Source organism: Thamnophis sirtalis, unplaced genomic scaffold (genome assembly GCF_051295495.1).
Source record: "Thamnophis sirtalis isolate CommonGarterSnake01/CBP01778 unplaced genomic scaffold, rThaSir2_p1.2 scaffold_2, whole genome shotgun sequence".
NCBI classification, from domain to species: Eukaryota; Metazoa; Chordata; class Lepidosauria; order Squamata; family Natricidae; genus Thamnophis; species Thamnophis sirtalis.
Genome location: NW_028261382.1, coordinates 4,242,745 through 4,369,549, shown reverse-complemented (window position 1 = coordinate 4,369,549; position 126,805 = coordinate 4,242,745). Strand labels below are relative to the sequence as shown.

The window sequence follows — 126,805 nt, the reverse complement described above, 5'->3', positions numbered from 1 at the left end:
AGGGCCCCCGGTTGGCTGGGGTAGGGAGGTCCCTGTGATGCACTACTCAATCTGGAGACCCCAGAGGGGGTACCATATTTTTCGGAGTATAAGATGCTCCCAAGTATAAGACGCACCTAGCTTTTGGGGAGGAAAACAAGGAAGGAAAATCTGCTTCTGCCTCCCAGCAATTTGCCTCCTTGCAGCAAACAGCAAGTTTCCCTGTCAGTTTAAGCACCTTCCAACGATCAGCTGTTTCAGGCTGCCGGGATTGCTATAGCCTACTGCAGCCTCCGAAAGCCCCATTTTCCCCATTTGCTGCAAGGAGGTAAATTGCTGGGAGGCTTAGGCCAAAGGGTTGGGCCGAGGTGGCGCAGTGGTTAGGGTGCAGCACTGCAGGCCACTTCAGCTGACTGTTATCTGCAGTTCGGCGGTTCTAATCTCACCGGCTCAAGGTTGACTCAGTCTTCCATCCTTCCGAGGGGGGTGAAATGAGGACCCGGATTGTTGTTGGGGGCAATATGCTGACTCTGTAAACCGCTTAGAGAGGGCTGAAAGCCCTATGAAGCGGTATATAAGTCTAACTGCTATAGCTATTGGGGCCGATGGGGGAAAGAAGGAAGAGGTAAGGAGAGGAGGATGGAAGGGAGAGGAAGAGAAGGGCAGAAGGTAGGAAGAGGAAGATTATGTGTAGGGGAGAGGTAAGGGAAGAAAGGAAGGGGAAGGAGAGGAGGGTGGAAGGGAGGAGAGAGGGTAGGAAGGGGAAGAGGAAGAGTAGGAGAAAGGGAAGGGAAGAAGAAAGAGGTAAGGAGAGGATGGAAGGGAGAGAAAGAGAAGGAGGGAGGATAGGAAGGGGAAAAGGAAGAGTAGGCATAGGGGAGAGGTAAGGGAAGAAAGGAAGGGGAAGGAGAGGAGGATGGAAGGGAGAAGAGAGGGTAGGAAGGGGAAGAGGAAGAGTAGGAGAAAGGGAAGGGAAGAAAAAAGAGGTAAGGAGAGGAGGATGGAAGGGAGAGAAAGAGAAGGAGGGAGGATAGGAAGGGGAAAAGGAAAAGTAGGCATAGGAGAAAGGGAAGGGAAGAAAAAAGAGGTAAGGAGAGGAGGGTGGAAGGGAGGAGAGAGGGTAGGAAGGGGAAGAGAAAGAGGAGTAGGAGAAAGGGAAGGGAAGAAAAAAGAGGTAAGGAGAGGAGGATGGAAGGGAGAGAAAGAGAAGGAGGGAGGGTAGGAAGGGGAAGAGGAAGATTAGGTGTAGGGGAGAAGGAAGGGAAGAAGGAAGAGGAAAGAGAGGAGGAAGGAAGTAGAGAAGGGAGGGAGAAAAGAAAGGGAAAATAAGGTGGTCTTACAACAGGAGGAAGAGGTGGTAAACACAGCCACCCAAACTGTATATTATAACCTATTAAATGGAATAATAAATGTATAAGAATCATAAATGTAAAGAATAACAACTATTATGTGAATAATGTATACTTAAAATGGTAGGTAAGAGAATTAAAAAGTAATAATAAAATTCTTAAAAAAAGAAAGAAATGAACCAAATGAAAAAAAAAATCCTAAAACATTCTGGCATGAACTGCTTCTGAGATTACATTCGCTCCCTTCTTACAGCCCTAAAAAAGGTATTTCTTTCTTAAGATCTTTACTAAGTGTTTTAATTGTTTCAAAATTAATAATTGACGAATTACTAATGGCTTCCACAGAATTTTCCTTTGAATTGTATTTTGTGAGTCTCCAGGAGCCGCTGAGCCCGTGGGTGATGCAAGGACATTTGAAGAAATAAATTAAACCATCAAGTTAGCCTTTATTAGAGCTCAAAGCTTAAAGTCCCTGGTTGGGGGTTTTATTTTTGGCTATAAAAGACCCAAACAGTTATCGGTACCACTCGGGAAAACAGTTTGAATTAAGCTTCCTGTGTTACGATTCACATTTCCCAAATAAAGAACATCAGCGGAGCTCCAGCAGGTGAGATTAAAACAGTGTCTGTCTACCTTGGTGACTTTCAGGTGGAGGGGGGGGACTTCAACTCCCAGAATTCCCCAGCCATCATGGCTGGCTGGGGAATTCTGGGAATTGAAGTCCATCCACCTGTCTGAAAGTCGCCAAGGGAGAGAAAAATTCAAGGCTTAAATAAAGGTGAAGCTTCTCCTCGCACCTACGTGCTAGTCGTTCCCGACTCTAGGGGGCGGTGCTCATCTCCGTTTCAAAGCCGAAGAGCCAGCGCTGTCCGAAGACGTCTCCGTGGTCACATGGCCGGCATGACTCAACGCCGAAGGAGCATGGAACGCTGTTCCCTTCCCACCAAAGGTGGTTCCTATTTTTCTACTTGCATTTTTAATGTGCTTTCAAACTGCTAGGTTGGCAGAAGCTGGGACAAGTCACGGGAGCTCACTCCGTTACGCGGCACTAGGGATTCGAACCGCCGAACTGCTGACCTTTCTGATCGACAAGTTCAGTGTCTTAGCCACTGAGCCACTGCCTCTCCCTTCTACTAAAGCAGTGTTTCTCAACCTTGGCCACTTGAAGATGTCCGGACTTCAACTCCCAGAAATCCCCAGCCAGCGAATGCATTCGCTGGCTGGGGAATTCTGGGAGTTGAAGTCCAGACATCTTCAAGTGTGCCAAGGTTGAGAAACACTGTACTAAAGGCTTCGGGTTCATTTGAAGTGACAACGGTGCCGTAAAGAGAGACTTACAACCGATTCTCACACCGCCACTGAAATGTCCCCGTGGTCATGTGATCGAAATTCAGACGCTTGGCAACTGGCATGTACTTATGACGGGTCGCGGCGTCCCAGGACACCTCCTTTTGCCACTTTCCCGACAGGCAAAGTCACCGAGGGAAGCCAGGGCCGCTGAACGACCGTGCGATTCACTTAACGACCTGGGGAGATTGGAAGAGGGAGGCCCGGGTCACTCCTACGCCTTCTTCTCGTGGAATTTTAGAAAGGCCCGATCCAGAGTCAACCCCCCCGTCACGGTCACGACCGTGCCACCCCGCCTAGCCAAGGCTGGCCTTCCTCCCTTCCTTCATTTGACGCTTTGCCAGGCAAATCGGAAGAACAAAGAAAGGAAAGTTTTTTCACCAACGGTGCAAAACAAACAAACACGGGGAAGTGTGAAGCTGCAAAGGAAAAGTGCTGCTCTCACCAAAACGGTCCAGGATTGCAGAGAGCAAATAAAATAAAAAAAATTAAAAAGTCACTAAAAAAAAGGGTTTCTTGACAATAATAATTATAATTAAAAAAAAACAAAACTATATACAGTTAAATTTTATCTAATAGGGGGAAAATGCTACGATATAGGATATAGTTAAAGAAAGGAAGGATAATGATAATAAATTATACACATGGAGGATTAGAAAACTTTGGTATTAAATATATTATGGATGTTTAGCTAAAACAGGAGGATATGAGGATTTAATGTTAAGGGAGGATTTTACAAATAAGTAAATGAAATTGCCAGCGTGTGGTTATGAATTGAATCTTGGTATATACCTAAGGATCAAATAAAAGCGGAGGTAGGATGATGTCAATATAGTCAATATTTTGAGTTAAGATATTTGAATTAATATGAAATTATATTTGACGACGGTGGAAGAGATGCACAAAAGCTTTTTGATATACTTTTTACAATATATGTTTGTTTTGAAAATAAATACATAAATAAATTATTATTTTTTAAAAAAGGGTTTCTTGGCCAGCGTCTCTTAATGTCATGTTTGTGTGTTTGTGTTTGTGTGTGTTTGTGTGTGTGTGTGTGTGTGACGTGCACACACCTTCCGGTCAGTGGGAAGATTTCCCTGCAGTTTTCTTAGCAATGTTTTCTGCCAATGTTGCCATTGCTTCTTTCTTTGGGTTGAGACGAGAGTGGCTGGCCCAAGGTCACCCAGCTGGCTCCCTGCCTAAGGTGAGACTAGAACTCCTAGCCCTACTTGGGTGACTGGGCCAAAGTCACCCAGGTGGCTTTCATGGCTAGGGCAGCACTAGAACTCACAGTCTCCCGGTGAATGGCCCAAAGACAACTCAGATGGCTTTGGTGCCTAAGGCAGAACTAGAACTCACAGTCTCCTGGTCAATGGCCCAAAGATATTCAGCTGGCTTTCATACCTAGGGCGACACTAGAACTCACTGACTCCTGGTGAATGGCCCAAAGAGATTCAACTGGCTTTGATGCCTAAGGCAACACTAGAACTCACGGACTCCTAGTCAATGGCCCAAAGACATTCAGCTGGCTTTCATACCTAGGGCGACACTAGAACTCACTGACTCCTGGTGAATGGCCCAAAGTCACCCAGCTGGCTTTGGTGCCTAAGGCAGAACTAGAACTCACAGTCTCCTGGTGAATGGCCCAAAGACATTCAACTGGCTTTCATACCTAGGGCAACACTAGAACTCACTGACTCCTAGTGAATGGCCCAAAGTCACCCACCTGGCTTTGGTGCCTAAGGCGGAACTAGAACTCGCTGACTCGTGGTGAATGGCCCAAAGACGCTCAGCTGGCTTTCATACCTAGGGCAGCACTAGAACTCACAGTCTCCTGGTGAATGGCCCAAAGACATTCAACTGGCTTTCATACCTAAGGCAGGACTAGAACTCCCAGTAGCCTGGTGATTCACCCAAGCCAAGGAAAGCTGTTCCCAATGGCTATTATCATTTTTTGATTTATTCACACAAAAAAACCCCCAAACACATTGGAGAACTGCAGGATTTTAAAAGAGCGAAAGAGAAAAAATACGATCGTAATTCTGCTCCTTTCTTTTCGGAGTCCGAAACTCCTTCTCCTCCTTCATATACAGCCGGGGTTCACCTCCACCTGGCTGGGGACTTCTGGGAGTTGAAGTCCACTCCACAACCCACCCACCCCCGGTCATCGCTTATTTAAAGGTGGCCCAGCCGTATGAATTGGGAAACTAAAAAAATCCCCCATATCTCAACATCTCCAGCTAAGGCGTGGGTGAAGCAGGAAGCGAGCTTCATTTTTAAAAAAAAGCAACATCAGCAGTTGTGTGTCTCTAGGGGTGTGTGTGTGTGTGAGATTGTATAAGGTACAACACAGGGCCATTGATGCTTATTCATTAATTTGGTCTTTCTCAACTTTGGTAACTTGGTAAGAGGCGTGGGACTTCTACTCCCAGAAGTCCCCAGCCAGCATAGCTGGCTGGGAAATTCTGGGAGTTGAAGTCCACGTATTTTAATATTGCAACTCATTGCAAAAAATAAGAGGACAGTTGCCTAGCGTCTGGATTTTGGTCGGGTGACCACGGAGAGGCTGAAAGGGTCGTAAGTGTGAAAAACTGTCCCCCAATCTCTTTTTTTCAGTATGGCCGTAAACGGATGACTGTAAGCCACGGCTTGTCTCCAGAAGTTGCGAATGCTCCAACACTGGAAGTTCTTCAGAAGAGATTGGATAACCATCTGTCTGAAATGGCTTAGGGTTTTGTGCCTGAGCAGGGGGTTGGACTTGAAGACCTCCAAGGGCCCATCCAACTCTGCTATTATTCTATTCTATTCTATTCTCGTTCCAATCCATTCTATTTTCTACTCTGTTATTTTTATTCTATTCTATATTCTCTATTCTATTCTTTTATTCTATTCTATTTTGATTCTATTCTATATTTTGACTCTATATTCTATTCTATATTCTATTTTCTATTCTGATTCTATTCTATTCTATATTCTATTTTCTATTCTGATTCTATTCTATATTCTATTTTCTATTCTGATTCTATTCTATTCTATATTCTATTCGGATTCTATTCTATATTCTATTCTATATTCTATTCTATTTTCTATTCTATATTCTATTCTATTCTGATTCTATTCTATATTCTATTCTATATTCTATTCTATTTTCTATTCTATATTCTATTCTATTTTCTATTCTATATTCTATTCTATTCTGATTCTATTCTATATTCTATTCTATATTCTATTCTATATTCTATTTTCTATTCTATATTCTATTCTATATTCTATATTCTATATTCTTTCTATTCTATATTCTATTCTATATTTTATTCTATTCTATATTCTATTCTATATTCTATTCTATTTTCTATTCAATTCTGTTCCATTCCATTCCATTCTATTTTCTATTCTATATTCTATTCTATATTCTATTCTATTTTGATTCTATTCTATATTCTATTCTATTTTGATTCTATTCTATTTTCTATTCTGATTCTATTCTATATTTTATTCTATATTCTATTTTCTATTCTGATTCTATTTTATATTCTATTCTATATTTTATTCTATTCTATATTCTATTCTATTTTCTATTCTATATTCTATTCTATTTTGATTCTATTCTATATTCTATTCTATTCTATATTCTATTCTATATTCTATTCTATTTTCTATTCAATTCTGTTCTATTCCATTCCATTCTATTTTCTATCCTATATTCTATTCTATTTTGATTCCATTCTATATTCTATTCCATTCTATATTCTATTCTATTTTGATTCTATTCTATATTCTATTCTATTCCGCCTGTATAATCCTATTCCTGCTCCTTCTTCGGCGATTTTGCTAGCCACCCACCCGCTCTCCCGGAAGCCTGCGTCGGTCCGTCTTTGCCCGCCTGCCCTCCATCTGGGCAGCCGATGCAACAAGGCCCTGAATGAGCCCACAGACCCCGGTCCAGTTGCCTGCCATATGACGCACGGATTGTGGCCGGAGGAGAAAGGGAAGCTGGCAACCCATGCCCATCAATGGGTCCCTTGTCTGCCCGCACTGTGGCTCCACACAGCTCCTGCCCAGCTGATGGGCAGAGAAGCAGCGCCCGCCCGCTCACACTGGGGAAGGGGAGTACCTCCGTTTACCCCCCACCCACCCACACAAAGGCCAGACTCTCTGCACAGCATCAAGATCCGTTATCCCATCGTTCCTCCAATCGGGTTCCAGCTTAAATATATATATATATGGAGAGTCCTCGGCGGCTTTTCTCACCGTAAAGCGAATCCCTGCCGCTCTTCAACGCGCGACGCGGTCGCTAAGTGAATCCAGGTTTCCCCCCCTCTCCCCCCCCCCACTGAATTTGCTGTCACAAAAGGGGCTTCCGGGAGCCCTGAAACCGTCATAAACACGAGTCCACTGTCAAACACCCATCACGTGGCCACAGGGATGCCACAACGGTCTTTTTTTCCCCTCCAGTGCCATCGTAATTTCAAGCAGTCACTGAATGAAGCGTTGTAAAGTCAAGGACCCCTCCCCAGTGGATCCCAGAACACCCACTGGGGGTGCGCAGGATGCTTTCCCTTGGAGCAGACTATGCCCCACTGAAGTTTCACTTTTCCCCAAAACAGACAGAGGAGGGGAGAAACACCACACACACACACACACATGTGGGAGACCCCAGTTTCTCCCCCCCCCCCCCGTCTCTGGGTGCCTGGAGAGGCTCTTGACCCCCCCAGATCACATCCCCCTTTCAGATCTGATTCGGGGATTCCTTTTATCTCTGGGGAAGCTTCTTCTCCCATGGGGGGGAGGGATCCGCTTTGAAACTCCCTTGGCTTCCCCAACAGGAGGGAGAAGGGGGACCCCAGAGGTCATAAAGCCAGGCCTCCCCTTCCTGCCCTCCAAAAAAAAAAAAAAGCAGGGCTGGCTGGGGGCCACCTGGGTCACTCTGAGTCGGTCCCATCCCCACATGTAGGGCGGAAGAAAGCTGCCCAGAAGGGAAGTGACAGGCCCGGGCCAGCAGATTCCTCCCCCCGCCCCCAAAGATGCAAAGCTGCCCTCTTTCCTGGCAGGATCGCCCAAGATCTAAGCCAGCCCCGTTTTAGCCTTTTGATCCCACCCGATCTCCCAGGAAGGTGGGCCGGAGTGGGGGTGGGGGGGTGGCCTTGTAAGCCGGGCATTGCCAGGCCTGCCCCACTGATCAAGGTCTCTCTCTCTCTTTCTCTAGGGTTCCTCCCTAGGGACTAGCCGCTTAAAAATAGGGGTTTTCCTTCCCCTAGAGCTAGGGAGAAAAGGCGGAGGAGAAAGAGGAGGAGGAAGAGGGGAAGGGGCGACTCCCCCTCCCTCCTAGCTAACCCTTCTTTTCCCCCACCCCCCCCCCAATAGATTAAGGCTTCACCCCAAAAGTACTCTCAGGCAGGGGGGAAAGGGGGGGGGTACTCTAACGTTACTCACCGCTCTGCCTCCGCTTTCCGATCCGGCGGGGGGGAAGCAGGGGGTCCCCTGGCTGGGCTTATTCCATGCAACGGGGGGTCGGGGGTTGTTGGGGGGGGGCGACCCCCTGATCTGGGATCGAGGCGATCCCGAGGGCCGGGGAGATCCACAAGGGCTGGGGAGGGGGGGGGAATCAGCCAAGGGAGCGCCGGACAGGGGAAGAAGGGAACGAGGGGGGGGGAGGAGGCGGAGAAAGGGAAACAATGTAGCCGCCGCGAACGTTCCAATTTCGAACGTTGCCGGCTTTCGCTTTGGAACGTTGGCGCCGCCAAGGTTCCGAGCGGCTCTATCGCGGGCGGGCGGGCGAGGCGAAGGCGGCGGGATCCGGGGCGAGAGGCGTCTGCAGCGGCGGCGATGATCTCTTGTCTTCCCGTCTGTCTTCCGACCCAGCCCCGCCGCTCGGGATCTCGACGGGCCTGGTGCTCGCTGGCTTCCAGGGAACCCGAGCAGCCCGCCCGCAGCCCTACGGCGCCTGCGCGGCCGAAGCTGGGCCCGACCTCGCTTGGCTGCCTTAGCTTCCCCCGCCTCTCGGCCCGGCTCCGCCCAGCAGCAGCGGCGACGAGGAGCTGGGCGAAGGGAGGGCGCCCCCTTCTGGTTAGAGCCTGCTTTGTGCTGCAGCCTCTCTCTCTCTCTCTCTCTCTCTCTCTCTCTCTCTCTCTCTCTCTCTCTCTCTCTCTCTCTCTCTCTCTCTCTGTCAATATCTTTCTTTCTCTCTTTCAATCTTTCTCTCATCTTTCTCTCAATGCCTTTTTGTTTGTGTGTGTGTGTGTGTGTGTGAATATCTTTCTCTCTTTCAATCTTTCTCTCATCTTTCTTTCTCTCAATGCTTTTCTCTCTCTCTCTCTCTCTCTGTGTCTCAATATCTTTCTTTCTCTCTTTCAATCTTTCTCTCATCTTTCTCTCAATGCCTTTCTGTGTGTGTGTGTGTGTGTGAATATCTTTCTCTCTCTCTCTCAATCTTTCTCTCATCTTTCTTTCTCTCAATGCTTTTCTCTCTCTCTCTCTCAACATCTGTCTTTCTCTCTTTCAATCTTTCTCTCATCTTTCTTTCTCTCAATGCCTTTCTCTCTCTCTGTGTGTGTGTGTGTCAATATCTTTCTTTCTCCCTCTCTTTCAATCTTTCTCTCATCTTTCTCTCAATGCTTTTCTCTCTCAACATCTGTCTTTCTCTCTTTCAATCTTTCTCTCATCTTTCTTTCGCTCAATGCCTTTCTGTGTGTGTGTGTGTGTGTGTGTCTCTCAATATCTTTCTCCCTCTCTTTCAATCTTTCTCTCATCTTTCTCTCAATGCCTTTCTCTGTGTGTGTGTGTGTGTCAATATCTTTCTCGCTCTCTTTCAATCTTTCTCTCGTCTTTCTTTCTCTCAATGCCTCTCTCTCTCTCTCTCTCTCTCTCTCTCTCTCTCTCTCTTTCTCTCTCTCGCTCCAGATTGGCTCGTTCTCATGGCGCAGGGGCAACTAAGGTACAGGATGTAATACAGGTAGCCCTCGACTTACAACACTTTGCTCAGTGACCATTCAAAATTATAACGGCACTGAAAACAGTGACTGGCTGGCTGGGGAATTCTGGGAGTTGGAAGTCCACCCACTATTAAGGTTGCCAGTTTTTTGTTTTTTTTAAAAAACCAACCAATCTAAATTAGAAACTCATCAAAACTGCACCGCTGGGTATTTCCTTTTGCAGCCTGTGGCTTTGGCTTTTGTGGCGCAGCAGGTGTGTTTACTCATTTTAGAAAAAAATGATAGCCACAAAGATAAAGGGCTTTGTTTAAAAACTCCGGATCTCTTCCTGCGCACCATTTTTTATTTTTTGCAAGAGAAACCCTGAAGTGGCTTGTGGGAAGTTATCACCCAGCCCTCTCCCAGAAAAATGAAATATCATAGGAAATATTGAAAAGGCAGAATATTTCTCTGGATGTGAAAAGAAAGAAAACATGTTTTAAAAGACAGAATAGTTGCCTGTAGCTTCCTGCCCATCCCCACTTTGTCAATGGGCCATTAAGAAGGCCAAGCTAGTCCACTTTACATAATAAAGACTTCTCCACTGCAGCTGCAGGGGGAAGGGGGTATTACTCAACTCTCCACATGGCATCTGAGAACTCATCTATACCTGGTTTCAAAACACAGCCTAGAGAGTAGCCCCCTGCATGGCACCATGGGAGTCTGACAACCAATCAGAATACATTTCTTACTCAGGAACAGGAAACAGAGAGGTGGGACTAAACAGGGTATAAAAAGCCTAGCAAGCCCCTCCCTCAGCCCTTCTCTTCTTCTCCACCAACATTGAAGCATGAGATCCCCTTTTCTGTTCAGGGCTCAAGCCGTGTGGCCCTGTCCACCAATAAACCATCTTTCCAAGCAGCCTCCATGTCTCCAGTGTCTTTTCCCCCACTTGGAGCCGAACCCAGAAGGACGTTTCTTTCATCAGAACTAAACTACATTCACTCAGCTAGAAGGCAGCTTGTAATGCTAGCCAAATAAGAGACGGACGATGGAGCTTGCGTTTGTGCGTGCCTGTGTGTGAGCAAGACAGTGGAATTGGTCTGGAGTTTGTCCCCATTCTGTCTTTTTTTTAAAAAATCAATCTAACTTACTTCCCCCCCCCCCACCGAGACTTATGCAAAATTAATCAGTGCATTCGTGGTCTTAAGTCAACTTGGATTTATTGGTGGAGCACAAGTAAGAATGCCACATAAATTAATCATCATCATAAATATTTAATTTGGCAGGGACAAATGGGAGAGCCGGATTCACTTAAAGTGAATATTGGGGGTGGTGGTGGAACAAATTCCCTTTTTTTAAATTGGAGAGAAAGTGATACCACACCACCTCCTAACGCACAATCACAACTCGGCGTTGTTTTGGGCACTGTTGTCCCCAATATGGGGTGGGTGGATGTGACAGAATTCCTATAGGACCTCGGCCATTAATGCTTTCTTCATTGCAATTATTTATTATTTATTTATTAATTAGACTTATATACCGCTTCATAGGGCTTTCAGCCCTCTCTAAGCGGTTTACAGATTTTTAGCAAATTGAGTCAGCAAATTGCCCCCACAGTCCGGGTCCTCATTTCACCCATCTCGGAAGGATGGAAGGTTGAGTCGACCTTGAGCCGGTGAGATTTGAACCGCTGAACTGCAGATCGCAGTCAGCTAAAGTGGCCTGCAGTACTGCACCCTAACCACTGCGCCACCTCGGCTCTTGTTGCATGAATTGTCCATTCTCAGAACTACATCTGCCCCAGAATGAATGAATGGATGAATGAATGAATCAGTGTCTCATAATTGCAAAAAAGTTTGCAAGGAAAGATTGGACATCCATTTGTCAAGGATGGTACCAAGACTCCTGCCTTGGGAAGGGGTTCGACTAGAAGTCCCTTTGAACTAGAGAGCCGAGGTGGCGCGGTGGTTAAATGCAGCACTGCAGGCTACTTCAGCTGACTGCAGTTCTGCAGTTCGGCTGTTCAAATCTCACCGGCTCAGGGTTGACTCAGCCTTCCATCCTTCCGAGGTGGGTGAAATGAGGAGCCAGATTGTTGTTGGGGGGGCGATATGCTGACTCTGTAAACCGCTTAGAGAGGGCCGAAAGCCCTATGAAGCGGTATATAAGTCTAACTGCTATTGCTAACTGTTACTCTATTTTCCAAATGCTCAGAAGAATGCATGGGGAAATCCCACAGGGGTGGGGGAAACCCACTTAGGGTTAGGGTTAGATCCCCATGAACTCAGACAGAAGAATGGACACCGACAATGGATTCGCAGCTCATCCCTATGGTTAGGGGGGGAGCTGACTTTTCCAATCCATTGTATCTACGTTTCCTGGTAAAATACATGGGGAAATCCCATAGTGGGGAAAACCCATCTAGTCGAACCCTTGAAATTAATGAATTTCCAGCAAAAACATGCGAAATTGTATTTACATGTCGAGAGAAGTACTCCAAACGATCCTAGATGCCTGTTTCCCAAAATGCAGTCATGCCACTGGGGTGGCCATTTATTTTGGAACTCCAAATGTGGGTTATAAATCTCTTTTGGGCTTTTCGTTCTTGTTTCTTCCCCAAACTTAATCGCGAAGCAGAATAGGCTGCAATGTATACAGTCCACCAGCCGGTGGCGATGTGGGTCCAGTCTTGCAACCCAGACATTTGAACTCATGAACCCGCCTGTTGGTTCTTCCCGGTACTTGATGTTAAAGAGGGAATTTATAAGAAGGCCACTTTTCTTTCGAAAGAGGAGAGCTGATAGGTGAGGAGAGATAGATGCAACACTGGGAGTTTTTAAGGAGATGTTTGATAACCATTTGTCTGAATTGTGCAGGGGTTCCTGCCAAAGTAGGGGTTGGACTAGAAGACCTCCAAGGTCCCTTCCAACTCTGTTCTATTCTATTCTATTTTTCTTTTCTATTCTCTTGTCTATTTTGTTCTATTCTCTTTTCTATTCTATTCTCTCTTCTCTTCTTTTCCTATTCCTATTCCTATTCTTTTCTCTTTTCTATTCTATTCTATTCTCTATTCTCTTCTTTTCCTATTCCTATTCCTATTCTTTTCTCTTTTCTATTCTATTCTATTCTATTCTATTCTCTCTTCTCTTCTTTTCCTATTCCTATTCCTATTCTTTTCTCTTTTCTATTCTATTCTATTCTCTCTTCTCTTCTTTTCCTATTCCTATTCCTATTCTTTTCTCTTTTCTATTCTATTCTATTCTATTCTCTCTTCTCTTCTCTTCTTTTCCTATTCTATTCTATTCTCCTCTCCTGTTCTCTTTTTTTCTCTTCTTTTCCTATTTCTATTCTATTCTATTGTAAATTTCTCTTCTCTCTTTACCCATTGAGAGCTGGCATTGTTTAACTCCTTCTTCAGGCTGTCCTGGAGAAACATACATGGGGAGAAAGAGTCCCATCATGGAGAAAGAAATAAGCACGATTGAGCAGGGGGTTGGACTAGAAGACCTCCAAGGTCCCTTCCAGCTTTATTCTGATCGATTTTTCCAGTCAACACTCTTGTGGGGGCAGGCAGAACTGTTAAAGAGGAGACGACAGGAGTTGGTTTGGTTTGCCCTGCCTTGACCACTTTAAACGGCACAAGGGAAAGTGTGACCTGAAGGTGTGCCAAGCGCAAGAGGGGGTGGGGGGCTTGTGATGTGGGCAGACAAAAAGAAAAGTATTGCAGACTTTTCTTTGGAAACTGCCAATCGGATTTCATTGTTTCTCAGACTTCAAAGTAAGCTGCCTAGAGCCCAGGCCTCTCTAAACTTCAACTCCCAGAATTCCCCAGCCAGCATCGTTGCCCAGCATCTCCAGCTGGGGAATTCTAGGAAATCGAAGTCCACCCAGTTTTCAAACAGTTACTCACGCCCTTGTCACCTCAAGGCTGGATTATTGCAGATAATAAATAAATAATAAATTAAAAAGTTGCCAAATTCGCAGCGGCTTCTCTTGATTTCCCCCCGGGATGCTTCTGGGCCCTTCTACGCAGGAGGACCAGTAGCCACGTTGAGACGGGACAATTGGAAGATGCAGTCCAGCCCATCTGGAACACACACACACACACACACAAACACACACACACACAAACACCTTAGTCTGCCATAAAGAGAAGCGTGTTTTTTTTAAAGCTTTTCTTCCTTCTACTAAGTCCTCCCCTGAGCTCTGATTATTATCCTGCTCTTGCAGATAAACTTTTGAACCTCTCAAATCCTCGTGAACCTATCGAGTTTTCTTCTATTTTATTTTTCCTCTTGCCAGGTGGTTATGTAAGAAAGGATCTACCACTCAGCTAACAATAACAACAGGCTCTGCCATTTTTGACTTGGACCAAGGCCAGGGTCGTTACTCAACCAGCCCTTCAGATTCTCTGGGTGTGCGTGCGTGCACTCTCGCGAATCCGTGCAAAGTCCTACACACCTTAGAAGCCTGGCTGTTGAATCAACCCTGTTGGGGAGGAAAATAAGATCAGGTTGGCTAACTGGATTGCTTCAAGAGCCGAGGTGGCGCAGTGGTTAGAGTGCAGTACTGCAGGCTACTTCAGCTGACTGCTAGTTCGGCAGTTCGGCTGTTCAAATCTCACCGGCTCAAAGCTGACTCAGCTTTCCATCCTTCCGAGGTGGGTAAAATGAGGACCCGGATTGTTGTTGGGGGCAATAGGCTGACTCTGTAAAAACCGCTTAGAGAGGGCTGAAAGCCCTATGAAGCGGTATATAAGTCTAACTGCTATTGCTATTGAATAGATAGATAGATAGATAGATAGATAGATAGATAGATAGATAGATAGATAGATAGATAGATAGATAGATAGGGTAGGGTGGTTTTTTGTAGAATCAGAATATTCAAGTCTGATAAATTTAAAATTTCCAAATAGCGAGGTAGCCCTTTGGGTATTGCTCCAAGGGCTCCAATTACAATCGGGACAACACACGATTGCTTTTTCCACAGTCGCTCAACTTCAATTTGCAAGTCCTGGTACTTTGTGATTTTTTCTTGCTGTTTATCTTCAATTCGTGCATCTCCAGGTATTGCAATGTCAATGAACCATACTTTTTTCTTTTCTTTTATTTCTTTTATTCTATTATTATTATTATTATTATTATTATTATTATTATTATTATTATTATTATTATTAGGTTAATCTTTGGTGAGATTCACAGCCTTTGGGGCTGGTTGGTAGCTCAACAGCTCGAGTCCTAACCAAGGACCTAGGAACTGTTAAGGTAACGTCGAAGGATATAAGCTGTTCCAAGTAGGGTGGTTTTTTTGTAGAATCAGAATATTCAAGTTTGATAAATTTAGAATCTCCAAATAGCGAGGTAGCCCTTTGGGTATTGCTCCAACGGCTCCAATTACAATCGGGACCACACACGATTTCTTTTTCCACAGTCGCTCAACTTCAATTTGCAAGTCCCGGTACTTTGTGATTTTTTCTTGCTGTTTAACTTCAATTTGTGCATCTCCAGGTATTGCAATGTCAATGAACCATACTTTTTTCTTTTCTTTTATTTCTTTTATTCTATTATTATTATTGTTATTGTTATTGTTATTATTTGGTTAATCTTTGGTGAGATTAAGGGCTCCAATTACAATTGGGACAACACACGATTTCTTTTTCCACAGTCGCTCAACTTCAATTTGCAAGTCCCGGTACTTTGTGATTTTTTTCTTGCTGTTTAACTTCAATTTGCGCATCTCCGTGTATTGCAATGTCAATGAACCAAACTTCATTATCATCATCCTCCATCATCATCATCATCATCATCATCATCATCATCATCATCATCATCATCATCATCATCATCATCATCATCTTTGGGTAGGTACATACAATGCTTTCCCCCAAGTAGACTGTACAAAAATATACCAACAAGATTGAGATTCTTTGGACTGACTGGTGAGCAATTTGTCCTTTCTTCAATTAGTCCATCTTATTAGGGAAACGCTGTTTCACTTGGACGTGTGCGCATCTCTCGTGATGTAAGCTGAGGCCGTAGCGAGGGGTCATGTTTACCGCCAACCCGTCAGGAACGCTGAACTGCAGGTCTTGTAGCAAAGTGGCCAAGAAAAGGAAGACTTCCCACCGGGCGATGGGCTCTCCGATGCATCGCCGTTTCCCCAAACCGAATAGAAGGACTTTGTCCCGTTCATCCGCGTTGATTTCTTTCCCGTTGGCGGTGAGAAAACGCTCGGGAATGAAGGCAGAGGGGTCTTTCCAATGATTCCTACAAAGGGGAGGCATGGAATGAAGGCTTGAGGTCAGTAGCTGAAAAATCTGGGTTTCCTGGCTTGAGTTCACACCAGAGGTGGTATTCAGCAGGTTATGACCAGTTCTGGAGAACTGGTAGTGGAAATTTTGAGTAGTCAGGAGAACTGGCAAATGCCACCTCTGGCTGGCCATGCCCCCATCTATTCTCTGCTTTCTGAGTCCCAGGAAATGGGGATTTTGCGGTATCCTTCCCCTGGAGTGGGGAGGGAATGGAGATTCTACAGTATCCTTCCCCTGGACTGGGGAGGGAATGGGGATTTTGCAGTATCCTTCCCCTGGAGTGGGGAGAGAAAGGGGATTTTGCAGTGTCCTTCCTCTGGAGTGGGGAGGGAATGGGGATTTTGCAGTATCCTTCCCCTGGAGTGGGGAGGGAAAGGGGATTTTGCAGTATCCTTCCTCTGGAGTGGGGAGGGAATGGGGATTTTGCAGTATCCTTCCCCTGGAGTGGGGAGGGAATGGAGATTTTGCAGTATCCTTCCCCTGGAGTGGGGAGGGAATGGGGATTTTGCAGTATCCTTCCCCTGGAGTGGGGAAGGAATGGGGATTTTGCAGTATCCTTCCCCTGGAGTGGGAGGAATGGAGATTTTACAGTATCCTTCCTCTGGAGTGGGAGGAATGGAGATTTTGCAGTATCCTTCCCCTGGAGTGGGGAGGGAATGGAGATTTTACAGTATCCTCCTGGAGTGGGAGGGAATGGAGATTTTACAGTATCCTTCCCCTGCCACGCCCACCAAGCCACGCCCACCACACCACACCCACAGAACTGGTAGTAAAAAATATTGAATCCCACCACTGGTTCACACATCACTAAAGGATACAACCAAGATCAAGGGAGGTACTAATGCCACTCTATGAAGCTTTAGTAAGAGCACCCAGTTTTGGTTACCACACTATAAAAAAGATGTTGAGACTCTAGAAAGAGTGCAGAGAAGAGCAACCAGGATGATGAGGGGACTGGAGGCTAAAACATATGAAGAACGGTTGCAGGAACTGGGCCTGGCTAGTCTAGTGAAGAGAAGGAACAGGGGAGATATCATAGCAGTCTTCCAATATTTGAAGAGCTGCCACAGAGAGGAGGGGGTCAGGTTATTTTCCAAAGCACCAGAAGGCCAGACAAGGAATAATGGATGGAAACTGACCAAGGAGAGATTCAATCTGGAAACGAGGAGGAATTTTCCAACAGTGAGAACAATCAACCCATGGAAACAGAAGTTGCCTTTGGAAGTTGTGGGAGCTTCATCACTGGAGGCTTTCAAGAAGAGACAGGACTGCCATCTGTCAGAAATGGTGTAATGCTTGGGCAGGGGGTTGGACTAGATGACCTACAAGGTTCCTTCCAACTCTGTTAATCTGTTAAATCACACCAAGCCTTAATACGGTTGCTTAGCAAAATCCAGAGAGAAGCCAGATAGTTGTGTTGTGATCAACAAACCATATTTTAAGCCCGCTGTGGTTGGTCCCATCAGGAGACCTATTGGAGGCCAATTTTTCCAGTAAAGAGAAATTTCCCGACAGTGAAAACTCGAGCAGGGGGATTGCCCTACAAGACCAAGGTCCCTTCCAACCAATATTTTGCTACAATATTTCTGTTATTCCATGAGAACTCACTACTTACTCATCATGGTTGACTTGCCACTGGTTGATAAAGACGCAGAGGTCCTTAGGAATGAAGTAGCCCTTGAAGATGAGGTCCTTCGTAGTGCTGAAAAGAAAACAAGGAAATAAAAAAAAATATTTTTGAAAGAGTGTGCCTGTTTAGGAAAAAAAAAAAGGAAGATGGGTGTGTGCATTGGATAACTCTTAGGGAATGGCGGGGCTCCCCTAATTTTGCGCTATCGGTTTGGGTGAACCGTCCTGAACTGGTAGAATACCACTCTCAACTCCCCGCATTTTCATGGGGGGGACAGGGAGGGGGAACGCATTCCATGCATAATGTCGGCTGGAGTCTGTTCTGACCCCCTTTCTTCACTCGTTCACAGACGACAGTCAGACAGACTTAAAAGGAAATAACTTCATCAGTCCTGGCTCATGCTGGCTGCGAGCCCAAAAATAAACATAAATAATGTCTCTGGCAAAAAAAGGTTACGCAGCAGAATGCAAAAACAAAGAGCTATTACAGCCGCACCAGGTTTACAGAAAGAAAGCAAATCACTTATCCAAGTGCCTCTCACAAACAAACTACGACCGATGAACCACGAACCACGAACGAACGAGTGAACGTTGACTTCTGCAACCAGGGCGTGGCACCATCAGTCATTTTATCTCCAGAAGACGACCCTAACGAGCCCCAGCTGCATTGTTATTCCTGCATCCCGACTCAACTCACAGAAAACTTCTGCTGAGTCACAACAGAGTCAGATTTCAGATTACTGCAGCCGGCTTGGGAGGGGTGCATTTTATAGGGGAATGTGATCTATGGCACAGACTGAGGATTGGGAAGGAACGGGGGTAAAGTTCAGATGTCAGGGCTGCAATTATATTCCTTTTAGAATTTCGACTTGCCACACTTTCTCTTATTTCATTATGCTGTTTCATTAGTATAGTTGATGGGAGGGGGGAATAGACAGGAGTAGGATTGTGGAATGTATTGTTTTCATTCCTTTCTAGAAGCTCAAGGTCATCCTTTGTCTCCGTGTTCTTTGACACCTGACCAGAAGCAGCTGGGTGGAGATGCCAGCGTGGAAGAAGAAGATTGGACCATGTGATGGATTGTGGGTGTGGGGAAAAGATCGTGAACTTTTAACTGGGTGGGATTCTGATGTCATTTCCAGAATTGGGATTAACACAGATGTGCTAAGATGTCTGTTTTATTAAATTGGAACTTTAAGGATTGTTTTGCCTTGGACTCTGATTTAATTCTACATGATACTTGGAAGGCTGATATCAGAATTAAACAAAGCACAGGCTTGGCTGCGAACAGATCTTGCCTAATGGAGCGCCTAATAAATCACTGGTTTTGTATTGAAAACTTGACTCAATAATTGTGATTCTATTGCGGCATCTTTAGAAAATCTGACAACCACCTCTGGTGGGATTCAGGGCTGACTTGATGGGGCTGACCAGGTTCAGGGATTGGTGTGGGGACTCACCTATTTCTGTTAGGAATTTAGGGACTTACCAGTGGGGGAGTGTGAATGGCACGAAGGTAGAGTGTCTGAACACTTCCAGGATGAAAGCTTCCGTGTAAGGGAGTAGGGAACGATCGGACAATCGTGGCTTCCGTTCTCTGCCGATGGTGACATCTGGAAGGCAGGAAGGAAACATCAAAGAGTTCCTTGCTCCCATGAGAAGGAAGGAAGGAAGGAAGGAAGGAAGGAAGGAAAGAAAGAAAGAAAGAAAGAAAGAAAGAAAGAAAGACAGACAGACAGACAGACAGACAGACAGATAACTCCTGGTTCCAGATTAGTTATCCTGTCAGAGAAGTTGTGGACAAATACATTCAAATAAATAAGAAAGAAAGAAAGAAAAAGAGAGAGAGAGAGAGAGGGAGAGAGAAAGAAAGAAAGAAAGAAAGAAAGACAGAACGAACGATAGATAGATAGATAGATAGATAGATAGATAGATAGATAGATAGATAGATAGATAGATAGATAGATAGATAGATGACAGATAACTCCTGGTTCCAGATTAGTTATCCTGTCAGAGAAGGAAGAAACAACCCACCTATTTCTTCCTGGATCTTTTTCTGAATTTCGGGATAAGTGATGAGATACATGAGGGACCAGGACAAGCCGATGGACACTGTGCTGAAACCTGTAACAACACAAACACACGCATAGAGAAAAAGAGGACACGCCGGGACCAAAATAACTCCATCACACCTCCTTACACGGGGTGTGTGTGTGTGTCTCCCCTACAAGAGGTCTAATTTTGAAGCCCACCCCTGGAACAAAGTAAGGAATATGTGTAATTGAGGACTTTGCTGGAGCCTGCTATCCCACAATAACCATTCAGGAGCCATGGAAAAGATCAGGGCCTGTGGGAATGGCCTTGGGGGGAAGATCGGAGGAAGTGCCTCAACTTGGACAAGTAGTATGTAAAAGGTATCTCAGCCCACAGAAGTTAGTTAGTTAGTCCTTAGTTTTCCAGAGTGGAAAAAGAAAGTGGAAGGGGAGGGGGAGGAAACAGATATACTGGTAGTCCTTGATTTACGTCCAAAAGCCCAACATTTCTATGGCTAAGCGAGACAGTTGTGAGTTTTCCTCCTTTTACAACCTTTCTTGCCACAGTTGTGAAGCGAGGAACGGCAGTTGATAAGTTAGCAACCTGATTGTTAAGCGAATCCGGCTTCCGCGTTGACTTGGCTTGTCGGAAGGTCAGAAAAGGGGGGGGGCGCACGACTCTGGGACACAGCAACGGTCGTAAGTATGAACCAGTTGCCAAGCGCCTGGATTTCGATCCCCCTGCTCTTAGGGATGCTGCAATGGTCGTCAGTGTGAGAAACAAATCCCTTTTTTTTCCAGTGCCGTCATAGCTTAGAGCAGCCACTCAATGAGTGTAAGTTGTAAGTCGAGGACTACCTGTATTTCTCCTCTGGAGGGTTCATTTTTCATTAGACCAGAGGTGGGTTCCTACCAGTTTGCACCAGTTCGGTAGAACCGGTTCGTCAAATCTACTGAACCGGTTAGAAGAGGTTCCACCAGAAAGCAGGCCACACCTACAGAAGAGCTTCCAAAATTTTTTGAAACCCACCACTGACACACACACACACACACACACACACACACACACACACACACACAGAGACAGACAGGCTTACACAGAGAGAGAAAGAGAAAGAGAAAGAAAGAAAGAAAGAAAGAAAGAAAGAAAGAAAGAAAGAAAGAAAGAAAGAAAGAAAGAAAGAAAGAAGAAAGAAAAAGTGAGAGAGAGATGAAAGAAAAACAGGAAAAGGGACAGAGAGACAAAAGGAAGGAAGGAGAGAGAGAGAGAGAGAGAGAGAGAACACATGGCTGGCAAGGCACTCCCACCAGGTCACATGGCTGGCAAGCCACTCCCACAAAGGCCACACCCACAGAGTAGGTTCGAAAAAAAATTGAAACCCACCACTGACACACACACACACACAGACACACACACACACAGACAGGCTCACACAGAGAGAGAAAGAGAAAGAGAGAAAGAAAGAAAGAAAGAAAGAAAGAAAGAAAGAAAGAAAGAAAGAAAGAAAGAAAGAAGAAAAAAGAAAAAAGAAAGAAAAAGTGAGAGAGAGATGAAAGAAAAAAAGGAAAAAGGGACAGAGAGACAAAAGGAAGGAAGGAGAGAGAAAGAGAGAGAGAGAGAGAGAGAGAGAACACATGGCTGGCAAGCCACTCCCACCAGGTCACATGGCTGGCAAGCCACTCCCACAAAGGAGGCCACACCCCCAGAGTAGGTTCGAAATTTTTTTGAAACCCACCACTGCGATTAGACCCTCAGGTGAAGACCTTACCTGCCCCAAAAATATCATTGACCAGATTCACAATTTTCCCAGCCGGGAGCTGAGTTTTCACTTTGGCGTCCGTTTTCTGTTTCTGGCTTTCCTGGATCAGAGAATCGGTGATATCACGGATGTGATCCTGAAAGAATCAAGGGAAGTTGGGTTGACTTTGTTAGGTAAGCTCCCTGTTGGGAGAGCGAGTACGTTCAGAGAAGCGTTGTGAGAATTGTGTTGGAGAACACACAAAAACCAGCATACAGAGACACTGCAGTTTAGATAGGCTTTTACCTTCGTGGAAATAGAGGTATCAGAGTCCATCAAACAGTCCAAGTCATACACGGATAAGACAGTCAGTCATCAACGTCTTTCAATTAAAGGATAATCCACATAATCATATAATCAGTCCGGTACACAAAGTTTGCTACCAGTTGCAAAACTTACAATAGCTCACGGCACTTTCTAACAGCCAGCTTCCAAAAACACTCAGATCAGATCAGCCCAGCATCTTAACGAAACAGAGAGCTAACAGTCACTCTGGCTCCCTCTTATGGCCGATTGAGGAAAACAGCAACCAATCACATTTTACAGTATGATTTAAAGAAACAGGTACAACATTGTTATATGATTTATATATTGCCAACCCAACCGTTAGATTATATTCCTAACAGACTTTACAATAATACCACATAAGAGGCAACTTCAAGAACAATCAGCCTTTTGTTTTTTAGGAAGCTCCCAGCTTGGAACTGGGCCTGGATATTTCTCCCAACAATATTTTATCTTCAGGGATGGGACTGAAAATTGTTAGCAACCAGTTCTCTGCCCAGTTGCTTGGTGGGCGTGGCCTACTCGGCCTCCTGAACCATGACAGGAGGGAGTTTTTGCCCTCCCCAGGCTCCGGAGGCTTTGTTCCAGCCTCCGGGAGGGCAAAAATGGCCTCCCCCAGGCTCCAGAGGCCCTCTGGAGGCTGGAAACGGACCCATTTTTGGACTTTCAGTACTTCCAGTAGGCCTGTTTTTCGCCCTCCCCAGCCTCCGGAGGCTTCCCTCAAGTCTCAAGGAGGGTGAAAACGGCCTATCTTGTGCTCCGGAGGCCCTCCGGAGGCCAGTTTCCAGATTTCCAAAGAGGCTGTTTTTCGCCCTCCCACAGCGCCCACGCGAGCCCTGCACTTAGCTGGCATGATGAACAGGCTGTGTGGAGACTCCTGGGAATAGAGGGGTGGGCGAGGCCAGCCAGTTGCAAGGACTACCGGTGCAAACCGGCTGAATCTCACCCCTGCTTACCTTCCTGAAGCTCTCGTAATGCTCTTTCACGTTCTTCTGCAGGAAGCTATTGAATTGCTGATTGTAGCTCTTAAACTTCTTCACCTTACTGTTGGGAAGATACTGAAGGACGGGGATGAAGCTGGCTAGACTTCCCGAGCCCGCGGTCTCCACAAACTGTTCGCTGTTGGTCACAATGTGGAGCAGTTCTTCGTCATCGTAGTCGTAACGCTTGCCGAAACACATGGCCAAAACCACGTTGGCCACCGCCACCATCAAGTACAGATAGGGGTCCAGGCGGCCCTTTGCGCACATGACCTCCTGGAGCTTTGCCTTCAGGTGGTGGGCCTCCTTGGAGACGTGTTCTTCCAGGAGGCAGGTGGAGAAGGAGGTGAGGCTGGGTGAAGACGCAAAGGTTTTCAGGGCGTGTTGAGCCAGCTTGCGACGAGCAAACCACACCGGGCCGGAATCCGTGCTGAAGGACAAGCTCTGTCCATCGGTCACATGGCGGAAGATGTAAAGGTCGGGACGGCCCTTGAAGGCTTCTCCGTGTCTCACGAGAGCTTCCTTGATGGTCTCCAGACCACTCAGCACCAAAATTGGCGTTGTCCCGATGTGGATCATCATGACGTCTCCGTAGATCTTGCTCATCTGACTCAAACTGAGGTGGACGTTGGTCCCCACGTCCAGCATGTTGCCAATCAAGGGATAGCCCCGTGGCCCAGGGATTCTTTGGTGGCCCTGGGGGGCCTGTTTCCGGAAGGTCTGGAGGACTAGGAAGAGCAGGCAGAAAACAGCCAGGCCAATCAGGACCTCGGTTGCCGAAATGGATGCCAGAATTCCCAGGAGCCGCATGGGAAACATGGAGAAAGGTTGTCTTCAGATCTCTACTGACATTAAAGATAGGACAGGCGACCATGATTGGGCTCAGAATTTCCACTGCTAAGCAATGTGGTTGTTAAGTGAGTCCTTCCCAATGTTATAATCATTTCTGCCACAACTGTTTAGCAAGTCACTGCAGCTGTTAAATGGGTTAAGCAAATCTGTCTTCCCCTGTTGGCTTTTTTCTTCCTTCCTTCCTTCCTTCCTTCCTTCCTTCCTTCCTTCCCCCTCCCTTTCCCTCCCTCTGTCATGCTTCCTTCCTTCCTCCTTTCCTTCCTCCCTCGATCATCTTTCCTTCCTTTCTTTCCCCTCCCTCCCCCTCCATCCATCATGTTTCCTCCCTCCCTTGTTTCCTTCCTTCTTTCCTCCCTCCCACTCTCCCTTATGTTTCCTTCCTTCCTTCTTTCCCCCCTCCCTCATGTTTCCTTCCTTCTTTCCTCCCTTCTACCTCTCCCTCATGTTTCCTTCCTTCTTTCCTCCCTCCCTCGTTTTCCTTCCTTCTTTTCTCCCTTCTTCCTCTCCCTCATGTTTCCTTCCTTCTTTCCTCTCCCTCCCTCCCTCATGTTTCCTTCCTTCTTTCCTCCCTCCCTCATTTTTCCTTCCTTCTTTCCTCTCTTCTTCCTCTCTCCCTCATGTTTCCTTCCTTCTCTCCCTCCCTCCATCCCTCATGTTTCCTTCCTTCTTTCCTCCCTCCCTCATTTTTCCTCCCTTCTTTCCTCCCTTCTTCCTCTCTCCCTCATGTTTCCTTCCTTCTCTCCCTTCCTCCCTCCCTCCCTCCCTCCCTCATGTTTCCTTCCTTCTTTCCTTCCTCCCCTCTCTCCCTCCCATAACAAATACCTGGTAAAATCAGGAGGAATAAGAACTAGTGGTGAGGCCAACAAAATATCCAAGTCAAAAGTTCTCGTCCAAATGTCTTCAGCTCTTTCTCCTGCCAGCTGCTGGCTACCTTATGAGAAGGTTTTTCCGTGCTCTCCTATTTGGGAAATGATTATTTAACCCACAAACTCTCCAAGTTCAGCTGGAGAAAATCCAAGGAAAATATCCCATCCCATGGCACTGGGCTAAAAACCAGGTAATATATATTGTGCTTCTTGATTACCAAGATCCTCCCAGATTTTTGCTGATAATGAAGGAGGCTGGTGCTTTCTTTTGCATTCAACTATTGTTTAAGCCTGGCTTATTAAATAGAGTCCAGCTGGCTGGGTTTGCACAATACCTTAATCCCTAAGCCCTTATCCGGAGCCAAAAGGAAACAAATAAATTTAATAAGTCAATAAATAAAACAAAACAAGGCCCAAGATGGTTCACAGTGTTTTGGGAACTCTTCAATAGGTACACCAGACTAAAGGTAAAGGTTCCCCTTGCACATATGTGCTAGTCGTTCCCAACTCTAGGGGGCGGTGTTCATCTCCTCTTCAAAGCCAAAGAGCCAGCATTATCGGAAGACATTCTCCGTGGTCATGTGGCCGGCATGACTCAACGCTGAAGGCGCACGGAACGCTGTTCCCTTCCCACCAAAGGTGGTTCCTATTTTTCTACTTGCATTTTTTACCTGCTTTCGAACTGTTAGGTTGGCAGAAGCTGGGACAAGTAACAGGAGCTCACTCCTTTATGCAGCGCTAGGGATTCGAACCGTCGAGCTGCTGGCATGACTAAAACACCAAAGGAGCACGGAACGCTGTTCCCTTCCCACCAAAGGTGGTTCCTATTTTTCCACTTGCATTTTTTACGTGCTTTCGAACTGTTAGGTTGGCAGAAGCTGGGACAAGTAACAGGAGCTCACTCCTTTATGCGGCGCTAGGGATTCGAACCGTCGAGCTGCCGGCATGACTAAAACACCAAAGGAGCACGGAACGCTGTTCCCTTCCCACCAAAGGTGGTTCCTATTTTTCCACTTGCATTTTTTACGTGCTTTCGAACTGCTAGGTTGGCAGAAGCTGGGACAAGTCACGGGAGCTCCCTCCGTTACGCGGCGCTAGGGGTTCGAACCGCCCAGCTGCCGACCTTTCTGATCGACAAGAATAGGATGATTCCATGGTGAGGAGAACAGGATGGACTTGGTGGAACATTGGGGTGATGAGCTCATCCTTTGGTTGAAAAAAGGACAGAATCTCCCGACCAGGCAGGATAAAAACCAAGTTAAAAATTAGCCAGCTGTGCGTGAGAAGCCCTAGAGAGCAGCTCGGTGCCACTTTTCAGAGCCAAGAGAGAAAACAAACAGAGGTATAAGGAATAAAAGTTCAGGGTGTCTGAAATCGGGCTGTGAAGAACACCCTGGAGGAGGAATATACTTTTCTGAAGGGACTTGCTGAATAACCAGAGCTTTTCAACACCTTCATTGAAGTCCCTCACCATTATTATTATCCCAGTGGCCTGGATCAACGTGGCTGCTTTCCCCGGTTCACCAACAAATAGATCAAATTGGGGAGCTGGAGAAGAAATATTGTAGGAGAAGGCAGTGGCTATCCATTTCTATTTTTCTGGCAAAGGAAATTCAAGAAACATGTTCACAAATTCACCAGGAGCTAAGCTTGGCTGGAGAGAAACTTTACTTTTATCTTGTACAAATAGTAAGCCCTGAGTTTATTATTCCGAAGGCTCTCTGTTAAATCTTGGACAAACAAAGGAAATTCTAAAGCACTTAAGGCTGCCAGCCAAAGGGGAGCTGTCAAAAGTTGTTTTGACTGGAGAGGTTGTCAAATAATATTTATATTCGATCTCCTGAAATGCTGGAAGAAGAAGAGATGGTGAACCGAACTTCTTCGATCTCAGGAGGCCGAGTTGGACACGCTGTTTTAAAGGTGGCCATCGTCCAATTTTTTCCCCAGCTGCTGATTCCTTCAAGCATTCAAAGACTCCAGTTCCCACCCAGTTCCCAAGAATTATGGCTAATGGTTCTTTCCCTCCCCCCCCAATTGTTATATTTTTTATTCTCTTACATACCGTTTTAAGTATACATTCACATAATTGTTATTCTTCTTTACATTTATCATTCTTATACATTTGTTATTCCGTTTAATAGGCTATAATATACAATTCGGATTGCTTTATTTACCATCCCTTCCGCCTGTTGTAACACCACCTTATTTCCCCTTTCTTTTCTCCCTCCCTCTCTTCTCTACTACCTTCCTCCTCTCTTTCCTCTTCCTTCTTCTCTTACCTCTCCCCTATGCCTACTCTTCCTTTTCCCCTTCCTATCCTCCCTCCTTCTCTTTCTCTCCCTTCCATCCAACTCTCCTTACCTAAAACCTGGCTGTTCCGGCAGGCCTGGGGCTGTTGACCCCAAAATATGGTCCAGCCCCACTTGGAATGGAGTGCATGGTGTGTTTTTTAAATCTATCTTTTCTTTCCTTCCCATCTTTTTTATTTGTATTGTTAGCCGCCGCGAGTCCTACGGGATTGGGCGGCATACAAATACTATTAAACTTTGAAACTTTGCTCATCTGTTAACTTCTGTTAACTTCCAGTTTTCAACCACACTAAAAAAACAGATGTTGAGACTCTAGAAAGAGTGCAGAGAAGAGCAACCAGGAAGATGAGGGGACTGGAGACTAAAACATATGAAGAACAGTTGCAGGAACTGGGCCTGGCTAGTCTAGGGAAGAGAAGGACCAAGGGGGACATGATAGCAGTCTCCCAATATTTGAGGGGCTGCTACAGAGAGGAGGAGGGGGTCAAGCTATTTTCCAAAGCCCCCGAAAGCCAGACAAGGAATAATGGATGGAAACTGACCAAGGAGAGATTCAATCTGGAAATAAGGAGGAATTTTCTGACAGGGAGAACAATCAACCCATGGAAGAGAAGTTGTGGGAGCTTCATCCCTGGAGGCTTTCAAGAAGAGACTGGACTGCCATCTGTCACAAATGGTTTAGGGTCTCCTGCTTGGGTGGGGGGTTGGACTAGATGACCCACAAGGTCCCTTCCAACTCTGTTAATTTAATCTAATTCAAATGGAGCCATCCGGTGGCTTCTGCCCCTTGTGATTGTGATGCCTTACAAACCACAACACAGATGTGTGCCTCTCCTTCATATCCTGATGAGTGTACGTTTATGACCCTCACAGCAGCGCGACAAAACACAATGAATGTTTGCTAAGTTTCCGGACCTGGTCTGTTTAACTTCGACATATTGTCGGTTGTTGCATTTTATGCAACTAAGAGCCAAGGTGGCGCAGTGGTTAAATGCAGCACTGCAGGCTACTGCTAGATCAGCAGGTCAGCGGTTCAAATCTCACCGGCTCAGGGTTGACTCAGCCTTCCATCCTTCCGAGGTGGGTAAAATGAGGACCCAGATTGTTGGGGGCAATATGCTGACTCTCTGTAAACCGCTTAGAGAGGCCTGAAAGGCCTATGAAGCGGTATATAAGTCTACTGCTATTTATATTTTGAATGTCGCGTTGCGTGGAACGCCTTATTTTAATTGTGGCCCTTCCGATGCGAAGAAAGAAAGCCAAGGGAGCGGAGTCCTTTTCGGAAGCCCCAGGCTGGGAGCTAGAAAGGTTTGTGTGCCAACCTCTCTCACCCTCCCTTTGCCCAAGATCACAAGATGTGGACATGGCTGGGATTGCCCAACCAACCTTTAGCGACATCTGGCCTTGTCTGCATGTTAACGATTGCCCAGGGTTGCGTGCAAACGCGACTTGGTCAACATTCAATCGGTTCCCCACTGCAAACAGAGAGAGAAGGGACAGAGCCAACGGGAGTTCACTCAACCAGGCACCTCTGCTGGCTAGGCAATTGGGCTCTTCTGGGTGGGCAGAAGGACCTCTAGCTGAGCCAGTGAGTAGTTAAGAGCAGAGCACTGTCCCCACAGTCCAGGATCAGGAGCCAGTTTTTGAATCCATCACATTTGAGGGCCTCCCAGGTGAAAGCAGGCTAACCCAGAGCTCCTTCCAGTAGAATAGAATAGATTAGAATGGAATGGAACAGAACAGAACATAATTTAGAATAGAATAGAATGGAATGGAATAGAATTTAGAATAGAATGGAATGGAACAGAACATAATTTAGAATGGAATAGAATTTAGAATGGAATGGAACAGAACAGAACATAATTTAGAATAGAATAGAATAGAATTTAGAATAGAATGGAACAGAACAGAATAGAATTTAGAATAGAATAGAATTTAGAATAGAATGGAACAGAACAGAACATAATTTAGAATAGAATAGAATAGAATTTAGAATGGAATGGAACAGAACAGAACATAATTTAGAATAGAATAGAATAGAATTTAGAATGGAATGGAACAGAACAGAACATAATTTAGAATAGAATAGAATAGAATGGAATGGAATAGAATAGAATTTAGAATAGAATGGAATGGAACAGAACATAATTTAGAATGGAATAGAATTTAGAATGGAATGGAACAGAACAGAACATAATTTAGAATGGAATAGAATTTAGAATGGAATGGAACAGAACAGAACATAATTTAGAATAGAATAGAATAGAATTTAGAATAGAATGGAACAGAACAGAATAGAATTTAGAATAGAATAGAATTTAGAATAGAATGGAACAGAACAGAACATAATTTAGAATAGAATAGAATAGAATTTAGAATGGAATGGAACAGAACAGAACATAATTTAGAATAGAATAGAATAGAATTTAGAATAGAATGGAACAGAACAGAACATAATTTAGAATAGAATAGAATAGAATTTAGAATAGAATGGAATTTAGAATAGAATGGAACGGAATAGAACAGAATTTAAAATAGAATAGAATAGAATGGAATGGAACAGAACATAATTTAGAATGGAATAGAATTTAGAATGGAATGGAACAGAACAGAACATAATTTAGAATAGAATAGAATAGAATTTAGAATGGAATGGAACAGAACAGAACATAATTTAGAATAGAATAGAATAGAATAGAATTTAGAATAGAATGAAATTTAGAATAGAATGGAACGGAATAGAACAGAATTTAAAATAGAATAGAATGGAATGGAACAGAACAGAACATAATTTAGAATAGAATAGAATAGGTCATAGTTGTCTCAAGGGTGGGTCTCCCAATGGTAACTGGACTGGCGTTTTTTTCTTAAGGAAGACGGAGAAGGAGGAGGAGGAGGAGGAGGAAGAGGAAAAAGAGAAGGAAGAAGCAGCAGAGAAGGAGGACAAGGAAGAAGAAGAAGATGAAGAAGAAGAAGAAAACATTTCACCTCATCTAAGAAGCTTCATCAGTTCTGATGGGATCCTTCCATCTTCCTGCCATCAGAACTGATGAAGCTTCTCGGATGAGAAGTGAAATGTTTTCTCCTCCTCCTCCTTCCTTCCTTCCTTCCTTCTCCTCCTCTGCTGCCTCCTCTTTTTCCTCGTCCTCTTATTCTTCCTCCTTCTCCTCTCCTCCTTCTTTACTTCTTTTCATCATCATCTTCTTCTTCTTCTTCCTCTTCCTGCTCCTCCTCTTCCTCCTCCTTCTCTTCTTCTTCTCGTTCTTTTCTTCTCGTTCTTCTTCTTCTTCTTCTTCTATTTCTCCTCCTCCTCCTCCTTCTTCTTCCTCTTCTTCTTCTCCTCCTCCCTCAAGGAAAAAAACAGTCCAGCTGCCTTTTGAAAAAGCAACTTTGAGAAAACAAAGGAGGGCTGTCCAACTAGGAACCACGGCTGTGGTCCGTTGAGCGCTTTCTTGTAATTTTATCCTTTTGCGCAGCCAAAGAAACCTTAGCCGTCTCTTTTTCAATCTTCCTGCTTAGGGAGAACTGTGTGTGTGTGTGTGTGTGTGTGTGTGTGTGTGTGTGTGTGTAAGGAAGCATTAGGAGTACAGATAGTCCTCGATTTACAACTACGATTGAGCCCCCAAATATTGTTGCTGAGTGAGACGGTTGGGAAGTGAGTTTCACTCCATTTTACGATCTTTCTGGGCCCCGGTTGTTAAGTTAGTCTCCTGGTTGTTAAGCGAAGCGGGCTTCCCTGTTGACTTTGCTTGCCAGAAGGTCGCAAAAGATGGCCGGGTGACCTCCCAGGACATAGCCCCCCCCCCCCCCCCCCCGTTGTAAATATGAACCGGTTGCCCCACGGATGAAGTTTGATCATGTTACCACCGGGATGCTGCCACGGTCATAAGTGTGGAAAAAACAGCCCCAAGTCGCTTTTTTTTCACTGCTTCAAAAATGGTAACTAAACAAGTCCTGACTCTAGGGGGCGGTGCTCATCTCCGTTTCAAAGCCAAAGAGCCAGCGCTGTCCGAAGACGTCTCCGTGGTCATGTGGCCGGCATGACTCAACACCGAAGGTGCACGGAACGCTGTTGCCTTCCCACCAAAGGTGGTTCCTATTTTTCTACTCGCATTTTTAAATGTGTTTTCGAGCTGCTAGGTTGGCAGAAGCTGGGACAAATCACGGGAGCTCCCTCCGTTACACAGCGCTAGGGATTTGAACCGCCAAACTGCCAACCTTTCTGATCGACAAGCTCAGCGTCTTAGCCACTGAACAATTTAACTAACTAATGAATTAATTAATTACTGGAGACCCCCCCCCCCCTCCAGTAATCAAAGCAGACAGAATAACCTGCCATTTTGATATTTCTTTTTCTTCTTCTTTTAGATAGATTTTTATTCTTTTTTCCCATCTGTAACAACTTTCAATCATCACATTAACATTGTTGTGTCATCATACCTATGTATGTATGTATGTATGTATGTATGTATGTATGTATGTATGTATATATGTATATGTGTTTGTGTGTGTGTGTTGCATTTGTGCTGATAAATAAATAAAGGAGACTAGTATAGATCTATTTCAAGCTATTTAGCTCTCATCAGCTAGCCATACCCTTACTGGGAGTTGAATCTGTGCTGTATTACATATTAGGCAGTTGTGTTAGCCACTAAGCCACAGGCTCGCCTCATCTATCTATCTATCTATCTATCTATCTATCTATCTATCTATCTATCTATCTATCTATCTATCTATCTATCTATCATCTATCTATCTATCTATCTATCTATATCTTTTATTGCTTCTATATTTATATACATTCATTTACAGTTCTCTACATTTCTCTATTGCTTCTTGGCTAAATTAACTTCATTTCTGTTATACAACCATTTATACCAATTGTCCCAAATTTCATAGTAATCAGACGCTTCCTTATCCTTTAATCTTAACGTTAATTTATTCATTTCTGTGCAATCTAGAATTTTCTGAATCATTCATCTGGGGGGAATATTGCTCTCTTTCTAACATTAAGCAAATGTTATTCTGGCTGTAGTCAACTAGTGTATTAATATATATTTAATTTTCTTTCTATCTTTCCCCTTGGTTATTCCCAACAGAAAAAAAAAGTCATTTTGATATTTTTTTTCAACCATAACCTGCAGGCACTCTACTTGATCCCCCCCCCTCAAAGACCCCCCCATCAAAGGAGGGGACGACCTTGTGGGTCACCCCTCTTCCTGACCCTGGCTTTCACCCAGCCCTCTCCCAGAAAAGTGAAATATCCTAGGAAATATTGAAAAGGCAGAATATTTCTCTGGATATGAAAAGAAAGAAACATGTTTTAAAAGACAGAATGGTTGCCTGTTGCTTCCTGCCCATCCCCACTTTGTCAATGGGCCATTAAGAAGGCCAAGCTAGTCCACTTTACATAATAAAGGCTTCTCCCCTTCAGCTCCAGAGGGATGGGATTAAAGCATGATAATATTGGCCCCCAACTGACCACATGGCATCTGAGAACTCAAACCAAACCTGGATTCAGAACCCAACCTAGAGAGTCGCCCCTGCATGGCCCCATGGGAGTCTGACAACCAATCAGAATACATTTCTTACACAGGAACAGTAAACAGAGAGGTGGGACTAAGCAGGGTATAAAAAGCCTAGCAAGCCCCTCCTTCAGCCCTTCTCTTCTTCTCCACCAACATTGAAGCATGTGATCACCTTTTCTGTTCAGGGCTCAAGCCATGTGGTCCTGACCACCAATAAACCATCTTTCCAAGCAGCCTCCATGTCTCCAGTGTCTTTTCCCCCACTTGGAGCCGAACCCAGAAGGACATTTCTTTCATCACTCCCCTGAGCCAAAGGCCCCAATGTGGCCTTCCCCTTCCTGGGGTCTCTTAAGGAAAGAAGGAACCCGCTAAAGCGAGCCACTGGGTACTGTTTGCTGATCCAAATCTTTAAGATCAGCAGGTCAGCGGTTCAAATCTCACCGGCTCAGGGTTGACTCAGCCTTCCATCCTTCCGAGGTGGGTAAAATGAGGACCCAGATTGTTGGGGGCAATATGCTGACTCTCTGTAAACCGCTTAGAGAGGCCTGAAAGGCCTATGAAGCGGTATATAAGTCTACTGCTATTGCTATTGCTATTGCTATAACAGTCATAGCCATCTTTCCTGCAGGCTGTTTTTGCAAGCTGAGGTTGTTTTTTTTTTGAGCCCGAGATCACCAGGGTGTGCCCAGGAAGGACTTGGGAGGCACAGGCTGCCAGTCACGCAAGGGTTTTGCAGCCAGGAGGATGGTATCTGGCCCAGCCTGGCATTGGGCACTGCGTTTCGTTCTCACCCAGCCTTGTCACGAACGTTTTAATTTTCTCAAGGTTTGTTGAAAGGAAACTTAAAACGCTTCCCAGGCAAATGGCTTTAGACTTTTGGCTCCTGGCGACTGGAAGGGCGTGATTTCTGCAGCCTGGAGGCTGGGAGTGTTCTAAGGAGTGGCTCCCGCTCGTTTGGACAGAAATTCAGATTAACAGAGTTAGAAGGGACCTTGTAGGTCATCTAGCCCAACCCCACCCACCAAAGCAGGAGACCCTACGCCGTTTCACAGATTAACAGAGTTGGAAGGGACCTTGAAGGCCATCTAGTCCAACCCCACCACCCAAGCAGGAGACCCTACGCCATTTCACAGATTAACAGAGTTGGAAGGGACCTTGAAGGCCATCTAGTCCAACCCCCCAACCAGGCAGGAGACCCTACGCCATTTCACAGATTAACAGAGTTGGAAGGGACCTTGAAGGCCATCTAGTCCAACCCCCTCCACCCAGGCAGGAGACCCTACGCTGTTTCACAGATTAACAGAGTTGGAAGGGACCTTGAAGGCCATCTAGTCCAACCCCCTCCACCCAGGCAGGAGACCCTACGCCGTTTCACAGATTAACAGAGTTAGAAGGGACCTTGAAGGCCATCTAGTCCACCCCCCCACCCAGGCAGGAGACCCTACGCCGTTTCACAGATTAACAGAGTTGGAAGGGACCTTGTAGGTCATCTAGTCCACCCCCCTCACCCAGGCAGGAGACCCTACGCCGTTTCACAGATTAACAGAGTTGGAAGGGACCTTGTAGGTCATCTAGTCCACCCCCCCACCCAGGCAGGAGACCCTACGCCATTTCACAGATTAACAGAGTTAGAAGGGACCTTGTGGGTCATCTAGTCCAACCCCTCACCCAGGCAGGAGACCCTACACCGTTTCACAGATTAACAGAGTTAGAAGGGACCTTGTAGGTCATCTAGTCCACCCCCACCACCCAGGCAGGAGACCCTACGCCATTTCACAGATTAACAGAGTTAGAAGGGACCTTGAAGGCCATCTAGTCCAACCCCACCACCCAGGCAGGAGACCCTACGCCGTTTCACAGATTAACAGAGTTGGAAGGGACCTTGTAGGTCATCTAGTCCACCCCCCCTCACCCAGGCAGGAGACCCTAAGAGTATTATATATTTTAGGCAGCTAGAAGCAAAGTTTATCCAATCAGAGACAAAGATTTGTTACCAATGTGATTTTAAAAGTGTTATTGTTTTCAAGCTCCTGTCTCTGTCCCCCCCTTATCTGTCCTAGATGAATGGCCATCAACACGCTTCCTTCATCTTGTTCGTGCCGGTCCCACAACCGCCCGGTTCCTTCTCCCTGGATGTCCCATCACCAGAGGGACCCCGGCACCCCCAGGGCCTGTTTATCTCTACAGGAAACTTACTGAGCTGTGGCCAAAGAGCTTCTCACGCACAGGAGTGATCTTTTGACCTCTGGGGGTTAAAAAAAACAAACAAATCTCTTGCCCTCTGGCCCAAAAGCTGCAGCGATGATAATCTTTAACCTGAAGCAACTTCGCACACAATCACACGCAAGCCTACATACCCGCAAGGAACTTCTTCCTCCCTTAACCGAGGGACTGTTATCCCTTTTGGAAGCCCAGGTCATTCGGCCTCCCATTCCAAGTAATTTAGAATTTTTTATTTTTTTAAATGGGGAGCCGGCTTTGAAACGAACCCCCTTTCTCCTGTTTGAGTGAGTGACATGACATCGGGCACGTCGCAAAGCTAACGCACGAGTGCGACAGTGAAGCCGTTATAGGGGGGGGGGGGGGTTGGGGCGGTTTCCTGCCGGCATTAGTACCGGTTTCGGTGAGTCCATCCAGCCACCTCCTTCTCTGCTGTCCTCTTCGTCTTCTTCTGCCTTCCATCTTTCCCAGCATGAGGCTCTTCTCCAGGGAGAAGAGATGGCCAAAGTATTGGGGCTTCCTCTTCAGGATCTGCCTTCTAAAGAGCAGTCAGGGTTGATCTCCTCTAGGACTGACCAGTTTAATCAGTCTTTATATCTATCTATCTATCTATCTATCTATCTATCTATCTATCTATCTATCTATCTATCTATCTATTATCTATCTATTATCTATCTATCTATCTATCATCTTTCTATCTATCTATCTATATCATCTTTCTATCTATCTATCTATCTATCTATCTATCTATCTATCTATCTATCATCTTTCTATCTATCTATCTATCTATCATCTTTCTATCTATCTATCATCTTTCTATCTATCTATCTATATCATCTTTCTATCTATCTATCTATCTATCTATCTATCTATCTATCTATCTATCTATCTATCATCTTTCTATCTATCTATCTACATCATCTTTCTATCTATCTATCTTTCTATCTATCTATCTATCTATCTATCTATCTATCTATCTATCTATCTATCTATCTACTGTATCCATCCATCCATCCATCCATCCATCCATCCATCCATCCATCCATCCATCGTATGTATGTATGTATGTATGTATGTATGTATGTATCTATCTATCTATCTATCTATCTATCTATCTATCTATCTATCTATCTATCTATCTATCATCTATCTATCTATCTATCTATCTATCTATCTATCTATCTATCTATATATATATATATATATATATATATATATCTACTTGTGACCCGTCAAAAAGCGCGGACGGCAAAAGCGCGATAGACAAAATCGCGCCTTTGACGTCATCACAGCGCGACGAAAAAGATCGAAAAATTCAAATAAAAATTAATAAAAATTAAATTAAAGCAAGCTGATTCACATAAAGGTAAGGGTTAGGGTTAGGGTTAGGGTTAGGGTTAGGTTAAGGGTTAGGGTTAGCTTAGAGCGTTAGCGTTAGCGTTAGGGTTAGGATAAGGGTTAGCGTTACGTTTTTCGTTACTTTAACGGTTAGGTTTAGGGTTAGGTTTAGGGTTAGGTTAAGAGTTAGGGTTAGGGTTAGGTTTAGGGTTAGGTTTGGGGGGGTTAGGGGAAGGTTTTAGCTTTATTTTTACATTTTTTCGATCTTTTTCGTCGCGCTGTGATGACGTCACAGCGCGCTTTTGTCGAGCGCGATTTTGTCCTACGCGCTTTTGTGGTGGAACCATATCTACTGTATGAATGTATCGATCCATCCATCTATCTAATATATGCATGTATGTATCCATCCATCTATCATATCTATCTACCTATCCACCTATCTACCTACCTACCTACCTACCTACCTATCTATCTATCAGGGTTGATCTCCTCTAGGACTGACCGGATGGATGGCCTTGCAGTCCAAGGGACTCAATGCAGGAGTGATGGAAGGAGAGAAGGGGAGAAGAAAGGAGGAAAGGAAGGAGGAAAGGAAGGAGGAAAGGAAGGAGAGAAGAAAGGAGGGAAGGAAGGAGGGAAGGAAGGAGGAAAGGAGAGAAGGAGAGAAGAAAGGAGGGAAGGAAGGAAGGAGAGAAGGAGAGAAGAAAGGAAGGAAGGAAGGAGGGAAGGAAGGAAGAAGAAGTAGGATTGTTGTAAAATAAGATGGGTGTATGGAATGGTAAGAAAGCAATCTCAATTATATTGTCAATTGTAGGGGAGAAAAATTGTTATAAATACATATTATTAACAACAGTTATGAGATTATATAATTGTGAATGTATATATGAGAAATAAAAATTATTTTTAAAAAATCTTTGAAAATATAATCGGTCTCTACTGTAGTTATAAGTCTAGGAACAGCTACAGGCAATTAGGGGACTCAGTGATGTGCAGGGAAATGCTCCGGAGGATGAATTTTTTCCCTTTGGAAATTTCAGATGCACCGCGAGGTTTGAAATGACCCCATCCATCCACAGAAAGACAAGTGTCCAGTTTTAAATGAGACCATACATGGAGGGTGACCTCAATAGCAAATAACATCTGCTAACGTACAGATGTAAAAGCCAGATCATCTGTAAAAGAGTGGTACAGTGGTGCAGAATTATACAATCATTTTATTAAGGAAAGATGGAAAGAAAGAGAGGGAGGGAGGGAAGGAAGGAAAAAGAGAGAATGAGAGAGGGGGAAAGGGAGGGAGGGAAGGAGGGAGGGGAAAAGAGAGAATAAGAGAGGGAGGGAGGGAAGGAAGGAATGAAGGGAAAGAGGGAGGGAGGGAGAGGAAGAAAGAAGGAAAGAAAGGAGGAAAGAAAGAAAGAAAGAAGGAAGGAATGGAAGGAAGGAAGGAAGGAAGGAAGGAAGGGGAAGGGAGGGGAATGAGAGACGGAGGAGGGAAAGAAGGAAGGAAGAAAAAAGGCAGAAAGAAAGGAAGGAAGAAGGAAGGAAGAAAAAGGCAGAAAGAAAGGAAGGAAGAAGGAAGGAAGAAAAAAGTCAGAAAGGAAGGAAGGAAGAAGGAAGGAAGAGAAGAAAGGGGAAGGGAGAGAGGGAAGGGAGGAAGAGAGGAAGGCAGAAAGAAAGGCAGAAAGAAAGAAAGGAAAGGCAGAAGGAAGGAAGGAGGAAAGAAAAGAAAGGGAGGGAATGAAGGAAAGAAGGAAGAAGGAAAGAGCAACCCTTGGGACCTAACTCAAACCAACAAGGAGTGGGGTCTTTCGATGCCTTCTAGTCGGGCTCGCATCCCCATCCTCCCTCCCCGAGCCCGCGTGCCCACGAGCCAGAGAGCCGAAGTGCGTGTCAAGGGCGAAGCGGCGCGGAGTCTCCGCCCCGAGCCGCTTTCACAGGCTTCGCTCCGCACGCGAAGGAGGCAACGCGAGTCTCCGCCTCTGTGCACGCCACGCCGGCCGCCGCCTGCCCCGCTTCCCCCTTCCCGCCTGCCCCATCGCGTGCCTGGCGGGCGCCGGGGCCAAGCGCCGCCCGAGGGACCCCTTCGCACGCCATGGCCTCCGCCCCGGCTCAGCCCGAGACACCCATCGGGTCCCCGCCCCGCATTCAGTCAAGACATTGGATGGTTTCTGCTTTTCCACATTTTGCTATATTCAATCAGAAGAGAGCTGGAAGGGACCTTGGAGGCCTTCTAGTCCAGCCCCCTGCTCAAGCAGGAGACCCTAGACCATTTCAATCAGAAGAGAGCTGGAAGGGTCCTTGGAGGCCTTCTAGTCCAGCCCCCTGCTCAAGCAGGAGACCCTAGACCATTTCAATCAGAAGAGAGCTGGAAGGGACCTTGGAGGTCTTCTAGTCCAGCCCCCTGCTCAAGCAGGAGACCCTACACCATTTCGATCAGAAGAGAGCTGGAAGGGACCTTGGAGGTCTTCTAGTCCAGCCCCCTGCTCAAGCAGGAGACCCTAGACCATTTCAATCAGAAGAGAGCTGGAAGGGACCTTGGAGGTCTTCTAGTCCAGCCCCCTGCTCAAGCAGGAGACCCTAGACCATTTCAGTCAGAAGAGAGCTGGAAGGGACCTTGGAGGTCTTCTAGTCCAGTCCCCTGCTCAAGCAGGAGACCCTAGACCATTTCAATCAGAAGAGAGCTGGAAGGGACCTTGGAGGTCTTCTAGTCCAGCCCCCTGCTCAAGCAGGAGACCCTAGACTATTTCGATCAGAAGAGAGCTGGAAGGGACCTTGGAGGCCTTCTAGTCCAGCCCCCTGCTCAAGCAGGAGACCCTAGACCATTTCGATCAGAAGAGAGCTGGGAGGGACCTTGGAGGTCTTCTAGTCCAGCCCCCTGCTCAAGCAGGAGAACTTATACAATGTGAGACAAGTAACTGTCCAGTCTCTTCTTAAAAACCTCCAATGATGCCAAGTCTTAAAGTTGCCAAATTTGGGGGCCCCTGGATTAGACCATCATATATATATATATCTGCCGCTAGGAAATTTACCAAGCGAAAATACATTTGAGACGTGAAGACATATTAAAGATCTGGGGAGAAAAATAATATTTAAAAAGTGTCAACTTCAACTTCCAGAAATCTCCCAGCCGGGGGGATTCTGGGAGTTGAAGTCCACCCATCTTAAAGTAGCCACATTTGAAACCCACTGGATTAGACGGTTGGAAATTTACCAAGTTAAAATACGTTGGAGATGTAGAAACAGGTTAAAGATCTGGAATAATGTGTCTAAAATTAAAAATAGTAATTGTTAGATATCCCCCCCCCCCCCCCGCCGTGACAGATTGCAAGAGGTTTCCATCAAGGTCCTCTCTTCCGGCGGGAACAGAGGTTTAATCTCATTGGCTAAGAGATCTGACAGATCCCTTTAAAAGGGGATGCTGTCCGACCATTTCCCAGCTGGATATTTACTTGATAGCTGTTGTTTTAACGCAGCCTATTGTGCCTCCTTTACCGGATCTAACAATAATAATGTTTAAAATGTGCGGAGCTCAACTCCCAGAATCCCGCAGCCAATTCTCCAGCCAGGGGGATTCTGGGAGTTGAAGTCTACCCATCTTCAAAAAGAGCCAAATTTGAATTACACCGTCACACATTCGGTTTTTGGAAATTCGCCAGGTTGGGATACGTTTGAGATGTGAAAACACATTTATGGGAAAAAAATAATAATAATCTTTAAAAATCTGTGGCCTTCAACTCCCAGGATTCCCCAGCCTCTCTCTCTCTCTCTCTCTCTGTGTGTGTGTGTGGTGTGATTCTGGGAGTTGAAGTCCACCGGTTTTAAAAGAGCCAAATTTGAAACGCAACCACGATGAAAACATTCCCTGCATGAGCTTTTGGAAACGGACCAAGTGCAAATGAGGTTTTAGTGGTTGATGTGCTGAGTCACACACATTTAAGGTTTGCAGAAAAAGCCTGGGGAACTTTCCGATTAATTTCTTAATTTGGGGCTACTGTGCGTGTGTGTGTGTGTGTGTGTGCCCTGCTCCTGCGTGCCACCGCATGGTGCCCTCTTGCTCAGGAAGTTCGAGTCCCTCCTTTTCCTGGCCTGGGCGTTCCAATTGCTTCCCACTTCTGTTTCCCCGAAAAAGTCAGCAAGGCACACAGAGAGCAAAGGCCATCCCTGGTGCTTCTCACGCAAAGCTGCGCAAACACCTTACCCTCCCTGAACTGCCCTCCCTTTGGCTCCAGGGCTGGACACACACACACAAAAAAAGGAGGCTCCAGACATCTGTACCCCAGGGGTAAATAAAAGGGGGAGGGGGGAAATCAAAGCATGAAAAAAAGGGGAATCTTGAAAGAGCCTGATAAGATAAACCAGAGAGATAAGACACGGGCGTTTTGCGCATCGGCGAGGCGCGGCTGTTTCTAAGACGGCATGCACAACCCGATGTGTCATGGCTAAACCAAAATAAACAGGCAGCTGAGGCTTTGCACAACTGTCAGGCTTGGGAAACGGAGCGATTTGCAGCTCAGATTCAGGGCTTCGAACGAGATTGCTTTATTTGGGGGAGAGGGGTGTCTTCCGATTTGATTAGAGTTTATCCTTTCAGTTCTGATTTCAATAAAGGAGAATATTTGTAGCTGGGGGTGGGAGGGTTGAAATAAAGGGTCCTAGGTGCTCTCTGAGTTTCCTTGTTTTCTTGCAGACGTTTCACGACCCAACTAGATAACATCATCAGTGCTAGAATGAAAATGGTAAATATAAACTTAGAAGGAGGAGGAGGACTGTGGGGTCCTTGGTGCTCTCTGAGGTTGCCTGTTTTCTTGCACAGTTTCCCTGCGAGATCGAATTCACAATTTATGAGGCTGAGATGGGACGGGACAAACCCCCCCAGATTTCCCAGGTCCCAACTCATCCCTTGAGCTGTTTCCTCATGGGAAGTTTGCAGCCCTAGACACGATCCCCCAATAAAATGTTCTTCTACCTCTGTGGTTGAACTCTGATGAAAAATCAATTCGGAAAAAGGTAAAAGGTTCCCCTCGCACATATGTGCTAGTCGTTCCCGACTCTAGGGGGCGGTGCCCATCTCCGTTTCAAAGCCAAAGAGCCAGCGCTGTCCGAAGACTTCTCCGTGGACATGTGGCCGGCATGACTCAACGCACGGAACGCTGTTCCCTTCCCACCAAAGGTGGTCCCTATTTTTCTACTTGCATTTTTTATGGGCTTTCGAACTGCTAGGTTGGCAGAAGCTGGGACAAGTCACGGGGGCTCACTCCGTTACGCGGCGCTAGGGATTCGAACCGCTGAACTGTGGACCTTTCTGATTGAAAATAACTCAGCATCTTAGCCATTGAGCCACATCCCTATTAAGAAAAGGAAAGGGGGGTTGGACTAGAAGACCTCCAAGCTCCCTTACAACTCTGCTATTCTATTCTTTCCATATTCTATTCTATTCCATTCCATTCCATTCTAATCTGTTCTATTAGATTATTCATTTCATTATTCTCTTCTCTTCTGCTCTCCTTTCTTTTCTTCTCTTATTTTCTCCTCTCCTCCTTTCTTCTCTCCTCTTTTCCTCTCTTCTCCTCTCCTTTCTCCTCTCCTCTTTTCCTCTCTTCTCTTCTTCTTCCTCCTCCTCTTTTCTCCTCTCTTCTCTCCTCTTTTCCTCTCTTCTCTTCTTCTTCTTCCTCCTCCTCTTTTCTCCTCTCTTCTCTCCTCTTTTCCTCTCTTCTCCTCTCCTCTCTTCCTCTCCTTTCTTCTCTTCTCCTCTTTTCCTCTCTTCTCCTCTTTTCCTCTCTTCTCCTCTCCACCTCTCCTCTTCTATCTCAAGGGAGAGAAAGAAGGAGCTTTCAAGTAAAGAAAGCGCCCAGAAGCCTCCTTCCCTCGTGAATAAACCCATGGACAACCCGGGAGAATCGCGCGCCCCAGACCACACGCCTCTCGCTCGGACGACGCGCGTCTGGCCCGGGCGAAACCCAACCCGGGTTCGCAAAGCAGCAGAAGAACCGCTGCTGTCACGTGAGGCGAAACCTCCGGGCCAATCAGAGCCCGAGGAGAGGCATATAAGGGCTCGGAGCCCAGCGGGCGCTTTAAAACCAGCCAAGTCTTGCGCTCCGCTTTGAAAGCCGGGCATCTTGGCTGGGCACCAGCGGAGCGACGCCGGAGTGAAGCCGTTTTCCAGCGAATCCAGAGCGAGTCGGAGATCCGCGCTTCGCTTTCCCCCCGCGTTTTCCAACGTGGGCTGCGGGTGAAGCCCCGCGTCTCGTTCTGCAAAGGTCCTGCCTTTCGTCTGAGACTTTTTAAAAACCTTTTTTTAATTGGTAAGTCTTTTCTTTTTCTCTTGCGATTGTTTTATTTGCACTTTTTTCCTTTAATAATCCATAAGTGCTGAGTGAAGAGTGCATTGTCTGGGTCAATGTACTTTGTGTCCGATACAAATAACAATACCATTTAGGTATATTTCATAATAATCTTTCAACTCCTAACATTTACTTATACATAGTAGTTATAATGTATAGGATGGGATGGGATGGGACGGGACACAATAGAAGAGCAGAACAGAACAGATTAAGGAATAGAATAAGAACAGAACAGATTAAAGAATAGAGTACAATAGAATAGAATAGAATTGGAACAGAACAGTTTAAGGAATAGAATAGAATAGAGTAGAATAGAACAGATTAAGGAATAGAATAAAATAAGAACAGAACAGATTAAGGAATAGAATAAGAACAGATTAAAGAATAGAGTACAATAGAATAGAATAGAATTGGAACAGAACAGATTAAGGAATAGAATAGAATAGAGTAGAACAGAACAGATAAAGGAATAGAATAAAATAAGAACAGAACAGATTAAGGAATAGAATAAGAACAGAACAGATTAAAGAATAGAGTGCAATAGAATAGAATAGGAACAGAACAGATTAAGGAATAGAATAGAATAGAGTAGAACAGAACAGATTAAGGAATAGAATAAAATAAGAACAGAACAGATTAAGGAATAGAATAAGAACAGAACAGATTAAAGAATAGAGTGCAATAGAATAGAATAGGAACAGAACAGATTAAGGAATAGAATAGAATAGAGTAGAACAGAACAGATTAAGGAATAGAATAAAATAAGAACAGAACAGATTAAGGAATAGAATAAAATAAGAACAGAACAGATTAAGGAATAGAATAGAATAAGAACAGAACAGATTAAGGAATAGAGTGGAGTGGAGTGGAGTGGAGTGGAGTGGAGTGGAGTGGAGTGGAGTGGAGTGGAGTGGAGTGGAGTGGAGTGGAGTAGAGTAGAGTAGAGTAGAGTAGAGTAGAGTAGATTTTTTTATTGGCCAAGTGTGATTGGACACACAAGAAATTTTCTTTGGTGCATATGGTCTCGGTGTACATAAAAAGACAAGATACATTTGTGCATTATAGTATCCATATAATATATAATATCTAGATAATATCTTGTATTCTATTATATATCATACATAGAATACAAGATGTATTCTACTATATATCAATATATGGTATGTCATACCATTTTCCCAATTTCTACTCTACATTGAGGACTACTATTCTCCAAAGCACCTGAGGGTAGGACAAGAAGCAATGGATGGAAACTAATCAAGGAGAGAAGCAGCCTAGAACTGAGGAGAAATTTCCTGACAGTTAGAACAATTAACCAGTGGAACAGCTTGCCACCGGAAGTTGTGAATGCTCCAAACACTGGAAGTTTTAAAGAAGAAATTGGACAAACATTTGCCTGAAATGGTATAGGGTTTCCTGCCTGAGCAGAGGGTTGGACTAGAAGACCTCCAAGGTCCCTTCCAACTCTGTTATTCTATTCTATTATCTCTATTAATGTAAAACTGCTGAAGAGGCTTTCAGAGGGTTGTACCAATGCAATGTAATGGAGAGAGGAGAGGGAAATCCCAATTATTTACTTACTGGACAGCATCGCAAATCTGCCTGAATCCAGACAAATTCTGCCCTGCGGGGTCCACCCCTTTCTGCTTAAGAAAAAGGGGGTGAGATTGGCATGTCCTAGACAATAAATCCTCGCCAGCGCTGCTGTTCTGACAGTTAGGACAACGAATCAGTGGAACAACATGCCACCAGAAATTGTGAATGCTCCAACACTGGAAGTTTTAAGAAGGGATTGGACAACCATTTATCTGAAGTGGTATAGGGTTTCCTGCCTAAGCAGGGGGTTAGACTAGAAGACCTCCGACCCCTTCCAGCTGCTGATTCTATTATTCTCTTGCTGGAATTGGGTATGTCTTGTTCCACTATATCTGGGGCTGCCCCAAAGAAGAGGGAGTCAAGCTATTCTCCAAAGCATTCTGAGGGCAGGACAAGACGCAACGGATGGAAACTAATCAAGGAGAGAAGCAACTTAGAACTAAGGAGAAATTTCCTGACAGTCAGAACAATTAAACAGTGGAACAGCTTGCCACAATAAGCTGTGGGTGTGCCATCATTGGAGGTTTTTAAGAAGAGATTGGACTACCATTGGTTTAAAATGGTCTAGGGTTTCTTGCCAAAGCAGGGGTTGGACTAGAAGATCTCCAAAGTCCCTTCCAACTCTATCATTCTATTATATTCTATCATATTCTATTCTATTATATTCTATCATATTCTATTCTATTCTAAGAGCCAAGGTGGCGCAGTGGTTAGGGTGCAGCACTGCAGGCCACTTTAGCTGACTGTTATCTGCAGTTCAGCGGTTCTAATCTCACCGGCTCAAGGTTGACTCAGCCTTCCATCCTTCCGAGGTGGGTGAAATGAGAACCCAGACTGTGGGGGCGATATGCTGACCCTGTAAACCGCTTAGAGAGGGCTGAAAGCCCTATGAAGCGGTATATAAGTCTAACTGCTATTGCTATTGCTATTGCTATCTACATATTATCTATCTATCTATTATCTATCTATCTATCTATCTGACTCAGCCTTCCATCCTTCCGAGGTGGGTAAAATGAGGACCCGGATTGTTGGGGGCGATATGCTGACTCTGTAAACCGCTTAGAGAGGGCTGAAAGCCCTATGAAGCGGTATATAAGTCTAACTGCTATTGCTATTGCTATCTACCTATTATCTATCTATCTATCTATTATCTATCTATCTATCTATCTATCTATCTATCTATCTATCTATCTATCTATCTATCTATCTATCTATCTATCTATCTATCTATCTATCTGACTCAGCCTTCCATCCTTCTGAGGTGGGTAAAATGAGGACCCAGACTGTGGGGGCGATATGCTGACCCTGTAAACCGCTTAGAGAGGGCTGAAAGCCCTAGGAAGCGGTATATAAGTCTAACTGCTATTGCTATTGCTATTGCTATTCTATTCTAGTCTATATTCTATTCTATTCTACTCTGCAAAATTAAAGAAGTGTTTTTACGAAGTTAAAAAGATGAACACAATATAAAATTCGACCTAGAAATATCAAACTCACCCCATTCCTTTCTTCTCTGCTTCTTTGCTCTCAGGGAGACCATCATATTTCAGAAGATGACTTCTGCCTTGGTCAACAGCAGAAGCATGGTCTCCGCCCCAGAAATCCTGATCTGCGCCGCTGTTTTCTGCCTACTGCTGCTCCTTCTCAAAATCCGCCGACGGATCCCAGCAGGATTAAGGAAGCTCCGAGGGCCGAGGGGTTACCCCCTTATCGGAAACATCTTAGACCTGGGGAAAAACCCCCACTTGGCTTTGACCCGCCTGAGCCAGAAGTACGGAGACGTCATGCTGATCCATCTTGGCGCGAGGCCCGTTGTGGTGCTGAGCGGCTTGGAGACCATCAAGCAAGCCCTGGTCAAGCAAGGGAGCGACTTCGCCGGGCGGCCCGACCTCTACAGCTTCAAGTTCATCGGGGATGGCCAGACCTTCACCTTCGGGAGGAATTCCGAGGAGAGCTGGCGCGTTCGCCGGCGGCTCGCTCAAACGGCCCTGAAGACCTTCGCGGGCTCCACCAGCCCAAACTCATCGACTTGCCTGCTGGAGGAACACGTCTCCCAAGAGGCAGAGTACTTGGTCAAGAAGTTCCTAGATCTGATGGAAGAGAAGGAGAGCTTCGAGCCCTTCCAGTACATGGTCATCTCCGTGGTCAACGTCATCTGCGCCATGTGCTTCGGGAAGCGCTACAACCACGAGGATCGAGAACTTCTGAAAATCGTGGACATCAACAATGACTTCGGCCTGGTAGCCGCCTCTGGGAATCCAGCCGATTTCTTCCCAATCCTCCAATATCTTCCCAGCCGAAGCATGGAAACCTTCAAAGATCTCAACCGGAGATTCAACGTGCTGATGAAGAAGCTGGTGAAAGAACATCATGAGGGCTTTGACAAGGTGAGTCATTAGAGGTTAGGATTATAAACGGGGCACCGATCAAGGCTTAGAGGGGAGCATTGGAAGGGGTTATATCGTGACCCGTCAAAAGAGCGTTCCACAAAAGCGCGGTCGACGAAATCGCGTATGTGACATCATCACAACGCGACGAAAAAGATCGAAAAATTGAAATAAAAATAAAATTAAAGCAAGCCGATTCACATAAAGGTAAGGGTTAGGTTAAGGGTTAGGGTTAGGGTTAGAGCGTTAGCGTTACGTTTAGCGTTAGGTTAAGGGTTAGCGTTAGGTTTTTCGTTACGTTAAGGGTTAGGTTTAGGGTTAGGTTTAGGGTTAGGTTTGGGGGGGTTAGGGGAAGGTTTTAGCTTTATTTTTACATTTTTCGATCTCTTTCGATCTTTTTCGTCGCGCTGTGATGACGTCACATACGCGCTTTCGTCGACCGCGATTTTGTCGTCCGCGGTTTTGTGGTAGAACCGGGTTATATATCTGGCCTTAATGCCTAAATTTTTCTCAATCTCAATCTCAACTTCAGAATGGGTGGACTTCAACTCCCAGGATTCCGGCAGAGGAATTCTGGGAGTTGAAGTCTCTCCTTCTTCTTAAGTTGATCACCTCTTATTCACTGAGTTAACCACGATGGCTGACTTTGCACAGCAACATGCTAAGCGAAGCAAACTAGGCACATCGTGGCTTGATGAGGCGTGTGAATTCCAACACTGTGGTTTGAATATGACCCGAGTCAGCAGAGTATGTGGACTCAGACAATCCTGGCTTATTCAACAAACCACGGTTAACCAATACTCGAGGAGAATGACTCCTAATGACTTAGAGGCAAAAAATAATAATAATAATGTTTGGCCTGTGATCATCTAAATAAAGATGTTGGTTTCTTTGTGAATTTGGGAGTCGGGTGGGCTGGAAGTTGATGTGACATCTGTCCTTCTGGTCCTCTGTTGCAGAATAACATCCGAGACATCACGGACTCCCTCATCAGCTTCTGCCAGGATAAAAAAGCGAATTTAAATGCCAACGATGCTCTTAAAGATCAGAAAATTGTTGGTATCGTCAACGAACTCTTTGCAGCTGGTAAGAAGGCCTTTTCCTAAAAGCAAGCTCCTTGTTCTCCTTCCCATGACCATTTCAGTAGCATCCATTCAACTGACAGGTGTCAATCCCCCCCCCCTTTTTAGCATTTATCATTCTTATACATTTATTATTTCATTTAATAGGTTATAATATACAGTTTGGGTTGCTTTATTTACCATCCCTTCCTCCTGTTATAACACCACCTTATTTTCCCTTTCTTTTCTCCCTTCCTCCCTTCTCTACTTTCTTCCTTCCTGCTCTCCCTTCCCTTCCTTCTTCCTGTACCTTTCTCCTACTCCTGCTCTTCCTCATCCCCTTCCTACCCTCTCTCCTTCCTTTTCTCTCCCTTCCATCTTCCTTTCTTTTCCCTTTCCTTTCTCCCTCCCTCCCTTCTCTACTTTCCTCCTTCCTCCTCTCCTTCCTTCTTCCTGTACCTTTCTCCTACTCCTGCTCTTCCTCATCCCCTTCCTACCCTCTCTCCTCCTCTTTCTCTCCTTTCCATCCTCCTCTCCTTACCTCTTTCTTGTCACCCTCTCTCCCTTCTCTACTTTTTTTCCTTCCTCCTTTCCTTCCCCTTCCTTCTTCCCTTACCTCTGCTTTACTCGTACTCTTCTCCTTCCCATGACCATTTCAGTAGCATCCATTCAACTGACAGGTGTCAATCCCTTTAAAGAAAACAAACCTTTGTATCCATCAAAACCCATCTGAGATTCATCATTCTCCCAGTTTTACGTTTCTCAGCCATTACTGTCTCTTCCCTGGTTTTTTTGGTCAAGATATAATTGATAAATGGGAAGGAAATGCGTCATCTTCCTCATCTGGGGTAGTTCTGCATAGGATAAATGAAATTTTTTAACTTGGGAGGGTGTAACATATATATATATATATATATATATATATATATATATATATATATATATATATATATATATATATATATATATATATATATATATATATATATATATATATATATATATATATATATATATATATATATATATATATATATATTCCCCAATAGAGTCCTTCAGATTTAATTTAACCCTATTATTTGGACATTTGAGTAGGAGTGGTGTGGCGGCCTAGAGGTGGAACTCCTGCCTCACAATCCGGAGGCTGTGAGTTCGATCCCAGGTAGAGGCAGATATTTCTCTGGGCAAAAATGAGTTTATATCTGCAGAATAAAACTCCGCATTGGCGACAGGAAGGGCATCTGGGCAGTAAACCACTCTGCTAGCTGCATTCAGTTGCCCAGACTCCACCCCTGCAAGGGATTGTGGGGTTGTTAAAAGAAGATGATTTTTGGAGGCCTTTTGAGATCAGTGTTTCTCAACCTGGGCCACTTGAAATTTCTGATTTTATATTTTTTGTATTCTTTTAGAGTTATTTTTATGTAAGCCGCCCAGAATCCTTCGGGATGGGGCAGCATATAAATTCATTAAATTTACAATTTACCGTTTTTTTTTTGGAGACCCCTGATCTAAGGAACCGAGAGCCATCTGCAATTCTACGTCTGATGCTTAAATGCTTTTTTCTTCCTTTTGTTTCTGTGCAGGATTTGATACCGTCACTACTGCTCTATCCTGGTGCCTTCTCTATCTGGTGACTTACCCAGAAATCCAGAGGAGAATTCAAGAAGAACTAGGTAAATCCAGATCTGCTGAAAAAAGTCCCCCCCTTTCCCCCACCCCCCGCCCAAGTCTGGCTTTTCATCCATCTTTTGGTCTTATTTATTTACTTATTTGTATCTCACTCTTATTATTTTTTTACAAATAACTCAAGGCGGTGAATATATCCAACACACCTTCCTTTTCCTGTTTTCCCCACAGTAACATGGGTTGGGTGACTGGCCCAAAGTCACCCAGTTGGCTTTCATGTCTAAGGGAGGACTAGAACTCCCAGTCTCCTGGTGATGGGCCCACAGTCACCCAGCTGGCTTTCGTGACTAAAGTGGGACTAGAACTCACCATTTCCTGGCGATTGGTCCAAAGTCACCCAGCTGGCTTTCATGTCTAAGGGAGGACTAGAACTCCCAGTCTCCTGGTGATTGGCCCACAGTCACCCAGCTGGCTTTCATGATTAAAGCGGGACTAGAACTCCCAGTCTCCTGGTGATTGGCCCAAAGTCACCCAGTTGGCTTTCATGTGTAAGGGCAGACTAGAACTCAGAGTTTCCTAGTGATTGGCCCACAGTCATCCAGCTGGTTTTCACGGGACTTGAACTCACCGTCTCCCGCCTTCTTCAGCAGTAGACCAAACTGACTCTTATTTCTGTTTCCCTCCTGACCCACAGATCAAATCATCGGAAGGGAAAGGACCCCCAAGCAATCTGACCGTGCCATGCTCCCTTACTCGGAAGCCTTTATGTACGAGATGCTCAGGCATTCATCCTTCGTTCCCTTCACAGTCCCACACTGGTAAGATTGAACGGGAGGGGAGAGCAACTTAAGGTTAGAAAATCAGAGGTCCCTATGACAAAAAGGACTTGGCAAGTGATCCCAGATCATCTGAGGAATCTTGAGATGTCACCATCACTTCTGAGGAGTTTTCTTTTTTTCCAGAGAGTTTGGAACAAATATGTGGGAGAAGAGCAGTGAGAGATGGGAGGTGGAGTTAAGCTTGTCATCGGCTTAGAATCCATACGTCACCACAAACCATCCCTCTTGAATTCCCTTGACTCTTCTTTAGCTCCAAATGAAGATTGAACTTTAGTCGAAAACATCCTTTTGGGCAGACTTGAATAATAATTCTTGTGAACTGCAACTTGTCCTGGTTTTGGTGTGGTTGAACTCAGCTCATTGGGGTAGATTCAGAAAGCTGGGTTTCAACAAATTGTGCTTTAGTTGTGACCTGCGAACACATCCCCATGGGGGACTCTGGAGTCATAGAAAATATTGTGAGTAGCAAGAGATAACAGTTTTGTCCCTGGCTAGGCCTGCTCTGTGCTTAACTTCCATGTTTATATTTTTACAAAAAAGTTTATTGAATCTTATCAAAAGAACCGACTGTATTTATGTAGAGTAGTTATGTAGTTATCTAGAGAGCCGAGGTGGCGCAGTGGTTAAATGCAGCACTGCAGGCTACTTCAGCTGACTGCAGTTCTGCAGTTCGGCTGTTCAAATCTCACCGGCTCAGGGTTGACTCAGCCTTCCATCCTTCCGAGGTGGGTGAAATGAGGACCCAGACTGTGGGGGCGATATGCTGACTCTGTAAACCGCTTAGAGAGGGCTGAAAGCCCTATGAAGCGGTATATAAGTCTAACTGCAATTGCTATTGCTATGTGGTTCTATTAATACTAGCCAGTCTGTTAAGGTTCCCCTTGCACACATGTGCTGGTCGTTCCAAACTCTGGAGGGCGGTGCTCATCTCCGTTTCAAAGCCGAAGAGCCAGCGCTGTCCAAAGACCTCTCCGTGGTCATGTGGCCGGCATGACTCAACGCCGAAGGCGCACAGAACGCTGTTCCCTTCCCACCAAAGTGGCCCCTATTTTTCTACTTGCATTTTTGACGTGCTTTCGAATGGCTAGGTTGGCAGAAGCTGGGACAAGTCACGGGAGCTCACTCCGTTAGACGGCGCTAGGGATTCGAGCCGCCAAACTGCCTACCTTTCTGATCGACAAGCTCAGCGTCTTAGCCACTGAGCCACCGTATTCCCAGCCAGTCTGTTATCTTACTTTAATATTTTCTTCCTCTTTAGCACCACTCGGGACACAGCATTGAATGGCTTCTACATTCCAAATGATACCTGCGTGTTTGTGAACCAATGGCAAGTCAATCACGATCCGTAAGTATTGCCAAGAACAGCTCCATAACTCCTTGCCAAGGTGAGCCATATCATAGAATTCTCCATGCTATATAGATCAGTGTTTCTCAACCTTGGCAACTTGAAGTGTTGAGAAACACTGCTGTAGATTAAAATCTGGGTTGCATTTAGGGCCACGCGGCGCCTTGGGTGTCATTCGGACACGGCTGCTTGAAAGAGTTGTAGTAAGGGCTACTAGCACATTACTGCACATTTAAAAGACCCACCTGTGTGGAACTGAATCAGAGACTTTTCAGAGCCCTTGTAGCAAGTTGCAATGGGCTCCGTTTTCGCTGGCAGAGGGCTGCAGGAGGCCGTCCCAGCCAAAAACGGAGCTCAAGAGGGCCGCACATGGCCCCCTTGAGCTCCGTTTTCGCTGGCAGAGGGTATAGGAGGCAGTCCCAGCCAAAAACGGAACTCAAGAGGGCCGCACATGGCCCCCTTGAGCTCCGTTTTCGCCGGCAGAGGGCTGCAGGAGGCAGTCCCAGCCAAAAACGGAGCTCAAGAGAGCCGCACATGGCCCCCTTGAGCTCCGTTTTTGCTGGCAGAGGGCTGCAGGAGGCCGTCCCAGCCAAAAGCGGAGCTCGAGAGGGCCGCACATGGCCCCCTTGAGCTCCGTTTTTGCTGGCAGAGGGCTGCAGGAGGCCGTCCCAGCCAAAAGCGGAGCTCGAGAGGGCCGCACATGGCCCCCTTGAGCTCCGTTTTTGCTGGCAGAGGGCTGCAGGAGGCAGTCCCAGCCAAAAGCGGAGCTCAAGAGAGCCGCACATGGCCCCCTTGAGCTCCGTTTTTGCTGGCAGAGGGCTGCAGGAGGCCGTCCCAGCCAAAAGCGGAGCTCGAGAGGGCCGCACATGGCCCCCTTGAGCTCCGTTTTTGCTGGCAGAGGGCTGCAGGAGGCAGTCCCAGCCAAAATCGGAGCTCAAGAGAGCCGCACATGGCCCCCTTGAGCTCCGTTTTTGCTGGCAGAGGGCTGCAGGAGGCTGTCCCAGCCAAAAGCGGAGCTCGAGAGGGCCGCACATGGCCCCCTTGAGCTCCGTTTTCGCTGGCAGAAGGCTGCAGGAGGCAGTCCCAGCCAAAAACGGAGCTCAAGAGGGCCGCACATGGGCCCCTTGAGCTCCGTTTTCGCTGGCAGAGGGCTGCAGGAGGCTGTCCCAGCCAAAAACGGAACTCAAGAGGGCCGCACATAGCCCCCTTGAGCTCCATTTTCGCTGGCAGTGGGCTGCAGCAGGCTGTCGCAGCCGAAAACGGCGCTCAGGAGCCCGTTTTCACTGGCAGAGCACTTGGGCCACCACAGGTGCCCGCGATGCAAGTGATGTCATGCTAGCCACGCCTACCCTGGCCACGCCCTCCCCAGGTCAATCAGAATCCTGATGCGGTCCTCAATGAACTTGAGTTTGACACCGCTGACCTGTTAGATGTTCTATTTGTTTTTTGTTTTTTTTTCTGTTTCAGGAAACTTTGGAGCGAGCCTTCCGTTTTCAACCCGGAACGATTTCTCATGACCGACGGGACCGGAATAAACCGAGCAGAGTGTGACAAAGTGATGACTTTCGGCTTGGGCAGAAGGCAATGCATTGGGCAGAGCATTGCGAAATGGGAGGTGTTCCTCTTCCTGACCACTTTGGTCCAGAAGCTGGAATTCACTTTGTCCGGCACCGAGACGATGGACACAACTCCCCAGTATGGACTGACCATGAAATACAAGAAATGCGAACACTTCCGGGTCAAGCCCCGTTTTTAGCGTGGGAAATCCAGAAAGAGCAAAGACTGTGACCCCTTGTCCAGGAAGGGGGACAAAGGGGTTACTTATTCTGTTAGGATTTGTTGTTTGGTGTGGAGTGGCTCAGCCACCCACAATTATGTTACTATCTTGCTGCAAATATAGATAGATAGATAGATAGATAGATAGATAGATAGATAGATAGATAGATAGATAGATAGATAGATAGGAAAGATAAGAGAGAAAGAGAGAAAGAAGAAAGAGAGAGAGAGAGATGTAGGTAGATAGGTAGAGAGATATAGGTAGGTAGGTGGGGGAGAGAGAGAGATGTAGGGAGGGAGGGAGAGAGAGAGAGATAAGAGATAGATAGATAGATAGATAGATAGATAGATAGATAGATAGATAGATAGATAGATAGAGAGAGAGAGAGAGAGAAATAAGAAAGAGAGAGAGAGATGTAGGTAGATAGGTGGAGAGATATAGGCAGGTAGGGGGGGAGGGAGAGAGAGAGAGATAAGAGACAGACAGACAGACAGGAAAGAGAGTGAGAGAAATAAGAAAGAAAGCGAGAGAGAGATGTAGGTAGATAGGTAGGTAGAGAGAGAGATATAGGTAGGTTGGGAAAGAGAGAGAGATAAGAGGTAGGTAGGTAGGCAGGCAGACAGACAGACAGACAAATAGATAGGAAAGAGAGAGAGAAATAAGAAAGAGAGAGATGTAGATAGATAGCTAGGTAAAGAGAGAGATGTAGGTAGGTAGGTAGGGAGAGAGAGAGATAGACAGAGAGAGAGAGAGAGAGAGAGAGAGAGAGAGAGAGAGAGAGAGAGAGAGAGAGAGAGAGAGAGATAGAATTTATATCTCAGGGATAATCTCTTAAGGTTTTTTATTAACACAGAACATCCTCTGAATTGTCTTGGATCATAAGCCAATCTAAACCGGCACTGAATTTGAACCTTGAATAATCCTGAGATTTTTGCCTGGACACTTCACACTGAATGGAAGGGTTTTTCCAATAGCAATAACAGCAATAGCACTTAGACTTATGTACCACTTCATAGTGTTTTTACAAGCCCTCTCTAAGCTTTACAGAGTTTTAAGTTTACGGAGTCAGCCTCTCGTCCCCAGCAATCTGGGGTCCTCATTTTACCCACCTCGGAAGGATGGAAAGCTGAGTTGACCTTGAGTCTGGTGAGATTTGAACTGCCGAACTGCAGCTAGCAGTCAGCTGAAGTAGCCTGCAGTACTGCACTCTAACCACTGCGCCACCTCGGCTGTAATGTGGCCTTATTGCACGAGGGTTTTTGTCACAGGTGTAGAAACTATAGCAGGTAGAGCTGTGAAGCACAAGGATGAGTTGTTACAGTTGGGAGGGCTTGCTAGAAAGCCCCCCAGAGCCCCCCATTCCATATCAGAAAGTGGACAGGATTTCCACGAATCGTGACCCGTCAAAACCGCGGAGGACAAAATCGCGCTCGACGAAAGCGTGCATTTGACGTCATCACAGCGCGACGAAAAAAATTAAAAATTGAAATAAAAATAAAATTAAAGCAAGCCGATTCACATAAAGGTAAGGGTTATGTTTAGGGTTAGGGTTAGGTTAAGGGTTAGAGTTAGCTTTAGAGCGTTAGGGTTACGTTTAGCGTTAGGTTAAGGGTTACGTTTAGGGTTAGATTTAGGGTTAGGTTTGGGGGGGTTAGGGCAAGGTTTTTGCTTTATTTTTACATTTTTCGATCACAGCGCGATGTTTTCGTCGCGCTGTGATGACGTCAAATGCGCGCTTTCGTCGAGCGCGATTTTGTCCTCCGCGGTTTTGTGGTGGAACCTCCACGAATATTATACAGCAACTACTTTGTACCTCAAAGGCCGAGTCCTTCCCACTCGTCGTCCATTTGCAAGAGGAACGTTATCAACACATCTAGGTACAATGGAGATGGTGGCCATCCATATGTGCAAACCCCAGTTCCCCTTCTTAAGATGCTCAGCCATGCAAAATAAAGGCTTTGGGGGGTGGGGATGTTTGCAAGGGAAACCATCTGGAAGTTTGCAAGCGACAGGGATAGAAGCAGGATCTAAATATTTGCAAGCGGACAGAGATGCAACCCGGATCTAGACATTTACAAGAGGACAGGGTGGGATGGAGCTAGAACTTTGCAAGGTGACATGGGTGGGATCTGGATCTAGATCTTGGCGAGACAACAGAACCTGGACCTAGATGTCGGCATGGGGACGGGTCTGCTCTAGATCTCTGCAAGGTGACAGGGATGGGATCTAAATAGTTGAATGTTTATTTTATTTATATGCCGCCCTTTTCCCCCGAAGGGGACTCAGTTGCAAGATTACAGGGAAGGAATCGATCTGGAAAGCAGGCCTGGTGGAGCTACCTAAAACCTATCATAATTTGTCTTCACTGGCCACTTGGACTAACCACTGCCTTATCTTAATCTACCTCACAGGCTTCCCTGTAGAAGAAATAGCGGAAAATAGTATGTATACTTGGCATTCTTTGTGGAAAACTGAAATTAAAATACGACAAAAATGAATTAAGGATAGGCATTTTTAAGGGTGATGACTAGGGAATTATGCTTTATAAAGATGCTTTGAATTATGAAACACATTTTATGTCTCAATTATCTGCCTAAGAGCCACTGATTCTGCTGACGTATGTGTCAAATTCTAGTGTATAGAGATTAAAATGTGGATGACCCGGAAGGTCTCTATTAAGTATTGTATATAGTGTAAAAATAAAAATGGCTTTATATGAGATGGCTTGCGAGTTTGTCAATTGTCTCTTTTACAGGAAAATCTGTTATTTTAAAGGGACACAAACCTTTCGGGAAAACCGTAATGAAAAACGGTAACCGGATGCTTCTCTGAATAATATATCGGGGATTTACAGATAAACAGAATTCTTTATTGGCCATTGTGTGATTGGACACACAAGGAATTTGCCTTTGGTGCAGATGCTAGCAATAGCAATAGCTATAGCAGTTAGACTTATATACCGCTTCATGGGGCTTTCAGCCCTCTCTAAGCGGTTTACAGAGTCAGCATATTGCCCCCAACAACAATCCGGGTCCTCATTTTACCCACCTCGGAAGGATGGAAGGCTGAGTCAACCTTGAGCCGGTGAGATTTGAACAGCCGAACTGCAGAACTGCAGTCAGCTGAAGTAGCCTGCAGTGCTGCATTTAACCACTGCGCCACCTCGGCTCTCGATGCTCTCGGTGTACATAAAAAGACAAGATGCATTCGTCAAGAATCCTCAGATACAGCACTTAATGATAGTCACGGGGTACAAATAAGCAATCAGGAAACAATCAATATTAATATCAATCGTAAGGATGCAAGCAACGAAGTTACAGTCCTGCAGTCATAAGTGGAAGGAGATGGGTGATAGGAATGATGAGAAGGGTTCCACCACAAATCTGCGAAGCCCTTATCCGCGGAGACATAAGCGCGAAGACTAATTCGCGCCGTTCGAAGCGCTAAGGAAAAACGCGACCCTACCGCGATGACATAATCGCGGAGGGCAAATCCGCGCATTCCCAAGCACTCAGCATCCTAAACCTAACCCTAAACCTAACCCTAAAACAAACCCCTAAACCTAATCCTAACCCTTACCTTAATTGAAATCCACTTTCTGCCGCCGCGCTGTTTTAAAGCGCCCTTCTGTCGCCGCGCTGTTGTCGCGGCGGTGATGACGCGCGGTGATGACGTCGCGGCTTTAGCGCCGCGATTTTATCACCGCTATTTTGACGAGCGCGGTTTTGTCGTGCCACGGATGAGACGTAATAGTATTGCAGCCTTAGGGAATAGTTTGACAGTGTGGAGGGAATTATTTCTTTAGCAGAGTGATGGCGTTTGGGGAAAAAAACTGTCCTTGTGTCTAGTTGTCTTGGTCTGCAGTGCTCTATAGCAGTGTTTCTCAACCTTGGCAACTTGAAGATGTCTGGACTTGAAGTCCCAGAATTCCCCAGCCAGCGAATGCTGGCTGGGGAATTCTGGGACTTGAAGTCCAGACATTTTCAAGTTGCCAAGGTTGAGAAACACTGCTCTATAGCGTCGTTTTGAGGGTGGGAGTTAAAACAATTTATGTCCAGGATGCGAGGGGTCTATAGATATTTGGAAAGCAGCTTGGTAGCCATTGTTTTTCCTGCAGTTCTGATTATCCTCTGAAGTCCGTGTCCGTCTTGCTGCGTTGCAGAGCCAAACCAGACAGTTATGGAGGTGCAGATGACAGACTCAATAATTACAGTTATACATGCTTGCTGATTTTGGCTAAATTCCAAAAGAGCTTCCCCACAAAAGTGTTTTGACGGACTGGCATTACCACATTTCAAGATCTGGATTATGGTGTAGCTCAGTATTTCTCAGTCAAATTATTTCTCTAGCAAATTATAAAAAAAAAAAACCTCTGGACTTCAGCTCACTGATTTAAATTCAGTTGTAAAAAAAAACTGAATAAAACAAATGAATAAAAGTCCCATAAATCCCTAATCAGGGGGATTCTGGGAGTTGAAGCCCACCATCTTGAAAGCACGTGAGGTGAGGGATTCTGGGAATTGGAGTCCTGAACCTTAAAGGATGAGAAATGCTGAGCTAAGCTTCCTTCAGCGAAGAGCCGCAGCTTTCCTAGTGTGTCCAATGCGCACGCGCAGCACTCCCCACCTGCTTGGGCTCCCTGCCCTCGCGCGCATGCGTACCTTGAGTACCTTTCCACGACGGCCACCGCCTTCGGCGCCTCATCCCTAGAGAGCCTTAAAAGCGAGGCGGAAGCGGAAGTGACGCTCGCTTCCCCTGCGCTGAGCGACATTTCCGGAGCGAAGGCGTCTGAAGAGAAGAAGAGCGAAGCCCCGCGGTTCCTCGGCTTCCTCGTCCCAGGTGTGGAAGCGGTGTGTGGGGAGGCCCCTGGGGGAGCCCCTGCCGGCGCCCCTCTCCGCCTCTCCGAGGGCCAGGGCCGCGGCTGCCCCGGCGCTCTCCCGCCTGCGGGGCTGCTCAGGCAGAGGCGCGAGAGGAGCGGCCACGCCCCCTTTGGGAGGGGAGTGACGTCACTCCCCCCTAGTTTCATAGACCAGGATGGAGAGGCGAAGACCCGGGTTCGAATCCCCACGTTGCTTGCCACGATGGCCCTGGGGGTGGCTTTCCCTCCCCCTAAAAGGGAACTTACCAGTTATGGGAGTCCCCCCTCCCCATTGAACTTTGACTCCCCCCTAAGTTCATAAACAGAGGGATAGAATCAAGATCAAGTCTTAATGCCACTTTATAATGCCTTGGTAAGGCCACACTTGGAATATTGCATTCAGTTTTGGTCGCCACGATGTAAAAAAGATGTGGAGACTCTAGAAAGAGTTCAGAGAAGAGCAACAAAGAGGATTAGGGGACTGGAGGCTGAAACATGCAAAGAACGGTTGCAGGAACTGGGTAGGTCTCGTTTAATGAAAAGAAGGACTAGGAGTGACATGATAGCAGTCTTCCAATATCTCAGGGGTTGCCACAAAGAAGAGGGAGTCAAACTATTCTCCAAAGCACCCGAGGGCAGGACAAGAAGCAATGGGTGGAAACTAATCAAGAAAGAAGCAACTTAGAACTAAAGAGAAACGTCCTGACAGTGAGAACAATTAATCAGTGGAACAGAAGTTGCCTCCAGAAGTTGTGAATGCCCCAACACTGGAACTCTTTAAGAAGGTTTTGGATAGCCATTTGTCTGAAGTGGTATAGAGCACTGATGATGTTCCCTAGATGGGTCATGAAACGCCTGCAAGAAAATCACCCAGTTGAGAGAACAACAGGGGCACCACACCTTCCTCCCTCCCTCCCTCCCTGAGCTACAGATATTCCCTTCCATTGCAATATATGTTAGCTCATGGCCCCTTTGGTTGTTTTGCAGCAACCCCAGAAACCATGGCCATGGATTGGCTTGGAAGCATCGTCTCGATCAGTTGTGGAGACAGCTTGGGAGTCTACCAGGGAAGGGTGTCTGCGGTGAATCAAGCGAGCCAGACAATTTCACTCACGCGGCCTTTCCATAACGGAGTCAAATGTTTGGTTCCGGAGGTGACTTTCAGGTAAACGCTCCTCCCTGAGCGGCTTCATTGAGACTTGAAAACTGTTGTAGCTCTTTTTCTGAAAATACACATTGCAGGGAGCATTGCAGGTTTATAGTACGTGAAGTTTATGCTTTAGGTTTTCCAGGCTTCTAGCCGATGTCAAATTGTTGCTATCCTTTTTGTTTTTGGCAATATGTTTATAAGGGAGATGGATTATTTGGAAACCCAGCAGCCTGGAAGTCTGTCCGTTCTTAAAGTCAGTTAAAACATGGCTTGTTACAGGAGCACCTGAACATTTGTTTACAACTAATCTTAAGAAAAAAGGTTTCACAAACTTACCACTTTTTCCCCCCTCTCCATGTTTATATTTCGGGAAAAGGTTCTTCTCACAGTGTAATTTCTGATGGTTCAACTACGAACCAGGATGATTTATGCTCCTGCACAGCACACATTCCCAGCCTGTAGCCCTCAAGAGTTGTAGTAAGGGCTACTAGGATACTACTGCATATTTTGGTAGATCAAGGTAGATCTTCCTTTTCTACCCCGCGCTGGCTGAAAGCGAGCCGAAGAGGGCAGAGGATGTGATGAGAGTCAAGCACTGTGGCCCGATTAACCTCATCTCTGGTCCTCGTCTAGGGCTGGGGATATCACTGAGCTGAAGATCCTGGAGATTCCAGGCCTTGGCGATAACGGACAATGTGTAGACTTCCAGCACCCCGACCTTGGCATTCCCGCTCTCGAGTGTCCGGGTGGCGCCAGTCAGAACGGCACTGGCAAATTGCCGAAGAAGCCTAGCAGTGCTCCACAGAACATCCCCAGGAGGACAGACGTGAAGACCCAAGAAGCCGTTCTTTCTCCCCAGCTGCACCCCTGTTCTAAGAGCTACATGGACCGACACACGGAGGCCTTGAACCCATCCAAGAACTTTCGCCGCAGGCACAACTCGTGTGAGTCTCTCTTAGGACTTCTTTTGGGTGGTCTCGGTGGTCCCACCTTGGCTGTGGCTGTGGTTACGATCTGTTGCTCTGCCTGCTTTCTCTATGGTGCCCCCCACCCCAACCTTTGGGACGCCAGGGACCAGTTGTTGTGACCTATCAGTCGCCAGCCCCTCCAGCAGCCGAATCAGAGGAGGTGTGGGAGTCAGGGTCAGCATCAGGACAATCTGAGGGGGAAGAGCCAAGGTGGCGCAGTGGTTAAATGCAGCACTGCAGGCTACTTCAGCTGACTGCAGTTCTGCAGTTCGGCTGTTCAAATCTCACCGGCTCAAGGTTGACTCAGCCTTCCATCCTTCCGAGGTGGGTGAAATGAGGACCCGGATTGTTGTTGGGGGACAATATGCTGACTCTGTAAACCGCTTAGAGAGGGCTGAAAGCCCTATGAAGCGGTATATAAGTCTAACTGCTATTGCTAAGAGGGAATGGAGCTGGCAGAGAGAGAGACAGAGGTGGACTCTGGGACGCCCGTCAGCCCTTAGATGAAGAGTCAACAGCTCCCAGATGTGGAGGTGGCTGATGAGGAAGAGGAGGGACAGTTGGGTCCAGTGCCTGACGCGCGGATATGCAGAAGGCGGAGGAGAGGAGAGCAAATCTATGGGACGGTCCTTGGGACGGAAAAACCACCACTGCTAGCAAAGCCCCATCCTAGCTCTCGGGATAAAAGGCAGGGAACAGAGATGAATAGATGTGGCAGAGGAGAGGAGAGCAGTGGAAATCTATGGGCCAGTCCTTGGGGCGGAAAAACCACCGCTGCTAGCAAAACCCCATCCTGGCTCTGGGGATAAAAGGCAGGGAACAGAGATGAATAGATGTGGCAGAGGAGAGGAGAGCAGTGGAAATCTATGGGCCAGTCCTTGGGGCGGAAAAACCACCGCTGCTAGCAAAACCCCATCCTGGCTCTGGGGATAAAAGGCAGGGAACAGAGATGAATAGATGTGGCAGAGGAGAGGAGAGCAGTGGAAATCTATGGGCCGGTCCTTGGGGCGGAAAAACCACCGCTGCTAGCAAAGCCCCATCCTAGCTCTGGGGATAAAAGGCAGGGAACAGAGATGAATAGATGTGGCAGATAACTATTCATCTCCCGGCTGCCCAGACTTGTTGAGAGAGAAGCATTTTGCCGGGGCTGCTGGCACTCCTAATAAAGGAATCTTTGAGTTAACCCCAGAGGGTCAGAACACCGGTTCTGTGTGGGTTTTTCCATGCACCAGAAGGGACGGTGGTTTCTGGCGCTCTCTGCATCCCACGCATGGGGCTTCACTTGTTAGCACCAGGGGTGGGTTCCTGCCAGTTCTAACCTCTTCTATAGAAGAGGTTCCACAAATCTACTGTGCCATTTAGAACCGGTTCCAGCTCCCTCCCCCGCCCGTCCGCACCACGCTTGCCCCCCCCCCCCACTGATTGGCTGGCTCACCAATCACCCTGCCCGCCTCTAAGAGTCCTATCTAAACCTTGAAGTCTTAAAACTGTCAAGTTTGAACACCCCTGGGGGTTTTTTTTCCCTAAAGGGTTAGGGGTGCAAGGGTCTTGTAACTTGACAGCTTTAAGACTTGCGTGCTTCAATGCCAGAGTTTCTGAGCCAAGATGACTGGAGGAGGAATTCTGGGAGTTGAAGTCCACAAGTCTTAAAGCTGTCAAGTTTGAACACGCCTGCGGGTTTTTTTCTAAAGGGTTAGGGGTGCAAGGAACTTGTAACTTGACAGCTTTAAGACTTGCACACTTCAATGCCAGAGCTCCTGAGCCAACATGACTGGAGAAGGAATTCTGGGAGTTGAAGTCCACAAGTCTTAAAGCTGTCAAGTTTGAACACCCCTGGGATTTTTTTTTTCTAAAAGGTTAGGGGTGCAAAGAACTTGTAACTTGACAGCTTTAAGACTTGCCTGCTTCAAATGCCAGAGTTCCTGAGCCAACATTTTGGTTGCTAAGCAAGAGCGTTATTAAGTGAGTTTCCCCACATTTTACAAGTTAGCCACGCCCACCCAGTCACATGGCCGGCAAGCCATCCCACTCGGTCACATGGCTGGCAAGCCACGCCCACCCAGTCACATGGCCGGCAAGCCATCCCACTCGGTCACATGGCCGGCAAGCCACTCCCACCCAGTCACATGGCTGGCAAGCCACTCCCACCCAGTCACATGGCTGCCAAGCCACTCCCACCCGGTCACATGGCCGGCAAGCCATCCCACTCGGTCACATGGCCGGCAAGCCACTCCCACCCAGTCACATGGCCGACAAGCCACTCCCACCCAGTCACATGGCCGACAAGCCACTCCCACCCAGTCACATGGCCGACAAGCCACTCCCACAAAGCAGGCCACACCTACAGAAGAGGTTCTAAAAATTCTTTGAAACCCCACCACTGGTTTGCACGTTCCATTTTTTCTCATGCTACAGCCAAGGGGGTTAGGGGGACCCCCTGCCTCCGACTCTGCCCTCGCCAGCAAACGCCTTCCGACCCTCCCTTGTCTTTCCCCTCAGGGTCGTCCAGTAGCCGTCATCCCAACCAGGTGACCCCGAAGAAAAGCGGCATGAAGAACGGCCAGATGAAGAACAAGGACGACGAGTGCTTTGGGGACGACATCGAAGAGATCCCGGACACCGATTTTGACTTTGAGGGCAACCTGGCCCTTTTCGACAAGGCCGCCGTGTTTGAGGAGATAGAAACCTACGAGAGGAAGAGCGGGACCCGCTCCCGGGGCACGCCGAGCGAGAAGGCGGCCGGCCGCTACCGCCACGACGAGAACATCTTGGAGTCGGATCCCATCGTCTACAGGAGGATCACCGTCCCGCAGGCGAGCAAAGAGTTCTGTACCGGTACGTTGGGGGTTTTCGCACTCACAGATAGTCCTCGGCTTACAGTCGTTTGCTTAGTAACAATAGCAATAGCAGTTAGACTTATATACCGCTTCATAGGGCTTTCAGCCCTCTCTAAGCAGTTTACGGAGTCAGCATATTGCCCCCAACAACAATCCGGGTCCTCATTTCACCCACCTCGGAAGGATGGAAGGCTGAGTCAACCCTGAGCCGGTGAGATTTGAACCGCCGAACTGCAGATAACAGTGAGCTGAAGTGGCTGCAGTACAGCACTCTAACCACTGCGCCATCTCGGCTCTTAGTGATTGTTCGGAGTCAAAACGGCGCAGAAAAAAATGGATTTACGGCCGTTTTCCACAACAACCACCGTTGTAGCGTCCCCGTCACGTGATCAAAATCCAGACCCTCGGCAACTGGCTCATATTTATGACCGTCGCATTGTCCCCTTTTGTGACCTTCTGACAAGCAAAGTCCACGGGGGAATCCAGATTCCCTAAATGGCCATGTTGCTCACTTAACAACTGCAGTGATTCACTTAACAACTGTGGCAAGGAAGGTAGTAACACGGGGCAAAACCCGCCTAACGACTGTCCCGCTTAGCAACATAAATTTTGGCTGAACTGAGGCCGTAGGGCTTCCCGTAAACCTTAGGAAATTATTTGGGGGGGGGGATGCTTTGAAAAGAAAGGTGTAACCTCAGCTTGCGACCCAAATTTTCTGTTGTGGCCGGTCAGCGGAGCTGGCAGCAGATTCGGACAGTGAGGAGGTTGGGGAGGAAGATGGGCCAGTCCTGGAGTCTGGGGAAGGCTCTGAGGAGGGCTCTGTGTCAGAGGCAGAGAGGGGGGCCAGGGCCGTCTGACAGTTATCAGCTCCCTTCGGAGTCAGACATCAGTGAGGCAGATGAACAGCTGGAGCCTGTTCCCAGTGTGCGCATGCGCAGAGTTGCCAGGAGAAGGGAACAGCTAAGGAACAGGGGTCAACTTGGGAATAAGGCCCCAGGTGGACGATGAATGGCCCCTCCCAGGGGAAATAAAAGAGGAGCGAAAGGGGAGTGGAGTTTGCAGGAGACCATTAGTTCACTTAATTGGTTCGTGACTCTCCGAGACTCCTTGCCAAGTTTTGCAGAGATCGGCCTGGCAGCTCTCCAAGCCAGATGAGGTCTGTGACTGTAAATCCTCCCTCGAAAGACTTTGCTGGATGTGAATGAGCAGAATTCACAGTCAATTAATAAAAGGGGTTTTTGTCGGGACAAGGAGTTTGCTTCAGGCTCTTGGGAAGCCTCGGTCGGAACTGTTTTGCCCCATTTTACGACCTATACCAATGTGGCTACTCTCAATCTACTTTAGATAGAATAGAATAGAATTCTTTATTGGCCAAGTGTGTTTGGACACACAAGGAATTCGTCTTTGGTGCAGCTGCTCTCAGTGTACATAAAGAAAAATAAAACAGAATACATTCATCAAGAATTATAAGACACAACACTTAGTGATAGTCAAAGGTTACTGATAAGCTATCAAATCATAATAGGAAACAAAAACAATATAAATTGAAAAATACAAGCCACGTGGTTCTAGCCATACATGGGGAGAGATTATAGAGGTTATAGTCACAAGTGGGGAGAGTAGATGGATTTGAATTTGAATTTTGAATTTTGAATTTGAATTTGAATTTACTTTATTTGCATGCCGCCCTTTTCCCTGAAGGGACTCAGGGCGGCTCACAATTCAAGGGAGGGGAAAAACAAACCAAGTTACAAAATATAAAGACCACACACAGTTAAAAAACACAACAATCATACCATTCGAACTGGGGCTGCAAGTCTTTAGCCCCAGGCCTGTCGGAACAGCCAGGTCTTAAGGGCTATGCGGAAGGCCTGGAGGGTGGTGAGGGTACGAATCTCCATGGGGAGTTCGTTCCACAGGGTTGGAGCAGCCACAGAGAAGGCCCTCCTCCGGGTAGTCGCCAGTCGACACTGGGCGGCTGATGGAATTCGGAGGAGGCCTAGTCTATGGGATCTTATTGGTCTAGTGGAGGTAATTGGCAGTAGGCGGTCTCTCAAGTACCCAGGTCCAATACCAGATGTTACTTTAGATCTTCTCCACAAAGGAGTGATTGGAGGGAGCGGATGTATCCAGCCACCGCTGGCCCCTGGTTCTCTTCTGAACGGCGGCCCAGTTGCCTCCGGCAAATCAGATTAGGCTTCCAAGCAGAACCGTGACACTCTCGGGACCCGTTTAAATTGAGGCTGACCGTGGCCGAGTGGAGGGAAAGTGGTTTGCGCTGGCAAAAAGCCCTTCGGGGTTGCAGGCAGCCAATCGAAGCCAGCCATCGTGATAAGGCACGCAGGACAAATGGGGGCAGGATTTGGAATGAATTGGAATTCAAAAGAGGGGGGGGGAGAAGAGCCAGAGCCCAGAAAAGGAAGCATAACGGCTTCCTTTGGTGCCCCCCGCAACACTGCGTCGGCAGCGTCTCCCTTGGAGTTGGCAATCCCGGCGATACCATATCCATATCCTCAGTCGATTCGTTCTCCTCTTCTATCTCTCAACCGCGGTGTAATTTAAGTCTGGCTCCCGGCCAGCCTCCGGTTGCAGCTCTGTAATTACCTACCTATATATATATTTATATATTTTTTTTTCCCTTCAGCTTTACACGCTACCTTGTGCCACCGCCTTTACTGAGTTTATTTAAGACCGTCTGGTTGTGATAAGCTAGTCGAACTGGTTGTCCTTGCGTGAGTGAGAAGCAGGGAGGGGAATCCTCTGGCTGCTCTCACGCTCCCCGATCAAAACACCGTCCAGCCTCCTTGCGTGCAGCGGGGCGGTGTAATCGCACACCTTATCTTTTCTCGTGTTCCCAACGAGATCCCTTTACATGAAGGGCTATTAGGAGCCAAGAGCTGCAGAGGCACGCGAGGCCGGCTAAAAAAACGAGGGTGTCGCAAGAGGCCCGTTTCCCTTGGAGAGGAGCCCAAACATTCGCCCACTTTGGGGCTCAGAGGCAGTACAGGCCGTCCTCGGGTTACAACCGGTGGCTCGGCGCTTGCTTACTTCCCAAACGGGGCCCAGGCTTTGCATTTAAAACCGGCGTGTTAAGAGAACAACAGTAACAAGAGTTGGAAGGGGCTTGGGAGGTCTTCTAGTCCGACCCCCTGCTAGTCCAGCCCTGTGGCACACATGCCAGAGGTGGCATGCAGAGAGCGCTCTCTCTCTCTCTCTGGGCACACGTGCCGATGCCAGCTGGTCTTCGCAGGCGCCGGAGCACTGGAAAATGGGCCAGAAAACGGCCCAAAATGGTCAAAAAACGGGCCGTTTTTTTGGGGGGGAGGGGTTTCAGACTATTTTCAGGTCGCTTTCAGGCTGTTTTTGGCCCCAAAAATGGACTGGCAAATGGTCAAAAAAGATCCATGCGTATGCTGCCCAGCTGGTCTTCCGGTTTTCAGCACTGGTGCACGCAAATGCACATGTATGCATGCGCCTTTCGGTTCGGGCACTTGGTGGCGAGAAGGTTTGCCATCGCTTATACTATTACAAACAGAAGGTGGTCCCATCTCTTCTTGAAAATTTCCAGTCGTGGAGCCCCCTCCCTCCCCCACCGCCACCCCCCAAGTTTCTGGAGGCAAAAGCCGTTCCACGGATTAATTGTTCCCATTGACAGGAAATTCCTCCTTAATCCCAGGTTGCTCCTCTCCTTGATTCGTTTCCATCCATTGTTTCTCGTCCTGCCTCCTGGCACTTTGGAGAATAGCATGACCTCCCTTCTTCTCTGTGGTGGCCCCTTAAGGACCACTTGAGGACTACCTACCCTGAGGTGGTGCAGTGGTTAAATGCAGCACTGCAGGTTACTTTAGCTGACTGCAGTTCTGCAGTTCGGCTGTTCAAATCCCACCAGGCTCAAGGTTGACTCAGCCTTCCATCCTTCCGAGGTGGGTAAAATGAGGACCCGGATTGTTGTTGGGGGCAATATGCTGACTCTGTAAACCGCTTAGAGAGGGCTGAAAGCCCTATGAAGCGGTATATAAGTCTAACTGCTATTGCTATTGCTACCCTGTTTTTTTTAAATATTTCTTTTTATTGATAGCATTTTTGAATACAGCGTATGAACGCAGGGTATGTCAGTTACACAGACAAAGATCATAATAATAATAATTTTAAAAACCTCAGTAAAAACACATGAACTCATAACAGTAACTATAATATGATAACACTTGTGTTAACTCTAATTGTAATAGTATAACCAAATAGTTTAAACTGGGTTTTTCTTATATCTTTTATATCTATAATAATAGATACATATATCTATAATAATAGATAAATATATCTATTTACATTTCATAAATTATCAATAGGGATAGAGGGATAGAGCCGAGGTGGCGCAGTGGGTAGAGTGCAGTACTGCAGACCACTTCAGCTGACTGCTAGTTCTGCAGTTCAGCGGTTCAAATCTCACCGGCTCAAGGTTGACTCAGCCTTCCATCCTTCCGAGGTGGGTAAAATGAGGACCCAGATTGTGGGGGCGGTATGCTGACTCTGTAAACCGCTTAGAGAGGGCTGAAAGCCCAATGAAGCGGTATATAAGTCTAACTGCTAGTGCTAGTGCTAATAGTCGAAAACATCTCTGTTTTAATACAGACATTCATAGTCCTTTTTCCTCTTTAATTCTGACCCTTTTCTCTAGCCACTCATAGAAACTCTTCCATGCCAGGTAATAGTCTGAATCTTCTATATCTTTAAAAAGTAAGCCTATCCATTTCACCCCATTCTGAAATCTTCCGAATTACTTCCTCCTCTGGCGGAGTGTTTTCATTTTTCCAGTGTTTGGCAAATAAAATCCTAGCTGCTGTCAGTATATCTAAAACCAAATACGTGGTTCCCTTTATCGTAACCCTCTGGTATTATATAATTCCAGCTTCAAATGTATATTCTGTTTCGTTTATCTCTTCCAGCCGATTATGTAATTTCTCCCGATCTTTTCTTGCTTTGCTGCATGTCCACCACATGTGATAGTATGCGGCTGGGAACTGGTTACATTCCCAGCATTTTGTAAACGGGTTGCTAAACATTCTTGCCAGTCTTGTTGGGGGTGAGTGCCACCTGTAACCTATCCTATTGGACCCAGCGCTGGTGTCTCTCTGACTTTGAACATGCAAGACTCTTCCTTTTGCAATAAAGTTATCACTGTTGTAGTCTGAGTTTCAAGGACAAAGTAGCCCATTGATACTTAATGTAATAACCCCGATAAAGATAAGGTGGGGACTTTAATTGGCTGTGAACACGCAAGGAACAACTACAGTTCGGTCTCTCTCTTTCAGTGTAGTAAGTTTGTCACGAGAGACATTAAACCACCCGTTGTGGGTTCAGAAGTCACCGTTCGCTTCGATTTGATTGAGATCACCCATCTCTCTAAAGCCAAAACCAAACCAGATTCTATCACGATTTAAAAAAAACCCAATCTCATGGTCCCCTAAAGCAGGGGTCTCCAACCTTGGCAACTTTAAGCACGGAGGACTTCAACATCCCAGAATTCCCCAGCCAGCTTTTCTGGCTGGGGAATTCTGGGAGTTGAAGTCCTCCAGGCTTAAAGTTGTCAAGGTTGGAGACCCCTGCTAAAGATTTGGCATTGAGGCTAATGAAATACTCTTGCAGACTAATCATCCTATTTCTTTGCTGTAGCTATACGTTAAGGAAGGAAGGAAGTTCTTGTATTTGAGGGGTTGCCACAGAGAGGAGTGGGGGTTCAAGCTATTTTCCAAGGCACCCAAAGGCCAGACAAGGAATAATGGATGATCAAGGAGAGATTCAACCTAGAAATGAGGAGAAATTTCCAGACAGGGAGAACAATCAACCCATGGAACAGAAGTTGCCTTCAGAAGTTGTGGGAGCTTCATCACTGGAGACTTTGAAGAAGAGACTGGACTGCCATTTGTCAGAAATGGTGTAGGGTCTCCTGCTTGGAGGCGGGGGGGTTGGACTAGATGACCTACAAGGCCCCTTCCAACTCTGTTAATCTGTAACAATGGGCTCTGGTAGCTGAAGAATTTCTCAGTACCCCCCCCCCCTTTTTAATTTTTTTAGCATGACGGAGGTGTTGGTAACTGTAGTTCAGTCACATCTGGAGGGCCACCTGCTTCTTGAAGGTACGGATTCTGTACATCAGCTCTGAAACCTGCCTCAGTCTCTTTCAAGCTCGTTTACGTGCTGGCGTATAGAATTGAGAGCACCCGTAGTTCCTTTATGTGACTGAAAAAGCGACTCATGGTGTCGACGGTCCTAAAGAACTCTGGGATGAGATGGCCAAGTTGGAAAGGGTCAGGTTTTGTTGCTTAAGCCTGACCTCCCTTTGGATAGCAATAGCAGTTAGACTTATCTACCGCTTCATAGGGCTTTCAGCCCTCTCTAAGCGGTTTACAGAGTCAGCATATCGCCCCCCACAGTCTGGGTCCTCATTTCACCCACCTCGGAAGGATGGAAGGCTGAGTCGACCTTGAGCCGGTGAGATTAGAACCGCTGAACTGCAGATAACAGTCAGCTGAAGTGGCCTGCAGTACTGCACCCTAACCACTGCGCCACCTCGGCTCTTATGGTGGCTTGGGTTATGGATCTTCCCTACTCCTTCTGCTCAGGGCCTCCCGATAACTTCTCTTCCAATTCTGCATTTCAGATTCCGGCTTGGTGGTCCCCAGCGTCTCTTACGAGCTGCACAAAAAGCTGCTTTCCGTGGCCGAGAAACACGGCTTGACTCTCGAACGGAGGCTGGAAATGACGGGGGTGTGCGCCAGCCAGATGGCCCTGAGTTTGCTCGGAGGACCCAACAGGTAATAACAGCTATAGGCTTATATACCGCTTCCACAGTGCTTTTACAGCCCTCTCTAAGCAGTTTACAGAGTCGGCTTGTTGTCCCTCAATAATCTGAGTCCTCATTTTACCGACCTCGGAAGGATGGAAGGCTGAGTTAACTTTGAGCCGCTCAGGATCGACCTGCCGGCAATCGGCAGAGTTAGCCTGCAATACTGCATTCTAACCACTGGGCGGGAGGGATGGAAGGAAGGAAAGCTATAGATTTACACCACCTTTGCCAAAAGTGTTTGCTCACCTGCCTTTCCTCGCATATGAACTTAACTGTAAGTGACATCCCATTCCTAATCCTTAGGGTTCAATATGACGTCGATCCACCCTTTGCAGCTATAACAGCTTCAACTCTTCTGGGAAGGCTGTCCACAAGGTTCAGGAGTGAGTTTATGGGAATTTGTGACCATTCTTCCAGAAGCGCATTTGTGAGGTCACACACTGATGTTGGATGAGTTTACCTGGCCTACCACTTCGTGGCTGAGTTGCTGTCGTTCCCAAACACTTCCACGTTCTTATAATACAGCTGACAGTTGACTGTGGAATATTTAGAAGCGAGGAAATGTCACAGCTGGATTTGTTGCACAGGTGGCATCCTATCACAGTTCCACGCTGGGATTCACTGAGCTCCTGAGAGCGACCCATCCTTTCACAAATATTTGTAAAAACGATCTGCATGCCTAGGTACTTGATTTTTATACACCTGTGGCCATGGAAGGGATTGGAACACCTTATTCTGATTATTTGGATGGGTGAGCGAATACTTTTGGCAATATAGTGTATATGCCGCTTCACAGTACTTCTACAGCCCTCTCTAAGCAGTTTGCTAAGGAGTCGACACATTGTAAGGTTGAGTTAACCTTGAGCCACTCGGGATCGAACTGGTGGCAGTTGGCAGAGTTAGCCTGCAATACTGTATTCTAACCAGAGGGAGCCCTCTACAGCCCTCTCTAAGCAGTTTACTAAGGAGTCGACATATTGTAAGGTTGAGTTAACCTTGAGCCACTCGGGATCGAACTGGTGGCAGTTGGCAGAGTTAGCCTGCAATACTGTATTCTAACCAGAGGGAGCCCTCTACAGCCCTCTCTAAGCAGTTTACTAAGGAGTCGACATATTGTAAGGTTGAGTTAACCTTGAGCCACTCGGGATCGAACTGGTGGCAGTTGGCAGAGTTAGCCTGCAATACTGTATTCTAACCAGAGGGAGGGGAGGAAGGGAGGAAAGAAAGAAAAAGCTATATCACTTAGACTTATATAACACTTTATAGTACCTTATAGCCCACTCTCAGCGGTTTTCAGGGTCAGCCTCTTGCCCCCAACAGTCTGGGTCCTCATTTTACCCACCTCAGAAGGAGGGAAGGCTGAGTCAACCTTGAGCCTGGTGAGATTCGAACTGCCAAATTATAGGCGGCCGAAGTAGCCTGCAGTACTGCCCTTTGACCACTGCGCCACCGTGGTAAAGAATTCAAAGTTTCTGCAAATTCACACTTAAGGAAACCGAATCCTTGTTCCCTTTCAGGCTGAACCCTAAAAACATTCACCAGCGACCTACGGTGGCCTTGTTGTGTGGCCCTCACGTGAAAGGGGCCCAGGGGATCAGCTGTGGGCGGCACCTCTCCAATCACGAGGTGGACGTCATCCTCTTCCTCCCCAATTTCGTCAAGATGCTGGAATCGATCACCAACGAGCTGACGCTCTTCAGCAAGACGCAAGGGCAGCAGGTGTCCAGCATTAAAGGCGAGTGCAAATGTGGAACGGGGCCCTTTTAAATTACGGGGTGAATATGACGGTTGCAGAGTTGCGAGGGATCTCGGAGTCTTAGAGGAGAACCAGTTAAATATGAGCTAAGAGTATGCGGCAGCAGGCAAAAATGCAAATGCAGTCCTAAATTGCATTAACAGGGATACAATCCGGGCCTCCAGGCCTTCCTGTCCTCTGCCATCCTCTGGAGTCCATTGAAGCTCACGCCGGCTGCTTTGGGGACTCCATCCAGCCACCTCATCCTCTGTTGTCCCCTTCTTCTTTTGTCCTCCATCGTTCCCGGCATGAGGCTCTTCTTTCTCCAGGGAGTCCTTCCTTCTCATTAGGTGGCCAAAGTCTTTGAGTTTCCTCTTCAGGATCCGGCCTTCTAAAGAGCAGTCAGGGTTGATCTCCTCTAGGACTGACCGGTTTAATCAGTCTCTCTCTCTCTTCTATCTCTCTCTCTCTCTCTCTCTCTCTCTCTCTCTCTCTCTCTCTCTCTCTCTCTCTATCTATCTATCTATCTATCTACTGTCTGTATGTATCCATCCATCCATCCATCCATCCATCTTATCTATTTACTGTCTGCATCCATCCATCCATCCATCTTATCTATTTACTGTCTGCATCCATCCATCCATCCATCGTATCCATCCATCCATCCATCTACTGTATCCATCCATCCATCCATCCATCCATCCATCCAATGTATCCATCCATCCATCCATCCATCCATCCATCCATCCAATGTATCCATCCATCCATCCATCCATCCATCCATCCATCCATCCATCCATCCATCCACCGTATCTATCTATCCATCCATCCACCATATCTATCTATCTATCTATCTATCTATCTATCTATCTATCTATCTATCTATCTATCTATCTATCTATCTATCTATCTATCTATCATCTATCTATCATCTATCTATCTATCATCTATCTATCTATCTATCTATCTATCTATCTATCATCTATCTATCTATCATCTATCTATCTATCTATCTATCTATCATCTATCTATCTATCTATCTATCTATCTATCTATCTATCTATCTATCTATCTATCTATCTATCTATCTATCTATCTATCTATCTATCTATCTATCTATCTATCTATCTATCTATCTATCTATCTATCAGGGTTGATCTCCTCTAGGACTGACCGGTTGGATCGCCTTGCAGTCCAAGAGGCTCGCAGGAGTCTTCACCAGCACCAGAGTTCAACAACTCTTCAAAAAACTCTTAAGGGCTCTTAAAATCAAATGTCTTTGCTTTAAGGGTGAGGGGGGGGCATGGGGGAGAAGGCTTAGGAAGAAGGTGGGGTGATGAAAATTGGAATCCCCCAGCCCGTTTCAGGACGTTGGTGGTGGCAGATTTAGAATATATTTTTACTGATGTCCGAGGGGCAGCTGGAAGAAGCCAAGGGAGTTGAGGTCCATGGAAGCTTCTGGATATGAGAAGCACTAGGTATTTTCACCGCCTGTTACATTTTCAGTCTTACCAACTCCATCTAGTGGGGAGATGCTGCTTTGCTTTTACAACCTCAATAGGTAAATTTGGTCGCGGGCCGAAGTGACAGATTAGACCAAGAGGATTAGCCCCAAGTCCTTGTTTGTTTGTGTGGTTATGAGGCTTTTTGAGAGGTTTCTGCAAAATCTTCTATACCAGTGATGGCGAACCTTTTTGGCCCCGAGTGCGAAAAAAAGTCACGCGGAAACGTCGCGCGTATGTGCTCAGCCGGGGCCCCCACGTGCAGGCCGGTTTTCAGGACTGCCGTGCTAATGCCTAATACCCTCTCTTTACTTCCCTCCACTTTAGATCTTCCAGAGACGCCTGTCGACTTGGTGATCAACTGCTTGGATTGCCACGAAAACGCTTTCCTGAGGGATCAGCCTTGGTACAAAGCTGCCGTAGACTGGGCCAATCAGAACAGAGCGCCGGTCCTCAGCCTGGACCCTCCCGTGAACGAAATGGAGCAAGAAGTCGAGGCCAAGTGGTCTCTAGCCTTGGGGCTGCCCTTGCCGCTGGGCGAGAGGGCCGGCCGGCTATACCTCTGCGACATTGGCATCCCCCAGAAAGTGTTCCAGGAGGTGGGCATCAATTACCACTCGCCTTTCGGCTGCAAATTTGTCATCCCTCTGCACTCGACCTAAAGGGTGGGGGAGAGACCGCCTGGCCTGTCGTCCAGGAGAAGACAAACCTCCGGCTACTCAGTGGATCCTGACCGTGTGAAATGTTTCTGGACGCCTTAAGGGAAAATATTTTTTTACACTTCTGGGCTGTGTTTCTTCTCGAAAAGAACCCCGGCGCAGCGGGTCAAGAGAAGCGCAAAGATTCCCCTTCCGCTGAGCCACCCTCAGTGCTCCTGTGCCATTCATTGCCTGGTGGAGTCTTACGGCAGCTCACGTTGATGGTGGGAAGATAAGCAGACGTGTCCTCCTACCCCAGGAGCTCTGCTTTGCTTGGTCGCATTACCAGTGATTTTTCTTTTTAAACTTTTGAGGAGGGTTGGGGTTTTTTTTTGGGGGGGGTATTTTCCAGCACTAGAGTGGGGTGAAAGGTTGCTTGGGTTCCTGCCCCCCTTCCCCCCCCCTCCCCAGCCTTTCACGATCACGGGAGAAATGATCACCGTTTAGTTGGGTTCCTTCTAGTGCTTGGATTGTCCTTTTCTCTTTCAAGCCCAAGTCTTCTTGGACTTCACACGTTGGGGTCCCCGTTGGGGTTGCGATCCACGTGCTCCATTCCAGGGCCAGCCTTCATTTCTCTGCTCACGGCTTCACTAGCACTTGCTTCTCCTGTCGTGCGAACGGTGTTGTGTGGAGTGCGGCGAGGACGCCCCGAGTGATGGAGGAGCAGATGGCGAATCGTGCCAACTTTTAGGTTTCCACCCTCCGTAATTCGTGACCTGCCATCTTACGGCGAAGAGCGTGCACGGATTAATGGCTATTCCTTTTGTGCATGAGTGCGTTTTTGTGTGTGTGAGAGAGAGACAAGACCGAAAGAACTAGCTTTGTTGGGCCCATGCCGTTCCCATTGGATACGAAGGTCCAGGAAGGTTGAAGCGCTTGACACAATGGTCTCTTTCCTTTAGAATGACCATGCACACCAGTGCTTGCCTGGAGCGATTGAATGGATGTGATGCTGTCAAGTGGTCCGAGACACCTTCAAGAGGCCATTGGCTGGCAACAATTGTGGTCCCGCACACTGAAATGCCCATGAGCCAGTTTCCTGCCGGTGCTGTTGTAGCAACACTTGGTTCCTCTTCCTTTTCCCCCCATTTTTGTGGGGAATTGTCAACGATGCTCTGTGGGGACCCGGTTCTTGGTACCGGGAGTGGGGTGGGGACTTGTTCCTGCGGTCCTTAGACGCCGTCTAGCTTTCAAGGGGGGGGGGGTCCATGTATTAAGCAAGTGGGGCACTTCCAAGAAGTCCACCACCACCACGCTCAGCCTTTTTCTCGTCTCCAAAGATGCCGTGCAGAATTCTCATGAATCGCAATGATTAAACTGCAGTAAAGAAGCTCGCTTGCCAAGTCGTGTTCATTTCCATTCGCACCCTGTGCAGGAAACAAGTGGCCTTTTCTTCCCCCCCTCCTGCCCCCCAGAACTCTCAGCCCACACACTAATTTAGGTCTTTAAAAAAAAACAAAAAAAACCTTTTTTACGACCCTGTAATTCCTTAATCCGGGATCGAGTCAAGGCAGCTGGGAGGATGCTGAGCGTTTACTGGCCGGGTGCCCTTCCTGATGCCAATGTGGAGTTCACAGCAGATTTTTTTTTCCTTTGCCACCCTAGGAGAGAAACATCTGCCGCTACCTAGGATTGAAGTCTCCACCTTCTGAGAGGGAGGCAAGTCCCTTCACTGCTAGGCCATTTTCTAGGCTTAAAATAAAAAATAAAAGTGGGAGACTAAGGCAGAGAACTTAAATGCCAAGATTCTTACTGTGGTGTTTACAGCAGTGCCATGCACATAACTTCCAATTTAATGGAAGTTGTACATCTTTTGAAGATCAAACGGCAAGCTTGGGTTGAACTGATACAAGATCTTCCGGTGGTTGTGTAAAATCCCTGAAAAATCAGACCTTTTCTGTAAATCATCCCTAGGAAGGATGAAACGAGTCTGTCAGAGCAAATGGTGTAATAATGGTAGACAATCACTATCAGCACTTTTTGGTAAGGAGGGGGGAGAAAAAAGCGTGTCCTGACTTTTGGTATATAAGACACTCCCTCAAAACAACTATTTTTAAGTTAAAACTTTGCAGGTTGATAATATTAGCATAGATCATTCAAATGGTTAAGCTGTAGTTTAGCTTTGATCTACAAGGCAAGAAGAGTCTTTTGAGGTCAATTTCACAACTGAATTAGCCACAAAGGTGGAGTGACCCAAAAAATACACCAAAGTACGAGATCCTGTCTTCCTTTACACCCCCCCAAAAAAAAGCGGGGGGGGGGGGAGACTTAAAACACAGCCAGCAAGGGAAGAAACATTACTGTAAAATTCCCGGATTTGTGGCAAGATATAAAACCACCATTTTTATTGTTAAACGTAAAAGTTCATCCATAAGGAAGTCCGAGTAGCTAGACGCAGTCATAACAAGTAAATTATCAAACAATATGAAACACTTTATTTGAACTTTACAACATATAAATTATGAGATAAATCTGTGCTTCTGGACTGCGGTCCCGGTTCCCCTCCCACGTCCATTGTCCACTTTTGAGACCATACCAACACCGCAGTCCATGGTGCTCCGCGGACGGGACCCTTGGCGTTGTTCCTTGAAGAGTCAGACTAATCTCAGAGTATTTACATATCCTGTTGGAAGCACCCCTCTACTGGTCTGTCGTCATCTGCTTAAATCGCGGCTCGAGTCTCGGCAAGTCAGCCGCCGTTCCTCTGGAGACAAGCCGGCGAAGAAGGGGTGGACCAGAGCTTCGCTGAATGTGATCCGCTGCGCTGGATCGAACTCTAACATTTGCATCATCAGGTTAAATAGCTGCATGTGCTCGGTGGAATTGTGAAGCATGTACGCCTGAGAAGACAGGACAGGGATCCATAAAGGCAGGTGTGTACCCTCCAGGCCCTTTGAAATGCCAGAGGTGTTTCATGGGATAACAAGATGTTTAAATATATATGCCGTGTTCCCCCCAAAATAAGACTGGGTCTTATATTAATTTTTGCTCCAAAAGATGTACTAGGTCTAATTTTGGGGAAAATAAGGTATTAAATGCATCCATCTGGCTGACAATCTTAACTGGGACTTCTTTTGGGGGTAGGGCTTACAATTACGAGCAACCTGAAAAATCATGGCAGGACTTATTTTCCGATTAGGTCTTATTTTCAGGGAAACAGGATATATTATTATTATTATTAATATTATTATATATTAGCAATATATGTACAGGATAGTAATATGTAGGGAATAATCCGCTGCTTTAAGGAGGTTACAGTAGTAACAGGCAAGATGGGAGGTTTTCAGGGGGCGAACCCTTAAAAACAAAAAGCAAATCAGAATCTTGTCCGGTGAAATTGTGCTCGATTAATAAATACGTTTTATGCCAGCCTGTCTTCTGATTTGGGGAAGGGGGCTTAAATGTAGCAAGATGTTTGGTTATCACTTTCAGCTCATTTTAAGGCACGTGGCTTTAATTCTTCTCTTTTTCCATTCACAAGACATTCCTGTTATCTAATATTGGTTCAGGAAACTTTCCAGAGGAATAATGAGAATTGAATTCAGGTAACAGCCCACTGTTTTTTAATGAACTAAGATTATTATTAAAAGCTCCCCCCCCCACAACACTTACCTGTAGTGGTTTGCAGTTCTCTTGCACGTATCTTCCATCAGACGTGTTCTCATCCCAGACTAAATTCCCTTTGTGAAAGTACTTCTGCTTCCTGATTGTAAACAAGGAAAACAGAGAAAACGAAGGTTAAGGGTTGAGACAAACAAGTTTGAAAGCATGCAGAAAACTCATTCCCCCTCCATAGTATTTAAATACAACTGCTGCAGAAACTGTTCTACAACATACAAAGAGACTAGGTAAAGGTTCCCCTCGCACATATGTGCTAGTCGTTCCCGACTCTAGGGAGCAGTAATCATCTCCGTTTCAAAGCCGAAGAGCCAGCGCTGTCCGAAGACGTCTCCGTGGTCATGTGGCTGGCATGACTCAATGCCAAAGGTGCATGGAACGCTGTTCCCTTCCCACCAAAGGTGGCCCCTATTTTTCTACTTGCATTTTTTACGTGCTTTCGGACTGCTAGGTTGGCAGAAGCTGGGACAAGTCACGGGAGCTCACTCCGTTACGCGGCGCTGGGGATTCGAACCGCCAAACTGCTGACCTTTCTGACTGACAAGCTCAGCGTCTTAGCCACTGAGCCACCAGGTCCCTTTGACAAAGTTACATGGGTAACCAAACTTACTCAGGGACAAGCTCTCCTACCGTGTTTTGCGGATCATGTGCTGTGGCATCTGGCCGAGGATTTTCTCCATCATGACTAAGTGTTCTCGGTTCTCATGAGTCTGTCAAGTCAAACAAAGGATGTTATTTCTATTCAGCAAAACAAAACAAAAGGATCAGCAATTTTCTCACTGACTTCAAGACGGGCATCTCTTCTTTGTGTCAAGCGGACTACAGGCTGAACGCTGCCAAAGTCAACCATACACCAGTCACCAAAACGTAGTAAGACACAATTAATGCAATTAGCAAATGGACTGCGGATGGAACTCTGCAATTGACAGTGACAAGGATAACTGCAGGGAGTTTTTTGTTTCATGGCCAATTCAGCGCTTGTTCAAAGTTACGACAGGGCTGAATGAAGGGTACTTATGGCAGCTCCTTGTAACTGTGGCCATCGGGGCGTCCTTGTGGTCGGATTATTGCCATTGTGGCATTGCAGTATCTTGCAACCGCACAACTGTAGCTTACAACCTCTTCCCAGCTGGTTTCTAACAAGCAAAGTCACTGGGGAAGCCAGCAAGAAGTCGGACGTTGCGGCCACGTGGAGTTCTCAGTTAATGACCCAGAATGATTTGCTTAATGATGCATTGATATGACACTACACTCTATGAATTCCCGTAGCGGTGGAGTTTCCAGTCGCAATTCCTGTGGTTGAAACAAAGACTACCTATAGTTTACAAAACACCACTAGAAGTGCGTGCAAGAAAGCGCTCGCTCTTGAACACAGAAGAAAACATAAGTACTTGAATCTATCCGGAGACAATGAAATCCACTTACCTGGAAAAGTGTGAATCCCCGGTAATACTCAAAGAGGATGCACCCGATGCTCCAGACATCGCAAGGCTGTGCCCAGCCCAGCTCTGCAAAAGAAGGGACAGAATGACGATAGATATAACTCTGATCTCAACCGAAGTCTACAAGGATTGTTGCATTCTCTCTCCCCTATTCAAGACTCTTGTGTCCAAACTTCTCTGATTCTCTCTTATTTCAAACGCTTTGCTTCCTGTTAGCAGCCTGCCTTCCATTGGGGACCTGCATATTGCATGAGCCAGAAAGAGGGCTGTGAAAATATCAAGAGGCCTCACATCCTGGACATAAACTCTTTTCAACATCTCCCCTCAAGACGACATTATAGATGCCAAAACATCTAGACCAGTGTTTCTCAACCTTGGCGACTTTAAGTCCTTTGGACTTCAACTCCCAGAATTCCTCAGCCAGCATAGCTGGCTGAGGAATTCTGGGAGTTGAAGTCCAAAGGACTTAAAGTCGCCAAGGTTGAAAAACACTGGTCTAGACACAAAGACAGTTCCCCCCCCCCCGACCACCGTCCCATCACTCTGCTAAACAACTAATTCCCACAACACTGCCTAACTACCTAGTAGAGCAGTTACTATTACCCTTCTCCTCTTTCCATATCTTCTTTTGAATATAACTTTGTTGCTTGTATCTTATGATTTATATCAGTGGTAGTCAACCTGGTCTCTACTGCCCACTAGTGGGCGTTCCAGCTTTCAGGGTGGGCGGTTGGGGTTTTGTCCAATACTGAAGCACTTTCCTTTTTTTAAAATTTAATTGACTTTATTAAAAAAAATTCATAGCATTATTTAAAAACATTTTCATTAGGTTTTCATAAAACCACCATTACTGTGGGTGGTTAGAAATTTTTACTACTAACAGAGATACAAAAGTGGGCGGTAGGTATAAAAAGGTTGACTACCCCTGATTTATATCAACTGTTTATTTAGTATCCGAGTACCCCATTTTCCCCAAAATAAGACCTCCCTGGATAATAAGCCCTACCGGGCTTTTGAGCGCATGTGCTAAAAATAAGCCCTCCCCCTGAAAATAAGCCCTCCCTGGAAATCTTGCAACGCAGCAGCAGCTGCCATGAGGTGACCACGCTCACCGCCTCCTGCACCTCAAAAATAACGAGACCTCCCCGAAAATAAGGCCAAGCGCTTATTTCAGGGGCCAAAAGAAAATAAGACCCTGTCTTATTTTCGGGGAAACATGGTATGATTTGTGTTCATTTCTTATTTAGCACCCGATGACTATAACTGAGAGTTGTATCTTATGATACAACAAGAGCCAAGGTGGGGCAGTGGTTAAATGCAGTACTGCAGGCCACTTCAGCTGACTGCTATCTGCAGTTCAGCGGTTCTAATCTCAACGGCTCAAGGTTGACTCAGCCTTCCATCCTTCCGAGGTGGGTGAAATGAGGACCCAGACTGTGGGGGGCGATATGCTGACTCTGTAAACCGCTTAGAGAGGGCTGAAAGCCCTATGAAGCGGTATATAAGTCTAACTGCTATTGCTATCTACCTATTATCTATCTATCTACTATCTATCTATTATCTATCTATCTATCTATCTATCTATCTATCTATCTATCTATCTATCTATTATCTATCTATCTATCTATCTATCTATCTATCTATCTATCTATCTATCTATCTATCTATCTATCTATCTATCTATCTATCTATCTGACTCAGCCTTCCATCCTTCCGAGGTGGGTAAAATGAGGACCCAGATTGTTGGGGGCAATATGCCGACTCTCTGTAAACTGCTTAGAGAGGGCTGAAAGCCCTATGAAGCGGTATATAAGTCTAACTGCTATTGCTATTGCTATTGCTATGATTTATGATGACTGCATTTTATGACTATGAAATGGCCAATAAAGAATTCAATTCGATAATCCTATTCTGAATCCTATTCCATTCCACTCTATTCTGTTCCGTTCTATTGTTCTTCTCTTCTGTATTTAGGAAATTAGCTTAAGAGGGAAATCAACAGGAAAAATGAGTGTCGACTCACCCAAAATCACTTCTGGCGGCCGGTAGTGCCGAGTCGCCACAATAGTGGTGTGATGCTCGTGGTCGAAAGTGGCGCTTCCAAAGTCTGCTACCCGGATACAGGTGTTCCTGATCGACTTCTCTTCACAGTTCTACAAAGCAGAAGAGAGGCCAACGGTCCATTCATTGCATTCTCAAAAATGGGATGTTCTCACAAGGGAATGTTATATGAATAGCCTTTTCTTTTCTGACTAGGTGGAAAACCTGGCTAGGTGGTACCTGGGTATCTGTCACGAATCCCCAAAGTTAACGCAAGATGCGAAATGGCTCCAACATCAGCAAAAAAGGGCCTAACTGCTATGCAAGAAGAATCAGGGATATGGGGAGGGGAGGGAAGTGGCAATGTTACACACAATAGCAATAGCAGTTAGACTTATATACCGCTTCATAGGCCTTTCAGCCCTCTCTAAGCGGTTTACAGAGTCAGCATATTGCCCCCAACAATCTGGGTCCTCATTTTACCCACCTCGGAAGGATGGAAGGCTGAGTCAACCCTGAGCCGGTGAGATTTGAACCGCTGACCTGCTGATCTAGCAGTAGCCTGCAGTGCTGCATTTAACCACTGCGCCACCTTGGCTCATAGAGCCTTCAAGCTTCTGAACTCTGGGGAAATTGCCACCCTGAATATGGCTTTAATCCTAAAATGCTCCCTTGCCCAGTCACAAACTGATATCCCGCCATTTCCGTGGCTTTCCTATTTCAAATGAAACCCACCTTTTTCTCATTGTACAAGGTGTCATATTCCGCGTTTACAAACAAGATGTTTTCAGGTTTGAGATCCGTGTGAGTCAGCTGGTTGTCGTGCAGAACTGCGGGGAAAATGGGAGGAGACATTCCAATCAGCTTTGCAGTTGTGGCTACTGACTTACTGTAATCCAGAGCTGAAGTCTAATAGGGATTTAACTACCAGAATATCTGTTTAGAAATAGCTACCCCCAGGCCAATTTTTCTTTAAAAAAAAAAAAGATGCTGTGAAGTGTTTAGGCTTTTCAAAAGAACATTTGCTGAAAAGGGCGACATTCAAGCTAATTGTCGCCCCCAAATTATGAATGTTGAGGAGACTGAATTCATTTCCCTTCCCTCTCCATCTGATTTCACAGTAAAGGTTCCCCTCGCACATATGTGCTAGTTGTTCCCAATTCTAGGGGGCGATGCTCATCTCCGTTTCAAAGCCGAAGAGCCAGCGCTGTCCGGAGACGTCTCCGTGGTCATGTGGCCGGCATGACTAAATGCCAAAGGCGCACGGAACGCTGTTCCCTTCCCACCAAAGGTGGTTCCTATTTTTCCACTTGCATTTTTGACGTGCTGTCGAACTGCTAGGTTGGCAGAAGCTGGGAGAAGTCACGGGAGCTCACTCCATTATGTGGTGCTAGGTATTCGAACCTCCAAACTGCCAAGCTTCTGATTGACAAGCTCAGCGTCTTAGCCACTGAGCCACCTTGTCCCTTTACACCAGGGGTAGTCAACCTTTTTATACCTACCGCCCACTTTTGTATGTCTCTTAGTAGTAAAATTTTCTAACCGCCCACCCAGTTCCACAGTCATGGTGATTTATAAAGTAGGGAAGTAACTTTACTTTATAAAATTTATAAAGCAGTGTTACAGCAAACCCCTACCGCCCACCATGAAAGTTGGAACGCCCACTAGTGGGCGGTAGGGACCAGGTTGACTACCACTGCTTTACACAGTGTGCCTATTCAATATTATGCCCTCAATGAGCAGATAAACAATCTCCCATGAAAAACCCCGGGGTAACTTTTGGCTCATTGGCCATTAGACCTACAATTCTGCTGGATACTTCAGGATTGATCGGGACACTAAGCAAGAATAACTAAAACCCCACCCACCCCTCCCAAGCAAAGAGAAAACCCGAGATCTTTATTTCAGTTTTCCTCTCCTTAAACCCCAGAGTAGCACTTACATTTCAGGGCATGGCAGAGCTGGAAGGCCATGTGCCTGATCTGCGGAAGAGGGTAGGGCTGGAAGTTATTCTCTTTCAGAAACTCAAAAGTGTTCTTGCCCAGCAGCTCAAAGGCGATGCACATGTGGCCATGGAAGTTGAACCAGTCCGACATCAGGACACACAAGCTAGGCCTGGAGGAGGGAAAGAACAGAGGAAGGGTGGAAATCTGGCTGCCAAAGAAACAGAACTGCCTGGTCCTTCATTTGATGGCCTCGTCAAATTCTATTGGGCTGCTTTTTAAATATTAACCCACCCACTCACCCACACCCCTCCTTCGATCAGACACAAATGTTAAGGGAAATCTGGGGAGAAGTTATGTTAACGTAATGGAGCTTCTAGGTATGGGTGACTGGGATTTATTGCCTAAGAATAAAAGAGTACAAAGGATAAAGGTAAAGATTCCCCACGCACATATGTGCTAGTTGTTCCCAATTCTAGGGGGTGGTGCTCATCTGTGTTTCAAAGCCGAAGAGCCAGTGCTGTCCGAAGACGTCTCCGTGGTCATGTGACTGGCATGATTGAACACCGAAGGCGCACGGGACACTGTTATCTTCCCACCAAAGGTGGTCCCTATTTTTCTACGTGCTTTCAAACTGCTAGGTTGGCAGAAGCTGGGACAAGTAACGGGAGCTCACTCCGTTAATGTGGTGCAAGGGATTCGAACCGCTGAACAGCTGACCTTTCTGATTGACAAGCTCAGCATCTTAGCCACTGCGTCCCTCTTATAAAGGATACTTATGCTTATGAAAGTATCTATTTCCTCAAAGCTAAAAAATGCAAAGAAATTAATAGAATAAGCACTACTTAATTTTTAGAAATTCTTGGGAGGGGGCTGTGCCGATTTCCTCCTTCCACTATAAAGTAAGAGAGCTGCCCATTTTGTGACTTTTTTCCCCCTCCGCTGGAGGTTGTTTCAACATCAATCATTTGAAAAAGAACACGCAACATAAACGGCAGTGGGAACACTTACTGTTTGCTGTCCTTTTCTTTTTCCTTGATTTTCTTTAGGACATTAATTTCTAGTCGGGCCGCTTCACGGTATTTGCTCACATTTCGAATAATTTTCAAAGCTATCAGAGATTTGCCTCTAGAGAGCAGGAAGTGAAAGAGAAGAGAAAGGCGGGTTGTTAGTTAAGCAACAGCAGATATTTCCAACGAGGAAGCAGCTGAGATTAAATCCAATATTTTGTTCGGTAAAAACGCAAAACAGGAAGAAACCAATTTCTCTTTCCTTTTAAGCTTCCGGAGACAGGCGCCCGACGACAACAGAGCAAAAAATAAAAGATGGAAGTACCATAACGATAAAATCATAAGAGCTCTTCAATGCGACTGTGCTTTAGCTGTCTATCTCACTGCCTGAAGGCCTTCTTCATGTCCTTTTGAAGGCCAGAGATGCTTTGTGCTACTTAATGATGCAGTTTCTTGATGACAAAGCACTCACAAAGGGAATAGGTAATTGGATTAGTCCTCTTTTACTAGAATTCAAATAAAGCAGTGGCACATCCACCAGTGGCCCAGCATCTTAAATGTCCCCCCAAATGCCCCGAGGGTTATGTTTTACCAACCCTGTAGAAATTCAAGGTGGCCTCAATCCAGATGTCACGAAGGCAAGCTCCTGCCCTGACGGGCCACCTCTGGTTAAGGGGGGGCGTCCCTGAAGTTATAGATTTCCCCTTGTGGTTGAGACCCTCAAGCGAGCCTCCTCTCAACCAAAAGGCAGAATCACTTTGGAGTAGGGGGCTTGAAGATACTCAAGCCCTGAGCTATGCAGGACCTTAAAGAGGAAGGACTGACACGGGTTCCAGAATGCCCACAGACGCCGACTGCCAGCCAACAGCAACTCCCAACCGCGTGCCATGGGGACAATTTAGATGCAGTCCATGCTGTAATGATCTGCATGGATTTCAGTCCCATGCAGGGAAAACTGCAACAGTCCGACAATTTGGCAATACCCAGGGAACCCTGGTTGGAAACACTGAAAGATGTTCTCTATGTACCATTCTCCACCCACCCCCCTATTTTTAGAACCTTCTAGAGCAGTGATGGAGAACCTTTTCGGCACCGTGCACAAGCATACGTGCTTGTGTGGGCATGCGTGCACCAGAACACCAGAGAAATCCGAAGAGCAGCTGGCCAATGTGCCTATTTTTGGGCTGTTTTTCAGGCTGTTCTCGGGGCTGTTTTTGACCCCCAAAACGGCCTGGAAACGACCTGTTTTGGGGGGCATTTTCAGGTGCTCAGGCACCCACAAAGAGCAGCTGGTGCTGGCGCACATGCCTACAGAGGGCTCTGCGCTCTTCCATGCATGCCAGAGGCTCGCCATCACGGTTCTAGAGTCAAGGTCTGTAACTTTCTTTCTGTTTAACGCCGAAGGCTGCGTTCGCCCCCGTTGGTCATGGGCTCAGGGGGGCCAGGCAGACACCAACATTAAGGGGGTGTCAGGTTAGGAAGCAGGATTGGTGTTGCGTTGAAATCCCCTCTCCCGTCATTCCGAGGAACCAGAGTTGGATGGATGGAGCAGCTAGAAAAGCAAGCTCCCCGTTAGAGAAGGGACTACCACAGTCCTGGAAATTGCTTTAACCTGATTTAAAAGACGATTGGCTGCCAAAGCAAACCAAGGCCTATCCTAAACCTGGGCTGAGGAATCCTGGTAATTGAAGTCCATGAGTCTTAAAAGTTGCCAAGACTGGAGAGAGGTCTGTCCTAGATTTTCAAAGCATTCCCTAGGGAACCCCCATATACTCCCAATGAACTGGGCTCCGAGCAGCGTTGCTTGGGCATTGCTTGCTTCCCTGCTTGCATATTGGGGGGAAGAACCGGCTGCCTTGCTTTTTTGGGGGGGGGGGAGCTGTCATTCCTCAATTGCTCCCATGCTCTCTTTCACCCTCCTTTCTCACTTCCGGGACCTACATCTCTCCCCCGAGGGGTGTCTCGAGGCCGTCTCCTTCACTCTGGAAATCCCTTCTTAACTTAAAGCCAGCAAGGAGAGTTTGAGCGTTTTCCTTCTGCTCAAACACTTTTGAGCTGACAATCGGGGAAGGTTCTGATGGCAAATCTTTTGGGACTGGTTTTTTTTTTTAATAGGGAAAGGAGGGAGGGAAGTCTTAAACAAAGCTCGGTAAGAAAAATGCATGGGACAAGAGCCGAGGTGGCGCAGTGATTAAATGCAGCACTGCAGGCCATTTCAGCTGACTGCTAACTGCAGTTCGGCGGTTCTAATCTCACCGGCTCAAGGTTGACTCAGCCTTCCATCCTTCCGAGGTGGGTGAAATGAGGACCCAGACTGGGGGGGCAATATGCTGGCTCTGTAAACCGCTTAGAGAGGGCTGAAAGCCCTATGAAGCGGTATATAAGTCGAACTGCTATTGCTATGGGGTTTTTTGATGAAAGGGTGCCAGCAGCAAAAGGCGTTGGTGTCATTGAATTTATTTGGAAATGCTAGTTTTTTTCTTGCGGCATTCCCAATTTTCTGTTTTTCCCCCTCTTTTCCTTTAATATCCAAAGGTGGGGGGGGGAAGCTGGTGATGAAGAGGTTTGGCCACTTCTAAGGCAATGGCAAAGGTGATTCTGTGCCGTCCCTGAAGAAGGGCAACCTCAACGCCAACTGGCCAGGTGACGTCCGTTCACAATCATCCTGGGAGAGTTCTCTCACTGGCTTTCAGCACGAAATGAAAATGTGCCCATCGGGTGTGTCCCGTTGGCTAATTTGTGCGCGTGCCAGTGGCCTTAGAAAGCACAAAGGCTTTGACCTCTGATCTGGAGGTAAAGAGGCCAGATTTCTGCCTTTGGAAGAAGAAGCCTTAATAATCCGGTCAGGCGTTGAAATAAACTCCTACCTGGCGTGGTCCACGCACTCCACCACTTTGCCAAAAGTCCCTTCGCCAAGGCTGCCCACAATTTCGTCTAGGAGAAAAAACAAAGACGGATGTGAGCGCCGGACAGGGGCACGGGCGTGCGAGGTCCTGCAATTTGACAGCATTCAAAAAATCTCAAGAAAAGCTCTCACTGCTAACACTCTTTAATGCACAAGTTGTCTATTTTTTTTCTGTTGCCAAGCAAATTACTGTTCAGTCCATTTACAAGCAATAAAACATTAGAGACCCCTCCCGTACACTGAGAGCGATCTCGTCTAACATGGGGATAGAAAGTAGAGAGGTAAAGTTTTACGAAAGGTGGCTGTACATCGCTCTTGGAGCCAATCGCCGATCCTGCACACCAGGTGACCTTCCTTGTCATCTTCCACGCTCCTGCTGCGCTTATTGCTCTGTTGGCTTCTCTGTACACACCGCCCCCCGAAACGCCATCCGACCAATCGCACACAGCGGGCAGTTTCCGATTGGCAGATTGAGTTGTCATTCAAAGGCGGAGAGACGACGATGCGTCCGGTGGTTGGATTTTCCAGATCCCAGCATTTCATAAGGCACACAGCATATATAACGATAGGGATATTGCAAGGGACACGTCAAGACACAAACCGACTTTCAAAACAAAGGTTAAAAAAAACAGCTACAGGTATGTAAAGAAACGGATTAGCTATGGAAGGCGAGGGCTGGAGTCTCGCAGCAGTTGGTGCCCGTAGGTCTTGAGCCGTGGGGGTGGGGGGGTGGGGAAGCAGCTGGCTTGAGCCCAGTGACTGGACACGCTCCCAAAAGCCTCAACTGCCACACCTCTTAATCACTAAGGGAAGATAAGCGAGCCGCGCAGGAAGGAGGATTCAATGAAAGGAGGGTCTCCATCAGCAACCGGGATAATGGGCAACACCCTCCCACCCCCAAAAATGTCAGCAGATGCCCCCTCCCCCTCCTACCCCAGTGGCTGTTCAGTTTTGAAGCACCCTCCTCATCAGATGGAAACCACTGCAAATCTGGCTGTTCTACTTTGGATAAGCCTGGCCTAATCCCTTCTTTGCTTTCAGTACTGAGTAGAAATCAAGCTTAGAAGAAGCCTTTAGACAGGAACCCCTGTGGGAGTCGAGCATTTTTAAAATGTGGCGTTCTATAAAAGGGCCAAAAGACCAACTAAGGTCATGGAGGTCAGCCCCACACCGCCCTAATGCTCAGCAAAGTTTCTGGCCCTCTTGAAGAAAAAGAAAAGGAAAAAAAAAACACAGAAAAGGAGTCCTTCGTGGTGACTAGGTTCTACTGCACTGAAGGAGTGGGAAGAAAACAGCCAAGCAATCCTGAAGAGTTCCACTACTATCAAGAATTATCCCAATCGCCATTTTTATCGTTAAACTTTTTCATCGCAAAAAAATTGTTACGTAGCTCGTGTGTTCCACCTTCCACTGGAGAACAACTAGGCGTATTTGCTCTAAGAGAAAGTGGTTGGAACAGACAAGCTGAGGTCAATCTTAAGATCCTTGAGCGGGTTAGAGAAGGTTAAGAAAACAGAATGGTTTCAGGTCACACCGAGCAAACTCCCGTACCCTTAACACTGCAAATCATACTGATGGGAGAAATTCCAAGAACAGGGAAAGGGGAGACTTACGGTGAGCAGCCTGTAAGATATTAGCAAGTGTAAATTTGAAAAAAACAAAACAAAAAACAAGGATAAGCAAAGAGGAGGGACTGGTTCAAACCATCCACAAAACTCCCTTCCCTTTGCTAGGTGTGGAAGGGCGAGGAGCCATTAATTACAGCACGTCCAGCTTTAGGGACCTGGGAGGGGCATGAACCAAGTAAAGCAAAGTCATACATGCTCTTTTAACAGCCGCCTGCTCTGTCTGGTTATTAAATTACTTGCTTTCTTTTCTCTGCAGGTTGGTGGGTAAGATAGCCAATCCCTGGGTGAGATGTGGGAACTGCTTATTCGTTTCATTTAAATATGCATTTCAATTAGGAGAGTGTTGTAACCAAAGCTAGAAAAACCTCCTGCGTGTTCCCCAAACCTCTGGCTAGCTGAATATATGCTTATAGCCCTGTCTTATTGCCCAGCTGGTATTCAAAATTCCCACCGTCTGGAGTCCTTGGGAGGCTATCAGGTTATTCAAGCTCATTATACAGGCAGTCCTCGACTTACAACAGTTCATTTAGCAACCGTTCAAAGTTACTACGGCGCTGAAAAACACGTGACTGCAGTTACGACCTTTGCAGCATATCCCCGTGGTCACGTGGCCAAAATTCAGACGCTCGGCAACCGGCTCATACTTACAACCGTTGCTGTTGTTCCCCAAGGTCACGTGATTCTCTTTTACGACCTTCTGACAAGCAAAATCAATTGGGGGGAGGGGGGGAGCCAGATTCACTTAAGGTCCCGGGCTACTAACTTTTATCAACCGCAGGGATTTCGCTATGGAGAGAAAGGTTGTAAAACGGGACCAAACTTGTTTAACGCACGCCTCTCCCTTAGCAACAGAAATGCTGGGCTCAAGTTGTGGTCGTAAGTCGGGGACTGCCTGTATGCGCCCCGCAGGAGCCAGATTTCACCAGAATTCTCTTCCAGAGGGTTGTGCCCTTCTTCAGCCAAGTCCAACACAACCTGGCTGGGGCCAAAGGCTAAAAAAAAAAAAACCCTGTCCTGTTACAAAGGCAGAGGAACAGCCTGAGTTCCTGAAGACAACTAACCAAGCGTCACCAAGCATATTATGGGGTGGACGCTTCAGAGTGGAAAGTCCTGAGCCCTGTGCACAAAGGCCCCCGGGAACCATCGCCTCCCAATGCATCTTAGAAAACACCACGCTGGATTCTCATCCACTACAAGCTTTTTTTTTTTCACCACTGGTTTACCAAGCCTAACGTAACATAACCCGGATCGCACGAGACAAGAAACCTTAAGAAACCGTACCGAGAAGGGGGAGAAAAAAAAAAAAAAGATAGGGATTAGAAGTACTCACCCAATGTTAAATCAAAGCTGAAAAAGAGCTAGAAGGTCATTGGGCCCTAGAACATTTCCTGAACTCGTTTTGGATGCTACTCACCGAGGAGGTGCTGCTACATGACCTGGTCCTGCGTTTCCGGCAATGGTGCTGGTGCTTCCTGGTCCGATGACGCTCCCGAGATCTCCTGTGGTGACGTGAACGGCGGGTAGAGTAATAGTCCTCTACAAAAGACGGGCTTGGCTCTTCAAACTTGTGGAGTTCACTGTCCATCCTGTCTCGGTACCCTCTCTGGTAAGGCAATCTGTCCTGGCTGAATTGCAAACGAAAGCCTCATTAAAGGTAAAGGTTCCCCTCACGCATAGGCCGCTCCTGACTCTAGGGGGCGGTGCTCATCTCCGTTTCAAAGCTGAAGAGCCAGCGCTGTCTGAAGACGCCTCCGTGGTCATGTGGCCAGCATGACTCAATGCCGAAGGCTCATGAAAGGCTGTTACCTTGCCACCAAAGGCAGACCCTATTTTTCTACTTCGAATTTTTACATGCTTTTGAACTGCTTGGTTGGACAACTAACAGGAGCTCGCTCTGTCACACGGCACTAGGGATTCAAACTGCCAAACTGCTGATTGTTCTGATCGACAAGCTCAGCGTCTTAGTCACTGCATCCCTAAAAGCTTCATTATAAAAGGGGGGGAGGGGGAAACATCTGACAGAGGATGTTAACTTACTGCCAATGCACTTACAACAGCTACCTAAAATAACTCTTTAACACACAAATCCTAACTGACCGGTCAGCAGATGCACCTGCCAATTAGCACTCACGACAGCATTGGCTGTAGCATATTTCTGCAACAAAGCTGCAGAAACGTTATCATGTTTGTTTATTCTGAGACTGCGGTTCCACTAAAAATTATCCTAAGCAAAGAAGAAAAGAGCCAGGGAAACAGGCTTCGTTGAGATCATAGCACATAATAACAAACTTCCCTACGTAATTCCTTATTTTGTCCCATTTCACCTGCCTATATTTCCCTATGCAGTAAAAACCAGGCCTTTGAAGCAATCTATCATCTTCTGAGGTTCGGAATTGTTAACAATTGCCAACAGCAGATCACAGGAGAGACGGGGTCGGTGTGGGATGCAGCACACAGAACAATGAACTAGGATTTGGAGAAGAGCAGATCTTTCTGGCATATAAAGCCCACGCCCTATTTGGGCTGAGGCTAGAATTTCAGCCTCCGGAATCAAGTGGGCTCTTTATTCAAAAGCCTCTTTGTACGGCGACCGACGGCTTCGTGGGCCCACTGTTCTATTTTTCACTCATGAAAGTAACTTCCTGGTTGACAAATAGCACCAAACAATGCAGAGCCTCTTTGCTTTATTATCTCTTTGGTCTCTTTCAGGGCACCCGGCCCTTTTCTATTCTTAGTCCTCACAACCCCAAAGAAAATTACTCTGAAGGAAGGGCCGCTCCAAGGGAAAATAAATGTCATAGTGTCATAGTGTCTCACGTGCAGGTTTTTATTTTAGTTCATCACAAATTGTACCTTTCGCACAAAACAGTTCGCATACTATTACCATCCTCGTTCGCAACGAATGCAGCCCGTTCAGGTAAGAGGATAAGCGAAGGCTTGTCTGCCAATTTCTGTGAGTTCAGGATTGCAAGCAACGTATAAAAGTGAAGTTGGTAATTCGATGCGCGCTGCTAAAGCCAACCGGCTTATAACTGTAGGTCACAGCTGACCTTTGAATGTCCTTATCTGATTTCGTCTATTCTAGCCCAGTCTGTACTGCGGAGATGCCAATGACAACCTATGCCAGGCTAACCCTGGCAGCATTTAAAGTGGAACGCAACGGCTGCCTGATTTCCACGGTTCCACAGCAACCTGCAAAGGAATGTGGGGGTGGGATTCTCAAGCACAATATATTTCTATGTGGAAGCAGACGCTGGAGTCAACCTCCCACATCTCGAGGATGGGCTGCCCAAATCTCAGCCATATTTCGGGGCGGGGGGGGGGAGGGGAGGAGAAGCCAGCTCTAAGAGCAAGAAGGCTCTCCAAAAGTATCTCATTTCCATTCCATTTTTTAAATCCCAATCCCATGGGCTGAACTTCAGAGGGTTTGGAGAGATTCAGAGTGGGAATGGCAGAGGCCTGACGTCCATATTTGTCTTTCATCTACTTCTGTTAAGAGGGCAGAATGATTTCTTTCATTTATTTATCAAATTTCTTTGCTGCCCATCTCGCAGTTTAGGCAAATCTGGGCGGATTACATCAAGATAAACCCCACAAATTTTTCAACACGTGTAAATTTTTAAAAATAGATCACAACTACAAAAGAATGAAACAAACTTAAAAAAAACACCAGATGAGAGAGGAAAAAAGATAACCACAACAACAGAAGAGGAAAGGAAGAGAGGGAGAGGTGAGGAGAAGAAAGGAGGGGGAAAGAAGAAAGGGGAAGGCTGGGAGGGACAGGAAGAGAAGGAGAGAGGGTAGGAAGGGGAAGAGAGGAGTAGGGCAGAGGAAGGGAAAGGGAGAAAAGGGAGGGAGGGAGAAAAGGACGGAAAAGTAGGGTAGTCATAACATAAAATAGGTGTATGGGACAGTAAGCAAAGCAATCTCGAATGTATATTTTAATTCTTTATATGGAAAAATAAATGTTTAAAAATGGTAAATATAATAAGAATAATAACCACATGAACGTATAGTTGTAAATATATGTAAGAGACTAAAAAAAAATAAAAACCTTTTTTTTAAAAAACAAAACAAGGGTTTGGAGCGGGGAGGTGGAGTTCCTTTTCTTGTTAGTGCACCTCCAGCCAATAGCTTCTTCTTAGGCCAACCAGCATAGCCAGATTTCAAAGCTTTTCCTGGAGGCTAAAAGAGGGGGGCGGTTCTTACAATTCACTTTAAAATGCTACACACCATACAGTGGTGTGGCTACTTACTAATATACCAGTTCTAAATATTATGTCTAGGCTCTCCCAACTGTCTTCGTTTTATCTGCAAAGCCTCCCAGCTCTTCCTAAGATGAGTTATGTTTTATCTGCACAAACGGAGAACTGAGACAGCTAATGTTTCATTATATGTTTTGAAAAAACAGAGGAGGCAGGAAAGAACCCTCATCAGAATTAGTATCCAGGAGCCAAGGATCTAAAACAAAGAGGTGCAATGATAGAATAGCTACAGTGCCCTGGCTTTGGAGCTTTGTGGGTTGACCCAAGAAAGCAATCAACAACACAATAGCAGCCTTGCTTAATCCAAAAGGACATGGGGAGGAGCCTTGTGTTCCCTTCAGTGGTGAAAACAATTCACCAAGTCCTCATCAAACACGAAAGCAAAATTCCTCCACGAAAGCAAAATTCCTCAACTGTATATAAACCCGAAAGGTGTGTGTGTAAGGGGGGGGGGGTTGTTGTTTTGGGCATGTACAGCACTAACTTTGTACCTCGACAGATTCATTGTCTATGATTCTCGATACTTACAGAGATGATAAGGTATCTCTAAGCAAACACATTTATAATTTCTCTTTTCAAATGCTAGTTTCAAGCAGCTCACCTTCTCGAACGCGACCTCCTGGGAAAATCCCGGAGTGTGGGATACCGTGGTCTTCCCTCATGGTGCTCTTTGCTACGGGACCGCCGCCTCTTCCTTCTATGGTTCATATAGGGCTCGGGCTCAGGTGAGTGGTAACGTTTACAGTGATGCATCTGAACACAGACGGGAGAGAGGCCTGTGAATGGAAGAAACCGCCTCTCCAGCAGAACAAATTCCTCCCAATAATTCACACCTTTTTGCCACCATTCACAAACTTCAAAAATCCTATTATACTGACTTTTGTTTTTTAAACTAGTGTATCTTCAAGACGGGTTAGTGCAGCATCAAATTCAAGAATATTCATACCAGTGGCATTAAAAAGACCTTTATGACATAAGCAACAGACAGACTGTCTAAGAGCAATCGTTTTAAAGGAACATTACCTATTTACATTAATGTCCTGATGGAAATGTTATAAGCTAAGCACAACTGACACTAGAAAAATTTAATGAGAGTCACTGTATACATCATTAAGGGTATTGTTACTCTTTTTTCTATGATAAGCTTGTTTGAGAAATAATAGTAATGCAAACAGCTACTAGTGCAAGTCAGAGCAGCTCAATTACTGCTTTGACTTGCTAAAATAAATAGAACAGAACCAGAAATTTCTTAAGTCAGTATGTCACTAAAAATAACAAAGTAATAAAATAACAAATAAGGTAACAAAAAAATAACTAGCTGCGGAAATAATGTACTAAAAAATTAATAGTGTATAAACATGTTTAAAGTAGGTACAAATTACTAGTATCTTTAAAAAGCAGCTGTGTGGGATTGTTTAAAGATAGGAGTTTTATTCTAAATTGTAAGGCTAACCCATCTATTAAGGGAAGAAAAGAAGGAAATGGTTACTCATAGAGCAAAGCTGTCTCTCCAGCCAGAGATGCTTCCATGCCAGGTGTCAACAAAACAATTATGTTAAAAAAAAAAATTCCACCACTCCCAATGAGCTAAGACCTTGGTAATCAAATTCTCCTTCTAATTTATTCTCAAAGTCCCAATTGTAGAACTGGGGATAAATGATTCTGGGATTTAAAAAAGAAATTGTGCCCTTTGTCTAATATTTTCTCTTCTCCCTGGAAATTTCCATACGCCTCTCACAATAAAGGTTTACATAAAAACAACAAAGTAGTAGCTGAGGTATGATCATAAAATGTACACATGTAAGACACTGAAGTTTAAAATTTGTAAAAATAGCATGAAAGCTATTTATGTATTTGGCGCTAAAATAACAAAAGGCACTTTTGTTCAACATATCGAGTTGACCACTAACAACCTTCCCCAAGTGATGCACACCAGATGTGTCCCTTACACCTGTAGTTTGACACAACTGGACAGTGGTCAGACGGTCGAAGAGAGGTTGTACATAAACCCTTCAACTAAAAGAATGAAAGGCTTGAATCATCCCAAAGATGTGTCATTATTTCACACGGCACTAAACAATACATAGTCCTTGACTTACAACAGTCCATTTAGTGACCCTTCGAAATTACGACAACACTGAAAAAAAGCAACATGACCATTTTTCACACTTAGGACGGTTGCAGCCTCCCCCCCCCCCCCCCGTCACAGGACCAAAATTCAGATGCTTGGCAACTAGTTCAGATTTATGACAGTTGTGGTGTCCCGGGGGTCACATGATCCCCTTTTGCGACCACTTAACATAAATGTGGGGCTCACTTATGGTCGTAAATCGAGGACTACCTGTAGATTGTGTTTTAAAGACAACGGGGGGGGGCTTGTTTGCACAAAGGTGGATGAAAACCCAACTAACCAGGACCTAACCATCATGGCTTAAGAAGCAAGATTTTTTTAAAAATGGGGCAATCTTTGCAGTATGCATTTCATGACAATGCTTTTTAAAAAAAAAAGGCAGGCTTAGGAGCGAACCTGCTATAGGCCCTACAGCAGTGGTTCCCAACGTTTTTCAGCAGAACATGCCTGCTGAAAGGGAGATCTTATTATTTTTGAAGTACAGGAGGCGACGAGCGTGGTCACCTCGTGGCTGCTGCTGTGTTGCAATATTTGGGGGGGGGGTATTTTCAGGGGAGGGCTTATTTTAGTGCATGCGGTCCAAAGCCCGATTGGGCTTATTATCTGGGGAGGTCTTATTTTCGGGAAAACAGAAGCTACAAGATCGAAGTAGATAGAGGGATAGAAGAAGATAGAAGATAGATAGAAGATGGAAGAGGATAGAAGATAGATATGGAAGACAGAAATAGATATAGATAGATAGATAGATAGATAGATAGATGATAAAAAGATGAAGGATAGAAGAGGATAGAAGATAGATAGTAGATAATAGATAGAAAGAAGATAAAGGTGAGGATAGAAGTTATAAATAGAAGATGGAAGAGAATAGAAGATAGATAGCAGATAGAGATAGATAGATAGATAGATAGATAGATAGATGAAGATAGAAGAGGATAGACGATAGATAGAAGAGGGAAGATAGTAGATAGATTTTATTTTCGGGGAAACAAGGTACTTTACTCAAAAAGTGAACTCTACTCATGCGGAGGAAGCCCAAAAGGCCATTAACTTCGTTGAAAATAAGGCTCAGATTGCCCCCATTAAAAATCAAATTGTCCCCCCCTCCCGTGGGACCTGCCCCCCCCCCCAGGTTGGGAACCACTTGCCTACAGGAACCCAAAGCCATTCTTCCTTTTAATCCCTCCCCAAATAGCCCGAAACCTTCTCCCCATCTCACCCCCAAGCGGGCCCTGGCGTTGCCCACTCCCAAGGCGGCCTCCTCCCCAGGCCAGGCCAGAAGGGAACCCCGGCGAGGGGGGGGGGTTTGAAAGGCCAGGCCGCCCCCCCACGGAGGGCCTGCCCCAACCGACAGCCACCCAGCTCCGCCCCACCACCCTCATCCTCGCCCCACCCTACCCTACCCATCGGGGGGGCTCCCGGGCGCGAGGGGGCCCCCTAAAACCCTCCTCCAGGAAACGGGGGCCCGTCCGGCGGGCGGAAGGGACCGTCCACATCTCCTTTCCAGCGGCGGCGATGTTCCCGCGAGACTTGGGCGAGAGCGCCGCGCGACCGAGTTCGTGGCAGTCCCGAACGGGAGGGGAGGGGGGAATGGAACGGTGAGGCCTTGGAGTGGGCGGGGCCGGCTCTCCTGCGAGGGAAGCTAAGCCCCGCCCAACTCCTTTCAGCCTCCTTTCCTCCCATCCTCCCTCAGAAGCGGAGAGCTTGGGCTACGCCGACTAGGCCCATGGTTGCTTTCCCCGCTTCTCTTTCCCGTCCGCTTTCCGGAGGCCTCTCAGAAGCGACCCCTCAGTAGCGAACGAGCTCCCCCGTCTCTTACCGCGGTTTCCGACCCCTCCGAAGCCTTCGACTCGGCTCCTTCGCCGACACCGATGATGAGGGGGGAAAAAACGACACTTGCGCGCAGGCGCGCTCGACCGTTCTGAGCTCTGAAAGGGGGCGGGAGAAGAATCTCGGTGGCTATCGTCGCATGGGCTAGAGCGGCCAAACGCCGAGGTCCTCCCCCCTTGGCCGGACGCCACTCTAGCCGTCCGACTTTGTGGTAGTGGAGGACTGCGGCAAGGAAACGTAGATTGGCAGGAGACGTGTTATTGTCGCTGCTGTTGTGGTTGTTATTGTTGCAGTTTATACACTGCCGAATCTCTGAGGGCTGTGTGCAGCTTACCAGAAGGGCACGTAGGGAAAATATACCGAGTGTGCAAAGGAAAGGTCTACTACACACTAATTAAAAAGGTCTCCAGACTAATTAAAATGGAGCATTAAAAATGAAACCAACTAAGGCGAAAACTTTGTCTGAACTAAGATGGAACCAGGGCAAAATAAATGCCTTTTGAGATTTGACATTTGAGATCGGAGTCCCAGAAGGCATTCCAACATCATATAATAATTTTATATAAAACCAAAACAATTAGGAAGATGGGGATCCTGTTGTAGGAAGTTAGCACTCACCCCTCTCCTAGGAAAATGAGATATTTTAGGAAATAGGTGTTGAAAGAAAAGTCCTTCTGGGTTCAGCTCCAAGTGGGGAAAAAGACACTGGAGACATGGAGGCTGCTTGGAAAGATGGTTTATTGGTGGACAGGGCCACATGGCTTGAGCCCTGTACAGAAAAGGTGATCACATGTTTCAATGTTGATGGAGAAAAAGAGAGAAGGCTGGGGAAGGGGCTTGTTAGACTTTTCATACCCCGTTTAGTCCCACCTCTCTGTTTCCTGTTCCTGTGTAAGAAATGTATTCTGACTGGTTGTCAGACTCCCAGGGTGCCATGCAGGGGGCTACTCTCTAGGCTGTGATGAGTCCAGGTATAGATGAGTTCTCAGAGGCCATGTGGAGAGTTGAGTAATATCCCTTCCCCCTGCAGCTGCAGTGGGGAAGTCTTTATTATGTAAAGTGGGCTAGCCTAGCCATCTTAATAGCCCATTAGCTGGGGATGGGCAGAAAGCTATAGGCAACTATTCTGTCTTTTAAAACATGTTTCTGTCTTTTAAAACATGTTTCTTTTCACATCCAGAGAAATATTCTGCCTTTTCAATATTTCCTAGGATATTTCATTTTTCTGGGAGAGGGCTGGATGATAACTTCCCACATAGGGTAGAATATTTTCCCTAAAAGGGAGGCAGAAACTCAACCCTACCTGGGGCTACCCTTGAAAAGCATTTGGAGACTGCAGCTGGTCCAGAATGCGGCCGCGCGAGCGATATTGGGTGCATCGAGGTACACCCACGTTACACCTGTCCTCCGCGAGCTGCACTGGCTGCCAATTGGTCTCTGGATGCAATTCAAGGTGTTGGTTACTACCTTTAAAGCCCTACATGGCTTAGGGCCAGCGTACCTGCGAGACCGCCTACTGCCACATACCTCCCAGCGGCTGGTGAGATCCCACAGATTGGGCCGCCTTCAGATGCCGTCAGCCAGACAATGTTGGCTGGCGGCTCCCCGGAGGAGAGCCTTCTCTGGCTGCTCCAACCGTTTGGCATGAGCTACCCCCAGAGATCCGGACCTTACCCACTCTCATGGCCTTCAGGAAAGCTATTAAAACCTGGCTATTCCGGCAGGCCTGGGGCTGTTGACCTCACTCTTGGCGGTAGGCGGTCTCGCAGGTATGCTGGTCCTGAGCCATGTAGTGCTTTAAAGGTGATGCAGCAAAGCCGCTGCTGCCATATCAAACCGTCCATCTCAGCTTACGGAGCTGCCAGCAAAGTTTACTTTTCTCCTCTTAGCTCTTTTCCTGTTCTTCCTACTTGGCCAGGTGACCCTTTTTCAAACCTACCAGTTTCCTGAACAATTGAAAGCGAGTAAGCGCCGCGGTTAGTTGCCACCACAGTTCCCATAGCAGCCATTGTCCTATTGATTCCTCTTGGCCTGGGGAAAGCTGTAGTGCCTCCAGAAGCCAGATTGATCAAGTGGGGAGATGGTTGATCACGCCCCGTTTCTTCTGAGATTGCCCACTTGGTATCCCTGATTATTAGGAGGTAAGCAGGAAGGACAATCGCTTTTTTAAAATTGCTCTTCTCTGAGATTTTTCCCTTTAGAAGGAAGCTGGGCTCATTTGTTCAACGCATCAGAGAGTCCAGGAAAAACATAGCTTTCTAATTAGAATGATTTCTGATTAAGGAACTGTTCCTCTACAGATGCATGAGTTTTGGCTGAATGTGGGAATCTGTTTTTTTCTTTTCTTTTCCCCCTGGGATCTCTTTGCAACAATGACTCTGCTATACAAATTCCTTGTTTAATTTGGGCATTTGGTTTCTTTCTCCCCTTTTAGCAGAATTTTTCCAGGTAAAACTCCCCCAGAATCTGCCTTCTCCTGATTACATCCACCAAAAGATGCTCCGTTTTAAAAGTTTTTGCCCTCCCCCCTTTTCATTCCTTTTCTTGTTGTCTTCTGTGTGTGGATCACTTCCGCTCTTGATTAGCAAATCTTTGTTTCGCATTCTTGATTTACTGAACATTATTGTATTTCAGTTCTGTTAAACGTTTTCCTTTCAAATAAATAAAGATAACATTTACTTCTGGCCAAAAGATCCAAATATGAAAATACAAATATCATCCAAAATTTGGCATTAGATAAAACGGTTCAGTAAACTAATAAAGATTACCTAAAACAGTGTTTTTCAACCACTGTGCCGCGGCACACTAGTGTGCCGTGACATAGTGTAAGGTGTGCCGTGGGAAAATTACTTTATATATAGTCAATATAGGCACAGAGTTAAATTTTTTTAACATTTTCTAATGGTGGTGTGCCTCGTGATTTTTTTCATGAAAAAAGTGTGCCTTTGCATAAAAAAGGTTGAAAAACACTGACCTAAAACATGTAGAACTCAAGCTTGCTATTACTAACATTACTAAAGATCTTGTTTTTATAACTGTCATCTAAAACAATCCGCTGAACAAAATAACACCCTTATCCTGAGTGGCTTAATAAATTGAACCGTCCCTTTTAAACGCTGTTTTGCAGAGTAACAACTTAACTGAAGCCATCTAGTGAATTTACAACTGCATTTAGGAAATTAGAATCCATTACTTCATTGTCTTCGGTCAAAAGTACATTATAGTACTTAAAAGTACATTCCCTCCCAATCAGCTGGGACTCAGAAGGCAGAGAATAGATGGGGGCGCGGCCAGCCAGAGGTGGCATTTGCCGGTTCTCCGAACTACTCAAAATTTTCACTATCGGTTCTCCAGAACTGGTCAGAACCTGCTGAATACAATCTTTGCTTTGGGACCGTTTTAAATGTCCTGATTGTGAGACTTTCGTTCTGTTCTGAAGAAACTTTTTCATGTATTGGGGAAAATGCTGTGACCCGACAAAGGCGCGCACGACAAAAGCATGCTGACAAAACCGCGTCACTAAAACCGCGACGTCATCAACGCGCTGACAACAGCGCGTCGACAGAAGGGCGATTTACAACAGTGTGTCGACAGAAGGGCGATTTAAGTTAAGGTAAGGGTTAGGTTTAGGGTTAGGTTTAGGTTTAGGGTTAGGGTTAGCGTTACGTTTAGGGTTAGCGTTAGGGTTAGGGTTAGGTTTACAGCACCCTTCTGTCGGCGCACTGTTGTCGGTGCGCTGTTGTCGGTGCGATTCAGCGCTCATTCGTCGGCGCGGTTCAGAACTCGCGGTTTTGTCACCGCGGTTTAGTCGGGCGTGCTTTTGTCGGTGGACCGGGAAAATGCTAGTTTTTGGAAAAACTGTCAAACCCCCCCCCCCTCTATTTTGAGTCATGGATTATTTTTTAGGTTCTTCAGGCTGGATTCACAAACCTCCATCAGCCAGAACTCCAGTTTGGATCATCAAGTTGATTTTGGCCACATTGCTCAGGAAAGGGACGTTTCCCTGGGATTTTCAACGCCTTAAATGTTTCTCCGTAAGTGGGATGGATTTCGGAGTTTGCCTTCCCGTTATGGAGGCGTCGGTGGAGGTTTCCAACGCAGCTCTGGGGAGGCAGGAAGCTCCAGGGTCCCCAGCGAAGAGTTGGAAAATACCAGCGGAAACCCTGTGTCCTTCTCTCGGTCGCTTTTGGCCTCAGAAAGGATCCTTCCTTCGAAGAGTCCTTTTCCATCGCAGGTAAGCGCTCAGGTGTCTCTGCTGGCTGTTAACCTTTGCAAGTCAGATGAAGGGAAGAGCTAAAGAACAGAAGTCTATTTGGGAGTAAGGCCACAGGTGGACGGTGAATGGCCCCTCCCAGAGGAAATAAAAGAGGAGCAAAAGGGGAGTGGAGTTTTCAAGAGACAATTAGTTTGCCTAATTGGTTTTTGACTCTCCGAGACTCCTTGCCAAGTTCTGCAGATCTCGGCCTGGCAGCTCTCCAAGCCAGAGAAGGTCTGTGACTGTAAATCCTCCCTCGAAAGACTTTGCTGGATGTGAATGAGCAGAATTCACAGTCAATTAATTAAAGGGGTTTTTGACAGGACCAGGAGTTTGCTTCCTGCTCTTGGAAAGGTCAGGACAGAGCATGTTCCACTGGTTCATTGTCCTCACTGTTGGGAAGTTTCTCCTTAATTCCAAGTTGCTTTCTCTGCTTGATTTAGTTCCCACCCATTATTTCTTCTCCTGGTTTAGGATGGTCACATCTTCCCAATTGAGTTTTGAAACTCTTCCTTTCTCTTCCAGCTAAAGAGCAATGGGGTAACAGCAACCCTGGAGCTCAGCAACCCACAGAGCAACCCAGGAGTAGCCACCGTGAAGTTCTTACACCCTGCACCTCTGAGAGCCGTGTCTGTGGGGTCCCAGCTTGCTACTCAGGCCAGCAATGAAAGAATGTAGGTTTGGAATAAACTGGATACGAAGGGCAGGTGGGGGGGGGGGGGAAGCTTTGGCATGAAATCTAATGAGTGGTTTACTCTTTTGGATACAGCGGGACTTGTTCTCATGTAACCACACTGCAGCCAGGAGGAAGAAACCATACAGGGCTGGAGTACTTTGTTCTCGGTGGTTGGGTGAGGACTTGAATCCGGGTCTCCTTAGTTCAAGTCCAAAATGCTAACCACTGCATTCCGTTAGCAAGCTAAACTCTCAATCTCTAATATACCTATCTTCTATATCTTCTATCTTCTATCGTCTCTTCTATATCTTCTACTTTCTATCTATCTATCTATCTGTCTGTCTGTCTGTCTGTCTGTCTGTCTGTCTGTCTGTCTGTCTGTCTATCTATCTATCTATCTATCTATCTATCTATCTATCTATCTATCTATCTATCTATCTATCTATCTATCTATCTTCCATCTTCTTCTCTCTCAATCTATCTATATTTTCTATCTATCTATCAATCTATCTTCTATCTATCTAAATATCAATCTATCCTTATCGTCTATCTATCTTTTGTCTTCTTTGTTCTATCTTCTATTGATCTATCTATCATCTATCTATCTATCTATCTATCTATCTATCTATCTATCTATCTATCTCTTATCTATTTATCTTCTATCAATCTTTCTATTTTCTACCAACTCCGATATTCTGTTTCACTGTCGGAAAGTTTTTCCTTATTTCTAGGTTGAATCTCTCCTTGTTGCTTTCTTTTCTTTCCCCCCCAAGAGGCAAATGGACTTCCTTGTTTTTCTTTGAAGAGGTTTCGCTTCTCATCCAAGCAGATTCAATACAATAGCAGAGTTGGAAGGGATCTTGGAGGTCTTCTAGTCCAACCCCCTGCCTAGGCAGGAAACCCTATACCGTTTCAGACAAATGGCTATCCAACATCTTATTAAAGACTTCCAACATTGGAGAATTCACAACTTCTGGAGGCAACTTCTGTTCCACTGATTAATTGTTCTAACTGTCAGGAAATTCCTCCTTAGTTCTAAGTTGCTTCTCTCCTTGATTAGTTTCCACCCATTGCTTCTTGTTCTGTCAACAGGTGCTTTGGAGAATAGTTTGACTCCCTCTTCTTTGGGGCAGCCCCTGAGATATTGGAAGACTGATATCATGTCTCCCCTAGTCCTTCTTTTCATTAAACTAGACCTACCCAGTTCCTGCAACCGTTCTTCATATGTTTTAGCCTCCAGTCCCCTAATCCTCTTTGTTGCTCTTCTCTGCTCTCTTTCTAGAGTCTCCAAGCTTTTTTACATCATGGCCACCAAAACTGGTTCTTCAGCTCTTTATTTATTTATGTCTTTATTTACGCATTTCTTTTTGGCAGAGATGTTCCAAGGAATCTGGCGTACAACACACAGCCTCCCGGCTCAAGTCTTAGGAGGAGAAATTCCTTTCCTAACCACCATACAAAGGAGTTTAACGCCGTTCAGCCATTGGCTAGAAAGAGGTGGAGCGGCTCGCAGCCGGATCTGCAGGCAAACTTTTTGAAAGAGACACCAAGGAACGTGAAGCTTAGAGAGGCGGGCGACTCGCTGTCAGGGAAACCTCAAGAGTCTGGAGCCCGTAACCTTGATTTGGAAGTTGACATGATGGAATTTGAGCTCTCTTCCCTGAGACAGAAGGTAATGTACGACCTCTCCCCAATCTGCGGACTGTATAGGCAGTCCTCGACTTACAACAGTTCATTTAGTGGACCCTTCAACGTTACAGCAGCACTTAAAAAGGGACTCGAGATCACGTGATTTTTGACCTTCTGAAAAGCAAAGTCAATGGGTGTTCTGACCGAGGCTTCCCAAGAGCAGGAAGCAAATTCCTTGTCCTTGACAAAAACCCCTTTGATTAATTGACTGTGAATTCTGCTCATTCACATCCAGCAAAGTCTTTCGAGGGAGGATTCACAGTCACAGACCTTATCAGGCTTGGAGAGCTGCCAGGCTGATCGCTGCAAAACTTGGCAAGGAGTCTCGGAGAGTCACAACCAATTAAGCAAACTAATGGTCTCCTGCAAACTCCACTCCCCTTTTGCTCCTCTTTTATTTCCTCTGGGAGGGGCCATTCATCGTCCACCTGTGGCCTTACTCCCAAGTCGACCCCTGTTCTTTAGCTGTTCCCTTCCTCTGGCAGCTCTGTGCATGCGCATTCTGGGAACAGGCTCCAGCTGTTCTTTTGCCTCACTGATGTCCGACTCCGAAGGCAGCTGATAACTGGCATACGGCTCTGGCCCCCTCTCTGCCTCCGACACAGAGCCCTCATCAGAGTCTTCCCCAGACTCCAGGACTGGCCCATGTTCCTCCCCAACCTCCTTACTGTCTGAATCTGCGGCCAGCTCTGCTGGCTGCTGGTGGGCTACAACGGGGAAGGCAGATTCACTTAACAACCATATTGCTAATGTCGCTAACCGCAGCGATTCCCTTAAAGAGTTGCAACAAGGAAGATGTTACAATAGGGCAAGTGATCTTCTCCGTGAAAGAATTTCTAAAGCAAATTCTATTTCACCGAAGAGAAATTGTTAAGGGAGAAAATACAGATTATTATAATGCCTGTGAAATTTTCCCTGACTCCTGTCTTTCCTGCAGCAGATGGAGAGTTCCTTTGCCTACCTGGAAAAGGAAAGAAAATGGTTGGAAGTCATTCGTTCGGAAGGCAGGAAACGAAAAGGGGAACTGGATGATAAGTGAGTAGCCCCTTTCTTGGAGAACAGGAGTATTTGTTCTGACTTAGGCTTCCCAAAGAAGGGATGCAGTGGCTCAGTGGCTAAGACGCTGAGCTTGTCAATCAGAACGATCGGCAGTTCAGCGGTTCGAATCCCTAGTGCCGCGTAACGGAGTGAGCTCCTGTTACTTTTCCCAGCTTCTGCCAACCTAGCAGTTCGAAAGCACATAAGAAATGCAAGTAGAAAAATAGGAACCACCTTTGGTGGGAAGGGAACAGCGTTCTGTGTGCCTTCGGCAGTGAGTCACGCCCGCCACATGACCACGGAGACGTCTTCGGACAGCGCTGGCTCTTCGGCTTTGAAACGGAGATCAGCACCGCCCCCTAGAGTTGGGAACAACTAGCACGACAGCCCTGGCCCCCTATCTGCCTCCGACACAGAGCCCTCATCAGAGCCTTCCCCAGACTCCAGGACTGGCCCAGGTTCCTCCCCAACCTCCCCACTGTCTGAATCTGCCACCAGCTCTGCTGGCGGGCCACAACAGTATTTACAATATTTACAACAAGAGTAAATACAATATTTCTGATCGTATATCAGAAATAAAAGAAAAAAGAAGTTGAAATTTTCCGAATACCGTCCGTTGCTGCTCTTCAGAAGAAGCCAACTCTGTTCACTCATGAAGCTGGGAAATATTTCATAACCATGTGGCTATTTCGTGGCTTCTAGAAAACCCGAGATATTCCTATTAACCATTCCTAGGAAAACAGGAATCCATCTTCTTGTTTGGTGTGTCTTTCAGGATCTTCAAGATGGAAATGGAGCTGGGGAAAACCAAGTCTTACTTTGGTCAAAGGGATCACTGCTTGCTTCCCCGGGGTTTCAGTCAGAGCGAACATGTGGTAAGGAAAACCTTCCAAATCTTAACATCTGGATCTGAAACGAGAGGTGGGCGTCACCATAATGTAGCAACCGGTTCCCCCAGAATCGAAAATGTGAGCGCGCGTGCTTATTGCCCACATCAATTTGGGTCTTTATTTTACCCACCTCGGAAGGATGGAAGGCTGAGGCCAACCTTGAACCGGTCAGGATCAAACTGCTGGCAGTGAGCAGAGTTAGCCTGCAATGCTGCATTCTAACCACTGAGAGGGAGGGAAGGAAAGAAGGGAGGGAGGGAGGAAGATAGCAATAGTGCTTACAATTATATACCACTTCATGGTACTTTTACAGCCCTCTCTGAGCAGTTTATGGAGTCAGCCTCTTGCCCCCAACAGTCTGGGTCCTCATTTTACCAACCTTGGAAGGATGGAAGGCTGAGTCAACCTTGAGCCGATCGAACTGCTGGCAGTCGGCAGAATTCGCCTGCAATACTGCATTCTAACCAGAGGGCAGGAGAGGAAGGGAGGAAAGAAAATAGCTATAGCACTTAGACTTATATAGTGCTTTACAGGCCTCTCTAAGCGGTTTACAGAGTCAGCCTGTTGACCCCCAACAATTTGGGTCCTCACTTTACCCACCTCGGAAGGACGTAAGGCTGAGTCAACCTTGAGCCTGGTGAGATTTGAACTGCCAGGTTGCAGGCAGACGGCAGTCAGCAGAAGTAGCCTGCAGTACTGCACTCTGACCACTGCGCCACCGTGGCTAAAACAAAAGGGGAAATTCTCTCTTCAGACCCAGGAAACATTGGACGTCGGCCAAGAGTTGAGGAGCCTTCAAAAAAGCCTGTCTGCCTTGAAGAACTGCATCAAGAGCTTAGAAGAAAAACGGAATGAGATGGTGCAGCAACTGAAATGCGTCAAGGAGGTTAGTCTGAACCGGCAGCAGAGGGAGCAGCTGGACTGCTGCCACGGGCTCTCCCGCGGGGCTTGCCCTTGAAGATGTTAAGATTGAAAGAGTGGGTACTGCTTTTGGTAAGAAATAAGCAATGCATGATATAATTCATAATACAGGGGATGCGGTGGCTCAGGGGCTAAGAAGCTGAGCTTGTCGATCAGAAAGATCGGCAGTTCGGCAGTTCGAATCCCTAATGGAGGGAGCTCCCGCGACTTGTCCCAGCTTCTGCCAACCTAGCAGTTCGAAAGCAGATTAAAAAATGCAAGTAGAAAAATAGGAACCACCTTTGGTGGGAAGGTAACAGCGTTCTGTGCGCCTTTGGCGTTGAGTCATGCCGGCCACATGACCACGGAGACGTCTTCGGACAGCGCTGGCTCTTCGGCTTTGAGACGGGGATGAGCACCACCCCCTAGAGTCAGGAACGACTAGCACATACGTGCGACGGAAACCTTCACCTTGAATACAATTCTTCTCAGTTGCAGGATACTCCGTTCTATCCACCCCTTGTTTCAAACTGAAACACGTTCAGCCCCATGGCCATTGAAGTCTTTTTGGGGGGCAATGCCTCCATTCAGCATCCTCTAATCCTCCTCCTCCAATTGATGTAGCTGAAGGTCCGTACAGATTCTCAGTCACATCCAGGTCTTGGTTGTCCCAGCCAAGTCCAGTTCAGGAATCAACTGGGCTTTTTGGTTCTTTCTTTGAAGTCATTTGGCTTCTCATCCAAGAAGCTTCTTCAGCTCCGATTGGATGGTGGGGAATGGAAGGACCCCTCCCTTCACTTCTTTTTCCAACACTCTTTCTTAGCCAGTTCACTCTCAGCTCTTGATTTCACTGTTGTCGTACGGGATTGTTGTGGTCCACCAGCAGCCAGCAGAGCTGGTAGCAGATTCGGACAGTGAGGAGGTTGGGGAGGAACCTGGGCCAGTCCTGGAGTCTGGGGAAGGCTCTGAGGAGGGCTCTGTGTTGGAGGCAGAGAGGAGGCCAGGGCCGTATGCCAGTTATCAGCTGCCTTTGGAGTCGGAGATCAGTGGGGCAGAAGAACAGCTGGAGCCTGTTCCCAGTGTGCAGATGTGCAGAGTTGCCAGATGAAGGGAACAGCTAAAGAACAGGGGTCAACTTGGGAGTAAGGCCACAGGTGGATGATGAATGGCCCCTTCCAGAGGAAGTAAAAGAGGAGCGAAAGGGGAGTGGAGTTTGCAGGAGGCAATGAGTTCGCTTAATGGGTTCCTGACTCTCCAAGACTTCTGGCCAAGTTTTACAGAGATCGGCCTGGCAGCTCTCCAAGCCAGATAAGGTCTGTGACCGTAAATCCTCCCTGGAAAGACTTTGCTGGATGTGAATGAGCAGAATTCACAGTCGATTAATAAAAGGGTATTTTGTCGGGACAAGGAGTTTGCTTCCTGCTCTCGGGAAGCCTCGGTCAGAACAGTGATGGTCTGAGAACTATTTTTAAGGACCCATTTCTCTTCCTTTGGGTCTTCAGGGAGAGCAGATCTCAGCCGGTCCCCCAACAGCCACACAGTCACTGGAAGCCAAGCGAGAAAGACGCCAACTCCATGCTGCTTACAAAAACATCAAACAGGTAGGTAGGTAGGTGTGTGTGTGTGTTTGTGTTTGTTTGTTTGTGTGTCTGTCTATCTATCTATCTATCTATCTATCTATCTATCTATCTATCTATCTATCTATCTATCTATCTATCTATCTATCTATCTATCTATCTTGCAGCCTGTTGTGCCTTTAGATAACTTCTACTGTACTGCCGTAAAATGGCTTCTACTGTGCACCGCAGTGGTGTTGCCATGGTAACGGCTTCACTGTACTCCACAAGGGGGCTCCCTCTGGTAAGGGGGAAAATCCAACATTATCTATCTTTCTTTCTTTCTTTCTTTCTTTCTTTCTTTCTTTCTTTCTTTCTTTCTATCATCTATCTATCTATCTATCATCTATCTATCTATCTATCTATCTATCTATCTATCTATCTATCTATCTATCTATCTATCTATCTATCATCTATCTATCTTGGTTCAATAAAACAATTTGCCCTTGTATTTTTTAGATGGGAGGCTGTTTTCCTTTTCGAAGGAGGCTTTGTCTGTAGTTTATGAATGAAAAATGAACTCTAAAAGATTTCTCTCTCGTGGATATATAGTGTTCATAGCAAAATAGACCAATAGAGAAATATGAAATGATAATTTGATGTAATCTTTGAAGGGGCAATTGGTTATGTATTAAGTTTATGTATTAAGAAAAAAATAAGTATAAAAATGGAAAATGACGAAAGAAAATAATTTAGCTGAAAGTGAAAACCAAGCTAGGATGTAAAATTGATTAAGTACTGTATTTTTCAGAGTATAAGACACACCTTTTCCCTCCCTAAAAGAGTGTGGAAATGTTGGTGCGTCTTATACACCAAATACAGCCATTTCTAGCCTCCCAAAGCGCCCCTCCAGATGAAAACCAGAGGCGTTTTTGCCTTCTCCCAGCCCTGCTGAAGCCTGCAGAATTCTCCTGGGGCCCAGGGAAGACAAAACCTTTTTTTCCCCCTTACTTACCTCTTCAAACTCTGGGTGCGTCGTATACACTGGTGCGACTTATAGTCCGAAAAATATGGTAGGTAAATGAGAGGATGTGAAAGGAAAAGATCCGGTCAACACTTTGTTTCTGTAATATGTGTAAAGTTGTATTAAAAACAAATTTAAAAAAAACTTTGGATAGGAAAAAAAAGAAAGAAAGATTTCTCTCTCGTGACAACTTCATTGCAGAAGAACGTGGCTTTGCTTCAACAAATCCAGCATCTCAGTCTGGAGTTGAAGCATGCCCAGAAAAACCAAGAAGGATCTGGGGAACAGATCTCGGCTCTCAAACCAGAGCTTGCGAGTGATAAGAATCGGGCCAACCAAGAGGAAGAAACGAAAGTCCTCGTGAAGGAGGAGATGCAATTCTCCTCCCAGGAGAACAAAGAGCTTCCTTCTACGGCAGCTGAGAGCCACCCAGGGCTGGGAGCTCTTGTAGAAAAGCTGCATCTTCTGGAGGAGGAGGAGAAGTCCCACGCTAACCACGTCCGGGCTCTGGAGGACGAACGGACCCAGTTACTGGAAGAGAAGGAGAAACACCTCCTCGAAAGAACGGCCGAGTGGCAGGGCCAGGAGGAGAGCAGGAAAGGTCTGCAGGAAAGCTGTGAACATCTCAGGTAAGAAGCAATAGCAGCAATAGCAATAGCAGTTAGACTTATATACCGCTTCATAGGGCTTTCAGCCCTCTCTAAGCGGTTTACAGAGAGTCAGCATATTGCCCCCAACAATCTGGGTCCTCATTTTACCCACCTCGGAAGGATGGAAGGCTGAGTCAACCCTGAGCCGGTGGGATTTGAACCGCTGAACTGCTGATCTAGCAGTAGCCTGCAGTGCTGCATTTAACCACTGTGCCACCTTGGCTCGGCTTTCAGACCTTCTCCCCAAATGCCCAAGACCTCCCAATAAGAGGCCGATAAGATCGCACAGGATGGGCCTTCTCCAGGTGCCATCAGCCAGACAATGTCGGCTGGTGGCGCCTCGGAGGAGGGCCTTCTCTGTAGCCGCTCCGACCCTATGGAATGAACTACCCCCAGAGATCCGGACCCTACCCACTCTCATGGCCTTCCGAAAGGCTATCAAAAGCTGGCTATTCCGGCAGGCCTGGGGCTGTTGACCTCTCGACCGAGGTCCAGCCCCGATTAGACTGGGTGCATGATGTGCTTCTTTTAATCTGTTTTCCTCTGTTTGTTTTAACTCTTCTTTTAAAATTTATTTTCTGTAAGCCGCCCGGAGTCCCTCGGGATTGGGCGGCCTATAAATTTAATAAACCAAATCAATCAATCAAATCAATCAAAATATTTCTGGTTTCTACTTGAGAGACCGCCTACTGCCGATTACCTCCACCCGACCAATTAGATCCCATAGATTAGGCCTCCTCCGAGTCCCATCTGCCGGTCAATGTCGACTGGCAACCACGCGGAGGAGAGCCTTCTCGGTGGCAGCTCCGACCCTATGGAACGATCTCCCCGTGGAGATTCGTACCCTCACCACCCTCCAGACCTTCCGCACAGCCCTTAAAATCTGGCTATCCCATCAGGCCTGGGGTTAAAGACTGTAACCCACCCGAATGGTATGAATGTTGTGCTTTTAATGATGTACTGTCTTATGTGTTAATTGTTTGTTTCCCCCCCCCCTTCGAGTTGTAAGCCGCCCTGAGTCCCCCCAGGGAAAAGGGCGGTATATAAATAAATTACTCTACTCTTACTCTACTCTAAATCTAGATGTTGCTTTATCATTTTTTCCCCAACCTTGTGTGTATTTTTGTCCAATATTTTGTTTGCTTTCAAGAAATGATTTTATTTCTTGAGCATATCCATTCCATTGGTGTTTCAAGGCAGTTGACAATCTACTTGTCGGGGTTCCAAAAAAATACCCCCAACAAAATAAAACTCTGAGGCTTTGGTTTCCTCAACGTTCCACTTTATTAGAGATGTCCTATTGGCACATCTGGGGAAACCCAAATCTGAAAGCTTCCAGGTTTTCCCCACCCAGTTGAAAGTTCAAGATCTTGCCCCCACGCCCACAAGTCCATCCCACGGTCCAATCCTCCCCTGCCATGAAAACAGAGTTCACCCATCCAGTTCCGGCCAAATGCAGAGACAAAGATGACCTTGACTTTCTAAGAAGAATGATGTTATGGCTACATATCATCCAACTCCATATAATCCCCCACCTCCCATTTCCCCACAATAGAAAGTAAACAATAGAAAGTGTGGCAGGCCTGAAGTCCCAAAAAGAAAAGATGGCTCGCAGGCATGACACTACTTGAGTCAAGAGAACAAGGTAGCCCAATGGTTAAAGGGATTGGGCTGAAAAGGACTTCCCTTAGAAGGAACTCCTTAGAAGGAACTCCATAGGTACAAAAATCGGTTCCCCGATTTCTTTCCAGGAAGCTTTGAAGACTTCACGAAAGCTTTTTGATGGACCTTCTACCTTGTTTCCCCTTGGTTCTGTACTCCGTAGGGAATCTCAGATCCAGTTGCAGAAGGAGAAGGGCCTTCTACAGGTGCACTGCCAGGACCTTGAAAGACAAGCCGAAGAGTTGGGCAAGCAGCTGGACGAGCAACGGTCCATCTCCCAAGACTGGAGAAACCAATGGGAGGACATGGATGCCGCTTTGAGGACCAAAGGAGAAGAGTTGGACAAAATGAGGGCCCAGAACCAGGCCCTCCAAGCCAAGGTGGGGCCAACAGTTTCTTGGTAGTTTCCCTCCCCTTCCTTGTCTCCTGGCTGTTCAATTGTCCTAGCTCTTTTGAACTTTCAGCTCTAGGCAAGGATCAGTAGTGTCCTTGGTGCTCTCTGAGCTTGGTGGTTTCCTCCTAAACCTTTCATTGCCCAAATTAGGTAACATCATTAGTCCTAGAAGGGAGGTGGGTTGGAGGGGGAGGAGGAGGAAGAAGAGAAGAAGGAGGAGGAGGAGGAGGAGGAGGAAGAGGAGGAGGAGGAGGAGGAGAAGATGACGACAACTGTGGGCTCCTTGGTGCTCTCTGAGCTTGGTAGTTTTTTCCTAGACTTTTCATTGCCCAAACTAGGTAACATCATCAGTCCTAGAAGGTAGGTGGGTTGGAGGAGGAGGAAGAAGGGGAAGAGGAAGAAGAAGAAGTAGAAGAAGAGGAGGAGGAGGAGGATTGTGGGATCCTTGGTGCTGTCTGAGCTTAGTGGTTTTCTTCTAGACTTTTCATTGCCCAAACTAGGTAACATCAGTCCTAGAAGGTAGGTGGGTTGGAAGAGGAGGAAGAAGAGGAAGAGGAGGAGGAGGAGGAGGAAGAAGAAGAAGAAGAAGAAGAAGAAGAAGAAGAAGAAGAAGAAGAAGAAGAAGAAGAAGAAGAAGAAGAAGAAGAAGAAGGAGAAGGAGAAGGCGATGACTATGGGATCCTTGGTGCTCTCTGAGCTTGGTAGTTTTTTCCTAGACTTTCCATTGGCCAAACTAGGTAACCTCATCAGTCCTAGAAGGTAGTTGGGTGGGAGGAGGAGGAGGAGGAGGAAGAGGAGGAGGAGGAAAGAAGAAGAAGAAGAAGAAGAAGAAGAAGAAGAAGAAGAAGAAGAAGAAGAAGAAGAAGAAGAAGAAGAAGAAGAAGAAGAAGAAGAAGAAGAAGAAGGCGATGACTATGGGCTCCTTGGTGCTCTCTGAGTTTGGTGATTTTCATCTAGACCTTTCATTGTCCAAACTAGGTAACCTCACCAGCCCTAGAAGGGAGGAGGGATTTAGGAGGAGGAGGAGGAGGTGATGGAAGAGGAAGAGGAGGAAGAACAGGAGGACTGTGGGGTCCTTGATGCTCTCTGAGCTTGCTTGTTTCCTTACAAATGTTTCCTTACCCAAACTAAGGACCATCATCAGTGCGGTGATGATGTTGCCTAGTTTCGATAATGAAACAGTCTGCGGGAAAACCACCAAGCTCAGAGAGCACCAGGGGCTCCTCATTTCAACCCCCCCCCCAAGCTACAAATATTCTCCTTTATTGGTCTGTCCTTTTTGGGACTTGGCTGGTCGGGCCATGTTTAAGTCTCAGCGATGCCCTGGAGGACCTCTGCGGCAGCAGCATCTCAGGGCTGTCCCGCCTCTTATCCGCTGACTTGGCTGCTCTTTTCTTGACAGAAGGCAGAGTGGAGTTTGGAGAAGCAGAGGCTGCAGCAGCTGGTCGGCGATTTGGAGGAGCAACTTGCTGAAAAGTAAGGAACACAAAGCAATGAGGCAGAGATCTGAAGGTATAAAGGACCCCTAGATCTTCACGGGAAACGATAGGTCCATGTTCTCCGGGAAATAAAAGGCGCTTTTGACCGAGAAGGCTGGCATGTCGTGAATCTCAGAGACTCTGTGCCCGGTCTTTCCTTCCACAGCACCTCATTTGGGAAATATTGACATGGCAGCTTTCCAAGCTAGATAAGATCTGTAGTCATAAATATTCCTTTGAAAGACTGTTTGCCAGGCCTTTGCTGAGTGTGAATGAGAGTAATTCATCTTTGTTGAATAAAAGGGGTTTTTGTCAGGACCAGGATTCTGCCTGGTGCTTTTTGGGGAAGCCTAGGTCAGAACAAGAATTCTTGTCTCCAGGGACCAAGCCTTGAGAGATCTCAGGCAGACCAGAGATGTGGAGAGAGCTGCGTTGGAGATGAGAACTTCACCAGAGCCAAAGATAACAAGAGAAGGTCCAGGGACCTCCAATGAGAAGGTTAGTCCTGGTCAAGAGGACATGTCTGTTGGATCTGGCAGATTCGGAGAGTGGGGAGTTTGGGGAGGAACCTGGGCCAGTCCTGGAGTCTGGAGAAGACTCCGATGAGGGCTCTGTGTCGGAGGTAGTTATTCCTTTTAAACATAAATTTGGGAGCATGTAGAATTGGTGAAGAGCGGAGAGCAATTGGTCGTGCTATATAAGCTTAGAGACGTTAACGAGGAGAATAAGGAAGCAAGAGTTTGGAGTGGCGCAGTGGCCTAGTGGTGGAGCTCTCGCCTCACAATCAGGAGGTTGTGAGTTCAATCCTAGGTAGAGGCAGATATTTCTCTCTCTGGGCAACATGAGAGTATATAACTGCTGAACAAAACTCCACAATGGTGACAGGGAAGGGCATCTGGCCATGAAAACATTCTGCTAGCTCCATTCAGTTGCTCCGAGTCCACCCCACAAGGGATTATTATGGGGTCATTAAAAAATGATGAATATGGAAGTGTGTGTTTGGAGAGATACCTCGGAAGGTCATAATAGTCAAAATTTACATTACATAATCTGTAATCGGTTGACAAAACCCTTGAGAGGTTTAATTTCCTATGTACTAAAAGAAAAGTTACAATCAGGACATACTTGCTGACCCAGAGTTCTGATTTTCCACCCCTTCTAGGGGCGTCCTGCTGGCTTGGAGGGAAAGATTGTTGGGAACCAGCTGGAAGGTCTCCGGCTACAGCATCATTCAGTGACGGAGCAGGTGAGATGTCAGTCCCGGCATTTGTTCACTGTCCCATCTTTCTCCTGCCATCTCCCCAGCCCCCAGGAGCTCTCTGAAAGCCTCCTAAAAGCTTTCCACAGCCATTTTGGTGAAGGGGGCGGGGTTTCAGGAGGCAAAAAATGCTGAATTCATTGTATAAGATGCACCCAGATTTTCAGCCTCCTTTTTGAGGGAAAAAGGTGTGTCTTATACTCTGAAAAATACGGTAGTTTGGGGGGGGGGGATTTGCACAGACTTGCAGCTTTAGTACAGAACAGTTGGACGCCCAGACACCGAGCTGTCTCCAGCAAATACTGTTTCAGTTTCTAAACAGCCCTCATTGGCTGACTGAGTTGCTAGGCCCATTCATTGGCTGATCTTGTTCCCATGTCTCTCCCAGCCATGAATCCTCTGACTGTTCTGAATGGGGTTTGCCTTAACGAGCGACAGGCGGAAGCTCTCTCCCATTCCTGCACACTCCAAGCATCTCTTCTTGAACTTGAAGCATCCGTCAACTTTTATAACCCCACGTTAGCCAATTGCAGATCCCGCTGGATCGAGATTTAGCTCGTATGGCATTCGTAGCTTCCAGAAACCCTCAAGCCTGGGTGTAATTGTCATTAACCAGATTATTGTTTCCATCTGTTTCTGTCCCCCAAAAGCTGAAGGAACTGTTTAGACAGAGGCAAGAGCCGCGAGCCGGATCCAGGAAGCATCAGGAAGGGGGACTCAAGGCAAGGAGCACAACGCCACCTCAGAACTTCCCGCGAGTGCCGGTGAGATTCCACCTTTCCATCGTCTTCATGGGCCACCAGTTGAGTCCCAGCTGCCTGGATACCGACCCTTGTTTTTGGGACGTTGGAGGTCCCACTGGAGCAGGGGTGATCAGCCAGTCCTAGAATGGGTTGTAGGCAGTGGTGGGTTTCCAAAAAATTTCGAACCTACTCTGTGGGTGTGGCCTCCTTTGTGGGAGTGGCTTGCAGGCCATGTGACCTGGTGGGAGTGGCCTGCTGGCCATGTGTTTTCTTTCTTTCTCTCTCTCCTTCCTTTTGTCTCTCTGTCCCCTTTTCCTTTTTTTCTTTCATCTCTCACTTTTTCTTTCTTTTTTTCTTTCTTCCTTTCTTTCTCTTTCTCTCTCTCTCTCCCCCTCTGTGTGTGTATGTGTGTGTGTTTGTGAGTGGTGGGTTTCAACAATTTTTTTGGAACCTCTTCTGTAGGTGTGGCCTGCTTTCTGGTGGAACCTCTTCTAACCGGTTCAGTAGATTTGATCGAACCGGTTCTACCGAACTGGTGCGAACTGGTAGGAACCCACCTCTGGTTGTAGGTGTTCTGACCGAGGCTTCCCCAGCGGCACGAAGCCGAGTCCTTGTCCCGATAAACCCCTTTTATTTAATTGACACTGAATACCTCTCCAGCAGAGTCTTCCCTCTCCCAGTCTTTCAAGATAGTTCACAATTACCGACCTTTATCAGCCTGGGAGAGTGGCCAGGCCGATATCTTTCAGACGCCGCAATACTTGGCAAGAATGCAGGAACGAACTAAGTGCCTCCTGCAAACTCCACTCCCCTTTCGCTCCCCTTTTATTCCCTCTGGGAGGGGCCATTCACCGTCCACCTGTGGCCTTCCTCCCAAGTCGACCCCCCCCCCCTGTTCTTTAGCTGTTCCCTTCCCTCAGCAATGCCCGGAATGACTTCCAGTTTGCTTCCTCCCAAAGACCACTTCGCAGGAATCCCTCGGACTTCCGTCGGAAGAAAGACACTTGGAAGCTGGAGAGGCATCCAAGAGGGAGGAAGGGGAACAGAGCCTTCGTCAGCAGCTGGAAGCCAAAACCGATGTGGTAAGCACAACTTGTTTGTCAGCATCAGGCTCTCCCAGGCTCCGTTTCCACTGGCAGAGGGCTGCGCGAGGCCATTGCAGCCGAAAACGGAGCTCAGGAGCCTATTTCCGCTGGGCCACAGGCGCCCCCAAGATGAGTGATGGCAAACTGGCCACGCCTATCTTGGCCACACCCACCGTGCCCCCCCCAAAAGAAACCCAATTCTCCTCCAATTCCCCAATTCTCCCCAGTTATTGAAAAATAAACTTGTCTATCACATTCGCAGCTGAATTCCACCCGTTTAAAGGATGATTGAGTAACGCAAACATACGGAGGGTTGCATTTTTTGTATGATGTTAGTTTTATTTTCTTTTTCCTCGGTGAAGTTAAGACGATCATTCCCAGGTTTTCCTCCAACCTGGCGAAGGCTGTTGCAAGCATTCAGTGACTGATTTGAGTTTTGGGGAAAAGTTTTATTTGAAAGACAAACACACCCAAAAAAAGCAGGAGCAAAATAATTGAAAGAAGACCCCAAAGTAAATCAGTTACTTTCATCATTAGGCTGCAGGCTCTTTAAAAGGGTCTCGGCTCCCTCTTTGCAGAATTTTATTAATTTTGTCTTCTCACTCCCAGATTTCCGCCATGGCCTGTGAAATTCAAACTTTGAAAGAGAAAAATGAGAACTTAATACAAGGTGAGGAGCCTTCCAGCTCTTATTTCAGTTAGTTCTCAACTTCACCGCAAGACGAGAAGAGATTAAAAAGCTTTGTAATTTTTGTTTTAAGATTCAAATCCTTTTTTTAAAAATACAAATACAGTATATATAATCCTTACTTTTTGGAGAAATCTTCAGCCATTGAAAGTTCAGCTCTCTTTATCCTTCGATGTTTTATGGAAAACGTTTTTAAAAATCTTGGCGGCTTCCATTGAGGACTTTTGGGGTAAGAGGTGCAGGATGTACAGATAGTTAACGACCAGAATTGAGCCCAACATTTCTGTGGCTAAGTGAAACATTTGTTAGGTGAGTTTTGCCTGGTCTTATGACTTTCCTTGCCACCGTTGTTAAGTGAATCACTGCAGTTGTTAAAGTCAGTGACACGGTTGTGAAGTGGATCTGGCTTCCCCGTTGATGTTGCTTGTCAGGAGGCAAAAGGGGTACATGGGACATGGCAACCGTCATAAATATGAGTCAGTTGTCAAGCGTCCGAATTTTGATCACCTGACTCTGGGGATGGTGCAACAATTGTGTGAAAAACGGTGATAAGTCACTTTTTTCAATGCCATTGAAGTCTCAAAGGTCAAGAGACAACTGGACTTTCTAGTTTTCTTTCTTCTTCCTTCCCTCTTCCTTTTTCTTTCCTTTTTTCTTCCTTTCTTTTTCTTTTCTTCCTTCTCCTTCCTTCCCTCCCTCCCTTTTTCTTTCTCCTTTCTTCCCTTTTTTCTTTCTTTTGTTCTTTCTTTTTTTCCTTTCTTTTTCTTTTCCTCCTTCTTCCTTCCCTCCCACTTTTTCTTCCTTTTTCCTTTTTTTCTTCTTCTTTCCGTTTTTATTTCCTTTTTTCTTTATTTTCTTTCTCTTTCCTTCCCTCCCTTTCTTTTTTTTCTCCTTCCTTCCTTCCCTTTATTTTTCTTTTTCTTTCCTTTTTTCTTTCTTTCTGCTTTCTCCCTCCCTTTTTCTTTTCTTTCTTTTTCTTTCCCCTTCCCTCCCTCCCTTTCTTTTTCTTTCCTTCCTTTTTTCTTCCTTCCTTTCTTTTTTCTTTTCTCCTTCCTTCCCTCCCACTTTATCTTTTTTCTTTCTTCTTCCTTCCCTTTTTCTTTCTTTCCTTTATTTTCTTTCTTCTTCCTTCCCTCCTTTTTCTTCCTTCCTTCCTTTCTTTCCTCTTTCTCCTTCCCTCCCTTTTTTCTTTCTCCCTCCCTCCTTCCCTCCCTTTCTTTTTTTTCTCTCTCTCTCTCTCTTTCTTTCTTTCTTTCTTTCTCCTTCCTTCCCCCCGTCCCTCTTTTTCTTTCTTCTTTGAAGATGTTTCACTTTGAGGCGAAAACGCCTTCAAAGAAGAAACAGGAAGTCCAGCTGCCTCTTGGGGGAAAAAAAGCCACTTTGGGACATCCATCCTCACCTGGATGACGGAGGATCTCCATAGACATTTGGACGGTCCCTAGTTGGGCTGTTGAAAGCCGAGGACTACAGGAACGGATGGTCGTTAAAACCCAAGCTTGCCTTTCCTCCCAACAGCCAAACGGAGATTCCAGGAACAGATTCAACACATCCGCCAGCTTTCCAAGCGGCCGCCGGGAAAGGAGGTGCAGGTTCCAAGACTTCCCACCAGCCTCGGAGAGGATGGGCAAAGGGCTCATTGCCATGAGATTCTGGAGGTTTCCTCGCGGAAGGAAGAAGCTCCTTGCTCTTCCCATCACGTAAAGATAGAGGAAGAGTTTCAAGCCTGCACCGAGGAAGAGCAAAAGGACACCTCTTTGAACATCAGGAGGGCGCAAAGCCAGCCCTCGCTTCTCCCTTCTGGCCCATCTCTTCAACCGCTGGGGACCCTCTCTGATACATCTTCAGCATCCGACAAGAATTTATTAGCCCCCGCGGCTTCTCCCAAATCCCCCCTAAAGCATGTGCAGGATGAAGGAGCTTTGCTCAGACCCCGCAGCCCACAGCTTTTGTCCCCCAAGCCTTTTGGGCCCCCGAGACCATGGTCCCCTTTCCGAGAGAGGGCCGAATCGCCGGAGAACGGAGAACTGTAGCAGCCAGGTTGGTTCCCAGCAGAAGTGGTATTCAGCAGGTTCTGACCAGTTCTGGAGAACCAGTAGCAGTGTGGAGAACCGGTAAATACCACCTCTGGCTGGCCCCACCCCCAATCTATTCTCTGTCTCCCAAGTCCCAGCTGATCGGGAGGGAATGGGGATTTTGCAGTATCCTTCCCCTGGCGTGAGGAGAGAATAGGGATTTTGCAGTATCCTTCCCCTGGAGTGCGGAGGGAATGGGGATTTTGCAGTATCCTTCCCCTGGAGTGAGGAGAGAATAGGGATTTTGCAGTATCCTTCCCCTGGAGTGAGGAGAGAATAGGGATTTTGCAGTATCCTTCCCCTGGAGTGGGGAGGGAATGGGGATTTTGCAGTATCCTTCCCCTGGAGTGAGGAGAGAATAGGGATTTTGCAGTATCCTTCCCCTGGAGTGAGGAGAGAATAGGGATTTTGCAGTATCCTTCCCCTGGAGTGGGGAGGGAATGGGGATTTTGCAGTATCCTTCCCCTGGAGTGGGGAGTTTGCAGTATCCTTTCCCTGGAGTGGGGAGGGAATGGGGATTTTGCAGTATCCTTCCCCTGCCATGCCCACAGAACGGTAGTAAAACATTTTGAATCCCACCATTGGTTCCCGGGACAGAAGACACATCAGGCAGGGGATCTGACTTTGGGAAGGAAAGCTCTGTGTTTGCACGGAGATTTTTTTCTCCTGCTTCTAATGAGGCTGCTCCTCTTTCTAAAATATATCTATATATATATAAATGGCTCTGTGTTTATGTGTGTGTGTGTTCCAGCATTACTCTGGAACGCCTCGAGCGATTTCAACCACACTTGGTACAGATGACTTAGTCTCCGGAAACAAATACTGGGGGGGGGGGAGACACCCCTAACACCCCTCGGGGTATATGTTCTATTAAGATACAGCCTGTAGTGCCTTCAAATGGCTTCTACTGTACTGCCGTAAAATGGATTCTACCGTACAGCACACTGGAGTTGCCATGGTAACAGCTTCACAGTATTCCGCAAGGGGTCTCCATCTGGGAAAATCCAACGTTAGAAATTATATTTGGTTCCGGACATTTTCCCCCTATAAATAAATAGCTTGGCAATGCCGGGTTATCAGCTAGTTATGGTATATAAAAAAACCACTGGATTGGATTTAATCTTTGCCTAGTTATGGAACATCTCCAAGTTGATAATAAGCATCTTCCCAAGTCAGGGCTTCTTCTAATCCCAAGGTTGCTTGAAGCTCTTACTTTTGGGGAGATATCGTTTATCTCTTTTAGCAGAAAGGGATGCGAAAATAAGAAACCACCATAAAACACAAGGAAGGCAGGAAGTTGGCTTATTTTTCAGAGCTTAGCTGGGGTCTCCAATGAAGAGTCTGGCTCTTGCAACCTTGAATTTTCTCTCCCGTTGGAATTCTCTTGGGTTTGGAGAAGATTGGCCCTGGTGCTCTCCGTATCTCCAGGGCTTCTCATATCTGCCGAGATGCTCAGCCAGCTGGTGTTGATGTCCCTGGGTGTAACTCGATACTCAGCATCACCTCCCTCCCCATCGATTCCAACAAAGCTATTCGCTGTTTCAGCTGGAGGGACATTTCCTGGTGGGTTCACCATCGAGATTTGAGAAAAGGAAGAGAATCATGTTCTCCTTCTAGAGCAGAGGTCACCAAACCTCCGGACCTTTGGGACCATTAAATCCATAATTTTAAATCCTGCTGACCCTTAATCCGATCTGCCTAATGGCCAGGTGGTCATGTGACTGGGTGGGCGTGGCCAGGGGGTCATGTCACTCATGTCAGGGGGCACCTCGCCGGCCTCTACTCGTTCCTCCCCTCCCAGCCACTCCTCGCTTGCCCGCCCAGCCGCCTTAGGGCCCCAACAGGAAGCAGTTGCTCCGAGCAAACCGGTTTTGCTAGCCAGCTGATCATCGGAGCTACCAGTTCACCCAAGCTCATCCGAACCGGCTGAATCCCGCCCTTGGATTTGAGGAATTCATACGTATTCAAAATAATAATAATAATAATAATAATAATAATAATAATAATAATAATAATAATAATGGGTGGGGCCCGACTAGTAACCAATGCCAAATCCGGCGAAACAACTGGCCGCTGTGATACAATTGTATAATAATAATAATATTCAGTAGCGCAAATGATCCATTGGAATTTGTGCAAAAATTATAATATTAAAACAGCAACAAACTGGTGGGAACATCAGCCTGAAAAAGTCACCGAAAATCAAATGGTCAAGATCTTGTGGGGTTTTCGCATACAAACGGACAAAATACTGGCGCATAATACACCAGACATCACACTGGTTGAGAAAAATAAGGTTACAATCATAGACATCGCAATACCCGGTGATAGCAGGGTCGACGAGAAGGAACATGAAAAAATCGCGAAATACCAGGACTTAAAAATCGAAATTCAACGATTATGGCACAAACCAGCAGTGGTAATTGGCACACTGGGTGCTATTCCAAAAGCACTGGAATTACATTTAAAACAGTTAAAAATTGACAAAATCACCACCAGTCAAATGCAAAAAGCCGCACTGCTTGGATCCGCACGCATATTACGAAAATACGTTACGACGTCCTAGGCCCCTGGGTGGGGCCCGACTAGTAAACCAATGCCAAATCCGGTGAAACAACTGGCCGCTTTGATATAATTCTGTTGTTGCGAATAATAATAATAATAATAATCAAGGACGACGACAGCCACGATCTGAAGAGGTAGAAGTTTATTGGAATATAAACATTCAGATAACTTGTTAAGATAGAAAACAAAACACAAAAAAAATAATAAAACAAAACAGAACAAAACAACAAACCCAACGACAACATATACAGACACTTGCTGAAAGGAAAAAAAACAACACATCTGAGGTATTTTAGTTATTCACCATCTAGGCTATCACTTTATTTTTTTTCTTTCTTTCTTTAAATAGTTAAAACGAACTAGTCGCGAGGCTGCTGTAGTGACCTGATCTTACGGTTTGACTACCTTCCTTTTCCTTCCTTCCTTCCTTCCTTCCTTCCTTCCTTCCTTCCTTCCTTCCTTCCTTCCTTCCTTCCTTCCTTCCTTCCTTCCTTCCTTCCTTCCTTCCTTCCTTCCTTCCTTCCTTCCTTCCTTCCTCCCAACCTCTTGGGAAGGAAAGGGAAAAAAACAACAACAGCAGCAGGCAGAAAAGGGCTGTGTAGGGTTTTGTGTGCAGATCCTTCTGGGGTAGGATGGGAGGGACGGGGACACACACCTCCCTACTCCTTCCACTCCGATGGGCCACCTCCACCCGACTTCTGGGTCCGCCTAAAAGCGCTGTGGCCCGTTGGCTAGACTAAGGGCAAAAGTGGGGAGGGGAGAAAGACCCTGGAAACATCGGACGGAAGCTCCTGTGAGTAGCCCAGCTTCCTCGGCCAAGATCCTGCCATTGCTCCAAAGGTCGAGGAGATGGCGGGACCCGATTAAGATCCTCGGCCGGAAAGCGGGCACGGAGCAGCCCACGTTCAAGGCGATGCTTTGGGGTTATGTTTTAGCGCTGGATCTCCCTCAATGCCCAATTCGCCCACCCTGAAGTTGCCACGAGGCCTTTGGATGGCGAAGGGGGAGGTTGGGGGTGGAGGGGGGCGGAGAAGGAAGACACCCTCTGAAAATACGGATCTGTCCTTGGAGACCCTGCCCTTCCCGTCCGTACTGAAAAGTCCTGAGTGCCATACAATCTTTTTTAATATCCCGAGTTACAGGTTAGGTCAAGAGAAGGGAAGGCTCCCTCCCTCGCCCGCCGCCAACAATCCCACCCCTCTCCCCCAATTGAGGCGTACTCTGCTTGCTGACTTACGGACCCCCCTCCCCAAAATCCCACAGAGGAGAGGAACGCCGCCGCCATCATCACCACGGTGGGCAGCTCTGAAATGGAGGGGGGGGTCCCATCTTCACAGTCAAAAAGTAATAATGATAAGTGGCAGGCAGAGCAAAAAATAACAGAGCCTCCCCCCCCCCAATTAACCGAGCCAAGGTGTGATGCTGCAGCTTATCTGAATGAGGTATATATTTATATTTATATATTTATATATATATCGTTACAAACCCTCCCGAAATCTAGCTCAATCCCTCCCTCCCCCCCCCCCAAATAAAAACCCTGGAGAAGAACAACAGCTTTAAAATCCCCTGCCTTGTTAGCTGCGTCCGTTGCTAAAAGGAATGAAGGCTTCCGATTCCCACCCATCCCGAGCCCCCCCCAGGAAAAGCCCCTCCAGTGACTCAAACAGCTTTGAGTTGCAAACGTGGGCATGGCTGGGGCAGGCACAAGGATTTTTTTAAAAACACGGACCTGAGATGTACGGAAGAGACGATAGCAGTGGTGGGAGGTTAATTTTCCCCGAGACGGAAGGAAAAAGGAAAGAGGAAAAAATCACAGGGGGCTTGCAAACTTCCGTCGGTTTTTTTACCTTTCCCCCAAAATGTGTGTTGTTGTTTTTTAACCTCTAAGGCTGAAGTTTGATAGTCAAGAAGGCTCAAGGTGGGGTAACATCGCTGGAGAGGGGGAGGCTTGCTTAAAATAAATAAGAGTTTAAAAACCCACAAGTGTTTGGCAAAAGTATTCCCTTGTCCCTCTCTCCCCCCCCTCTCTCTTTCACACACACTCTCTCTCATTCTCTCTCTCCCTCTCTCCCTCTCATTTTCTCTCTCTTTCACAAACTCTCATTCTTTCATACACAATCTCATCCTCTCTCTCATTCTCTTTCACACTCTCTCATTCTCTCTTTCACACTCTCCCTCTCATTCTCTCTCTCTCTCTTTCACAAACTCATTCTTTCATACACACTCTCTTTCTCTCTCATTCTCTCATTCACACTCTCTCATTCTCTCCCTCTTTCACACTCTCATTCTCTTTCATTCTCTCTTTCACAAACACACACTTTCACTCTCATTCTTTCACACACTCATTCTCTTTCACACTCATTCTTTCTCTTTCACACTCTCCCTCTCATTCTCTCACTCTTTCACAAACTCTCATTCTCTCTTTCATACTCTCTCATTCTTTCTCTCTCATTCTCTTTCACACTCTCATTCTCTTTCACACACACACACTTTCACACTCTCTTTCACACACTCATTCTCTTTCACACTCTTTCACACTCATTCACTCTCACTCTTTCACACATTCATTCTCTCTCTTTCATACACACTCTCTCTCATTCTGTTTCATACACTCTCATACTCTCTCTTTCACACTCTTTCATACACTCTCTCTCATTCTTTCTTTGACACTTTCTCTCATTCGCTCTCTCTCTTTCACACACTCTCTCTCATTCTCATTTTCATTCTCTCTCTCTCTCCTCTTGCCAGCCTGCAGAAACCCTCCCAATTATGGGACGTGCTTTTAAGGTGTCTCCTCTGGCAGAGATGGCCAGGGTTTCCTTCAAACCGCCGCCGAGGGTTCGGTTTTACAAGCTGGGAGACAGCTAGGATGGCTTTCTAAGCAACCGAACCGATGTGATTAATTTGAGACACGCGCATGCAGAGAGAAATCTGCAGAGGATTCTCACGAGAATCCTAATGGGGGGGGGGGGGGATCTGCTAAAAAGCCACTACTCTAAAAAAAAAAAAAAGGTAGGCAGATCCTGGACCACCGATTCTATTTTTTAGGCCTCTGCCTTCATCGGAAGACTCCCTTAACCACCAGGCCGTCTTTAGCTGGAGGAAGAGGGGGATAGAAGAAATGGCCCGGTGGAGCGCAAACTTTGGGTTTCCTGCCCTCCCTTGCAAGGGAAGCAGGAAGGGAGACACGGCCCAGGCAGATGGGATATGTTTTTGGTGAGAAAGGTGACCGCTTTCTCAACAAAAGGCCAAGCACGGCGAAGGAGGTTCCCCTTACTCAGTTGATCTACAAAGGCCAAAGACCGGTTCGTGTTTATCTACGGATTCCCTTCAATCATTTTTTAAAAACTTTCTCGGTTGATGGAAGACCTGAGTGGACTGCTCAGAACTCATAATAAGGCAGGACTGGGGAAAGGGAAGGATGGGGGAAGACCACGATATGTGGCATTTTCCAAGATATCTGGGTCGATCTGAGCTGTCCAAGTATCCTTTTCTCTTAACTTCTCCTCCCACTGCTAGGTAGCAAGTGGAGAACCTTGTTCGGGAGCATCTCGTTCTTCACGGGGCTGCGTGGCTCAAACGTTTGTCCCCTTGGAGGTCATGCAGCCTGTTGGCCAGAGAGGGGGAGGAAGATCCTTAAATTTAAAAAAATAAGAAATGGAGGGTTCCAGCCCCTCCTTACTGGCCATTTTTTTGGGGGGTGTCTCAGCTAGTTTTGGGAGATGACAGAGTGCTCTTCAGATACACCGCAATTATAACTGTTAGGAATTCCGACACATTTAGAAAGCAATTGTGCTGTAGAGTAGGAGTCGCCACCCTTGGCAACTTTCAAGATTTGTGGGCTTCAACTGCCTGTGGGAATTCTGGGAGTTGAAGTCCACAAATCTTAAAGTTGCCAAGGTTGGAGAGAATCCCTGTTGTAGAGTAATGCTTCTCAACTCCGCAGTTTTAAGAGGAGTGGAGTTCAAGGGAGTAAAGTCCTTTCCTGGGTTAAAGAGGGGGGAAAAAAAGAGGAATTAACCTGCCACCAATGCCGATTTCTCTCCCACGCCCGAGTCGGTTTGTGCCAAGGCGCTTCCCCGGCTGACTGAAAATATTAAAACCTCCATTCCTTCAAGCCTCTTTTGCTCTCTCTCTCTCTCTCCCTCCCTCCCTATCTCGTTTGGTGTCTCTTTGGTGCTACAATATATAAAATTCAAACTAAAAAGCAGTCGACGAGACATATAAAAAGAAGCTTTTTAACATATGCAAATCCTTCCAGAAGAGGTGGAAAAAAAATAAAAACAAACAAGGGGGGGGGACCAAAACCCCAACCCACCTAACAACACAGCAATAAGTACATTTTTTTTTGAGGTATTTCATCTGCTCGGGAGAAGCTGTCGCAGTTCTGTAGGATGACTGAGTTTTGACCAGGATGGGACGTTTTCCCTTAAGGTGAGATGTTGCTCATCTGAGCAGAAAGTGGCTAGATTTAAAAACAACGAACCGAGAAACCAAGATGATCTCAGTTGGATTTGAGGGAAACCAAGATGATCTGTTGGATTCGAGGGAAACAACCAACCGAGAAACCAAGATGATTTCAGTTGGATTTGAGGGAAACCAAGACGATCTCAGTTGGATTTCAGTGAAACCAAGATGATTTGAGGGAAACCAAGGCAATCTCAGTTGCATTTCAGTGAAACCAAGATGATCTCAGTTGGATTTCAGTGAAACCAAGATGATCTCAGTTGGATTTGAGGGAAACCAAGATGATCTCAGTTGGATTTCAGTGAAACCAAGATGATCTCAGTTGGATTTCAGTGAAACCAAGATGATCTCAGTTGGATTTGAGGGAAACCAAGATGATCTCAGTTGGATTTCAGTGAAACCAAGATGATTTCAGTTGGATTTGAGGGAAACCAAGATGATCTCAGTTGGATTTCAGTGAAACCAAGATGATTTCAGTTGGGTTTGAGGAAAACCAAGATGATCTCAGTTGGATTTGAGGGAAACAATCAACTGAGAAGCCAAGATGATCTCAGTTGGATTTGAGGGAAACCAAGATGATCTCAGTTGGATTTGAGGGAAACCAAGATGATCTCAGTTGGATTTGAGGGAAACAATCAATTAGGAAACCAAGATGATCTCAGCTGGATTTGAGGGAAGTTGGATTTGAGGGGAAATGACTACATTGGCAGGGGAGAAGCAAAAACAGAACCTAGTTTTCAGCACATCCTGGTTTCGGGAGAACGTCACAGGCTACTGAGCTGGGATTCATCGCCAGAAAGGCTCTGAAAACAGACCGTTTTCTTTTCATTTGAGGAAAACGGACGAGGTCCTACATGAGATTCTACAAAGGAAGTCACCAAGACCGATGCTATTTGATGCACCCATCTCTCTTACTCAAAGCAAACCCCTCCTATTACTGCCTTTGCTGCTATTTTTCGATCGGCGGGATTTTCCTCCCCGTTTATTCCTCCGCTCAGGTCCGAAACCAGGAAGGACGACACAAAGGAACCCGCGTCTTCGGAAGAGCCTCTGCGGCAGGTAGGCGAGACCTTCTACTGCAGGTAAGACTGGAGGCGGTTCCAGAAACAGGCCGCCCAACCCTCTCTGCTGTTTACATCTCTGTTTTTCTCCTTTCTTTCTTTTCTTTAAAAAAGAAGAAGACGCTAGCTACGATTTAATGGCTGCAAGTGAAGGTCCCGTCCGAGGGGGACTTCTTGTGCTGAAATAATTCTTCAAAAAAAAACCCCAAAACCCTCAGGGAATGGCGGGAAATCTGGAGAGATGGAAGGAATAGAGGGGTGAGGGCCGCGATAAGGATGCCAAGCAAGGGTAATCAGCGGGGGATTGAGACATTTTTCTCCTGCCTTGGGGTAGAAGGGACGGGAGGATTGTCAATACACGGCAGTCGTATATGAGAAGGGAGAAAAGGGAGGAAAGAAAAAGAAAGAAGGAAAAAGAAAGAAAAGAAAGGGAAGGAAGGAGAAAGAAAGAAAGAAAGAAAGAAAGAAAGAAAGAAAGAAAGAAAGAAAGAGGAAACTAGAAAGTCAGTTGTCTCTTGACCTTCGAGACTTCAATGGCAAAGAAAG

At 46.4% G+C, this 126,805-nt stretch overlaps 6 protein-coding genes across 8 annotated transcripts in view; 3 read left to right on the top strand and 3 right to left on the bottom strand.

The window, feature by feature from the left end:
* The window catches only part of CSK (C-terminal Src kinase), a 49,451-nt gene extending 41,213 nt beyond the window's left edge, over positions 1 to 8,238 (bottom strand). The window contains exon 1 of the mRNA XM_087704053.1: positions 8,109 to 8,238. The gene's annotated coding sequence lies outside the window, so the exon portion shown is untranslated. The remainder of the gene's footprint in view (positions 1 to 8,108) is intronic.
* A 6,973-nt stretch (positions 8,239 to 15,211) lies between these two features.
* LOC106539700 (cytochrome P450 1A5) lies at positions 15,212 to 24,533 on the bottom strand. The gene is made up of 7 exons (XM_087704049.1): positions 24,300 to 24,533; positions 22,602 to 23,470; positions 21,331 to 21,457; positions 19,563 to 19,652; positions 19,018 to 19,141; positions 17,515 to 17,601; positions 15,212 to 15,855 (listed from the first exon to the last, which is right to left on the bottom strand). The coding sequence occupies exons 2-7, from the start codon at positions 23,442 to 23,444 to the stop codon at positions 15,552 to 15,554; spliced, it is 1,575 nt and encodes a 524-aa protein (XP_087560175.1). The 5' UTR covers positions 23,445 to 23,470; positions 24,300 to 24,533; the 3' UTR covers positions 15,212 to 15,551.
* Positions 24,534 to 45,180: 20,647 nt separating this feature from the next.
* Positions 45,181 to 52,834, top strand: CYP1A1 (cytochrome P450 family 1 subfamily A member 1). Its single transcript, XM_087704052.1, has 6 exons — positions 45,181 to 46,059; positions 47,019 to 47,145; positions 48,704 to 48,793; positions 49,441 to 49,564; positions 50,844 to 50,930; positions 52,398 to 52,834. Exons 1-6 carry the CDS (start codon positions 45,226 to 45,228, stop codon positions 52,684 to 52,686), a joined length of 1,551 nt encoding a protein of 516 aa, XP_087560178.1. The 5' UTR covers positions 45,181 to 45,225; the 3' UTR covers positions 52,687 to 52,834.
* A 4,537-nt stretch (positions 52,835 to 57,371) lies between these two features.
* Positions 57,372 to 73,605, top strand: EDC3 (enhancer of mRNA decapping 3). The gene is made up of 7 exons (XM_087704050.1): positions 57,372 to 57,546; positions 58,553 to 58,730; positions 59,349 to 59,659; positions 62,183 to 62,518; positions 69,179 to 69,332; positions 70,882 to 71,099; positions 72,929 to 73,605. Exons 2-7 carry the CDS (start codon positions 58,567 to 58,569, stop codon positions 73,261 to 73,263), a joined length of 1,518 nt encoding a protein of 505 aa, XP_087560176.1. The 5' UTR covers positions 57,372 to 57,546; positions 58,553 to 58,566; the 3' UTR covers positions 73,264 to 73,605.
* A 2,106-nt stretch (positions 73,606 to 75,711) lies between these two features.
* Positions 75,712 to 96,212, bottom strand: CLK3 (CDC like kinase 3). Of its 2 annotated transcripts, none has more exons than XM_087704048.1 (13): positions 96,098 to 96,212; positions 92,752 to 92,903; positions 89,300 to 89,510; positions 86,566 to 86,659; positions 86,220 to 86,286; positions 83,354 to 83,470; positions 82,342 to 82,514; positions 81,135 to 81,229; positions 80,383 to 80,512; positions 78,343 to 78,425; positions 77,548 to 77,627; positions 76,912 to 77,002; positions 75,712 to 76,139 (listed from the first exon to the last, which is right to left on the bottom strand). In XM_087704048.1, the coding sequence occupies exons 2-13, from the start codon at positions 92,901 to 92,903 to the stop codon at positions 75,954 to 75,956; spliced, it is 1,479 nt and encodes a 492-aa protein (XP_087560174.1). In that variant the 5' UTR covers positions 96,098 to 96,212; the 3' UTR covers positions 75,712 to 75,953. The 2 variants fall into 2 exon arrangements, with proteins under 2 accessions (XP_087560174.1, XP_087560173.1); XM_087704047.1 differs by lacking the exon at positions 96,098 to 96,212 and adding an exon at positions 95,682 to 95,830.
* A 6,314-nt stretch (positions 96,213 to 102,526) lies between these two features.
* LOC106549418 (uncharacterized) lies at positions 102,527 to 118,885 on the top strand. Of its 2 annotated transcripts, none has more exons than XM_087704045.1 (14): positions 102,527 to 102,711; positions 103,669 to 103,763; positions 104,542 to 104,641; positions 105,411 to 105,542; positions 107,059 to 107,157; positions 108,338 to 108,765; positions 110,612 to 110,828; positions 112,245 to 112,318; positions 112,701 to 112,818; positions 113,483 to 113,566; positions 114,229 to 114,342; positions 115,281 to 115,403; positions 116,016 to 116,076; positions 117,610 to 118,885. In XM_087704045.1, the coding sequence occupies exons 1-14, from the start codon at positions 102,676 to 102,678 to the stop codon at positions 118,122 to 118,124; spliced, it is 2,196 nt and encodes a 731-aa protein (XP_087560171.1). In that variant the 5' UTR covers positions 102,527 to 102,675; the 3' UTR covers positions 118,125 to 118,885. The 2 variants fall into 2 exon arrangements, with proteins under 2 accessions (XP_087560171.1, XP_087560170.1); XM_087704044.1 differs by having other exon boundaries at positions 103,666 to 103,763.
* The last annotated feature ends 7,920 nt before the right edge of the window (positions 118,886 to 126,805 follow it).

Excerpts from the sequence above, each read along its gene's own strand:
- LOC106539700 (XM_087704049.1), bottom strand. The coding sequence starts at position 23,444 with ATGTTTCCCATGCGGCTCCTGGGAATTCTGGCATCCATTTCGGCAACC. Across the intron at positions 19,142-19,562 it reads AAAGATCCAGGAAGAAATAG|ATGTCACCATCGGCAGAGAA; the intron begins GTGGGTTGTTTC and ends CCTGCCTTCCAG. Across the intron at positions 17,602-19,017 it reads CCATTCACACTCCCCCACTG|CACTACGAAGGACCTCATCT; the intron begins GTAAGTCCCTAA and ends TTTTCTTTTCAG.
- CYP1A1 (XM_087704052.1), top strand. The coding sequence starts at position 45,226 with ATGACTTCTGCCTTGGTCAACAGCAGAAGCATGGTCTCCGCCCCAGAA. Across the intron at positions 48,794-49,440 it reads GAGAATTCAAGAAGAACTAG|ATCAAATCATCGGAAGGGAA; the intron begins GTAAATCCAGAT and ends CCTGACCCACAG. Across the intron at positions 49,565-50,843 it reads CCCTTCACAGTCCCACACTG|CACCACTCGGGACACAGCAT; the intron begins GTAAGATTGAAC and ends CTTCCTCTTTAG.
- EDC3 (XM_087704050.1), top strand. The coding sequence starts at position 58,567 with ATGGCCATGGATTGGCTTGGAAGCATCGTCTCGATCAGTTGTGGAGAC. Across the intron at positions 59,660-62,182 it reads TCGCCGCAGGCACAACTCGT|GGTCGTCCAGTAGCCGTCAT; the intron begins GTGAGTCTCTCT and ends CTTTCCCCTCAG. Across the intron at positions 62,519-69,178 it reads GAGCAAAGAGTTCTGTACCG|ATTCCGGCTTGGTGGTCCCC; the intron begins GTACGTTGGGGG and ends TCTGCATTTCAG.
- CLK3 (XM_087704047.1), bottom strand. The coding sequence starts at position 95,774 with ATGTGGACGGTCCCTTCCGCCCGCCGGACGGGCCCCCGTTTCCTGGAG. Across the intron at positions 89,511-92,751 it reads AGGAGGTCGCGTTCGAGAAG|CCAGGACAGATTGCCTTACC; the intron begins GTGAGCTGCTTG and ends TTTGCAATTCAG. Across the intron at positions 80,513-81,134 it reads CCTTGTACAATGAGAAAAAG|AACTGTGAAGAGAAGTCGAT; the intron begins GTGGGTTTCATT and ends TCTGCTTTGTAG.
- LOC106549418 (XM_087704044.1), top strand. The coding sequence starts at position 102,676 with ATGATGGAATTTGAGCTCTCTTCCCTGAGACAGAAG. Across the intron at positions 103,764-104,541 it reads AAAGGGGAACTGGATGATAA|GATCTTCAAGATGGAAATGG; the intron begins GTGAGTAGCCCC and ends TGTGTCTTTCAG. Across the intron at positions 114,343-115,280 it reads AGAACTTCCCGCGAGTGCCG|ACCACTTCGCAGGAATCCCT; the intron begins GTGAGATTCCAC and ends TTCCTCCCAAAG.